This window comes from Rhinolophus hipposideros, assembly GCF_964194185.1.
Source record: "Rhinolophus hipposideros genome assembly, chromosome: 13".
Classification (NCBI taxonomy): domain Eukaryota; kingdom Metazoa; phylum Chordata; class Mammalia; order Chiroptera; family Rhinolophidae; genus Rhinolophus; species Rhinolophus hipposideros.
The window spans coordinates 59,252,126-59,376,348 of record NC_138059.1 but is presented as its reverse complement, the minus strand read 5'-3'; the positions used below and the strand labels follow the sequence as shown (position 1 = coordinate 59,376,348).

The following is a 124,223-nucleotide window of genomic DNA, read 5'->3' as shown; positions in this document are numbered from 1 at the left end:
ATGGCAACTTAAGGTAGAGATCTATTTTTCTCTCATGCATGGGAAGTCTGGAGGTAGTCCTGGGCTTAGGCTGTTGTCACAGTGTCAGGCATTGGGCTCCTTCTAGCCTCTTGCTTTACCTATGACCCAAGGTGACCACTTAACTTCCAGCCATTATAATCGCATTCCTACCAGCAGAAAGCAAGGTGAAGAAAGGCACATCTCTTCCCTTTAAGGACGTTTTGTAAATACTGCATTTCCTGCTTCTGCCTACCTCCTACTAACTAGAACTCAGTATTATGAAAATACCTAGTTGAAGGAAACTTGAACAATATATTCTGATATATTCTGGGTGGCCATGTGTGCAGCTCAAATCACAAAGTTTACTACTAAGGAAGAAGGGAGTAAGGAATACTGAGATTAAATAGTAAACTGATGCTTTCTCATGACTGGGGTTATGGATTTTGGAAGGCACACGTGAGGTGCCTTTCTTCTTGCGTTTTATCAGCGGTACATCAATGTGACTTATCACTGGTGATGTTGATCTTGGTCATTGGTTAAGGTGGTGTCTGCCAGATTTCTCCATGGCAAAGTTACTATGTTCTACTTTTCCATACTTTAGCCTTGGGAGGTGAATCATTAAATGGAGCCCACAATGAAGAAATTAAAACTCCACTTCCTGGAGTACCTACATGTGTTATTTGGAATTCACGTGCAAGGAAGTTTTGTCCTTTCTCCCATATTTACATTATTCTTTGGGCTATATAATCCAGTACTGTCATTATTTTGTTGCTCAGATTGTTGCAAGCTTTGGCCATTGGAAGATCAGCTTATTTTGGGGGGCCTTTTGACATGCCCAAGTCCTTCCGTCCCCCCCCAGCACTTCACTTTGGAATATAACAACTTTTTCATTCATTCTCATGTGTACTCCACGGAAACTTACAACTATGGGGAAAAGGCAGCAGAAAACATCAAGTAGCCCTAAGATTTCCCTAAAGCAATTCATATCAAAGTATGGTCCCGAGAGGAGAGCATCTGTGCTACCTGGGAATTTGTTAGAAATGCATGTTCTCTAGGGCCCCACCCTATAGTTACAAAATCAGAAACTCGGGTGTTTTCAAGCCCAACAGATGATTCTGATGCACACTGAAGTGTTGGAACCACTGTACTACTTAGTTTCCTCAAAAGATGCAGGTCAGAAATCTACCCAAAAGACCCATACATTCTGTTAATAGCCTTGGTGAAAGTGTTTTTGAAGAACTTCTGGTTATTGGCATTAAAGATAAAGCAGATGGAACTATAATTTAATATATATATATATATATATATATATATATATATATATATATATTCACGGGATATAGAGTACAGCATTGGGAATAGAGTCGATGGAATTGTAACAGCTGTATACAATGTCAGGCAATAGATGGCGGTGGGGGGAGGTACCACTGTGAGGGGTGACGTGTAATTGCATTGTTTTGTACCTTTGAAACTAATAAAAAAATAAAAATAAAATAAAGCAGACAAGACACGGACAGATATTTCACCAAATAGCATATAGGAGTGGCAAACAAACACATGAAAAGATGTTCAACATCGTTAGCCCTTAGAGAAATGCAAATTAAAGCCATGATGAGATATCACTACACTCCTATTAGAATGGCTAAAATAAAGTGACGGCACCAAATGCTGGCAAGGTCGTAGAGAAACTGCATCACTGATACATTGCCAGAGGGATTACAAACTAGTACCGCCACTATGGGAAACAACTGGACAATTTCCTACAAAATTAAACATGCAACTACCAATAATTATTGTAGTCTTGGGCACTTATACCAAGAAAATGAAAACTTGTGGTTGTCTGTAGAATGGCCTGGCAATGATGTCCACATCCTAATCCCCGCAACTTGTGAATGTCACCTTACATGGCAGAAGGGTCTTTGCAGTTGTGATTAAACTGAGGATCTTGAGATCGCTCACGTAAAATTAAAAAGCCCAAATGAGAGACAATAGTGTTTACTTGGGATCAAAGAATTGCAGTTTGGGAAGCACAGATTCAGGCAGAAACCCAAAATAGTGTCCCAATTATAGGATGAAGACATGGGTTTTTATGACAAAAGGAAGGAAATAATGACACAGAAGAAAGAATTCCTGTTGGTGCTGTACAGCTGAGTTACTCTTTGGTTAACATGATTGGTTACTGATTCTGCCTTCAGATAGAGTCCATAATCATCTGTCCTTGTGATCAGGATGTCTGCTTTCCTGCTGGCTTTACTAACAATTGTAAGACAATGTTGGTTTGGCCGAGTCCAAAGGTCTGGCCCAGGTCAAACAGTCTGGAGGTTCAAAGAGCAAAACATGCAAGGTCATACATAGTAGTTAAGAGGGCAGGCTTCAGGGTAGGACCACTTAAGTGCATCCTGGCTTTATTAGCTATGTGACCTTGGGCTAATCCTTCACCATGTCTGTGCTTTGGTGTTGTACCTGCCTCTTAGGTTTCTTGGAAAAATTAAATGAGAGATAATTAGGTGCAGTACTTGGCACTGTCCTTGGAAAATAGTAAACATTCAATAAACAGTAGCAGTTATCATCATCATCATCATCATTAAATATTAAAATGTGCCAAGATATGTGGCCTAAGCTCTAGAATTTTACTAAGAAATTCTGAGTTCATGTCCCAAGTCTGCCCCTCAGAAGGCGTGTCTTAAACAAGTATTTGACACTCTAAATTCCAATTTGTTAATTTTTTTAAATAGATAAAAAGATACTCAGGTTGTTTTGAAGATTAAGTGAGAAATCACATTTAAAAATACTTTGAAACTATTAAGTGTTTTACAAATATTCTGTATTAAGTGACTGAGGGGACACATGACAATGAGGATAAATGACCTTCATCTCAACATCTTGGCTTTATGTAAATATTAGAGAAAAAGAGAAGGTACTGAATTGACCAAGACAAAATTTCTGCCATCCTGGTAAAATGATGTCTTGAAATAAAGTTGAATCATAGAAGTTAAGTTCTATTTCTTGCACATGAGCTTGTAAATGGAGATTCTGGCCTACTATACCTGATTTATAGGTTTTGCCTATAAAGTTTAATGTAATCCAACTAATATTTATTGAGTGCCACTCATGTGCCAGGCAGTGTTCTTGCCCACAGGTTGTCTGCTGTCCAGTGAGGTGGTGGGTGCTGAAAAATAATTGCAAGTCAAGTAAATGTTACCACGAGGGAAGTACATGGGACCATATCGCAAAAGTATTAAAACTGTATAGTGGTGTAGTAAATGCCCCCTTGGGAAAATTATCTTTAAGCTGAAACATGAAAAACAAGAAGGAATACACCACAGCAAAATGTAATTAGGAAAAGAGGTGTAGAGGGAAAAAGAGGGAACAGCATGTTTCAGAACTGACAGAGTGAAATCCAGTGGAAATAAAGCATAGAGGGCAAAGGGTGCCTATGACCTGAAAAGTTTTTAGAGTCTTATTGTATAATTTCTTTGCTAGGTCAATTGGCTGGAAAATAAGGTAAGATAGCATGTGTAGGTCTATTATTTAAAATAGCACTCTATCCCAATTTTCCAAATTAACTTGCAATGACTTTCAATTGTTTTAGAGTAAAAATATTTTCACTCCTACACCCTGTGGCTAATTCTAAGACATTGTCTATAACTTTAAATTATGCCCAGTTGGGAGTTCACTTAACGTTTTGGAGACTAAGTACTCTTAAAGCTATGTTACTATCGCTCACATTTTGTAATGTTTACAAGTATTACTGAATTCAGAACTTTAAATCACTTCTATTAGTCAACTATAATTTTAAAAAAAAACAAACCCACTTCCATTGGTGCTCATTACATTTCAAATGTTCTTTTGACCAGAATATAATTTGTTTTACTTTGGGTTGGCAGTCTCCAATGACACTTTGGCTGTCTTTGGCTGTTATATCTGTGTGGGCTGGACAATTAGAACACTTTGGCTGTTATATCTGTGTGGGCTGGACAATTAGAACTGAACATGCATTCTTGTATTCAACTAATATAAACAGTGGCTTACACAGGGATATGCCTCCTGTAATATTGCTGAATTGATTTATTCTGCATTTGACCTCTGAGTTTGTCCCCCTTGTCGTTGCTTCATAAGGCATCCATCCTCTTCCTTGTTTCTGTTATTTCGCTTCATTTTTCCTCCACATTGCACAAAGTGTCAATTCACCAAGCCCTATCTCTTTTACCTTCTAAATACCTCTTTCTCGCCATTCCCACGACCACTTCCTGGTTCAGCTCTTTTCATTTCTCACATTGACTAATGCCTCTGATCTGCCTTCAGGCTCTCTCCCATCAGCCATCCTCCACCCTGCTGCCAGTTTCAGATCTTGTTGCCATACTTCCCGTTTTAAAACCCTTCTTAGTTTCCCTTCACCTGGAGCAGTTGTCTCCAAATTTCATTGCACTCATACCTTTAACCAGTGTGGGAACAGAGTCCCAGAGAGCAGTTTCTAGGCTCTGGGCCTCGTGTGGGGAGCTGGCTTGGGTGGTGAATGATCATCGACTGTGATTAGTTGGCTGTCAGCTATAACCAGTTACAATTGGTTAATTGGCTACTGGTGTAACTGCTGGAACTGCATTGATTGGTTGGTTGGTTGGCAGGCAGAAAAGTGAATGGCGGACTGCAGATCATGTAGATCCTACTGTGTGTGTCTCACCAGGCCACCAGTGAGAATATAGTGGTATGACTCCCCTATCTATGGCTCTGTGGGTGTTCCTTTTTGGCCTCACATGTCCTGTGTTCTTGTGTGGGCAGCAGGACCAGAGACCCCGCATGACACCATGCATGACAACCAGAAAAACAATTTTGAGCTTTCATCACCAATACAGCCACATTTAGTTTTTTTTAATTTTTATATTTGTATCCTTGCACTAATATTAGGTCGAATATAAATTATATCATTAGAAGAAATGTTAAAATATTAATTAAACATAAATAGAAATTATATTTTTCTTACACTCTGGAGTACCATATTGAGCGTGCTCACTTTGTAGACCTCTCCTCATGTTCTTCCCTCGAACTCTCATCCACTCACATACACATATGCCCCTGCTTTCTAGCTGCAATATATCACTTAGAATTCTCTCAAAGTACTGACTCCGTCTTGATTCTGTACCCTTGCACAGGTTGTTGCTTCTGCCTGGAATTCCTTTTACACTCCCATTCCCCTCAGCCCTTTCTTTGCCTAACACTTGCTCATCCTTCAGGACTCATTTACATTACTATCTTCAAGGATACCTTCCTAGATCTTCTCAGAAGTGGTAAAATACCTTTGTGTTCTCATAGCAATCTGGGCATCCTTACTTTGCCTAGGTCCCTTACTAGTGGTTAAGCTCCTTGAAGATAAGGATCAAGTATTTCATTTTTATGTCAATTATTGCCTAGCATAGCACTCAGCACATAGTGTAACATTGCTATTCAGCTGACAATAACTTAACCAAAGATAGTTTGGTGGAAAGCAAGCCAGGCAACATGTCATTTTGTTCATGTGGGTGGGTTTGTAATGTTTTATGCATCTTTAAAAATTATTGCCCATTACGCACTCCCCCTCTCCCAGTGGCAGGATTGTACTTTTTTTATACTAATTTATTTTTATCTAATTGTAACTGCCCTGCACTAGTCTTCATCTCAAAATTTGGTGTAACCTAGATGTCCGATAATTGGGAAATTGCAAAAGAGTGTACACAGTATTAGATTGTGGAAACATAAACTTTATATGAAAGAATCTTGAAGAATATAATCTAAGGTATCAACAAATATTTTAGTACAAAAATAGGTTTGTATTATTAAAACACTTTCTGCTCTTTACAGAAAACCAGGAACCACAAACGAAAATAAATAAAAGAACAGTTGAAATTTCACCATCCCTGAGACAACTGTGGGAGAAAATGGGAGGAGAGGAGAAATGTGTACGAGTTGATTAGTGACTGATTAGTCACTTACTGATTAGTGACTGATTAGTAAGATTTTTTTGAGGGAAACATAGAAGATCAAATGAATCTGAAGGAAACCTAGGAGGGATAACTTGAAATAAATGAGGAATTCTTTTGAAGTAGCTAAACTCAAACGAAGCCTCAGATTAAAGTACAAGTCATTCATTTAATATGCTAGCCCAAAATCTGGATAAATTGAGCATACATTCCTAAGCTTTTATTTCCAGCTTTATTCTGCTCTGTTACAGATAAATTGTGCTCCTCACGTTTCCCCTAAATGTCTCTAACATCCTCTTGACTTTATGGCTATGTACAAGTTATTTATTACAACAAATGCTACCAATCACTGTCTACTAAAGTATGTCCACCTTTCAAGGCTCACCTGAAGTGCTTCGTTCTCCATGAAGGCTTCACTTCCCACCCCACCCCTACCACCCAACCATGAGGAATCTCTTCCTTTAGAATGTCCACATCACTTTGTATTCTTTTAATGGACTCTATATTCTGGTAGTGTGGGAAGGACAGAGCAGTGAATTTACAATATGTGACAGTGCTTTGTAACTTAAAAGCATTGTACCAGCATAGGATATTAGTTCTACCTCATCCTCAGAACTAGATTTCAAGCTCCTTTAGGGCAAAGACTGTACTTTATTCAACTTTTTGTTCCCATTGTCTAATACGTTACCCAGCACACAGTTATCTGATAAATACTTGTTAAGTAGCATATAGTAATTCTTTCATGCTTTCTCTTGTATTGATTCTTCAGGAATGACCATGGGTCTTACGGAAACACTTCTTGTCTTTGTTAACCTACTTTCCATAAAATTGAAAATCCTCTGCGCTAATCATGGAAGAAGTGAAGATACTCACCTTCCCCATTGAGTTCGTGAGGTATAAAAACTTTTTCATTTCCATGTATACCGTGTTTCCCCGAAAATAAGACTGGGTCTTACGTTAAGGTTTGCTCCAAAAGACACATTAGGGCTTATGTTCAGGGGATGTCATCCTGAAAAATCATGCTAGGGCTTATTTTCCGGTTAGGTCTTATTTTCGGGGAAACACAGTCATACTCTTTGGTTAGTAGACAATGAGGAATTTTCCTGGGCTTGAGCCAGCATACAGGTTTCTGCTTGGCATAGATGAGGGACTCTCACCTGTGTTAAGAGGTAAAGCCTTCTATAATATGCCCATAGGATACCAGCAAAGCTACCCAAACCGGAAGTACAGACACTGGTCCTTTGTCGCATTTCAGATATCTACACTTGCTTCGGAATAGCAGCTGCATATTCTCTCATACCTCACACCTTGTTGTACGGTGCCACCAGAAGGATTTTCCCCGCTGTTAGTTATAACAGGCAATGAATTTCTTCCATGCCAGCATTTCAAATTATCTTGTCCTGTATAGCCTTTACGACAGGAGGGACCCCACATACAATGAAGATGCTTGGCTCTCATTTTACTTAGTGGACATTTGTGATCTTGCTCCCTGGCAAATGTCATCAGTTTGGCTCAAATTCATTCTACTGGATGTTTTTGGACTACTAGCTAACATAAGTTTTAATTTTTATATAAAAGAATCTTGGAGGAAGTTTTGAGACAAATCGCCATTAATGCAGAATTATATTGTTAGATTTATTTGCCAGAAAATCTTTTATGGATACGCATTCATTCACACGTATGTATTTATAGAAACATGTTTGTTGCTTCTGCAAAGTCCATTTCTTTCTGTTCAGTACCCATTCTTTGTAGGTCTTATTTTGTGCCAGACACCCTTCTAGCTCCTGAGGTTAGGAGAGTTGAATGAATTGCAGCCCTTGTCTTATGGAACTTAGATATACTTTCTCATATGCCCGGGAGTTCACAGTGAGTTGAAGAAGATAATTCACCATGAAATAGCATCATAGACACAAAATGCAACAGTAGTTCAGAGGAAAGCAACATTTTCAATCTACGGGAATCAACTCAGAAAGGTGCTGAGAGTTTTGAAGGATAGCAAGGGTTCACCAGGTGAGGGTGAGGGCACTCCAGGCCCAGGGAACGGTCTGCAATGGCACAGAGATGTAAAGTTGTGTGGCAGTTTCAGGGTGCTGTAGTACTGCATGAGTCCCCGGGATGTGTAAGTGTGGAGGAGAGACTGTTCATGTCACGACCGCTGCCTGACCCACAAGCTAGATCTGGGCCAGAACAAAGATTGCTTCCCGTAAATCCCCTCAGACTGTCTTATCCACCCCTCCCCGATGCCTCAAGGCCTGCTGGTTCCCAGAACAGGCCATTGCCCTGGCCTGGGCAAGTGTGGAAGGTGGTTTTCCCTCATCTGGGGCAGGTCACGACTCAGTACCCCTATGTATCCTGCCCTGGTCTATATAATTGTTTAGCTCCTGCCAAAGGCAGGAGAGGTTATCTATGTCCTCTGGCCAGCGCCCAGGGGTGCCTCTTATGTAAGTTCCCCTAATCAACTGGGGATGTAATGCTGGTGTTGTCAGCCTTTCTTCAGTCTGTAGGCCCCAGGAAATTTTATGAACAGGAAGACGATCCATTGGTACAAGCCAATATATTAAAGTTCCTCTGTAAAGAGAAATAGGAATTATATTGAGATGCCATTTTCCTGTCGGATTAGCAAAGATCCAAAAATTCTACACACTCTTGATGAGGCAATAAGGAAATAGATGTGCTTCCCACTGCTGGTATAGCCCCTGGGGAAAGGCAATATTGAAACATCAAAATTACAAACGCACATGCCTTTGACCCAGTGGTCCCCTCTGATGATTTGTAATTTGCAAAATGACTTATAGGTTTTTCATTGTAGCATTATTTATAAAAAAGTTGTGACGCATCCATATTATTGCACACACTTGTTTTTCATGTCTTTCTGTTGCTGAATAGTGTTCCATCTACAGATGTACCACAATTGGTTTATCTATTTACTAATTGATGGACTTCCCCCTCATCCCCCAGATTTTGGCTGTTATGAATAAACATTCACCTACAGATCTTTCTAGTGTTTTCATTTCTCTTAAATAAATATATGGATTTTAAAAAGAGGCTCTAGGGAAAGTACACAGGGTGACCTGATCATAAATTCCTAATTGGGCAGGTCATAGTGGGTAGTCACACCCCAGGCCTGTAACTTCTTTAGTGAGAGGTTTTAAGCCATCCCTGTCCATTGTCTTTGTGCATCTAGGTTAACACACGTTTGAGATGTCAGAAGTAATGCCTCTGAAGGGTGTATTAACCCTCAAGAGGGCAGTAATTTTGCTAACTATCCTGTAATCCAAACCCTGCCTCACTTTCTTCCACCCTCATATATTCCCTTCCTTATATTCCCTTCTCCAATGCATAAAAGAAACTCCAAAACTGTTATTCTATGGAGCATTTGTGATCTTGCTCCCCAGCAAATGTCATCAGTTTGGCTCAAATAAACTCTTAAAAATTCTCTACAGGTTTAGCTGTTTCTTAGGTTGATAGATGTATAGGAATGGGATTTCTGGGTTGTATCGTAGGTATGTATTTAAGTTTATAAGAAACCTCTACTGTTTTTCTAAAATGACTACCATTTTGCATTCCCACCAGTAATTTATGAGAATTCTGCTTGCTTTAGGCCTTGTCAGCACTTACAATTGTCAGCCATTTAACTTAAGACATTCTAGTAGCTGTGTAGAGGGATCTCACTGTGGTTTATTTCATATTTCTCCTTTGGTGATCTATCCAAATCTTTTGACCTCCCCCCACCCCCTTTTTAGGTTGTCTCCTTATTATTGACTTGTTAGGGTTCCTTATATATTCAACATACGAGACTAATCAGATATGTGGTTTGGATGCTTTTTACCCACTCTGTGACTTTTCATAGTAGTATCTCAGACCAGAAGTTTCAAATTTTTATTAAGTATTATTATTAATTTTGTCTTTTATGGTTTATGCTTATTGTGTCCTAAGAAATCTTTACCTAAACCAAGGTCTCAGAGATTTTCCATGTTTTCTTTTAGGAGTTGTATAGATTTAGCTCTAACAATTAGGTCTATTAATTATTTGTACAAGCTGAGTATGTATTAATAAATTATTTTTTTTTAAGTTCTAACTATGCTGACCTTTGATAAGTGACTATTAGAATTACTCCACCTAGTGGATACTTAAAATGCTCACACATTTGATCTTCATATAATGACAATTGCACAATAAATACAAAGCAGTTAGTTTCTTTTTTCAAAAAACATACAAATATTTTGAAAAAAGTTGGAAATACTTAATTTTATTTTTGAAACAGATATAAATATATCATCTATAAAAATTCTCATATTTCCACACGTGGACATGGATTTTTCTAACTTAGTCATCACTTTAATGAAGCGCTTCAGTGGGATTCAAACAATCTTTTTAAACTTAAAAATATAGCACCTTCTAATCACTTGTCAAGAACAGTTCATTGACAACAAAGAAGTGGCAATTTAATAAGTGATTTTCAATAAAAACTTGAATAAGTGGATGAAATTGAGAAATGAGTATTGGATCTATATATTTTTGTGTTATTTTTTTTTTAATAACCAAGTATCAAAATAAGCTGAACTTACAACTCAACTTTTGGTGTATCAAAAAATATTAACTCGAGATTTTTTAAAATAATTATGCATATTCACTGAGCACTCAGCCAAAAAGATTTATTTACCATTAATAAAATAAAATGATTTTTAAATTATTCTATATGTAAAATGTTTGTTTATTTTATAATGTACATAATTTATAAGTATATAAATAAGTAACAATTGGATGTATCCTTGAACATATTACTCCTGGGTTCCTGTATTCTCAGCCGTAAAATGGTTTTGATTACGTAATCTGCTCAACTTGCTTGAAAATTCTTTGATTTTGTAATTGTATGCCTAGAGATATTTTTGGCCTCTATGTCTACATTTTTTAAACGATAACTATCATCAGGTTTCTTTCACATGTTTAGAAACATGTAAAACCTGCATGTTCTTTGGAATTCAGACAGCTCATATTCCCCTGGCTGAGGTCAATCCCATAGTTATACAAGTATCATTTGAGGTAAAAACTATTTTTTTTTTCCTACTGGAGGCACAGAGACCAATTACATAGCACCATTATGGATGAGGAATAAGAACAGTGATTTACTTAAGACAGTGAGGAAAAACCAGATGTGGGAACATCAGAGGAATTTATTTTGAAGAAAGAAATCACAGAATCTGCTGATAGGCTAGGATAGAAGGAATTTTGTAGAGAGAAGAGTTAAAGGTAATTTAGAAGATTCTAGCTTTGGAGATTAGGAGAAGGGTGCTATTATGGAGAGATTTATGAACATATTAAAAAGATGCCAGTTTGTGATAAAGGAATTTTGAGTTCAGCTGCAAAAGTTGAATTTGAAGTAATTTTGGTACGTCCAGTTATGATTTTTCTCTATTCAAAAATAAGTTACAGATTAGGGGGAAATAGATTAATATCCCTAACAGATAAAGATCATATACAAATCAATGGGAAGAAAAATATATTTCCAGTAGAAAAATGGGCAAAGATAATGGCCAAGACGTCGTGAAAGAAGACACTCAAATGACCAATAAATATGAAAAATGCTCAACCTCATAAATCATTGAAGAAATGTAAAATTCAAATAATAACTTGTAACATAGATTATCAGGATGAGCTTCAGCCATAATTATGTTGCTTCTTTGGCAAAATAGTTCTCTCTTACAGAACTAGACTTGAATGTGCTTAGAATGTATTTTGTAGCTATGACTTACACGCCCTGGCTTACAGCTATGAGAACTTGAGAGAGAGAGGGAGGCAGGAAGCCTCTTTGGAGCACAGCAGGTTGATGTCACATGACAGGTGGGCGAGGAATGTGCTGAGAAGAGCTGACAATTGGAGGAATTAATGATGACTATATCAAGTGAAAAAGATAATCTTTTGTAGATTGAAATGACATAACTCATTTCTAAAGATGAAGAAAAAGTGAAATATATTCCTTTAAACCATTTAGCCAGGATTCGTTAAAACAGTAATCCCAACATATCTGGAGAAGTTGAGAAACACCAGATAAATACTGAAAAGCACCAAAGATGCAGAATTTTAGGTATCAGTACAGAATATAAAGTTTGTCATGTGAACTCTAGTATCCAATAAATGGAATTTTGTTTGAAAGTTCTAGAGGTTGCCCTAGGAATTCAGAAGAGAATGATAGATTCTGTTAAAGTAAAAACAGGAGAAACAGCAGAATTTCTCCAACTACATTTGGAATCTATAGAAGAAATTAAAGTACAAAATAATGATGAGGAATCTTCATCAGCTTTATGACTGGTGTATTTTATGACAAGCCTTCATTCTTGCAACTCCATAAAATTATATATACTTGACTTATTTTTATTTAATGTTTGGAAGATTCTAATAAAATATATATAAAATGTAACATTGAGTTGGTAGAATTTAATTTTTAAACAAAGTCTAATGTTTGTAATAAAGGCGTTTTAAGGCTTAGCTGTGATAGCCAGTTTAATTCTAATAACCACAAAATGAATTTCCAGCATAACTGATTATGTCTAGTTTGCATCAACAAACTTAGTCATTATTTATTGATCATCTCTCTGTGTACTAGTTCTTTTATTTTCACTATGTGTCATTTATTTCTACAAAGCCAAGTTTATTCCCATTTTATTGAGAAGAAATTGACCAATAAATTTTACTATTAGCATGAGGTTGCACTAGTTCATGGAATTGGTCGGACTCAAACTTGAGGCTCTCTCTTTGAAATGTTTTGCTCTTCCTCTTTTTCCAAAGTACTTGTTCAATTTACAGGTATTTCTGTAACTGCAAAACCAGCGTGAAATCTTTCTATCCTGTTTAACAAGACACTGAGTTGCTTTTCTGAGATAACATCAAAACCACAGTCATGCTGCCAAAGCGTGCACAGAGGAGAGAACTTTGACCTCCAGTTGCTCTGGGAATCAAAGTCTCATGTCCCTTCCCTCCCCCTCCCCCAGTACTAAAGGACCAGGAACGTGACCACAACTTAAACACCAGAAACCTTTCAGAAGCAAAGCATCTATTGTCAGGAAGATCCAGTACTGATGTCCCTTTCTGTAAATGGCTAAGTTCCAAAGTCCCACAGTGAAAACTTGCTGCACCAGTGTCTGCATACCTGTTACCCCAAACCCTTAAAAACCCTTAACCTGGTCCAGTGAACAAGATGGAGTTGCACTAGTAGGTCTCCCATCTTCTCAGTTGGTGTCTTATCAGTCAATAAACCTTTACTTACTCTAAACTGACATTTTGAATTTCTGGCCTTTCAAAGCTTCGGACACATTTTTTAGTGGGTTCATTCATGAAACATTATAAATTGTGATGTTGTGATTTATAGTAAATACATATTTTAGTGTTTATCCCTGGGTCTTGGTTCATAGCTCCTAAAACCGTTGGAACTTCCTGAATGGTAAGAGCTATACAAGCACTTTGAGCATTTTTCCTTAAGTTTCTTCCTTACGTTCGGTCTTGTCTTCAGTTCTGGAAATCCCTTCAGAGCCTTAAGGGTGAAATGGGTATCTTGTTATTCATAACAAGCTTCTTTCCGCCACAGCTGGGTTTATGTTAATGAAGTGACTTTTGGAAATCCCCTAAAGATAGGAGGCCGGTTGCCAGGGGAACTAACCATGAATGGAGGGTTGGAGCTTTCAGTCACCCCCAGAATTTCCAGTGGGGGCTGAGGAGGCACTGGAAGCTGAACCAATCATCAATTGCCAATGATTTAATCAAGCATGCCCCTGTAATGACATCTCCATAAAAACACGAAAAGAGGGCTTTTGAAGAGCTTTCAGGTTTAGGAACCTCCACCTTCTACTGTGCTGGGCCCCAAATTCTAAAAGGACAGAAGCTCCTCTGTTAAGTTTGCAAACTTGTTGCAATGATGTTGTTAACCTTTTTTTTTTTTTTTAATCAGAGGGACTATTCATTATGAATTTGTACCAATTGGACAAACAGTTAACCAAGTTCACTATTTGGAAGTGCTCAAAAGGCTGCATGAAAAAGTTAGACGACCTGAACTTTTCACCAACAATTGATGGCTCTTGCATCACGACAATGCACCAGCTCACAGGTCACTGTCTGTGAGGGAGTTTTTAGCCAGTAAACAAATAACTGTATTGGAACACCCTCCCTACTCACCTGATCTGACCCCCAGTGACTTCTTTCTTTTCCCAAAGATAAAGGAAATCTTGAAAGGAAGACATTTTGATGACATTCAGGACATCAAGAGTAATAAGATGACAGCTCTGCTGGCCATTCCAGAAAGAGTTCCAAAATTGCTTTGAAGGGTGTACTAGGTGCTGGTGTTGGTGCATAGCTTCCCAAGGGGAGTACTTCGAAGGTGACCATAGTAGTATTCAGCAATGAGGTATGTAGCACTTTTTCTGGGATGAGTTTGCGAACTTAATTGTCTGACCTCATATGCTTTGTAATTAACTGGTGACAAGAAAAGAATTCTGAGATGTTCTACATTAAAATTACAATGGCCAGAGAGTGAAAGAGAGAACAGTTAGCCTGTTAGTAGCTGTGGACCAGCTATGACAAAAGACTGCTCACATTCCTGTAAATCTGTTGGAATTTAGGATGACTTTCCAGGTGGCTATTTCTGAGATTATCCAAACGAGAGAATAGCCAGGTGCCATAGAACCCAGGAACCTCTGTTTCTTATTCACACATGAACTGCCCAAAGCTAATCCAGAGGAGTAGACACTTCTTCCTTGGGCCTTGCTTCCTGTCCCAGAAGTAGCCCCCTTCCCCTTCTCCATCTCCTGTGTCTATTGCTAATGTAAATCCTTTGAGAAATGCTTCCATCTTTCTCCCCCCTCCTTGATGTATAAAAAATACTTGCAAAATTCAGGGACAAGGACCTACCTAACCATGCTGCTGGTGGTTTAGATTCTATGCCCTAAGTCTGGTATTCCGTTTTTTTTTTGCTGCCAATGGCCTAATAAACCCTTTCTTTTCAAAATGCTTTCAGCCACAGAAGTTAAATTTCTTTTGTTTAACACTGGTAATCTAGTGAGTAAATTAGTTATCTGAGTTCTGTAAACTGCTCTTACAAATTAATGGAACCCAAGGAGAGGGTTGCTAGAACCTCTGATTTATAGCCAGTTGGCCAGAAGCACAGATAACAAGCTGGGCTTGTGATGGACATCTGAAGTGGGGGCGATCTTCTTTGACTGAAGCCCAAACCTGCGCAATCTGATGCTATCTCCAGGTAGACTGAGTCAGAACTGAGCTGAATTGTAGGACACCCAGCTGGGGGAAAATCTCCACACATCAGAATTGGTGACCAGAATTATACAGATAAAGATGGAATAGCTTGGTGTAACCAAAGAAGTGTTAAAAACAGTACTCTAACATACACTCACTTTAAAATATAAATGTATGCACATGGACATAAAAAATGTTTGAAATTACATACCTTCTTGAATGGTAGAATTATGAATTGATTTATCCTAGTGTACCTTTTTTTATTTTGTAAAATACATGAAATGAGCTAATCTCAATTTATAACTCAAAAAATAGAGTTAATTTTCACAAATATTAAGTTGTTTCTTTTAAATGGAGCTTATTGGTCTCCTTGATCACTTTAGAAAGTCTAATTTATATTGAGCTTACTTTTAAATGAATCCTGGTTCACTTTACATATTTCCTTGTTTTCAAGATGGATAGGAAAACCAATTGATTTCTTCTAAAGTTCCACTAGGTGGTACTATAGTTGAATTCATTAATTGTTGTTTTTCTTTTTTTTTTAACATCCACTAATTCTCAAACTTTTGATCCGGTTTTGGAGTTCAAGATGTCATTCATTCCGCCTAATCAATGTCTTCATTGTGTCACTACCAATTAACAAAAAACAGATCACCTCACTGCAACTCTAGTGCAGATTTAATGCAATATTAAGGGAGTGACATCTATTAAATGATAAAAAATTGATTTATGCTAAATGATAATATAAGCAAAGATCTATTGTAAACATGAAACAGCCATATATCCAACCTTGATAACTGTGAGTTCCTTGGACATAAGTGGAGGTATCTGGACCATGTTTTGTGAACCAGTAATTGACAATATAGTACTTAGAGAAATTTGGTTCAGTAATTGTCTGACTACCAGTGGTTCTCAAGGTTCAGGTATTCAGCTACAAGTAATCCAAAATTATGGCTCACTGATGATTACATGCATGTTATTATGTATGGCATTTAGAGCAGTCTAGGCAGAAATTGTAACTGTTTTGGCCCAGAGGCCTTTTAACGACGAGGCTCAGTGAGTTTCCCCCTTCGCTGCAAGTTTGTTCCCCAGTCTTCTCTCTGGCTTATGGTTTCTGACACCACAAAATAGTCTTATTCTAATACATGCCCTTCACTTTTTTCCTGGTAATATTGTCAATAAATGCAAGTGAACTTGAATGCCATTACTTGTAATGTTGTGTCATTAGATAGATTTAACAACTAAAACAATATGTCAGAGTTTATTACTTGTGAATAAATTCATGTAGTGTCTATACAAAGTTGAGATGGTAAGCTGAATAATAACCTCCAAACATCTATGATCTAATCTCTGGAATCTGTGAATGTTATCTTAAATGGCAAAGGGGACTGTGCAGATGTGATTGAATTATGGATCTTGAAATGGGGAGACTATGCTGGATTATCTGGGTGGGTCTGATGTAATTACAACAGTCCTTATAGGAGGGACCCAGGAGGAGTCAAAGTTAGAGAAGACGATGTGACTATGGAAGCAGAGATTGGAGTGATGTGCTTTGAAGATGAAGGAAGAGGTCACAAGCCAAAGAATACAGGCTAGCAGCTGAAAAATACAAGAAAGTGAATTCTCTTTTAAGAGCCACCAGAATAAAGCAGCCCTGTAAACATTTTGACTTTACCCAGTAAAACTGATTTTGAACTTCTGGCCTCCAGAACTGTAAGTGAATAAACTTGTATTGTTTTAAGCCTCTAAGTTTGTGGCAATTTGTTACAAACAAGTGCAATAGGAAACTAATATAGTTGCCTATCTGATTCTTGCTAATTTACCTACCCCTATTAATGTATCATTGCTGCACCTATTTTGGAATTTTAACTTACGTATTTTATTGTAATACAAAAATTGTAATCCATTGGAAAAATATGTGCTTCTTCTGGTAGATTTATTAACTAGTTCAATTTTTCTAGAAGAAGCTTTAGCAACGCATATCAAGATATTTTAAAATGTCCATACCCTTTGACCCAGTAATGCTAGATATCCAAGGAAATAACCATAATTACATAGAAAAACCTTGATATAAGAATGGTAATTATAAAGAACTAACAAAGATTAGAGAAGATATTAATAAAATAGAAAAAAGAGAAAATGAATAAAATAAATACGCTTCTCTCAATAATGAATAAAAGTGACGGTGTGTTAATTAACTAGGAGGAGGAGTTCTTTCACAATGTAAACATATATCAAATAATCACAATGTACACTTTAAATACCTTACAGTTTTATTTATCAATTATGCCTCAATAAAGCTGATAAAAAATAAAATTACAAAACATTTTTGACAGAAACTAAAGACCTAAGTAAATGGAAAGAACATCCTATGATTATGGTTCTAAAGACTTAATATTATTAAGATGTTGTGACAGGGATTGGACCCCCAGTTTGCTGGGCTTGTTCCTCCGCTACACACTGCCATATCATCTCCAAGGGTTTTCTCTAGTCTTCCATCTACAAGCAAACTTCCTGCTCTCATTTGCTTTCATGCTTCTCTACCCCCAGCTTTCACCCAGGACCAATCTCTCCCTTTGTCCTGCTTGCTATGTACCTTGGCCAAACCTTTTCTGCTTTCAGAGCCTGAGTTTCTTCATGAGATAAATTAAGGGGATGGATTAACTGACTCTTGATTTTTCTTCCAATTCTAAAATGCTGTTGCTTTCTGAATTTAATTTCAGAATAGGGATGCTGACGCCCAAATTGCTGGGGATTTTCTCTCTGGCCAAGGAAACAAAAGTCAGTCATTTACAACTCACAAGGCTGTATCAAGAAGATGAAATTCGACCCCAAGTCGAATTCCTATATATCCTATGGGAATATATTTTTCCATATATCCTATGGGAATATATTTTTCAGATCAGAATCCATTGATTACATACACGAGAAGTTATCAGTAGGGGAACAAAAAGTGCTATTTCTTCCTTCTGCCCAGTGAGCCAAAGCATGGTTGGCAATTCAGACAGCCAGTTGGGAGTTTTCACCATGTGACAAGCCCAAAGGCATTTCTAAAACTGCCAGCACAGAGGCCTGTCGAATCTGCTAAGGAACCAGATGCAGTAGATAAAATATCTTCCACAGCTTAGCCTCTGGGGCCTGTGCTAATGTTCTCCCAAATTGTCTACAGAGTCAATGAAATCTTTATGAAAATCTCAGTAGCAGTTTTTATAGAAATTACAAAATCACCCTAAAATTCATATGGAAAAATAGCCAAAACAATCTGGAGAAAGAAGGACAAAGTTGTAGGACTCATGCTTCCAAATTTTGAAATGAACTACAGAGCTACAGTAATTAAGACGGTGTGTAGAGATCAATGAAATAAAATTGAGAGTCCAGAAATAAACCCTTCCCTTTATGGTCTATTGATTTCAACAAGGGTGCCAAAACAATTCAATGGGGGAAAGAATAATCTTTCAACAAATGGCGCTGAGGCAACTGGATATCCACATGCAAAAGAATGAAATTTGACCCCTTTCTCATACTACACACAAAATTAACTCAAAACGGATCATAGGTATAAATATAAAAGATAAGAATATGTAATTTTTTAGAAGAAAATACAGAAGTAAATCATTACCTTGGGCTAGGTAAAGCTTTCTTAAATATGACACCAAAAGGACAAGTGCCAAGATAAAAAAGTAAATTGAATTTCATCAAAACCCATTAAAAACATTTGTGCTTCAAATGACACTAGCAAGAAAGTGAAGAGACAACCCAGAGAATGGGAGGAACTATTTGTAAATCATATACCTGATGGGGGACCTACATCGAGAATGTATAAAGAACTTTACAACTGAGTAATAAAAAGACAAATGACTCAGTTTAAAAATGGCCAAAGGATCTGAATAGACATTTTCCCAAGGAAAAGGTACACATAGCTAATAAGCATATGAAAATATATCCAGCATCATTAGTCATCAAGGACATGGAAAGTAAAATCATAATGAGACACCATTTCACCCCCATTAGGATGGTTATAATAAAAAAGTCACATAGTAAGCATTGGTGAAGATAAAGAGAAATTAGAATCCTTGTACATTGCTGATGAGAATATAAAATGTCGCACCCACCATAGCAAAGAGTCTGGGAGTTCCTCAAAGGTTAAAAATAGAGTTCTCATATGATGTCAACATGACACTGCATCAATACCAGTTAAGTGAGAACTTTTCTGCAATCCTTATCTCTCATCCGCCTCTCTTCCTCGTCCCCTTAAACTCTGGGCTACAAAGAAGGTGGTATTGGAGGGTGAAATTGTCAGTTCATTCCCCTCCTCCCACCTGCAGAAACCTCTAGCTGGGGGTCAGGGGAACATTTAAATCAAATTCATAGTTTGGATTATTACATAAGACTAAACATTGTAATTTATAAATTGACACTGTTTGGGTGAAATTAAGTGATCGTATGAATTTTATTATCTGAGAATGATCAAAAAACCTTCTAGGTACAGTAGAGGAAGAATTTCTTCCAATGGACATATTGTAAAGTGACAGGGGGACACAGAAATAAAGCGTTTTTCTGATTAACTTTCTTGAGCTCTGCTTATTCAATGTATTGTGTACATATATTAAGAATATTCTATTATAAATTTATTTCTACAGTGATTCAATGCCCATTGTTTTATAACAGCTTTATTGAGATATAATTTCCGTGTAATATAATTCACCCATTTCAAGCGTACAATGTTTTTAATATTTCAGTATATTCACAGAGTTGTGCAACCATCCTACAATCAATATTTTGACAGTTATAAAATACTGACTCTTCCCCCTTACTCCAAGATATACACCACGGTCTCTCAGCTGTAGCATTCTTGACATTTTGGGCCTGATAATCATTTGTTGTCCTGTGTACCCATAGGATGCAGGATATTTAACAGTATGTCTGCCTCCACCCACCATGGCAATAGGGCATGACTCACCCGTAGCTGTGACAACCAAAAAAGTCTTCCGACATTACCAAATGTCACAAAATCACTCCTGGGTGAAAAACCACTGATATAGATGATGTATTTTCTTCCAATTGAACTCTGTCCCCTCAGCTCCTATTTTTGTTTTTATGGTCTATATTAAAAATAATTCAGCCCAAAGTGGGCATCACACTCACAGATAGAAGAGGCTGCCCTTATTGCATCTCTGTTGGTTCAAACCAGACAAGCACTGCAGCTTCAACTACTGTGCCTGAGTGTCAATTCCCACAGAGGTGCTGCACCCTGGGTATTCTCCATGGCCATGACCCTAGCCCTCTCATGGGCGACACAGCCTGACGAGATCTCCTAGAGCTGGAGCCAGGCCCATGCCTCCTCTCCCATTTGTTACACTCTGTCAGGGGGATCCCATAGCAGACATTTGGCCTTAAGTTTGAAATATGGTCTAGTGTGAAAACTTGGAGTTCACCCCCCTGCAATGAACATTCTGGTAGCTCCTTGTATTCTGGACTGATTATTTCCTCAGGATAAATCTCTGGGTCTAATTGCATGCACTTTTGTTTTCAGTGCATTTGAATGTGGCTTGCCAAACAATCTGGAAAGAGTGTGCCAATTTACACGCCCACCAGCTGTGTGTCACAGTAGTGACTTCCTAATGCCTTTATTAGCAATCATTTAGAGCTTTCCTTTTAACTAATTTCAATTTGATGTAATCAAAATTTTATTGTTTTATTTCTTTGTGGTTTATGCAAGCTTCTTAAAGGTGCATGAGTCTCAGGTTTTATAGAAATGCTTTTGGAAACAGTTAAATTATGAATATTCTAATTTTATGTAGTATAAACTTCAGCGAATACTGTTCTGAAGTAGTATTTGAACTTGATTAATTTGCTCTGCTGATCTCTAGAACTAACTCAAAGGGCAAGACTAAGTAAACACATGCCAGAGTTGGTCTTTGGATATTTACAACACTGGGTAGTGTACCAAAGGCCACCATTGAATAAACAGACTACAGAGGCCTGATTGCCTCATTCCTTCTAGAATCTTTATATACAGACATTTATTCCTGTTCCCAGAATAAGACGAGCTATATAAATGATTTTCATATAACAGGAGAATTATATATTAACATTTATCTATGAAACAAAACAAATTGGCATTTTTCCTATTCCTAATCTGATGTTAAATAATAACTGTGGCACAGGAATTGCCTTGCCTCATATGAAACTCCTTTCTCAATTGTCACTCTGATGCTATCATCCTGCTTGCTGGGTGTAAGCTCACTTGAGGAGGGAGCTTTTCTCCGTGTTAATTATACATGCCATGTTTGTTGTAGATGGAGCTGTTCATTTTACTTTCTACCATAGAGAAGTGCTTTCAAGACAAAGATTTGTACATTTGCTAATGAATATAATGTTAGCCATATAGATGTTGTCATTCAAGATATTATAGAAGAAAACTCAAGTTTTAAGTTGATAGACTCAGAATTTCTTAGAGTTATCATGTTTCTGTCAAAGAAAGCATCGAGTCCAATTCTTCCATTGTTTAGATCAGGAAGATAGATCGAATGATTTTCTGTCACTTAAGTTTTGAAATAGGCTGTTTTAGCTTAGTGATTCCAAAGTAAAATTTCATACGATCCTGCGCATGAAAAGTGCTTAGCACCCAAAGAGCACTTTCCAAGTTTTTGTAAAATGAATTACTGCTGCTGGAAGACGTTTAAATGGTTTCTCTCAAAGTAAACCGCCAATCTGTTAGACCTAACATGTGAAGTGCTTAGCCTGATAGTGTGTGTGCGTGTGTATGAAACATCAAGTCTTGTTCCCCAGGTCAACATTCAATGGGCACTAAGCCACACAGCCATTGTCTGTTCTGCATTTCAACGGTATTGAATTGAGGCAAACGATTTCTGGAGAAAATGGGTTGAAGTAAGGATCTCAGTATTAGCCACCCTTTTATAATTGATATTTTTTATCATAGCGAAAATAATTAAAATTTCCATATTGTAATTGAGATTGGTGACTTTACTAGGAACGGGAGCCATGTGGGCCAAGGTTATAAGATTTGATGGTATTCTTCAACCCCCGGGGGTTTGCAAGTACTTTCTTACAGGTCTCTGAGGACATGAGGTGTAAAGTAACCTCAACAGCCAAAACAACTCCAATTTTGTATCTAAGGCCACACAAAGCAGATCTACATGCCCATATGAACAACATTCAGACCACCAGATACTATGTTAACAGATATGGACGGGGGCTATCATGATAAGCACTTCTTCCTTAACTCAGGTGTATTTTAACAGCAGTAAAAACTACCTCCTGAGGGTGCAAATTCATAGATTTAAGTTAAGAGAAACTTAGGAAAGCTAAATTTAATTTTTTCATACAAAGACGAGATTACTGAGCATATCTCTCTTGAATAGTTCAGACACCTCCACGGTATCTCTTTGATCAACATGACAGCTCATCAAGATGGAGGCTAGATATGCCAATTTTACATTTATAAAATCTTTAGCTGAGGGAGATAAAATAGACTGTCTTCAGTGAACGGTTCTCAAACTTGCTTTATCCTAACAATCCCCTGGAGTGTCTGGGACAAATCCAGAATTCTAGATTCTTCCCTGGAGATTCTGATTAATATGCCCAGATGGGACATCTCTGTGCTTAAAGTAGCCTCGGGTGAATTCTCGTGTTTGGTCAAGTATGGGAAATACTGTCTTGTTTTATCATTTGCTCAGTAAAAAAGCTGGAGGAAAACCTCTGTGTCAGAAATCATCAGAGTTTGCAAAAATGTGTTGATGCCTAAAACAGAGCTGCAAAATACAGAACATGCATAGCCACCCCCAACCACGAAACAATTTAAAAGAAAGATTTAGTTGGTTCAAACAATCAGGACTTGATGTTGTACCTCTCAAATTAAAAGGTCAAAACAGGAATGGATACTGGAAGCAGGAGCTAGAGCCATAATTTAAGTCCTGACTAGGAAGTGAACAGAATCAAAAACACTGGTAACGCTGACATATTATTTTATCAAATCTAAGATGCCATTTTTTTGTCAATGATATCATATTGTATATATAACTTAGAAAGAAAAGATACACTGCTTTCTTATCGCCCAAATACTTCATTTATATTTACAGAAAGAACTCTTCTAGACTTAATTAGATGAAGACTTTTTTCATATACAACTCAGTAACACTCCCTCTGCCAGTCCTCATGCTTCTCTTTTTGATGTGTGAAGCAACGGGTGTCATGTCACCACTGTGGCCTAATCAATAGCAATTATAGGAAGCCATTTAGGGACAGTCCAATTTCAGAGATTTAAAATGTGGCAAAAGGTGTACTTCAGAAGCAATGCAACAAGGTTCAGAGACTTGAGATAGAGTTAGGTGTCACTGTTTAAGGTCAGATAAGGACAGTAATCAGAATAGACTACAGGTGATCCTGAGATAAATTCCTTTGGGGACATGGGTAGCAAGGGAGCAGAGACAAAATTTGCCTGATTTAAATTAGTAATCAAGTAAATTAGAGATCAATGCCAGAGTCACAAAACAAAGAATGTGTGTGAGCATTTGGCAGGTTGAAGCAAAATATATACATGAATCTATCTGACAGTGAACAGATCTTGAGCAAACAGAAAGATGCCTATTTCTCATCCTAAATTTGTGTTCATTACAATACACTTTCACATATATTTATATCGTTTGATTTGACCCTTGCAACATCCCGAAGAGGTGAAAGAAGGAACCCCGTTCAGAAAGGAGGAAGCTGAGCTTCCACAGCGAGACTGTGTGACCTTGGAGTCACACATCTGGTGAGAATCAGAATCAGATTCCAACTCTGGCTTTCTGACTCCAAATTCCAATGCATTTTGGCTTTAATACCAAGAACTGGGTTTAGTCATCTTGCCTAGTGCTCAAGGGCTGAGTGGTATTAGGATTCATGGCAATAACCTCTTTAGACCTAATTTCCTAATTTCTAAATGAGGATAATATGACCCACAATGCAGCACTGTTGTGAAATAAGAGATGATGTATGTGAAATAACTAGCACTGTATGGCAGATATTAGTAATACTTAATATTTACTCAATGGTTTTATTTTTACTCATAATGATAGTTACATTGGTCTAATTGGTCAATTTTATATCCACAATTTAAACTCATAAAAAATAATTGCATCTTTGAAGCGGCATAACATGATGTTTAAGTGTATGGATTCTTAATCATAAACAATCTTAACTGGGCTGATCACCAGCTGTGTGATTTTAAGCAAGTTGCTTAACTTCTTTGTTCTACAGTGTCCTCAGTTATAACATGGGAGTTATAGAATCTAGCTTGCAAGATTATGGTGAAAATTAAATGACACAATATAACTAACTTACAGTATTCCCTGGCACATAATAGGGATACATAAATCTTAGTTTAAATGAATAAACTTTTATATAGACTTTAACACGTCATTTCCAAATGAATGATTGACAGCAATATTCCTAACAAGCAGAACAATTTTTACTTTTAGTAGTCCACATGATTCTTAGCGCACAGCTAAAAGATGGTATGCATGGATCAAAAATGGAGGAATAAGTACCCAGTTTACACATCTAAATAAGGACCTAGTTCACAGATTGGGGCTTCTTGATTAAAAGGAGAAGCTAGGTCTTTTTGAGGACATTTTCTATTCTGCAACACATGTATAATACAAAGCTTTCACCCAAATCAAGCCCAGAAGGACCTGCATTCATTGCTAATAACACAACTGTTGGCAGAGAAACAGAGCAATGGACAAAGAGGAATACGTAAAGTTTTTGAGGGTTACCAGATGTTATGAAGCTAAGCCCTAGAGCCCCAAAATACCATCGTGATCTCCACTTATAGAGATAAAGTGCTAGGTGAAGTCTTGACCTATGTTTATTTGACAATGGATCTGATGGGATAGAAGACTGATCCTCAGTCATTTCCTCACTCACCAAATATATACTAATAAGAGTAAACATATTTAGTGAGTGAGGAAATGACCGTAGGATCAGTCTTCTATCCCATCAGATCCATGCTGCAGGGAGCAGGATTGACACGAGGGCTGGGCAAGCTCTCCTGCTTTCTCATATAATGTAGCCCTAAGACCACGACCATCTTAGTATGCCACAGTGGCTGTTCAGACAGGGTCCTGACAGAAACAGGGTTGGGTCAGAAAAATACTCGAATTAAATAATTTCAGATAGCTTAGTAAAAGGACTATTTACAACAGTGGCAGGATGGGAAACACAAAGTCATTACTGCCTTTAGATGTTGTACCATGTTGAATGGTGTCCCCTCACCCCAAGATTCATGTCCTTCCCTGAATTTGACCTTATTTTGAAATAGAGGCTTTGTAGATATAATCAAGTTAAGATGAGGTCCTACTTGATTAGGGTAAGTTTAACCCAATATGACTGGTCTCCTTATAAGAAGAGAAAAATTGAAACACAAACATATGCAGGGAGAATTCCACGTGATGCTGGAGGCAGAGATTGAAGAGATACAACTCCGGTAGATACCGGAGAATGCCAAGGACTGTTGGCAAGACCTGAAGCTAGGAAAAGGCATGGAGCAGATTCTCCCTCAGAGCCTCCCAAACTGGACCTAATCCTGCCGATCTTTTGGACTTCTATTTCCAGAACTGTAACAATAAATTTCTGTTGTTTAATACACCTGGTTGTGGTACTTTGTCATATAGCAGTGCTAGCAAACTAATAGGACCTGAATGGACCAAGAGTGTATAGAAAGTGATGGAAAGTCAGAGAGAAGAGCCACAGCTGTAAGAGTGGCCTGCCTGAAAGGTATTGTAGCCTTTGATAGAGGGGTATGGCCAGTCTGTGGGGAGGAAACCCAGGGAATATAACTCTGACCTCAAACTCTCCCCATCTCTGGCCAGTGCCTCCCATTGGCCAAACATAACTGGGAGCCAGAGGGCAAGGAGCACATTGAAGAAATCAATCAACCAGCCTCAGTGCACACAGAATGAGAAAGAAGAGTGGAGGGTATTTCTGGGGTGAAAATGGAACACATTCAGCATGCTGGTCTGTTACATTATTATGTATTAACTGGGCCTGGTAAGAGGACATAGCCAAAAAAACGCTTTTGCAAGAATGCTGTACCCCAGAGCATAGGAGATAAACCCCACATTCGTTCAGGTGCTGCCACATTGCTGATATTTCTAGTCTGGAGCACATTGAGATAGTTCCCTCTTAAGTGAGAGATAAGTTGCTGTACCTGTTATTTCCCACTGCAGAGAAAGGCACACAATTTGATCAGCCCCTTTGGATTTTCGAGACAACATATTACCCTATTTAAGCATGCTGCTCCAATTCATTCAGCATCCAGCTCTCAGGCTGCTGGAGTTGAAAGGGGTTTGAAGTAAGAAAAGCCTTTGCAGTAGGTCCAGGCTATAGAACCAACTGTCCTGCCATTTGGGCTTATGCCTCCACAGTGGGAAATGTCTGTGGCAGAGAGATGCCCCATTCGGAGAATCACAGGGCATGCCTGTAGGGCTTTTTGTAAGGCCATGCCTTGTTCTGCTCACAATACTTCTTCATTCAAAAAGCAGCTCCTGGCTTGCTGTTGGGCCCTGGTAGATACTGAATGACTGACCATGGACTACTAAGTAGCTATGAAACCTGAATTGCCCACCAAAGGTCTTCACTACATAGGAGGCTCTTAGTAATCAACTATGTTACCTCATCTACTGAATCATAAAATTGGGTGTATGCAGCAGTATTCTGTTGTTAGGTGGAAAGAGTGTATTCAAAGCTAGGCCCCAGCCGGTGAGGAAGCACAGGGAAATTTCGTAAGCATGTAGCCCAAATCCCCACAGTGCCTGACCTTACTGCTTTGCCACCTCTCCTGTAACACATCTATGACCTTATGCAGACTTTCTATAACAGTTAATAGAGGAGGGGAAACATGGTCTAGTTTATGAGTGGGCTTACCCTGTGATGGAACTAGCTGGACATGGACAACTGCTGCACAACAGTTTACACCCTGGAGGACAGTGGTAAAAGGAAATCTTCCCACTGAGAAGAACTTCAGATGGCACACCTGGTTGTCTACCTCCTGCTGGAGGAGAGAAGGCTGGAAATATGTATCTACTCTGGTTTGTGGGCAGTGGCAAATGGGACTTGGAAAGAGCAGCACTGGAGAACTGGCCATCAGGCCAGTGGAAAGATAATGTGGATGTACCTCTTGAGATGGTCACAGGCTGTGAATAGAAATGACTTTTGATGACAATAATTTTTGGTGGAAAGGTAAAGACAGAAGGCCACCAAAGGCCTCCACTGCTGAGGAGGCTCTCAATAATCAAGAGGGGAAGATAACCCATCCTGTGGGAGATTCTTACCCTCTTTTCCCCAGTATCCTCTGCGTGCTCAATGGGTCTAATTACTCAGTGGCTATGGTGGCAGGAATGTGGGATGTATATGGGCTCAACAACTGCACTTTTCATTCATCACGTCTGATTCGGGCCATCGATGTAAGCCAACAATGAACCCCACTATGGCACTATGCTCTGGGGAGACAATTTAGCTGCTGACCTAGTGTTTACATTAAACCTCATGCATCGGGGCAGGGAAGTAATATGTCCTCATATTTCATACATGTTTTTTCTTTCTTTTCCCAAATAGCTTCAGCAACACCAGTGTAAGTGGATTTACAGAACATTATTGTGGCATCACATACATTATTTCCTCTTCCTGCAGAAATCATTTTATGGCATAGGAAATGTAGCAAAGGGCTCATACCAACAGAATCCACCGGTCTTGCCAGCTTCCCTGTCACCCAGAAACAAACGACTGACTCAGGATCCACTAAAGATTGACCAAGAACCAACCTAAGACTCACTTACTGTGCCACCGGGGAGACAATATCTTGCAAGACTTGTGACCTGTCCTACAGGATGTAGGATATACCTTAATCATATGGCCAACATGTGGTGCATCAACACCATTACCATAATGCAAGGATACAGGAAACAAGGGTGGAAGTGACCAGACTCGTAGTCCCTCTTAGCATTACATCTAATGACCTAGTTAAGGAATTGTTTACTTACCACACCCAGAAGCTTTGATTCACAAAGTTTGGAGGTCCCAGTGCCCAAGAGAAGAATTCTTTCACTCAGGAACACTGTTATGGTTCCAGTAACTTGGAAGCTGAACTTGTGTCAGTCCTTTTTAGCTTCACTTGTCTCTGAGTCTACTATCAGAGAAGGGGGGCTATGTTCTGGCCAAAGTGATTGATCTGAATTACTAAGAGGCAATTGGGTTGCTCCTACACAACAGGGGCATTCACCCAGCGGCTCTTTGTTCTGTGGTAGTAATCAATGAACACTTCATAAATCTAACAAAGCCAGGTCACCTAGGACTCTGAGCTTGTAGGAATAACTGTTTGGGTCACCCATCAGGTAAAAGATTTTGGCCTGCTGGTAGAGAATAAAAAGACCCCACGATACGTAGCGGATGAAGGTGCCTACAAATATCAGTTTACTCCACATGAACAGTGGATCCATTTTCTGTTGCCAAAACGATGCTATAAAAGAAACAACTACAACCATAAATCTTTTCCGCTCGCACATTTGGGATTAGCTGAGATTGGCTCATTGGTTCTGCGGATCCTGGCTGGGCTTACATGTCTGCAAATTGGCTGCCTCTTGGTCTGGAGGCATCACTCCTCCAACAGGTTAGTACGGGCATGTTCTCGTAGTTATGGCAGGGATGCAGGAGAACAAATGGAAACACAGAGGAGTTTTGAGACCTCTGATCAGAACTGGCACTTCTATTGCTGCTTCTTCCTGTTGACCAGTTCGGATGCAGAGGGTAAAGATATGGACTTCACCTCTTTCATGAGAAGCACTGAAAAATCAGAGCAAAAGGCACATACAGGGTGGGATGAAGAATTTGGGCCGTAACTGGAGAGAGTTCTCACCTAAAACTTCAGGTATCATTGGGTTCCATAACTGTCCCTTTCCTTTGTCCTTTCAGGTGAGTAGTTCCCAGAGTAGTTGACTCTGGTATGTTTCACCTTCCCTTTTTGGTTTCTCTGCCCACTCTGTGAAATAGCTTCCTTTTTCAAACTCCATCAACCATTCCTTTTTAGTGTGCCATGCATTTCTTCTGGGACCCTGACTCAGTCAGTTTATTGAATATTAAGTGAAAAAGGTAAGGTATAAAAACACTTATTCTATGTTACCTTTTGTGCAAAAAAGGGAAGAATATAACCAGCTATCCATATTGTTTTGGTTTTCAAAATGAGAAAATAGAGGCATTAACCAATATAAAATAATCGTGAACAATTAAATGATGAAAAGGTGGAAGCAATTCCTCAAAACTGAAAAAAAGTCAAATATATGGTGATGGAAGGAGAACTGACTCTGGGTGGTGAACACACAATGGGATTTATAGACGATGTAATACAGAATTGTACACCTGATATCTATGTAAATTTACTAACAATTGTCACCCCAATAAAATTAATTAAAAAAAAAAAAAAAAAGAAATGTGAAAACAAACTTAACTGGTTTTCTATTAATAAAATTAATACCTCTTTATGTTCAAAAAAAAAAAAAAAACTGAAAAAAAGGGGAGAGAACAAAATTATTATGTATTAAATTGGTTGCAGAACTAACTCTGCAAAGAAAAGCATTTTTTCAAGTGAACTGCAAACACAGTATTTTACTATATATTCCTAGTAAGACAGTCTTGGGTTTTTAACATTCATTTTTATGGATTTGTCCTGAATGTGCATACAGGGTGTTTTGGGTCACATACAGAGTCCTTACTGAATATTTTACAATAAATAATAAGTGGGTGTCACACGGGGGACCCTACTCACTGCGCCATTTGTCGTGCAGGGCGTCCGGCGGGGTCTCTGCTCCAGCTCCCCACATAAGAACGCAGGACATGGTGTGGCCAAAAAGGAACACCTACGGAGCCATAAGCAGGGGAGTCAAAACAATATATTCTCACCGGCGGCATCCGCCTCTCTGCAATCCGCTCTTGCTAGGCCCCATTCTCTTGCTAGCCCCCATCTTTTTTTCTGCTAGCGTAGCCACAGCAGTTATATTAGTGGCCAATGGCTCACGGGTTACAGCTGACGGCCAACTAGCCACAGCTGATGGCCATCTGATCACAGTTGATGGCCATTTACTACCCGAGCCAGCAACTTTCTATGTGAGGCCGAGTGCCTGGAAACTGCTTTTGGGGGCTTTGTCCCCACAGTGGGTTAGTCTCCCTTTCCCTGGTCCGTAATCCCTGGTTGACTCATGGGAACTGAAGGAAAACTTTCCTACACAAGTGGCCAAACACTCCCACTACAGAGTGTAAGGAAAAATGATTTGTCTTTGCATATAAGGGGAAAAGAGGGAGCTGTCACACCTCTCTCCTTAATTACCTCCATCCCTTTAGTATGTAAATAAAATCCCTCCAGGAGCCAAATAGGTCCACTAGTCTCTCTCCCTATCAGCTTTCACTATTTAGAGATTTAGCTACTAACCCATTGGTTACTTAGAACCTCTTCCATCAGGGACGGGCAATAATATGTCCTCATAGAAAAGTTACAGATTTCCATAGATGTCTCCTGGCTCCCAGACCTCTCTTCCTTGAAATGTAAATTCTAGGAGGATAGCTGGTCCAGTCTTACTGGCACCATGGGGACGTAACTTAGGAACTTAGATGTAGTAGTCCTTTGGCTTTTTTCAGGAGATAAGAGGAGTTTTCACTAGTTTTTCATGTCAGGGCAATGAGCCAATCACGTGCTCCATATCTAATTTTCATGGTATGTGAAGATGTTTCTGTGGGTCTTGGGCTTTTTTCAGGAACACTTAGCAATCCAGGAAAATTTGATTTCCCCACAGACAGGACAAAAAGTGCCACAAAGGAGTCTTTAACAGCATTCGATAATCTTATTTTTAGTAGTATTATTGATACTGCCAAGTTTAAACTTTTATATGAAAATTATATGATTAAAACAGATAAGTAATTATCTTAATATCAATGGGGGATAAGGATTTCAATGTAAGAAAACATAAAATGAACAAAACTTAGTAACAACATGGCAATCCGAAATTTGGGAAAAATCAATATGAACTCATGATTTTTTTTCTGTTTAAAGAAATGCATTTTCTAGTTCTCTCCTCTGAAAAACACCTAGAAACTATGACAAAGCAGTAGAAATGAGTGAAAATGAGAGTCCTTTTGTCTCCTTCCAATCACTACTCACCTCCACAGATACCTACTGTCCAGATTTCTAACACAATAGTTCTGACAGGTTTTAAGCTTGCTATCAAGGACACAATACAGCACAAACTCTTTTGTGCCTGTCTTCTTTAACTTGACTTTATGTCTGTGGGATGCTTGCATGTTGTTGTGCATTATTTTTAGTTTATTCATTCTCATTACATACACTACTTGACTGAATATATCATAATTTATCTGTCCTTCCTACTGTTGATGAGCAGTATTGTTTCCAATTTGAGATATAATGACTAGAACACCTACTTTTTTATGTCCTTTATTGAACATATGGTACATTTTGGTTAAACATATGTGTTATGCACATACGTGCACACGTATTTGTTGTATATGTGCCACACATATAAACATATGTACATACCATGTTTCCCTGAAAATAAGACCTAGCAGGATAACTAGCTCTAATGCATCTTTTGGAGTAAAATTAATATAAGACCTGTTCTCATTTTACTATAATATAAGACCGGGTATAATATAATATAATATAATATAATGTAATGTAATATAATATAATATAGTCTTATATTAATTTTTGCTCCAAAAGATGCATTAGAGCTGATTGTATGGCTAGGTCTTATTTTAGGGGAATCACAATACATGTAGGAGAGAAACTGCTGGTCATAGGCATGAATAGTTTCAGCTTTAATAAATACTGCCAATCAGTTAGTGAAAACAATCAAGCATTTATTTATCTTACCTTTTCTATAACAACTGAATTTCAAGTTAACAAAATAGTTCATAAAGAAAGTTCTTATTCATAGAAAAACTCCTTCTAATAAATGAGAAGAGAATGAAAACTTACAAGATGACCATCTTGCAATCCCTAATACAGTCATGCCTAAGCAAAAATTGTCATTAGCAAGTGCTAAAACCATTGGGTAGAAGGGAAATGCAAAACTTTAAAATGGATGGATTAGGGCCACAGTATCTAAACTAATCAACAGTAGCATATAAGCAGGGACAACACAGATATTATGTACATCCTCATCTGCTGCAAAGAAGAGTCAGTCACCTCATGAAATCGTCTTGCCAAAGACTGACCCTAAAGCTGATCAAACCTCTACCTCTAACTAGCATTTAGAGGAAATGCGGGGAAAGAGGAACAGTTTATTGATACCACAAAGAAGCAATCAGTCAAATCTAAAATGTGATAAATCCTAAGGAAAATTGACCTGGTTCCTCCAACAAATTAATGGTGTTTTTTTTAAAAGAGAGGGGGCCTCGGGGCCGGCCCAGTGGCTCAGGCGGTTAGAGCTCTGTGCTCCTAACTCCGAAGGCTGCCGGTTTGATTCCCACATGGGCCAGTGGGCTCTCAACCATAAGGTTGCCAGTTCAATTCCTCAAGTCCCGAAAGGGGTGGTGGGCTCCGCCCCTGCAACTAAGATTGAACACGGCACCTTGAGCTGAGCTGCCCCCCAAGGGATGGTGGGCTGTACCCCCTGCAACTAGAAACGGCAACTGGACCTGGAGCTGAGCTGCGCCCTCCACAACTAATACTGAAAGGACAACAACTTGAAGCTGAACGGCACCCTCCACAACTAAGATTGAAAGGACAACTATTAGACTTGGAAAAAAAGGCCTGGAAGTACACACTGTTCCCCAATAAAGTCCTGTTCCCCTTCCCCAATAATAAAAAAAAAAAAAAAGCTACAAAAAAAAAGCTACTAAAAAACAAAAAAAGAGAGGGGGACTATTCTTAATGCTTAGGCTTATTACCTAAATACAATGTATGGATTTATCTAGATCTTAGTTTGAATAACTTAAAAGAACTATTTTTGAGACAAACAGGGAAATTTGAATATAGACTGGGTTTTAGAGGATATTGGGAAATTGTTGCTAATGTTTTTAGGTGTCAAAAATTGTATTGTGGTAATGTTTTAAAAAAAGAAAAGTGTACATTATTTACCAGGAAAATGATATGATATGTAGGGATTCTTTAAAATAGTTCAGCTTATTAAAAAAGTGGAAGAGGCAAATAAAACAAGATTGGCAAAATATCACTGATTGCTGAAGGAAGCTGTACATTAGTTTTCATTACTATTCTATGTATACTTGACATTTTCTATGATAAATATCACTTTAATTTTTTTAAAAATAAGGTTCCCCAGGTGGTATAAGATAAAATTTGTGCTTCACTGGAAAACTATGCATTGAGTAAACTCTAGATGACACCCTCTGGATTATCTAACTCAGATTCTATCTGGGCTATTTCATAATGTAAATTGTAGATAACCGAGAGCAATGTCAAATAAATCTTGTCTAAGAGCACGCAAATTCTGTCTTACCTGGTAGAGTTTCAAATGATCTTGGTCTCTCCTTACAGAAGTTAGTTTTGCCTCCATTTGCACATTCATTTCAACATTTTTTGCTCCATATAAATATGTGTTGTTTTGATTTTCTCTTTGATCCTTTATGACATTTACCTGATTCCTTGCTTACAAGTTAAATAAAATCTTTAACATGTTCATTTTTATATCTGTATGAGAGTCCTCATTTTATATAAGTTATCTCTCTTTCCCCCCCTTACCTTTTTATAAGAGTTATCTTTCTTCCCCTTCTTTCTGCCTCTCCCTTTCCCCTCCCCCCTTTTCTGCCTCACGCCCCACTCCGGTTCAATCCATTGTTTCTCAGTTTAGTTGTGTAGGACACAGCTCCCTGGCCCAAGCTGGTATTATGAGCCTTGCGCTCCCCCCCGGCTGAGGTAGTCGGTCGCCAGTCATCAACGCTGGCCACTGGCCGCTCCACGGTAGCCCACGGTAGCCCAGCTCCAGGGAGAGCCATTGTTCACAATCTTAGCTGTAGAGGGCACAGCTCATTGGCCCATGTGGGAATCTAACCAGCGACCTCAGAGTTAGGAGCCTGGCGCTCTAACCACCCGAGCCACTAGGCTGGTCCCAAGAGTTATCTAACAGTGATAAATAGTACATACATCTTTCGTGTGAAGCTAAAAGTAGATGAAATTAATTGGTATATTTATGAAATGTGTGCTAATGAATAATTGTTTAAATAATTTCAGTGTAAATTGTAGGCTAGTTGTACAAATATGAACTAACTCGTCCTTTCATTTTTGTTTTTATTTCCTCTTACCATTACCCTGTTTCCCCGAAAATAAGACCTAGATGGACAATCAGCTCTAATGCGTCTTTAGGAGCAAAAATTAATATAAGACCCAGTATTATATTATTATATTATATTACATTATATTATGTAAGACCCAGTCTAATAGTAAAATAAGACTGGGTCTTATATTAATTTTTGCTCCAAAAGATGCATTAGATCTGATTGTCCGGCTAGGTCTTATTTTTGGGGAAACACGGTAGTTCCACAAACCCCTTTGGAAGCTTTGTACTAGAGGCCTGGATGCAATTGCAGTAAGCATGAGAGTCACCAGAATTAAATATGAGTATAGCAAAACTGAAAACAGTTCGAAACAAAAACTGTGCCAATTCTCCTGAAAACTTGTGCCAAGAATTCGAGAAATTTTATATAGAGCCAAGGTACACTGTTCAAAGACACAAGCATAAGTTACATTATTTAACAAAAACTAATCAAGTTTTAGTGTAGGTGTCTTACCTGACATGTCTACTCCACAACTTCTCCAACTTTATTCTTTTTCTTTCCCTTAACGATGTACTTTCCTTCAATGGAACTGACTGCATACATTGGAATTGCTTCACATTTTGCTTACAGAGAGCCATTGCTACCAGTGTTGCTGCTTGTGTCTTTAGGAGCTACCTCTCATGGCCATCTGGGCTGCGTGTTGGTTCTATTTTCACTGAGTTGAATGACAATCGATCAATCAATATTTTGTTGTGTGTGTTTAAGAGAGTTTCCCAAATGCATAAATAAAAGATTTGGACTCCTTACTCACATACGGCTTACTTCCATGAAAGGATACCATACAGGGCTATGTTACTATAGTTCTGTCCATGATTAGACGCTAATGAGCAAGAACGAGTAGAAGAATGTGCCATTAAATGGTTGCTCTAAGGCTCCATCCAGCTCCAAGACAAAGAAGAAAGAAAGAAAGAAGGAAGAAAGAAAAGAAGAAAGAAAGGAAGAGAGAAAGAAAAGAAAGAAGAGAGAGAGAGAGAGAGAGAGAGAGAGAGAGAGAGAGAGAGAGAGAGAGAGAGAGAGAGAGGAAGAAAGAAGGAGGAGCAGGAGGAAGAAGAAAGGGAGGAAGGAAGGAAAGAAGGAAGGAAAAGTGGAAAGGAGGGAGGGATGGGAGGAAGAAAACATTTCCTAGTTGGGATGTGATTTGAAACACCCCAACTAATCCCAGTCAATGCAGCCAAACAAACTTTCTGAGGTCTTCCCTTGCGTTGAGCACCGGTGCCTTCCCGGACCAGAGGAAAGGTTGGGGTGACTACCGAGAGCTCGCGGAACGACCAGCACGGGTGGGGGCAGCACGTGGTTTCCCGTGGGAGGCAGCTCTGGGCCACCCACTGCCCAGGGCGCGCCGCCCCGGGGGCGGGAAGGTGGGCGTGCGCTGGGCAGCGGCCACCGGGGGAGGGGCCCACGCTTTTTATCGCCGCGCGGGCCGCCCGGGCCACCCAGGCCGAAGCGGCGGCGGCGGGCATGGCGGAGGCGCGGCCGGGGCCGGCGGGGGGGCTGCCGCTGAACGCGCTGCCGGACCAGTCGCCGCTGCTGCAGCCGGGCTTGAGCGAACTGCGGCGCCGGGCGCAGGCGGCGGGCGCGCCGCTCTCCCCCCTGCCGCTCACCGATTCCTTCCTGCTGCGCTTCCTGCGCGCCCGGGACTTCGACCTGGAGCTGGCCTGGCGGGTAAGCGTGCCTGGGCGCGGCACCCCACCCTGAGGATGTGCTCCCCGGACCCCCGCGAAAGCTGAAGTTGCGCGTGGGACCCGGGTGGGAACGCGCCCCTGGCTCGCTGGGCAGTGGGCGCTGCGGCGCGGGTGTTCTGAGAAATCCAGCGCCAGTCCTTCTAGTTTCTCTGGGTCATGGACACGGAAAAGCTAAACAAAGCTGGATGGACCTCGCCGGGATGATGGCCCGTTTGACCCCCACCACTGGAGCTCTGCTCTAGACGAGTCTCCCGAACTTAGAAAGTTTGGGGACAATGCCTGTCCTCTTCCCTGGTAGAAAGCTGGTGATATGAGACAAAACAACAGCCGAGAAGTAGGAAGCCTAGATTTCGTTACATCTTAGCAGGTCAGGTAACTAACTGCACGGTGGCAGGGAGGACGAAATTGCCATCAACACGGAAGGTCTACAGCCAAATACTAGCGAAATAGTATTATTACTAGTAGTAATCCCTAATTGTCAAGACGGTAAAGCAGTCCCGTGGCAGGGGTGAGGGACGAGGCTGTTCTTTTGCGTTCCCAGGCAAGTTACAGCCGGGTGGTTGGGAGAAGCGGTGGTGGGGAGACGGGAATCAGAAAGGGCGAGGCGACCTTCAGTTCTGTCACTTTGCGCTCACCTTCTCATCTGTCAAATAATGATGAGAACACCTATCGCACTGACTGGCTTCGAGGACTGACCAGGAACCAACGTAACAGAATAAGACATACCCAGGAGAGAGGTTTGGCACAGACGCAGCGCTCAGAAATGGAACCTGGGTTAGCCCTTTCTCCAAGTGGCTTGCTGAGGGTCGTGCAGCGAGTTGAAAGGCAGGGGAAATATTACATGGAGTACAGAATGCCAGCGTGTCTCAGTGTGGGGTTTTTTTGGTTGTGGATAACTAATTTCTAATTTAAAAAGTAAAGACTCTGAGTGGTAAAAATAATCCATAAACAGTGAAGAGTACAAAGTTCCTGAAAGTAGCTTTCCCAAGGAAAAAAAGTTCTCCACCCCAAACCCTTGTTTGCCAGCCGTCTACCTAGAAGCAGTTACTGTTACCTGTTTCTTGTTTCTCTTTCCAGACAGTCTACCTTCACACAAGCATATGTGTGTTTTACGTTTTTCCTTTTTAAACCTATTTTATCGTAGAGATCATCGTATTTTCTCACGTGTACATACATCTTATCCTTTTGTGGACTGTGTGCTATTCCATTCTATGAATGAGTTATATTAACATTGATGAAGCAGTCCCTCTTACTGGATATGGAGTTGTCATCAGACAATCGCAGTGCTGCCATGGACGCTGTTCATTCCCTCATCCAGGATTGTTTTCTGAACTCCTACATTTTGCCTGGCAGTACACAAAATGCAGTAAACAAGACAAAGGGGGCATCTTCCATCACCAACTGGGTATTCTATTAGGATGGTGCAAAAGGAATTGCAGTTTAAAAGGTTAAAAATAATTGCAAAAACCGCAATTACTTTTGCACCAACCTAATAATATGTCTTTGTACATTTGTCTTGTTGCAAACATGGGAATATATCTTAATAGGATAAGTTCAACCTGCAGAATTGCTGCGTGAAGGAATTTAACAACTGCCCTCCAAAGTACTGGCACTAATTTTGTCCATTCTGTATTGCATAATATTATCATCACCCACCCTGTATTTAGCAATCATTATGATCTGCTAGGTGAGGAACTGGTTCTCATTATTATAGTATGCATTTATTTAATTACAAGTGAGGTTAGTCATCTTTTATGTATTTATCCTTTTAAAATGCTTTTCTCCATAACTGCTTGTTTTCACCATTTGTTCATTTTCTTCCATTTTGTTTACATAAAACATACATGCAATATAAAAAGTTTTTTATTCATAAAATATCTTTATGTATTAAAGCAAATAGGCCATTGTCTTCGTTTGTTGTCTATCTTCTGATATTGTTAAGGCTGGTTCCGTGCAGAATTTTATGTTTTTATGTAACAAATATGGTGGTTCTTTGATTGCTTCTGGGTTTTATAAGCTCGTCTCTTTTCCAAAATTTTCTCGAGTAATTTATGACTTCTTTCTTTAATGTTGGAGTTGTTGCTCTACTGGGATTTCTTTGATGTTAGGAGTGAACTAGGAATCTGACTGTTTTCATGTTATCAGATGGCTATCTAGGTGTCCCAATATCAGGAGCAATAATCTAATATTTGCTCAACAACTAGTAAACATGAAGACACAGTTTCAGGTCCTACAGAGAGTGCAGTTTAAGTGAGGCACTAAACCTATATGTTGTAAAGGTAATTAACAATAAAAAAAAGTATGATTTATTGATTTCATTGTGGTTGCTTTCTATTTTATTTTTATTTTTTCAAATTATTTTTGGTTTAAAATTTAAGATTTTATTTTATAAGAAACCAAGGATTCCTATAGATGTATTGAAAATAGACAAAATAATTTTATATCTAGAGGAGACCTTAGAAAAGCTTACCTTTTGTCTTTCTCTAACTTTCAAGCTTTTTCATCTGAAATTGACATATTCAATCATAACAGCAGTTAGTGGCAGAGCTAGAACTAGAACCTGATTTCCTTGGATACACCATAAATCAGAAAGGTAACTGTATCAAAAATTATTATTAAAAGCATGAAGCTTTAAGATGAAAGAAAAAAGGAAAACTTCATTTGATCTAAATAATCCTATCCATTATGATTGCTGTTCAAATTTCTCTCTTATTGTATATTCCTAAAAATACGGAACGCTTCATGAATTTGTGTGTCCTCCTTGCGCAGGGGCCATGCTAATCTTCTCTTTATCGTTCCAGTTTTAGTATATGTGTGCTGCTGAAGTGAGCACTCATTTCAGTTACTTTTTAAAAGTAATGTCTACAGACACAGACAACAGAAAGATGGTTACCAGAGGGGGAGTGAAGTAGAGGCAGGATGAAGAGGGAAAAGGGGGTCAAATTTATGGTGACAGAGGGAGGCTAGACTTTGGGTGGTGAGCTCACAATGCAATATACAGATGTATTATAGAATTCTACCCTTGAAACTTATACAATGTTTTTAATCAATGTCACCCCAATAAATTTTATAAAGAAAACAACACAAACAACATAACAAAAGTAATGTCCAAATAGAAGAGGAAATAAAATTTACCTCCAACCTCTGTCGTACATGTATTTTTTCTATATTCTTATGTTCCTGAATTGTTTTCATTGCACCATATCCTTGAGAAATTTGCTACGTAGTAGGACTGTCTAAACCCACTGGAGAGGGATCAAGTTTCTGTCTGTGAACTCTTTGTCTTACTTTTCTGCCAATTGGGAATGAAAGCAAAAGGTTTAGAGTATGAAACTGTATTTTCTTTTCATTTTTCGGTACAAAGACAATAAATTCAACTCAAACTTCCTTGTTTATAGTATAAAAGCCCTATAGTTTTAGTGTATCAACAAAGCTCAATAAGTCCCTCAGTTGTAGTGAAATGTCTCGTTTTTGTAGTTTTTGTATTTGAAGTGATAATGAGTTAATGACGTTTTTAGAATCTTAGTAGCTTTTAGAGTGCCAGGTACTTTGGTAAGTAGTATTTGTGAGGATTATCTCATTATTTTCTCATTTTAGAAGAAACTGAGATGTAGAGTAAGTGACTTCTCTGGAATCCCAGTTATTAAGTGATAGAGCAAGAATTTCAACTTGGGTTAAACTCAGGGGAACCTATGCTCTCAAGTACACTATACACTTGCCCCGTCTGTTTAAAACAATGAACTTAAAAACAGCCAACTCTTAATGTTTGTTTGTTCTACATCTTGTGTATTTCTGTCTTTCACAAGGGAACAGTCCAGGTCCTTATATTACTGCTCCATGTGATGAGTTTTTATATTTTAATTACTGTTATGGTTTTCCCAAAGACTTTGAAGCTTTCAAAATTCCATTGACTCTCCCTGCTAATTTCCCACTAAATGTAGCTTCGTTTATAAAATTTGTCATACTGTATCAGTTTCAGTCTCCACTTCACTTCTGTAGTTATCACTCTTAAACACATGTGTAATTTCTCTGAGCTTTAGTTTTCTTATCCATAAAATGAGGTAGCAATAGTTACCTCTCAGGGTGATTGTGAAGAGGCATCGCAAATATGCCATTAATCACTATAAAAGCTGCACAAATATGGTCGTTATTTTTATTTGAAAGTACATGAAAAATGTAAGAAGAAAGCTACTGTTATTATAAAGCATAGTTAAAATAAACCACAACCTTTTATATTTATTTATTCCCAATTGTGGTATGAAACAGGTGCTTTCCAATAATAATATTCACTTGTACCCAATTTTTTTGTTGTTGTAAACTTTAGGTTTGCTTGAGAATTGCTCAGTAGCAGTGTACATAATTTACATAATTTATTTATGCCAACTGGACCTTTGAATTTGTTTATCAGTGGAAAACTAATAATCAAAGCTCCAAAAAACTGGGGTGGCCGGTTAGCTCAGTTGGTTAGAGCGCGGTGCTGGTACCACCAAGGTTGCTGGTTTGATCTCTACATGGGCCACTGTGAGCTGTGTCCTCCTTAGAAAAGATCCAAAAAAGTAATAATCAAAAGTAATAATGAAAAGTAATAATCAAAGGTATAGATAGTTCAGTTTGCAAAACTTAAATGTCAAAGGCATTATTTGTGTGTTTTTACAAATATTATTTTTTCAAGTGTGTGGATCCAGCTGGTTTACTTATGCAATGCAGTAGTGCCGTCTTATCCTTGGGGAATACCTTCTAAGACCCCAGTGGATGCCTGAAACAGTGAATAGTACTGAATCTTATATTTACTATGTTTTCCCCTATATATCCATACCTATGATAAAATTTAATTTATAAATTAGGCACAGTAAGAGATTAACGACAATAACTAATAATAAAACAATTATAACAATATACTGTAATAAAAGTTATGTGAATGGCTTTGGGGCCACTATAAAGTAAAATGAGGGTGACTTAAACACAAGCCCTGCGATACCAACAGGGTCTATCTGTTAACCCAGACGGCTACTAAGTGACTAATCAGGGCGGCATATACAGCGTGGAGACACTGGACAAAAGGATGAATCGTGGGGCTGCAGAAGGAGTGGGATGGAGTGATATTTCATCATGCTGCTCAGAATGGAGCACAATTTAAAACTTATGAAATGTTTATTTTTGGAATTTTCCATTTAACAAATTTGGACTGTGATTGACCATAGGTAACAGAAGTCACCAAAAGCGAAATCGCATATGGGGGTGGCGGGTGTTTTGTAATTTATTCTTTCATTCAACACATGTATCTATCTCTTGGATGCTCAGAACTCTGCAGAGATGAGTAAGTTGAGGACCCCGTCTCTATTACTTAAAAGATCCCTTTCTTTTTAAATCTTTTTTTTTTTTAATTGTGGAAGGGGAACAGGGTTTTATTGGAGAACAGTGTGTACTTCCAGGACTTTTTTCCAAGTCAAGTTGTTGTCCTTTCAGTCTTAGTTGTGGAGGGCGCAGCTCAGCTCCAGGTCCAGTTGCCATTGCTAGTTGCAGGGGGTACAACCCACCATCCCTTGCGAGAGTTGAGGAGTTGAACCAGCAACCTTGTGGTTGAGAGGATGCGCTCCAACCAACTGAGCCATCCGGGAGCTCAGTGGCAGCTCAGCGCAAGGTGCTGTATTCAATCTTAGTTGCAGGGGGTGCAGCCCACCATCCCTTGAGGACTCGAGGAGTTGAACCGGCAACCTTGTGGTTGAGAGCCCACTGGCCCATGTGGGAATCGAACCGGCAGCCTTCGGAGTTAGGATCATGGAGCTCCAACCGCCTGAGCCACTGGGCTGGCCCCAAAAGATCCCTTTTAATAAAGCTACAATTTTTTTTATCATTCCATGGGGAAATAAAATAGTTATTTCTACTCGTATTAGGAGCTAATATTCTGCTTCTAGCATTTTGTTTGAATCAGAATTAAAAGGATGATTTTTATGTCTGGGGGAATTATCAAAATTTTAATAAGCATTGTAAAATGCTATTAACACTTATTCTGATGTCCCCTAAGAGAGGAGGAGGAAGAGAAATTTATCTGATGGAACAAGATGAATATGTCAGAATCTACAATGTGCCTTTTGTTCTTCCTGCCTTTGCAAACTGCTATTTAGGTCACCAATTATTTCTTGGTTGGCAAATTCATTGACATTTTTCCTTTCTTACCTCTCTGTTGGATTTGACTCTTAGCAACATTCTCTTTTTTAAAACAGTTAAGAAAAATTTATTAAATACAGAAATGAAAGAGAGGGGAAAAGACAGATAGATAGGGAGAGAATATCAGAGAGAGAGAGAGAGAGAGAGAGAGAGAGAGAGAGAGAGAGAGAGAGAGAGAGAGAAAGAAAACAACACAGATAACGGTTTCTTTCCTTCTGTACACCACAGTGGTGTTTCTCCTACAACTTAACCAGTTTCTTTCTTCCTCCAGCCATTCCTAGCCATTGGCATTTCCCATGGCCCAGAATTTCACCCTGTACTTGGTTTTTTAAATTTGTACTTGTAGTTTCTCTGCCCGATTATAACTACTTTGTGATTACAGTTATCACATTATTCCAATGACTCTCAAATACAAAATTTGTTTTTTCCTTTTATCTGAACTGTGGTTCCACGTTGCTAACAGATCTCTTTAAACTCAAAACAAATATATTGCCATTTTAGAAAAATCGAGACTGCTGAAAATCGTAAAGAGAGAAATTAAAATATGGTACGTTTTAAATATGTAATTTGATTTTAGTATTCTCTGCAATATACTGGCAATGTTTGTATTATTTGTAAATTTAGATTAACCATTATTGATGGTACTTTTGGGAAAAAAAAGAAAATGGGATTCCTTTAAAACCATATTTTACCAAGACCTAATATCCAGGCATCATGTTCTGTAGGGTCTCTGAATACATACCACTGTTAACAAAGTCGATTTGTGTTGTTTTTCTATTAGTAGAAAGTATAGCAGTGGTATAGAGATATTATTTTGTATCTTTGAGTTAGCTTGTGTTTTTACAAGAAAGAAAATAAACCCCCCAAAATTCTAGTTATCATCAATGTAAACTTGCACTACTTGGATGAGCCAATTAATCCAACTGACTTTACCTATTATAAAAATGGCAGCACTAACTACCACTCATTATGCCCATATATGCTTCACACATCACCCTACAAGGCAGATGTTGAGAAAACAAGACTCAAAAACATTAAATAATTACTCTGGATCACATACCGTGTTTCCCCGAAAATAAGACCTAGCAGGACCATCAGCTCTAATGCATCTTTTGGAGCAAAAATTAATATAAGACCAGGTCTTATTTTAATATAAGACTGGGTATAATATAATATAATATAATATAATATAATATAATATAATATAATACGGTCTAATATAATATATTAATTTTTGCTCCAAAAGACACATTAGAGCTGATGGTCTGGCTAGGTCTTATTTTTCAGGGAAGCAAAGTAGGTGGTAAGTGACAGAGTCAAGGTTTTTCTGAAGAAGTAGCCTGGGAACTGAACTTTTCTCCAGATAGCGTGGCCTATGTGATCAAGTTGTCACCAACAGGTCATCTCTAGAGAGAGCAGGGCTCATTCTGGTTACTGCTTTAACTCAAGTGCCTAACACAGAGTATGGAACATTGTAGATACTCCAAAAGTATTTGTAGAGTGAATTCATTTGATTGATTTCTACTCCTTATTTCAAAAAGACTAAAGGTGGATGTTCAGTTATCTACTGCCAAGTAACAAATCACCCCAAAATTGAGTGACATATAAACCACAGCTATTATTTGTTTGTGATTCTCCCATCTTGGCAGGGCTCCATGGATGTGTTTGTTCATTTCTGCTCCACGGTGGATCAGATGGGAACTTGGCTAAGGTCAGGCTATCTAACTACGACAGCCTCTCGTCCTCTGGGCCCTCTCTCTGCATAGATGTTTCATTTTGTAATCTTACATGATGCCTGGATCCCAAAAAGCAGAAACAGAAGGTCCCAGACTCCTTAAAACCTAGGAAGGTGTCTCTTCTGCCATATTCTATTAGTCAAAGCAAGACGTAAGGCCAACTTAGATTCAAGGGGAAGGAATCAAATGGATTCCATCTCTTGATGGGAGGGATGGCCTGTGTACACCAGGAGGGGTGGTATTGTTGGCAGCTATCTTTGGAGACTCTACCACAAGAGACAAATAAGAATTACTCAACTTTGAATTTGTATGAACTCCTATCACCTGAGATCCTTGCCGAAGGAAGCTTTTAATTTTTATAGCTAAAAGATACCCCAGCTTGAAATCATGACATAACAAAGGTCAAGGGCCATATGTAATGTAATGCCAAGGCTTTCCTACCATTTTTACCAAATGCTTGCCATGTACTTTATCTGCAGACAATTTTTATTTTATTTTTCAGTTACTAAAAAACTACTATAAGTGGAGAGCAGAATGCCCAGAAATAAGTGCAGATCTACACCCTCGAAGTGTTCTTGGTCTTCTGAAGGCTGGCTATCTCGGAGTCCTGAGAGCCAGGGACCCCACGGGCAGCAAAGTTCTAATTTACAGAATCGGTAAGTCAGACACAGCACGTCTCTTTCATTTTTCTTGATTGCCATATAGAAGGCTACAATGAGTCCATATTTAAGCATTTGGGTTTTAACTGAGGTGTAATTGAGATTTTAATGTCCCCCAAATATAATAAAACTGGCAATTGTGAGAAAATGAACAAAAACTAATGAAAATCCTTTTTTCATTTTTTTTTCCACACAGTCAACTATATAAAATAAGGGAAAAAGGAAACAGAGAAGAGAAATAGGAGGGGAAAGTGAAAAGATCAGGGGAAGTGTTGCAGAAAATACTTCATAGGAAATACAAATAAGAATTCTGAGCTATAATAATACATATAACTCTACGAGATTGTGGATTTTGTCTGTTCTGTTCACTGATGTATCCGAAGCACTGAGGGTAGGGTACATTGTAGGTGTTTATTAACTATTTGTGGAATGAGTGAGTGAATGGCTAATTGGATAGCATCCCAGGCTGAAGAGCAAGGGGCCCCTTCTCCCGATGGAGAAAGTTACAGTGGGAAAGCATCACCTCTGGGAAGTACTGGAGATCATGTGATCATGTATTCCACATTCCCCTCTTGTTTTCCACTGCTTCCCCTTTTCACCATTAGGTCTTCCTGGTATTTCTTGGAGGTTGGTGACCTATAACTTCTGCCCCTTCCTTAGACCTGTATGTGATTAAAAATGGTGTTTAAGGGAGAAACATGCATACCAACCCAGCATCCTCTCATGGCCCAATATTTTATGAGCAGAATGTGAATTGTCATCTCATAGAAACTTTTACATCTTTAAATATTCTAAGGAACTTTAAAATAGGTATAGATTTGCTTTTCCTGCCTGCTTGTACATAAGATGCTTGCCTGTAATTCAACTGCTGGCTGTGTTGCAAGAAAACACTTCATTTAAATCTTGAAAAAGTATCACAAGACTAAGTAGAATGATTCTGGGTTGTTGCCCCGACTTATGTGTCAAATACAACTGGGTTAATCATGAAGTCATTGTCTATAACCCAGAAGTCATAATGTTTTTTTCTGTCCTCGTATTACTCCACTGGTGTTATAGAATGTTGAATGAAGTTCTTTAAGCTCTTTGGGGTAGGGTTGCCAGATTTCACATAGTACCTATGTTTTACGTAGCAAGCAAACCCATATTTTATAATAACAAATAATTTTTAGTATGCCTGGGGCATACTTACACTAAAAATTTATACCCCGTGTATCTGAAATTCAGCTTTAACTGGCATCTTAGATTTTATCTGGCAACCCCAAGCAGGGGTCCCAGGAACATAAAACTGAAACCTACAGATGATTCTTTTTGCAGATATCCTGGCTCTGTACTTCCAGGCTGGAGTTTTTTTTTCTAGTTTGTTCATAAACTAACTGGGGCAGGGTAAGCAGTAAAAATGATACCTTGATAGTAAAAAAGCAAATGTGCTACTTTTATCATAAATATCTTAACACCAAATCAGTCTTCTACTGTTTAGCAAGGGCCTCTTGTAGTCTGTTCATTTATAAGTGTACTGTTTAACTCAAAGAGATTTTAAAATCTAGAAAAAACATGTAGGTTTAGTGATGATTAGAAAAGGAATGTTTGCTGCAAATCTCCTGTGTGTTATGTAGAATAACATGTTATTCTAGGGAGCAAAGAAGAAACACAGAAGTATTTTGTAAATAACAGAAAATGATAATATAAAGATTTACAAATTTTCTAAATTTTATTGTACTAATGGGAGGAACTAGAAAAGAAAATCTATGGTAGAGCTATCTGATAAAACATTAGCTTAACCGCTTTCACTAGGTAACATCTCTGTGCAGTAAAAGCAGTAAAAAAATGCATTGAGCCCTTTTCTCCAATCCAGCAGGGCACCCCAAGGTTCAATTTTTGCCATTATTTGTCTACAAATCAGAGGATATAGAGTTGACCCTTGAGCAACACAGGATTGAACTGCATGGGCCCACTTATGTGTGGATATTTTTCAATAAATATGCATAGTGCTGTAAATGTATTTTCTCTGCCTTATGAAATTCTTAATATTTTCTTTTCTCTAGCTTACTTTATTGTAAGAATATAGTATATAATACATATAACATACAAAATATTTGTTAATCGACTGTTTATGTTATTGGTAAGGCTTCTGTTATTGGTAAGAGTGAACAGTGGTCTATTAGCAATTAAGTTTTGGGGGAGTCAAAAGTTATACATGGAGTTTTGACTGCCTGGGCATCAGCGCCCCAACTGCTGTGTGGTTCAGGAATCAACTGTAATTCTAAGCCTTTTGAGACTCACTACTATACAAAAACAGCAAAAGTAAAATTTAACAGTGAGTATTAAGTTCTGACTATGGCTTAGTTCTTAGGAATACAGATTCTAAGGAATAAGTTGCCTGTGTTGGAATCTCAGCTCTGCTGTGTTCTAACTACATGGAAAGCTGTGTAGCTGAACTCCATTTTCTCATCTGTCACATGGGTAAAACCTGTAATAAAAACCTCTTATAAAATTGCTGTGAGCATTAAATCTTGTAATATATATAAAACATAATTAGAACATTCCCTGGCATATATAATAAGTGCTTAATAAATGTTAGCTAGATATTAGAGAAGAAATTAAAAATTCAAGGCATGTTTCTCTTTTGCCATAAGGAGACTAAAGTCTAGACCAGAACTATCCAACAGAACTTTCTATGATGATGAAATTGTTCTGCAGTAGCCACACATACGTAGCTGTTGAGTACTTGAGATGTGGCTATTGCAACTTAGGAACTGAATTTTTCATTTTATTTAATGTTAATTAATTTAAATTTAAATAGCCACATGTGGCTAATGGCTACCATATTGGACAGCACAGGTCTTGACATGTTGGTTGCCCCAGAAATTTAGATATGTCACTATTTCCTGAACTGCAGACTTCCAGTCATTCTTTCCATAGTTTTTCACCATTGTAGCTTTCAGCCAATGTCTGAAGTAGCACAGTGTACTTGAACTGGGTTATCCATGGATTAATTATTCACATTCTTACCACGTGTCCAAGTCTTTTAAAAACAAGGGGTAATCCTATTGTGCCTTCCTAAGAATACTTCTGATGATCCCTTCTCTTTCTATATCTTCAAATGTTTTCTTGCTACTAGATGCTACCCATTAACATTTGAATCTATTGAGTCAGCCATCCAAGACAAAACAAAAACTCAACCCCACAAGACCCTCCAGCCTCCACCCCAGCCATCTCCACACTCCTCTCACTCTCAGCCAAACTTCTTAAGTTAGTGTGGTTCACCATCGACAGTTTCTCACAGTTCCTCTCCACCTACCCTGGTCTGGTTTCACTCCCACCTCTTTGTTGAAATGACCTTAACAAATCATCAGTGACCTTCTTTCCACAAAATCTAATGGGCATGTTTAGTCCTGTTTTAGTCACTTCCCGTTTCTTGAGATATCCTCCTATGGCTTCTCTGATGTCACATTCTACTGGTATTTTCCTCTGATTTAACTGGCTGCTACATACTTCTTAGTCTTCTTTGCTGGCACCACCGATTCTACTCACCCTTTTAATTCTGAAATTCCTTACGAGGTTGGCCTCAGCCTCGTCTTCTCCTGCTACTTTCTCTCTCTGTTACTGGGTTGTGATGCCCTATCATCTCTACTATAACAAAGGTAAACATAGATCTAAGACAATCCCTATCAGAGACTCTCATACAAGCACCAACATCTCCCAGATAAACACCTGTCCATGTCATCTCTTTACTCCCAAGGATCCATATAACCAGCTCTTAATCCAGCTCTATCCAATTGGATGTCTCACAATCACCATTTTAACATGTCCAAAAGTACGTAGTCTCTTTTCCTTCCTGAACATTTCTCTTCCAGTGTATCCTGTCTTAATAAACGGTACCACTATTCTACCCAGTTGGCCAAACCAGAAACTTTGGTATTTTAAAATTTTACCATTACTTTGTCATGTTTCCTCTCTCTCTCTCTCTCTCTCTCATTCACCCTATTAGGCACTCCATGAACCCTTAATCTGGAGACTTGCATCTTTTTTCAGTTTTGGAAAAATTTTCTCTACTATTACTATTCCTCTCTCCTCTGTTCCCTATTCACTGTATGATTGTCTCCCAATAATTCTAATTAGTTGGATTTTGAAACTTCTGGATCTAGCCAAATGTCTTTAACTTTAATACATACATATCAACTCTTGGCTTTTTTGTGAAGAGTTTGAGAGAATTCCTCAGCTTGATGTTCCAAACCATTATTCACTCGTGTCTCTTCTGTCATTTGTCCCATCAACTGAAATTTGCTTGAATTACCATTATTTTATTTCTAACATCTCAACTGATTCTTTTTAATAATATCCTGCTCTTATAATAATAGCCTATAGTATCTTTTATTCTCCCACTGAAACTTTTTTGCTTCCTTTAACATTTCTTGACTTTATTAACTGTTTCCTTGGGTTTCGGTACCATTGTCTATTGAGTTTGGTTCCTCTCTTTGTGTATCTGTTTGAAAAAATCTTACAATTCTTAATAGATGCATATTTTTAAAAAAGATTACCTGCTTGCCTATCCATTATGTTCTTTCTGCATGCCGTGGCCTATCCCAGGAATGGTGAGGGAGGGGAGAGGAGAAGAATGTCAGTAAGTCCTCTTCCTAGCACAGCTATTCCCTGTTTTTCCTGGGTGTGGGTAGCTACGTGAGTGCTTCTCTGACTCTGATGTTCAAAGCCCAGACTTACTGTCCTAGCCTGTCAAGACACGACTCTGCTACATGTTGCTTATCACTAAGGGATAGCAGAGATGTCAGCTAGCCTTTCTATGACCTCTTTGGTTCTACAGGGCCCCAGTTACTCTTCATACTCTGGGCTGTGCTTCCCATTTTTAACACCTCTGAGCTTAGAGCACTCCCTAGGCATCCCCATCTTTAGCTACTGCCCTCTCCTGTGTGTTTTGGGCTGTAGTTTCATCTGGCAATCACATCCAGTCTGCATTTATTCTTTTCCCCCTATGCTCTTAAAAATCTGTTCTTTGCGAAGGAGAAGCAGGCACATATTTTTGGACCACCAATGTGATCTATTATTCAATTCATGATCTTTTTACATGTTTTTATTTCCATTGATCCTTTAGGTCTGAAAAGAATTAGTTTCCCTTTGTAAGTCTTTTCTGATCTTTTACACAATGCCGAGATATGATATTTTTTATTTATTTATTTTTTAGCACACTGGGACCCCAAAGTTTTTACCGCTTATGATGTGTTTCGTTTAAGTCTTATCACATCTGAGCTTATTGTACAGGAGGTAGAAACCCAACGGAATGGTATCAAGACTGTCTTCGATCTGGAAGGTTGGAATTTTTCTCATGCTTTTCAAATTACCCCATCGGTAGCCAAGAAGATTGCTGCTGTTCTTACAGTAAGTGTATAGTTTAACTCTTTGGGATAATCATTCCAAGTAATAGATTTAAATTGATTTAGATGTTATATAAAGAGAAGGGATAATACATTTATTTACAAATCAAATAAAATTTTAGAAATGATACATAGAATTAAATAATGCTAAGAAAAAGAGGAGTGTTATTAATTCATCAAAGAAACAATGTTGTAACAAATTGTGGAAATATGTTCATGATCAGTAACCACAAACTTTATACATTTAAACAATAATGTGGTGATTTTATCTTTCTGTCATTAAAATTTTCTTCCTAACGTAGAAAATCGATTAAAAAATGATATTTGTAACAATGGTACAACAAAATGTCACATACATTTTGGTATGTATAAAGCGATGCAGTTCTTTTAGAAATCAAAAGTTTATTTTCATGGCCATCATTTTTGACCCAGTAACCCTACTTTTGGGAATGTAGCCAAAGAATAATCTTAAATATAGCACAGACTTTGTATCTAATAATAGTAGCTTACTATGTGGCCGGTACTTTGCTAAGTTTTTCAAATCCACTACCATTTACTGGCCCCACGAGTCTATGTCGTATGACTATTATTTTTTCCATTTTACAAAGTAATAAAGTGTGTCAGAGAGGTGACAGCAATGCCCAAGCACACACATTTTGTCAGCAGTGAGGCAAAGGTTCCAGTTCAGATCATCTGAGTGTAAAAGCTCTGCTTATAATGATCATTGCCCCCAATACATAAAAATAGGTACAATAGCATCAATTTTTATCAAATAAAATGGGAAACAGCTTATTTGTCCAGAAATAGGAAAATAGTTACTTCAATTATGGTAATTCCATCTGATAGATTGTTATAACATATTAAAACTCACGATGTTTACAAATATTGTATTATACCAATGAAACAAAACAGGATACAAATTATTTAGAGAGCATATTAGCAATTATGTTTAAAATAATATTATGCATTGAAAGAACCTGGAAGGAAAGGCCCCAAATTGATAATACATCTTTAAAAGCTATTCATAGGGGGGAAAAAAGGATTTTGTATGAAAGAAACTTGGCAGGAAATGTCTTTATAGTAGGTTGGTGCAAAAGTAATTGTGGTTTTCACAATTATTAACCTTTTAAACTGCAATTACTTTTGCATCAAATTAATACATCTTTGGGTAGGAAAACTATTGAGAAGTTTTCATTCTTTCAACTCTTAACTTTTTAAACCTTCTGCATAAGCCTATATTACTTTGATGTTAAAGACATACCCGTGTCAAAAGTTTAAAAGTGTGTGTTTATTGTACTATTCTTTCAACTTTTATGAAAGTTTGATTTTTTTCCTCAAAATAAAAATTTTAGGGAAAAAGTTAAATATTAATATTCAAACATCTCATTGGTTCTTTAGAAGAACATTTATATGTGACTAGGGAAAAGATTTTTTTTGTGTGTCTTATTTAAAAAAGACATTTCTTAAAACACTTTGCCTAAGCTACAAGGTGAATACTTTTTGGAGATGTTATCTTAACCTAGTGACAATGAACAATAAAGCAGGCTATTGTGTTGATGGAATAAATAATTTTGAAAATGAAATCACCCATTAGGAACACCTGTAAGTTTAGCAAATGTTCAAAGAATGGATTTGTCAATAGAAATATATATTTATGCTTTGTTATTAATAAGATTTTTTTCTTCATTTTCAAAAGGATTCCTTTCCGTTAAAAGTTCGTGGTATCCATTTGATAAATGAACCAATAATTTTCCATGCTGTCTTTTCCATGATTAAACCATTCCTGACTGAAAAAATTAAGGAACGGGTGAGTAAAGCATATTCAAGTTACTATTTCTCTATACCAAATGTTCCAATCCTTTATCATTTAAGAACTGTTTTATTAAGCAATCCACACCATTGTCCCAGTATTTTGACTATTTATCTAACAAGCCAACTACTCTTATAAATTACGATTTCTTTTTAATTTTGAAAAATCAAGTTAGTCTGCAGGGATAAGTGGGCCTCTCACACATTCTTGGTGGGAGTGCAATATGTTATATTCCCTATAGAGGGCAGAGTGGTAATAGTTATCAAAATTACAGCTTTTGCACTTCTGCGAATTTATCCTACCTGCACACAAACAAAATTGCATATACAAGAGGATTCATTGCAGCAAAACACTGGAAACCACCAAGTATTCATCACCAGGGTCAAATAAATTATGAGACATTGACACAATGGAATACAACAAGATTTGCAGGATGTATTGTAAAGTGAAATAGGCAAAATGCAAAATAGTGTTTATGGTATGCTACCTTTTGTATAAAACGGGGAGAAATCAAAATCTATAGTTATATTTGCATAAAAATACATTGAAAGGATTAACAAGAAAGCAACCTGAATGGTTATCTATATGGAACGGAGAAGAGGTGTGTATAGGGTTGGGAGCTAGATATCTCACTGTGTATCTTTTAACTTGTTTTGATTTCTAGCCATGTGAATGTATTATCTATGCAAATAAAAAAAGTTTAATAGACATGTGCAAGTGAAAACTACAGTACCTGAAGTATGTGACTTAATGTTATGGTAGTTAAGAAAAATGATTTGAATTTTTGTTTTAACCTATCCTATGGAGCCTTATCTCAGGTGACTATCTAACATCTTTTAGGATATTAAGTAATCTGTAAAAAAGAATTTTTAAAGTATTTATTTAGGTAAATATTGCTAATATCAAATACCTGAACACAAAATAGTTTTTAAAGGCTTTGATAATTTATCGTAAGCATTTAAAAAACATAAATAGTGATTGTCATGCAGGGTATCATGCGGGGTCTCTGGTCCCGCTCCACACATAAGAACACAGGACATGGTGAGGCCAAAAAGGAACACTCACGGAGCCATAGATGGGGGAGTCATATCACTATCTCTGGCGGCTGCGTTGGAGACACAGGAAACAGGAGCCACACTATCCGCAATCACCCGTCAGCTTCTCTGCCAAACAACCAACTTGCTAACTGCAATCTGCCGTGCTAACTGCAATCCACTCTTGCTAGCTCAGCCACCATCTTCTTGCTAGCCCCCATTTTGCTTCTAGTGTAGCCCCGGTAGTTATATTAATGGCCAATGGCTCACTGGTTACAGCTGACGGCCAACAGCTGTGGCTACACAGCTGTGGCTACACAGCTGATGGCCATCCAATCACAGTTGATACCCATTTACTACCTGAGCCAGCACCTTTCCACGTGAGGCCGAGAGCCTGGAAACTACATTCCTGGCTCTGACCCCACAGTGATCATGTGAGTTATAATAGCATATTTGGAATTTTAGAAAGTATAGTCTTTCATATTAAGAAAATGTAACCTCTTGTATCTGGTTAGAAAATTAGGATTCTAGAGCTTCTTTTGAGGTTATTCAGTAGGTATTTCTAACTGTCTTCAAGAAGAACCACTCCTATGAAGGTGGCCACTTTTCATTCTAGTATTTCTATGAAAGTCAATTTTTTGTTTAGTTTTTTCTCTCTTCAGTGTAGCTTGATAATAGCTGGCCACCATCTATTTAACCGAAAGATCTAAAAATAAGTATTTCTATTTTGAGTTATATTCTGGACAAATAAAAACAAAAACAACATTAAACTAAACCTGACAAAGGAAGATGAGCAAAAAGGAAAGAAAAATAAAAATCGACAAGTTGGGTGACGCATTTCAGTGAAAGTTAACTGACATGAAACACTGCCAAAATGGCAGTGGGGGTGGGAGTCCCAATCCAGCCACTTTCCTCCTTTTCAACATTTTGGCAATACGCTGTGAATGTTTTTATTTCTCTCTTCCTGAGGAGATAGTAGAATTTCTGTTTGCTGATAATATTTTAACATTTCAGAAAAAGTCAAGGATTGGGGCCTGTGAGGTTCCTGAGTGCAGAAAACTTGTTTCATTCATCTTTCAATTCTTGTATCCTAGAACTTAGTAGGTACTTACTAAATGATTGTTGAGTGTATAGAGGAACATTTTGACCTGGCAGATGGAGAAAGGTTATTATATATTTTTTTAAACAAGATGTGATTTTGATTCAAGATTCAGGGCATCATTATATGATCGATTTTTATAATTTAAAATATTTGAAAATTTATGGTTCTTAACCTTAAATTGTCTCTTAATTTTGTACTAGCCAAGAATATACATCAAATGCACCACATAAATCATTTCCCATGTACCTAATTTTGTGCTCAGATATATGCTTTTATTTTATAAGAAATAATACCAGGTAGTACATTTTCACCATCGAGGAACAATCCCAGGATATTAGATATTTTGCTAAAAATAACTTGTACATCAGGGAATAGAATGTATAAAGTACTTTTATTTAGAATTTTTAAAATCTACTGTTCAAAAAGGAAAAGAATATCTTTTTATAAATCTTACATAGGTATAAGTAAGATGATCAGATTCATAAGCAGTACAATCTAAATTTAAATAAAATTCTTAGATTCACAAGCAGAGGAATAAAGGATGCAGTATTTACACATATTCTGTATCTTGAAATTATTTGAGTAGTTCATTTTATGGTTTTGATTTTCCGTTGGAAATTCGTCTAATGTATTGAGAGGCAGAAGACATACCTTCTAAAACATTTTGGCTATTTCAGATTCATATGCATGGGACCAATTACAAGCAAAGCTTACTTCAGCATTTCCCAGACATTCTTCCTCTGGAATATGGTGGTGAAGAATTCTCCATGGAGGACATTTGTCAGGAGTGGACAAATTTTGTAATGAAGTCTGAAAATTACCTCAGCAGTATTTCACAGACCGTTGAATGAGTAGAAGTTATTTAATATGAATGGCTTCCTAATTAAAACTACATGAGTGAGATCCTACTTGTTTACATGAGTGAAGGAGGAAAAAAATCTTTTAAATTAATTTAACTAATAATTCCTTGTCTCATTGATCTTTTATAAAAATCTTCTGACATGAGCAATGTGGGTATTTAGGAAACTTCTTTATTTTTTAAATGCATTTTTTTTACCTTCGAAGTAATTGAATGTTAGTACACTTAAAAGCATAGAAGAGATTTCCTGATTTTTACACTTGAAAGTTATCTGTAAAGTATCTGTTCATGTGTGCCTTTGTATGTTTCTGAAGTTTCATTTTAAATGGGTTCTCTGAGTACGTTGTTTTAAAAACAAATGTATAAATAGTTCACTGAAAAGAATTATTAGCACAAATCAACTGATGATAAAAATATATTAACACTCATTCTGGGATGGGTATCAGATTAAAATCTGAATATAGTTTTACAGAGTTATTTCTATGGGCCAGTAAGATAGTTCATCTCAGGGAAATTCTATTTTAGCATATTTGCACATTAGTAACTCTTAATTGAAGAGTCTATGCATCATAAAGTATTGTATATAGCATCTATAGTCCTCTAAGAAATTACTCGTGTTGATACAATTGATAACCAAAAATAATTTAGGAAATATTTCACACAGAGTTAATGGCTTCTTAATACTGTGTCTGCGTTTTCAAAGAAATTAAGAATGTAATTTTGACTTCTGTTTTTGGTTATTCTTATTATGACTACATAGAGATTTAGAGATGGAATAATATTTGGTTGTTGGATACCCTGACTCTTATTTTTTTTTGTAATTAAAATTTATCGGGGTGATAATTGTTAGTAAAGTTACATAGATTTCAGGTGTAAAACTCTGCAATATATCATCTATACATCTATAAGAGAAAGTCTGTTCTCTTTCTATCACCATATATTGGATCCCCTTTACCCTCATCTACCACCCCTCTCCCCCATTACCCTCTGGTAACCACAAAGCTATTGTCTGTGTCTATGAGTTTTTTTTTTTTCTTCATTTGTTTGTCTTGTTCTTTTGTTGTTTTCAGTTTTATATACAACATATCAGTGAAATCATATGGTTCTCGACTTTTTCTGTCTGTCTTATTTTGTTCAGCATAATAATCTATTTTTAATGGAACAATAACACAACTATGAAAAGAAAAGGATATGTTTACATTTTAAAAATCACTGTCAACTATATCTGGAACTTTTCAGGATTATGCGTGAAGTAAGTTGAGCTTTATTATTACATGAGAATATTCAACCCAAATCCTACAATTCATGTTTACTTAAAAAAAAATCATTAGTTTGAATGTGTTGTTTGTACTATAGCTTAAAACAAAGAATATTTCATTTATCAAGATATAATGGTATGGCTTTTAATTTATGACAGTTTTTATAGTGTTTCATAATTTTTAATTTTATTTTAAACTTGAAAATGAAAGAACACAGTGTGCAAAATTAGTTAAACATTTATCCAACTTAGTTGGGTTTCAACATTAATCATATAATTGTATCTTTGTGAAAGGGTATGTGACGGGTATTTTTCTTTATAAGAAAATTATTCTAATCAGATCAGCTGATATTTATGATACTCTGAACATGAATATTTATGATAAAATTGAGAGCATTTGTGAATGTTCTTTAGAGAATATATTAGATTTTGATTTAGCATTGGGAAGCTAATTTTACATTATAATTTTTGTTAAAAAATTAGATTGTGCCTGTTTTCTAAAAAAGTTAGTCTTCTTTACACAATCATACAATTTACAATTGTATAATTAAAAATAACAGAACAAAACCATTTAAAAAGAATACACAATAACAACAAAAAGCTATGTGTTTATCCAACTTTTATTCCTAGAAGGAGGTTTACATCAAAAAGTTCCATTTCATTTACATTTGGGTACTTTAAACACTTTCTTATAAATCTGTGAGGGGATGATTATGTTAGCACATGAAAAAGTATAATATTTTGAAGTGTCTTTTAAATGTGATTCATTGGTGATGTTATTAACAATAAATAGAATTAAAATAAATAACTCAATAGATGGACATTTCATGATGGGACTTTGAAATTTTTATCAAATGCAGCAATTCAGTGAAGAACATTCAAAGAACAATGTGAAATGAACAAGCAATTTTATAAGGCAGCAAGATAAATAACTATCAAATTGTCTATATTACTTGTGTAATTGCACCAGAAGTGCCTTTTAAAAGATTAACTTTAACATGTGCTCATTGTGTTACCCAACAGCATGATAATTTGTGTTTTAATATTGTTCAAAAGAAAATAAAGATCTTTCACGTAAACTGTAGCTGTTCATTTTAAATATACAGCTTTTTCATTTAAAAATATGAATATTAGGCATTCTTTTTCAAAAACTTTGTGTCCTTGTAGAGTAGTTAAGAAAAACCTACCACATCTAGTTGTCTATTACAGAAATGTCAGTTTTTTCTTTATAAAATGTTTACTGCAGGCTGCTTTTCCCTAATGCTTAGTTCAACATCACATTCCCCCAGTGTCTTTTGCTGTGCTTAAAGGGACCACAAACTAATTTTATAAATACTAAGTTAAAACTTGTAAGTGAAAAAAACAAACAAACAGAGCATAACACTTAATCCAATCATTTTATTTTGAAACAATTCACTGTTAGCCTAGGTTATGATTTTATCTGTCAAACTGTGCATTTTTCGTACATTGAATAACACTGAAGTCCTAAAGCAGACATTATTTTTGCCACTCATCTAAATTAAGCCTTAAAATAGCTCAAACATACAAACAAACCCAAAACTCAGCAAACTAGTAAGATGGTGTTGTCTGAAACAGTCCTTACTGACCTTACATGTTGCCATACTTAGATGCTGTGGAGGAACTATGAGTTACAAAGACAGAACTAGAAATGATGGCAATAAAATTAGGATTGGCAGTGGTACATCCCCACTAATTTTCTGGTTAGCAGGGACACAAACCATCCCCATTTCACCCCATACCTAGCATTCTATTAACTGCTCTCCTCTATTCAAGTCAATCACATTAGTTTGACTGTTAAATACGTACTTTTGATAACACTGTACATTGAATTAAGAACTATAGTGACTAGAAAAATTACCCATGTGCTACCCTGAAGTGAGAACATATATATTGTAATGTTAAAAATATATATATTTAGGCTGTAATAAAGAATGAAAAGCGTTTATTTGAGCAAAGGAGGGATTGCAATTGGGGCACAGACTGAGGTGGCAACCTAAATAGTTCTCCAGGGAGAACAAAGAAAGGAGGGCTTATGTGCTGTTCTCAGCCTGGCCTTATTTATGTAAATGAAGGATTCTGGCTAAGTTAATAGGGATTGGCTGAGCCCCATGTGCAGACAAAGGATGCTGGTTGGTAAAATGAGTTGGCTCCTTTCAAAGTAAGAAACGCAGATGGTCTGGTTGTCATGGTGAGGAGGACATAAAGTTGAGGCACAGCTGCAAAGTTCAAAAGTTCATGGAGAAACAAACGTGCTGGTTGGAATGTAAGACAAACTTCTTCATGGCTTCCTGGTTCCATTTTAGTTTCCTTGACATAAATGACTTTACCTTTGGCACTCTCCCTTCACTATATCCAAAATAGCCAGGTAAAATGCAATATAGTGTAAGGAGTCATTAGAATGGTTCCAATAAAGTGCTTTGGGTGGGGAACAAAAGGAAAGACCGTTTCCAGCTGGGGTAATTGAGGATGGTTCTTAGAGAAGGAGCTACTTGAAACACAGCCGTTAAGGAAAATTGACTTCCCTAGAGAGAAATGAGAACGGAGAAGAGGAAGCCTAGTCCAAGAAAGGAAATAGCATGAACAACGACTTAGAGATGAGAAAGATGAGCTCATGCCTGAGAAATAGTAAAGAGCCCTGTATTTTTGGAGAGAAAGTATAGGTACAGGAGAGTGGGCCTCTTTCCTCAAAAGCTCCATGTGAAACAAAATATGGGAGGCCCTGAATGTCCGCTGAAGGGCACTCAAATGTATGGATTACTTATTTTGTGTCATGTCAGACACTATATTAGATTCACATACATTGTGTTATTCAATCTTCCTCAACCTCCCCACCCCCCAAAGGGATGACATTAGTGTCTATTTTTACAGAAGAGAACTGAACTCTGAAAGTATCCACTCCTTGGTCAGAATCACGGAGGCAGTAAATGTCAGGATCAGACTGACTTGGCTGGCCTGGCTATACCGTCCACATGCTCCACCACACCACCACGCTCCTAATAGACCCAAGTCCACAGGCCATGGGATTGAGGGCCACCAGATTCTATCAGTCCAACCTGGAAATGTCTGATCCTGACCCGTTTCTAAGGCTAATCATTTCCCATCTGACCTGCTGCCATAGCTTCCTCATCGGACTCCCAGTTTCTCATTATTCCTGCCTGTACGTACCCCTTCCACTGCCACTAGAGTTCTCTGTCTGTAAGATTTCATTTCCTGAACTTCAAGAGAGCAGCCCTGTGCCGGGTAAATTGCTAATTGGCACCCAAGGCCCTTCAAAACCAGGCCCAACCTGTTTTACTGGCTTCATGTTGCAGGACTCCTGACCCCACCTACACTTCAGGCACGCCAACCTTTCCACCACTTTGAAAAATACCGCCCTTTCCACAGAAGACGTCTCAGAAGCAGTAGCAAGGGGTGGAGGGGTGAGGGGAAGGGATGTAAGGTGTATTTTCTATTCTGAACCTTTGTTCTTATCTATTGCTCTGCTCCATCCCTCTCCGGCCTTCTCTGCTCATCTGCAAAGTACGGCTCACTTGTCATCTCTGTGAAGCCTTCTGTGACCCACTCAGTGAGAGTTCTTTCCTCCCACTTGTGTGACCCCCTGTGCGGATGTCTAGTACAGCCTTGATGATACTGAACTGAGTTGTTCATCCGCTGGTCTCCCTGCTGGAAAGTGCTCTCCAATTCAGACCCCATCTTTCTCATCTTTGTATAATCAGTATCCAGCAGCATCTAGCACAGGCTCAGTACTCACAGAATGCAGACTTGAGTGAGGGACGTTTCCTATAGCAAGGCTGGGTGAGAGCCACAGGGTCTTGTGCTAAGTGACATACTGTTTTGGGCTGACCTCAACGGCCTGCTTGTAAGCCTTTGGAGTTGACCTCCTCCCTTTCCTTTCTCTCTCATCCTAAATGTTAGCTGTCTTACAATGATAAGGTATTACCTATTAGGCTTTATTTTTGGCTCAAACTTCAATCCATTCCTCCATTTTAAGGATCTTAACTAATTGACTTTCATTTTTTTCGTTGATTTCAAATTTCACTTCTTTTAATTACACACACACACACACACACACACACACACACACACAGGCTGGCCCCTATTGAATTGGGAGGATCATGAACCATTGTTGAATGCATAAACCCCTGTTGAAATTTGGCTCTCATGAGGGGCTCCCTTTGCATCCAACGAGAACTTTTTTGGCAGGTGTCCCCCCACAGAGCTTGCGGTGACCACAGCCCTTTCTCAGAGCACAATGTGTCTGAGGTCGTGGGGGGGGGGCAAAGGGGAGATCTGGAACAGGGAGTGGTCAGACACAGCCCCACATTGTACTTAAGTTTCCTTCTCTGCTGCTCAGTCTCATTCACTCATGACTCAGGCCAGCCTCCTTTGAGGAACTCCCATCCATCCTCTGAAAATATCTGAGCCCCGCTTGAATTCAGTATGTATGTGACCTTCTTCTCTGCTCAGTGATGGTTGTCAACACTCAATATTTACTCCAAGCTCTTGCCCATAGGGGACAAAACATATCGAAACATAAAATGCAATTAGTAGCCCTCAATTGCCTAGGATATGATATCTCTCCCAAAGGAAAGACTTCATTCCTAAAAGAATTAACACCCTGATCGATGTCCTTCTTCTTAAGACCAAAAGACAATTCTGAGGGTTTCTAGGGTTGTTCGTTATCACCAGAACTGGAACCTTAACTCTTCCACCATTGCCTCTCCCTTATATGCTATGACTAAGGAGACCTACCCTACACCCCTTAACTGGAACTCTTTCCACGTCTTTAAAACCTCAAACCCTCTCATCCTCTTTTCCGACTCAGATTCCTCAATTACTCAGTCTCCTTTCCCCTTCTTATATATGAAAGGGATGTCCTGTCACTTCTCTAAAAATATATTTTTCCCTTGCTAAGATGCTATATCAGTCCCAAATCTAAATCAACCCTTTGAGTTACTCTTTATTGAGGCTTCTTCCACATGACATTCACTGCACAACACACATTACTAAAGTATTTGTTTTTCTTGTCAATCTGTCTTTTGTCAGCCTAAATTTACAGGGCACCAGTCAGAGAACCTAGCAGAGTAGAAGGAAAAAGAATTTTTCCTCCCCTATAATGACATAATGCAGATTGCTTTTCTGAGACAAGTGAATGGCATGAGGAAGTGGTATTCTTCTACCCAAGACACCAGGATGCAGTGACCTACACATTGTATATTCAATTCCCTACATATTTTCCCTTTGTATACTTCCTGTTGTCCTCCTTTTATTTTTCTATCACTTATTGGTATTAAAATTTCCTTGGTCTATGCCTTCTCTTCTTTTTTTCCCTTCTTAACATTTTCTTCTTCCCTATTTCTCATTTTACCGACATTTAGAACACTCAAAACCTTCGAATGGCTTTTGCTGGACTGATTACTCACTCTTAAAAATCTTTCTTAAAATGGTTGCTTTTGTTTACCCTTTTTTTTCTGCTTAGCCATCTTTCCCTTAAGTTTTCTTCCCATCCTTAAAACCTCCACAGCTTAGTTTAGCTGTTTTCCTCACACAATGTTAAGGAATTCTTCCTATATTTTATATCAGATAAACAACTATTGATATCCAATCTGGAACACTTTTAGAAAAAGTCATATTTATTTCTCTGGCAATTTCTCTGGGAATTTTTGTAGGTTCCAGTTTCTGTCTACATATGTTTTATTTTGCCAACTCTGCTGACAACTCTTATAACTATTCATTTTCCTGAAGACAATGCAACCTTATATCAAAAAATTTCACCGTGGGGTGCTGCCATCTGGGGGCACTGAAATTTTACATATGGAAAAGTCCCAATTATGATAGTCCCCATACAGCCATACCCTTTTCCCAGCTTCTTTATGGTAGAAAGGAGAACCTTATGGCAAAGAATTACCCATTCTTTTTAGTTGCCCCACATGCCAACTGTGTATTGCATTTGTGGAGGCAGAGCCTATTAATAGCTTGAACACACAACGGACAGGCTCATTACCTAACCAGTCTTGTCACTTCTTACCAGATATATAGCCCAACCAATTTCTTAAATTACCTAAATTCCTCTTTGAGCTCTTCAATGTCGATTATTGGTCTCCTAACTGTGCTTCCTGAAAATGTGGATGCTGACACCAAAATGTTACTGCATTCTTCCTTTCACTGCTGGATCTGATAGCACCCCTAATGGGAAGCTGAAAGCTTGGGAGGCGATCTCCTGGACTTGACGCTATATCTGATCACATTTGAGTCACCTTTGGGCTGGGAATGTCTGCAGTATGGGCTACTCAAGAAGTGAGTTGGAACTCTCACATCTTCCATGAGCTACTACAGGAGATAACCATTACTGTAAATCATATGATAAAGAACTAGATTTTCTCACCCAAGAACTTCAAAAGTCTCAACGCACAGTGCTCTTCAACCGATTGACACTCAACCTGATCTTGGCACCCAGAAAGGGGGACATATGCTGTGTTTGGAAGCCACTGCTGAATGTTTGTTCCCTAAAATTTCTCTAATCTCTGCAGCATAAATAGAACATTCAAGTTGCTCATGAAGAAATTCACCGCATTGCCACTGCAGTCCTGACCCTATCATCGAAGGACCTTTCCACACTAGTTTTCTGGACTCCACTAGACTGGTTGCTGTCTGGTCTCAAGTCTTGGATTTATTCCTTAATGCAACCTCTGATAATCATCTCCCTGCTTGTTCTTATATGTATCCCTGTGGGGACAGAGCCAGGAGTGCAGTTTCCAGGCTCTCGGCCTCACACAGAAAGGTGCTGGCTCAGGTAGTAAATGGCCATCAACTGTGATTGGATGGCCATCAGCTGTGGCTAGTTGGCTGTCAGCTGTAACCAGTGAGCCATTGGCCACTAATATAACTACTGTGGCTATGCCTGCAGTGAATGAGGGGTTGGAAAGAAGATGGTGGCTGAGCTAGCAAGAGCGGATTGCAGTTAGCACAGCAGATGGCAGCTAGCAAGTGGGGTTGGTTGGCAGAGAGAAGAAGTGGATGGCAGGTTGTGGATAGTGTGGCTCCTGCTTCCTGTATCTCTAATCCAGCCGCCAGCGAGAATATAGTGGCATGACTCCCCTACTTATGGCTCCGTGGGTGTTCCTTTTTGGCCTCACCATATCCTGCATTCTTATGTGGGGAGCAGGAGCTGAGACCCCACCTGACACCCTGCACGACAATTCCCCTGATTAAATGCCTTGTCTCTAGGAACCTTCTCAGTTATAGATCACAGTCAGAGCACAACAGATGGTTTAGCTGTTTCTCCAAGAACAGCACCAACAATAAATGCTGATTTTGTGGACTCTTTCATGGAACCTTGACCAAAATTCCACCAAAATTACTCTAATCCCAAAGATTGTTCTAAGACAAACTGTGTGTTTGCTAAAGCCAACAAATACATACCTTTCTCTTTTGCCCACACCTGCTGACAAAGTGTCATGCAGGGGACCCTGCTCGGTGCGCCATTTGTCACGCAGGGCGTCCGGCGGGGTCTCTGGTCCTGCTCCCCACATAACGCAGGACATGGTGAGGCCAAACAGGAACACCCACGGAGCCATAGATAGGGGAGTCAAACCAATATATTCTCGCTGGCGGCTGGGCTGGAGACACAGGAAGCAGGATCTACATAATCTGCCTAACAGCAGTCCGCGCTTGCCAGCCACCATCTTCTTGCTAGCCCCCATTCTTTCTGCTAGCGTAGCCACAGCCGTTATATTAGTGGCCAATGGCTTATGGGTTACAGCTGACGGCCAACTAGCCACAGCTGCTGGCATCTGATCACAGTTGATGGCCATTTACTACCCGAGCCAGCACCTTTCTATGTGAGGCCGAGAGCCTGGAAACTGTTTTTTGGGGTTTTGTCCCCACAGCTATATTGCAGATCACCCAGTAAAACCTCAATGTACGTTTTAACCGTCTTTCTCTTTTGTCTACATTCATTCCCTACTTTTCTTCCCTCCTCTCTCCTCTTCACCCCTCCCCTTCGTTTCCCTCCCCTGTCCTCCCTCCTCATCCTCCGCTCTTCTTTTCTCTTTCTCTCTGCCTCCTCTCTCATTATGCCTTTCAGGGTTCCTTGGGGGTTTCTCTAGATTCATATCCACCTCCCTCCCTTAGCAAAACAAAAGATCGCTTCCAGGATCCACCCTCATTAAAAAAAAGTATGGAAATAGGGTAGGATGGATTGATGATAACTCTGTACATTATTTTTGGAGTTTCAATTCTAGTATTATACTTTAAAAAAATTTCCCCCTCACTTAATCCTTATTTTTTGTTTCTTTTAATTTGTAGTAAACATATAATATCGTATGAAAATTTCGTTTTTCATTTTTCAACTTTTAATTCTTTTGTTTCCTTACATATATTCCCACTGGATTCTGGGCAAGCTACCTTAATTTCCTGCCATCTAGGGAATGTCGTAATAAGTGAAGGACTTACAAAGAATGCCTCCTCCTGACTTTAGTGAGGAAATACTTGGTTTCACGCATTCCAATACATGTTTATAGAAGTGACAGAGCAGAGAGTCTAGCCAGATTCCAGACACTTCTGCTGTCATCTTACTCAGCTCTAGGATGGTTTATTTCACTTTTCCAGCAGGGTCATAAGAGAAAACCCTTGAGGTTTGCTTTTGCCAGCTTCCCTCCACCCTCCTATGAACCGAGGAGAACTAGCTAGAACCGGGTTTAGCTAAAAAAGGCTATAGTTGTTTATCTGGTTGGTGGTTTTCCAAAGGCTATGGGTTCTCCTTTTAGTAAGTAGAGTCCTGCCTGGGAAGATACTAGAGAAGAGCCCTTTCTTTTGTGATTAATGAGTCATTGCCTGCCCCCAGAAATGCATGTCCTGTTTCACTAAATTTACTGGTTTCACTAAATGGAAATAGACGCGTAAAGAGCGAGTTGAATGAACTTCTGGATGTCTGTGACAGGACAGTGATCCTACCTTTATTCAGTTGTCTCCTCCTCCTCCCCCTGCTCCTCTAGTGCCCTGTTGAGTTCCTGAGTAGTGTCTCACTAAGTGTATTGCTCTCTCCCTTTGAAGAGATGAGTCGTCTGAGATCTCCTCAAACCCTCTTCAGACTACAGAGTGCGGCCAGAGCAGTTGTAATGAGAGTGCTTTTTGCCACTTCCCAGTCCTATCCAAGGATTAATGCTGAAGGATTCCTTTCCACTCCACCACTTACTGTTCTGATGGCAAGGCTTATGAAGAACTTGGACAGAGGAGGGAAAGTAAATGTGTAAACAGGGCAGTTCAGAGGAGGTTAGGCAAATTCTAGGGTGCAATCAGACACGCTTCTGCTAGATAAGCTATGAATGATCTGCAGGCAGTTGATGATATAGACATGTATTTTATAGCATTTAGGAGATCAGCACCTAGGGCTCTGCTTGGTAATAGTTGTTAAGATTTCCAAATGCAACAATGGCCTGCAAGCATGTGGAGTGAAATATTGTGGCTGGTGGTTTTTTCTAGAGGCAATAAAGAATATGAAAGCAGTCAGTGGTGAAAATTCAGCCCTGACCCTTAAGTAAAACATTGGCTTGAGAAACTCAGACATAAATTTTTTTAGGTCAATAATTGATGTAAAATTAGGATGGAATATCCAGTTAACTAATAGGTCTATACATAGAGGGGAATATGTCCTATTTGAAGGTGGGAAAAAATATACCCTAGGCCCAGTCAGACATGATCATAATATTAGAATTATTTAAGAAAAGCAAGTTATTAGTAATACACTTTGCCATTTTAAGTGGTCCTTAAACAGATCTAAGACAAAAGGTCATTCTGGAGATTTTACTTAACACATCTAAATACCAATACTAAATACAGTAGGGAGGACAAGGTATCAGTTTTGTTTTTACTTTGTTTGTTTACTGGTTTCTAGCTCTTTGTTTTATTCTTTGACATGCCAATAGTGTCTTGTGTTTTGCTTTCTCCCTGATTTTTTTTTTTTCTTAATTCAATGTGTTTTACTCTAGGTGCTCACTTTTGATTTTTGTTTTGGATACTGCATTAAGCTTTTGCATATTGCATTAAGGATTTTATTTAGCTGTTTTTGTTAGCTAACTTACAGTGTTTACGTCTTACGAACATGTATACTAGTAAAATTGGGTCCTTTCATGGTATAAGGTCTTGGAGTTAAAATCATTACACAGAACAAGGAGATATTATTCTTAAAGCACATTACAGTTAAAAAATTTATTTATAGATTCCAATTCTCTGCTGAAAAATTCTCATCCATTTTGCTCATCTTTTTCTCTATTTTATTTAAAATTAATCATATTTTGTTTAAAAGGCTTGTCTTATAACTCAAGTATCAGAATCATCTATGGGTTTTCCATTTTCTTTTTCTTTTTAGATTACTATTACATAGTTCTGCCTTTTCACATTTTTAGTAATTTTTATTGTATGTTAGACATTGTATTTAACTGTGGAGACTCCAGGTTATATCTTTCATCAGTGATAATTCTTCCCGTCTTTTGTCCGACAGAGTGAAAGACTAGTCAGTTAAATCAGGTCTTGAGCTGGACTGCAGTTTTAGTAAGATTCAGTCCATCTCTGGAATCCCCTTTCTTCCAGATTGGTCCGCTTGGGCTTTTCTTGATATCTTGGATACTCTCTTTTTTCTCAGCCTTTAACGTTCTGCTTTATGCAGATTTTAAACTTAGTTCCTATACTTTGCAAGTTCAAAATCTGGCAAACGTCTTGAAGAGGATGCCTGTTGTGTGTTTGTTGAAGGCTCCCTGCCTGTAATGGAAGCTTGTCCCCAGTGCTCTGCAAGACAACTGAATGTTACACTGAGCTTCCTACTCAGCTTTCCCCGATCTCCAGTATCATCAAGAACTCAGCACATAATCAATGGGAAAGTCAGACCACGTACTTTATATATTTTTCAATGTTGTTTTTTTTTCCAGTCTTACATAACTACAAAAAGCTACACTAGTTTTTCTTTTCCCCAGTAGTATCTCTGTTTGAGCTATCTCTGTATCTATCCATCCATCCATCCATCCATCCATCAATCCATCTATCTTATATCTATGTGTGTAAGTATAGATATTGATACCTTTTATCATGCCCTTTATTTCTCTTAACTTTTTCTCTTTGGTTGGTCAGTTCTTAAATGGCACCTTTTGACTCCCACACATTACGTATACACAGTGATCTTTTCTTTTTCCCTTCCTGTCTGTTTTCCTCTCATTTATTTTTTAAGGTTTTATTGGGGAAGGGGAACAGGACTTTATTGGGGAACAATGTGTACTTACAGGACTTTTTTTTCCCCAAGTCAAGTTATTGTCCTTTCAATCTTAGTTGTGGAGGGTACTGTTCAGCTTCAAGTTGTTGTCCTTTCAGTCTTAGTTGTGGAGGGCGCAGCTCAGCTCAAGGTGCCATGTTCAATTTTAGTTGCAGGGGGCGCTGCCCACTATCCCTTGCGGGACTCGAGGAATCGAACTGGCAACCTTGTGGTTGAGAGCCCACTGGCCCATGTAGGAATCGAACCGGCAGCCTTCAGAGTTAGGAGCATGGAGCCTGAGCCACCGGGCTGGTCCCCCTCTCATTTTTTACTTGCATTCTTTCTAACTGGCAGAACATATGTTTATATTCTATTCTTTGACCTGTGTTCCTAGCTTTATTTTAGTCTAAACTTTACCATTAAACATATTAAATGTTCCCCGTCAGTTATTTTGATGAATTTTTCCAGTCATTTTTTGTTTGGATAAAGTTCATCTTCTAGTTGGTTTCCCAGGAAAGGCATGGAGAACAGTATCGCCTCAGTTACAGCATGTTCAAAACTGTGTTTCCATAGCTCTCACACTTGAAATATAGCTCAGCTGCATGCAGAATCCTTGACTAAGAATTTACTTGCGTTTTTCTTAAAATGATGTTCCACTGTTACCTTTTTATGTTGCTTTTAAAAAGTGTGAGTTCCAAATATTCTTACACTCATAATTGATTATTTTGTCTGGTCGCCTTTATGATTTTTCATTTATCCTTAATGTCCAATAATGTTACTATGCTGATCATTCAGGTCAATTTTTACCACTTTCCCCTTATTTACACAAAGTTCTTGGATTATTGTTAGAAACACTAGTGCTGTTCCACTGCTTTTTTTTCTTTCTTTTTCCACTCTTGTAATACGTATGTCGAATCTTTTCTGCCTGTTTTCCATTTCATGCTCTTTCTTGTACCTGTTTTACTTCCATATGTAATTTTTTTTCTTGGTTGCTTCTTTCCTTTCCTCAGTGATCTTTATTAATATTCCGCTTGAATTTTTTCTGCCTTGGACAGAGAGTGGTAATTGACTTTTCATTTCTGAGATGGTTTTGCCTTTTCCTTCAATTTTTACCCCCTGATTTAATCAACTCCTGTGATGTTCCTTCCTATTTTTGTCCATTTCTGTTCTTAGGGTTTTTTTTTTTTTTTTTTAAGTGCTATACTTCTTTTTCACATGACATTTTTTTTTTTAAATTTTTATTGGGGAACATTGGGGAACAGTATGCTTTTCCAAGACCCATCAGCTGCTCCATGTCAATTTGTTGTTTTCAATCTAGTTGTGGGGGGGTGTAGCTCAGCTCCAAGTCAAGTTTGCTTTTCTGAAGGTGCCACCTCTGTTCCCACTCATTTTCAAGTCACTTACCTATATCAGTGCTATAACTTACCTAGATCCAGACTGTGTTCAGTATTTTGGCACTTAATGTTTGACATTTTCTTTCAGAGTTCAATTTTGCCTATCATTTGTATATATCTTCCAATCTCCTTTCTCTTTATTAAAGATTTTCTGAAGCCTTGCCTCTCCCACTCTTAGCATCTAGCAGTGAAGGAAGCTTTGTTGCTATCTGATATTTGATATCCTCTGTTTGCTAGTATTGCTAAAGGCATGGATCATATGTAATTTCATTTGTACTCTTTGTATATTTAATGGTTTTTTGAAGATGTGTGGAGAGATTCTGGTTAGGCAGTTGACATTATCCTCTAGACCCAAGTGCAATTTGCCTCTGTTATCTCTTATTAATAGAACTTCATCTTTGTTGTTAAGTAGCTCCAATTCATTCATTTTCATGTGTTCTAAGTATATTAATGATACAATTTATTTATTCATTCTCTTATTGATGATCATTTACATTGCATTTAATATTTCACTATTACAACAAATGCTGCAAAGAACGTACATAAATATATATATATACATATATATATTTCATATATATATATACATATATATATATATACACATACATACATATATATATATATATATACATACATACATACATATATATTTCTTTCTTCACACATGCAAGCATTTCTCTAGGGTATATACCTACATGCCAATAATGTTGGGTTATAAAATATGTGCATCTTTGCCATTACCAGACATTGCCTAATTGCTCTCAAAAATGGTTGTAATAATTTATAATTCTACCAGCAGTCTTAAGAGAATTTTCATTTTTTTACACCCTGGACTTATCATTATCAAGGTTTACATTTTTGTCAATCTGATGTATGTGACATACGATCTTGTCTTATGTACATTTCCCTGACGGCTAGTGAAGGTTTCATTTGTCTTTTCAAATTCTTTTCCCATTTTTCTAATTTTTTAAAAATTTGATTTTAGTTCATTGTACATTCTAGAAATGAACACTTTTAACATTGTATATTTTATAAATATATTTTCCAAGTTTGTGCCTTACCTTTAATTTGCTCAGAGTTATAATATATAGAAGTTTTAAAATTATATCATTAAATCTATCAATTTTCCCATTAACATTTACATTTTTTATATGACGTTTAAGAAATCCTTCTGACCACCAAAGTCACGAATATACACTTCTGTATTTAATTATCAAAGTATACTCTTTTGCCTTTCACATTTACATATTTACTCATTTTGAATTTATTTTTGTGTATAATGCCAGGTAATAATTTAATTTTTTCCTATGTGGATTTGTGGTCTATCACCACAGATTCATATATACAAAGGCTTCTTGTCTGTTCAATTATGTTCAGAATCAGCTGAGTACATAGGTTTTTCACTATCTCTAACCACAACCTTTGGACTTATCTCTCACCACGTCCTGATACAGAAGCATTATTTTATTGTCAAACTAGACTACTTATTGCATTCATTCGCTGAAATGTGTCAAAACAATGCTCTGGTCTCTTCACTGTCATGTTCTCTTCCTGTCCTCTTTCCTTACAAAATTGTAAACTTCTTGTGAAAAACACATTGCCCAATTCATCTTTGCATCCTCAATACTTAGCATTGATAAGCAGGTTTTCAAATATTCTTCAATTTTATTCTGAATTTAATTTGGCCCTTATAGGAGGGAACTTCCACCAGCCCTATCTCTAACTTTAGGTTTACAGACACAGAAAGAAAAAGGTTCCTGTCTTTTATCTATGTTCCCATCAAAATAGTGATTCCAAATCTCATTTAAAAATTTAAACAGAAACTTAAAAATACTTTGAACGAACAGGAACCAGCCATCATTTCTGTCCGTTTATAGGATAGACAAGTCTGCGGTTGGCGTTTACCAGTCACGTTAGCAGGCATTGTTTGCGGGCTTGGCCTGCATTTGCCGCTTTGCAGCAGATGCCAGGAGACGGTCTCTCCTTATCCCAGTTCTGAAGTGAGGCAATGCGCCTGGGAACGCGTTCACTCTTCCCTTCCTGGGCTCTTGTTTCCCCCAGATGCCTGGACCCTGAAAAGAAACTGCAGGATGTGGAAATCACCTCCGAAGTCACAGCCTATACTTACATCCAGCGTCGAGTGCCACACGCGGCTGTCAGCACTCCTGACGACAAGGCTGTGTAGCCTTTTGGGCCGGAGCTCCAGGTGGCACAGTTCTCCGGAGCCTCCCCGGATCTCTCGCCAGCCGCCCCTGCCGGCTGGTTACCAGACGCGGTCATGCCTGGACTCAAGGTTCCCCTTGGAGGGCCTGGGCTGGGCGCCCCAGCCTAGTTCCCGGTGACCCAAAGTGACATCGATATAACAGTAGAAAGGGAAGATCCGAGGACGCGGAGACCACCCCGTGCCCACCCACTTGTTTCCAGAGGCTCCACCGAGCGGGCGTGTCCGTCGCGGAGTCGCGCGTGGCAGAACGGGGCTGAACCACGTGGCGGGCGTGAACACTCACCCCCGGGAGCCACGCCCATCCGCGCGCGCCCGGACTTGATTTCCCAGAGGCCCCTGCGGGAGCCCCGCCCGCCGACGCCCCAGGGCGCCCCGCCGCGGTCGGCGGCCGCCCCGCGGAGCTTTCGTGCGCGATGGCGAGCGCGGGCCGCCTGCTGTGCGCGCTGGGCCTGCTGCTGTGCGGGGCGGCGAACCCCGGGCTGTTCGCGTCCCTGGTCTCCAACTCCAGGAAGCCCATCATCGGTAAGGAGGCGGGCGGGGCGCGGGGGCTCCGGCGGGCGCCTCCAGCCTGGGAAACACCCACCTGCAAGGGTAGGACGGCTGCCGTCCTGTATCGTGGAAGAGCCGAGCCCAGGCGCTGTTTGGCTCGAGCTGAAATATAGCTAAGACCTCAGTGGTTTCCTCAACTGGGAGGGAGGAGGGAGCGTTGTGAAGAGTCCTGCGCGTTTTCTTCTCGGTACACAGCCAGGGATTTCTACTAATGAAACAAAGTCTGTACATGCGTTATATGCATTAGAATTTCACTGGTGCAGGACGTATTTAAGGATGCAATGCATGTAGTGCACATATACAAATCGAATTGACTAGATAATCAAGAAATTACGGTATACCTTAGACTGTCATTTTCAGCAGCGGAGGGCAGCAGTGCCTCGTGTGATATTAATGTCAGTCTGTTTGGTGTTAAAATGAAGCACGTAATTTTTCGTTTCCAACAAATTTATGTTTTAAAAAAGAAGAAAAACAGTTTGCATTGCCAGGACAGACATTTGAGATAGGGCAGAGGAAGTTACCCAAGAGAAATCAGCATAAATAAATAAATAAATAGCCAAAGTAACGTGTCGGACAATTAAGATTGGTTTTATTTCAGTTAAAGCACTATGCCATTTATATTATTTTTTTTTCCCATGAAGAGGAGCGCTATGTTTTGTAACTAATACAAAGTCGATGAATATTTTTTCTGTATATAGTGGTAGTGTCTCATTTTTAAATGAGTTGCGTATCAGTATTTGGAAATTGGAATGCCTTATTTTATAGTTATTTAAAATGGTGGTTAGATTCTCCAAGGAGAATTAACTTGAAATACACTTCTGTGTAGAGTGTTGGGAATTGTGAGTGCAGGGAGGAGGCCAAAAGGAAAGAGGAAGGGGATTCTTTTCCCTTTTCTAGAAACAGTGGTAGTCCAGGGTCAAATATAGAAAAAGTGGCTATGCTTTGGGTCATCCTGATCAATTTAGACAAAATAGTTAACTGAGCACCTACTATGTACAAAAACATTGAGCTAGGACGTGCAGAGGATTCAAAGACAAGGAAGCCACAAAAGTTATGAGATGGTTTTAAAATATGGGTGAAATTTTGGTCACATTTTGAAGCCTGGGTGGGACAAGTGAATATGTTTGGGGTAGGCGTGGCAGAAGTTGGTGGAACTTACCTACTCTCTTGTACTTTTCTCCTTTTTGGTACTTTGTGTTCACATGTCCCAGGCCTCCTTTGTGGCACCTCACCCTTGCCTGTCCTGTACTACTCCATTTCCTGTGACACTCCTTCATTCCTTCCCTACTAAATTTCATTTCCCACAATGAAGTTGATTTTGCCTATCCACAAGGACAAAAACAGTCTCACTGAATAAATTTCATCATTTGGTATGTGTTAACGGAGTGCCTGATAAATGCCAGTTATTTTAAGAAGCTGGGACTACAGAAGTGATTGATATAGGCAACGCTGCCCGTCTGGTACTTTATTACAAAGGTAATAAAAGTATTCCAAATGGTGAAGTCATGAATGACGTGGCACAGGTGTACTCTCCAGATAGACATATTTTGATGTGATTCAATGCTGTGCTGCGGCTGAGGTGTCAGTGGTAACAGGCAATCAGAGAGGTAGGTGGAGCAGAACACACAGGGTCCTAGATTGTTTAGGAACCCATTGAAGTTCTTATGCAACGAGGTGCACCCTGCTGATTTGTTATCTTGTTGTTCTCATTTCATATTGCTTTCTTTCCTTAAACAAATTCTTACACAGAACTCTGGTTGCATAGCCTCCTTGCAATGTGACAAGCACGCACCTGACTCAGGGACTTTGCACTTGCTCTTACCTCATCCTGGATCCCTTTTCCCCAAGATATCCGCATATGGTATGTTCTACCTTCTCAGGGAGGTTTTGCCTGGCCACTATATTTAAGAGACTGTCTTCTCCCCTATACATGGTACACCCCCCCACACTCCCAAACACACACTTTTCTTTCCCTGTTTTACTTTTCCTCCTTAGCACTTAGCACCAGCCATCACACTCTATATTTTATCTTTTTATCTTGTTTATTGTTCTCTCTCCTCCTCCTCCCACACACTAGAATGAAAGCTGACAGGACAGGGAGTTTTGTTTGTTTTGTTCACTCAGGTGTCCACAGTACCTACCTAGTTCAGTGCCTGGTATATAGTATGATTTAATAATATACGGAGGGTGCCAAAAAATATACACATTTTAAGAAAGGAAAAAACTGTATTAAAATTGTAATACTCAATATATACCGATAACAAAAGATGAATACAAGTCACATGTATATGTTTTCTTGGTACCCCTGGTATGCTGAGTAAATGAATGAATGAATGAATGAATGCTGATATGATCACATTTCTTTCCAGAGAAACGGTTGGAGTTTAGGGGTTGTTTAAGAGAGAATGTAGAAAGACCTTTTAAGAGGCAAGGAGTGGGCGACCGGATGGCTCAGTTTGTTAGAGCAGGAGCTCTGAACAACAGGGTTGTTGTTCGATTCCCACATTGGCTAATGAGCTGCGCCCTCCACAACTAGATTGAAGACAATGACATGGAGCTGATGGGCCTTGGGGAAAACACAATATTCCCCAATAAAAAAAATTTAAATAAAAGAGGTAAGGAGGCAGGCAAGAAGTTGGTTGCTTGGATTGAGGTAGTGATGTTGGAGAGATATGGATAGGAGATACTTCCATTCTTTTGTTGTCAACGAAACAACATGTCTTTGAGTGTGTATGGGAAGGGAGAGGCCTCCTTCTAGATTTGAGGATTTGTACTCTTGAGATCCATTCTAGGTCTAAGATTGCATGAAGGAGGCTGGTGATAATATAAACCTGGCTTCCAAATGAAAAGGGAGCAGGCTCCTGAAAACTCAGATGAACCTCTACTACTCCTTTCCCGAAGTCTGTGGGGGTACTTGCAGGAGAAGCTTCTTATTTAATTCTGTCTGTTAATTGAATAAGTAAAGTTCAGTTGTCCCCACTTGTCCAAGGTCCCAACTGGATGCCTGAAGCTGTGGTTAGTACCGAATTCTGTATATACTATATTTTTTTCCATACATGTATGCCTATGATAAATCTTAATTTATAAATTAGGCCTAGTAAGAGATAAGCAACAATAACTAATAATAAAATGGAACAGTTATATGTAGCAATATAATTGAGCCCATGCTGTCAAAAATCCATGTATAACTTAAGTCGGCTGTCCCCATCTGTGGATTCCCAACTGCAGATTAAAAATACTCTTTTTGATCTGTGGTTGGTTGAATCTGTGAATGGAGGGCTGTGTATTTATTGAAAAAAGTTAGCATATGAGTGGACCTGCACAGTTCAAACCCAGGTTCAGGAGTCAACTGTATGCTTTAATAAAAGTTATGTGAATATTCTCTCCCTTCCCCTCCCCTTCCCTCCTCCTCTCCTTCCTACCCTCTCCTTCTCTCTCCCTCCCTAAAAATATCTCATTGAATTCTTCACCTTTTCACATAAGAAAGCATTTCACAGCTTCTCTTTGGCATATATGAATTGCCAGCATCACTACTCTTCTGTTTGGGAGCCATTGTGAGGTAAAATAAGGTTTACTTGAACACAAACACTGTGATATCACCTACAGTCGATCTGATAACCGAGTTGGCTACTAAGTGACTGATGGTCAGGGAGCGTCTACTAATGGTAGTGGAGACACTGGATGAAGGGATGGATTGATGTCTGTGGTGGGACGGAGCCGGACAACTTGAGATTTTATCATGCTACTCAGAACAGTGTGCAATTTAAAACTTATGAATTTTTTATTTCTGGAATTTTCCATGTAATGTTTTTAGGTGCAGATGACCATGGGTAACCAAAAACTCAGAAAGTGAAACTACGGATAAAGGGGTCTACTATTGTGATATTTTTAATGGGATGTGTTTCAGTTTCTCAGCAGGAAAAAAAGAAATTGCTTGAAACTAAAACTTTTTTTTTTTTTTGTAATTTAGGAATATTAATGCAAAATTGCCTTAGTAATGAAATGAAAAACCTGGGGAAATATTATATTGCTGCATCCTATGTAAAGTATCTGGAGTCTGCAGGTGCAAGAGTTGTACCAATAAGGTATGATTGAATATTTTTTTGCACTGGATAAATAAAAATTACTGTTTTTAATTGTACTACAAGGCTACAGTAATCAAAACAGCATGGTACTGGCATAAAAACAGACACATAGATCAATGGAACTCAAGAATAGAGAGCCCAGAAATAAATCCATGCCTATATAGTCATTTAATCTATGACAATGGAAGCAAGAATTTACAGTGGGATAAAGATAGTCTCCTCAATAAATGGTGCTGGGAAACCTGGACAGGAACGTGCAAAAAAATGAAGCTGGACCACCTCCTTACATCATATATAAGAATAAATTCAAAATGGATTAAAGACTTAAATGCAAGATCTGAAACCATAAAACTCCTAGAAGAAAATATAGGAAGAAAGTTTACAGACATTACCTGGAGTAAGATTTTTACCGATGTATCCCCTTGGGCAAGGGAAGTAAGAAAGAAAATAAACATGTGGGATTACATCAAACTAAAAAGTTTTTTCACAGCAAAGGAAACCATCAATAAGACAAAAGGGAGTCTACTGAATGGGAGAAGATACTTGCCAATGCTGTATCTGATAAGGGATTAATATCCAAAATTTATAAAAAACTCACTCAGCTCAACTCCAAAGAAACAAACAACCCAATTAAAAAATGGGCAGAGGACATGAAGAGACATTTTTCTAAAGAGGACATACAGATGGCAAACAGACATATGAAGAAATGCTCAACCTCACTAACCATCAGAGAAATGCAAATAAAAACCACCATGAGATACCACCTCACCCCAGTCAAAATGGCTATCATCAATAAATCAACAAACAACAAGTGCTGGCGCGGATGTGGAGAAAAGGGAACGCTTGTGCACTGTTGGTGGGATTGCAGATTGGTGCAGCCACTATGGAAAACAGTATGGAGGTATCTCAAAAATCTGAAAATGGAACTACCTTATGATCCAGCAATTCCACTCCTAGGTATCTATCCGGAGAAATCCAAAACTCTAATTCAAAAAAATTTATGCACTCCTATGTTTATTGCAGCACTATACACAATAGCCAAGACATGGAAACAACCGAAATGCCCATCGGTAGATGACTGTATTAAGAAACGGTGGTACATTTATACAATGGAGTATTACGCAGCCATAAAGAAGAAAGAAATCTTACCATTTGCAACAACATGGACGGACCTAGAGAACATTATGCTAAGTGAAACAAGTCAGAGAAAGACAAATACCATATGATCTCACTCATATGTGGAATCTAAAGAAAAGAATAAATGAATGAACTAATCAGAAACAGTCTCGGAGACATAGAGGAAAACTGAGGATTGCTAGATAAGAGGGGGTGGGTGGGGATAAAGGGGATGGGGGGTGGGGATAAGAGGGAAAGTGAGGGGATTAGAAAGCACAATCGGTAACCACAAGATGGCCACAGGGATATGAAAGTCAACTTGGGGAATGTAATCAATAATGTTGTAAAGATTTTTGTAGGGTATCCGATGGACACTTGTCTCATTAGGGAGACCACCTCAGGGATGATGTAGATGCCTGATCACTGCACTGTACACCTGAAGCTGAAGCTGAACAATAATGAATGTCAACTACAAGTTTATATACACATATAGTTACAAGAAGTGGAGTTCAGCATTAGGAATAGAGAGTGGAAATGTAATGGCTGTGTGCGATGTCAGAGGGATAGTGGTTGGGGGCGGGGGGGTTATCACTGTGTGAGGGATATAAATGATAAATGTCTAACTATTACATTGTTTTGTATACCTGAAACTAATAAAAAAAGTTAAATAAATAAATAAATAAAATTAACTCAAGAAGAGGTAGAAAATATAAACAACCCAAAAATCTTAGGAGAAATATAAAAACTTGTTTTTTAAATTAAATTATTTTTTAAAAATTGCTGTTTTAAATTTAAAATTATCTTTTATCTCTAAAATTGATGCTTTCTCTTTTATGATTGCATTATTTGAATGCAGTAACATTGGACGTGATTTTTGCCACAAATCTGATGCTTAAATCTCTCACTAAATTGTTTAAAGTATGAAGTTATGTGTATCTATAATGTCATTAGAGGTTTGCCATATGCGTTAAATAGAGAATGAAGTGATAGTCTCCGTTACTCCAGAAAAGGTGGTCCTCATCAGACATGAAAGTAATGGAGTAAAAGAATCTACAACTTAACCAACTTTATCTGTAATATTAGGATAAGGCTACACTTAGGGAATGAAGGAGATTTTTAGAAGATGACTTATGAAATACCTTCACACTCTACTTTGAAAGTTTGTAAATGACTAAAGCAGCAGTGTTGCTTCAGTATTAATTGCATGTATTGTAGTTTTTAAAAAGCTGCATTATTTTTGTGATGTAATGGCCTAGAATAGCATGGTTCATGTCATATATTGATTTGGGAAGAATTGAATATTTTTTAACAAACAAAACCTTACAAGCATTCATAATATCATCCAAAATTAGTGTATTTTAGACGCTTCCCGCTCTGCCATCTAATCCATGAGAAGTGATCTCACACACAAAACACAATTATTTGCTCTGGGCAACCTGTTTTTATAAATAATTCTGCATTAAAAAACTGTAACAAAGAAATACTGTTCAAATAGAACATTGATAATCAAAATGCAAATATTATAGCGAATTGTACACAAAATGGTTTTATGTTTAGCTTCCTAAGGGTTTTCTTCTTGCTTTGCTCTTTTACATTGAACTGTCTCCACCCCAAGACAAGCATTTGCTTTTGACATTAGTCTGTAATTCTTTATTAGCAGATCTAAATTTTCAAATGAAATCTTATTTGGAACTCAGATAACAGCAGAGTTTTAGAGCTGAGGAAGAAACTCCAGAGAATCTTCCGAAAAACGTTTCAAAATTGTGATCATGGAAGATTTTTCTACAAGCTGTTCTTTAGGACATCAGTGCTGAGAACATGGATGGGGGGTAGGGCAGGTTCGGAGACGGTTGCAGTGGGTGGGGTGTGAAGTGATCAGAGCTGGGCTTAGAGCAGTGATTGTAGGGTTGGTAGCTCCACTTTCTTTAAAAAAAAAATGAACATGATTTGATGACTCATGGAATTAAAGGCACAGGGAGAAACAGACGAGAATGGTAAACATTTTGAAACTGCGGAAGTTGTGAAACCAAAGACTCAAGAGTATTACTGACAGAGACACTGAAAATGTGACTGTCAGCATGTAGGTTAATTTCCAGCTTGGGTTCCCAAAGTTCATTATAAGTACATTTTAGTTCAGAATTAAAGTCGTATAATCCTATTAAAAAAAACCTGTAATACAGATCAGCTGAATTCCCAGAGTAACCTGCCAAAGATTACCTAATGTAGACTGAGACAGCGGATCACACAGATAATATTGGGCTCGTTTCTGAATTTTGGACGCTGAGAGCCAACTTCTGCAGTTTAGAAGAGAAGAGGAGGAGGAGGGGAGATGTAGGCAAAATTCTGGAACAGGTAAAGAAGTTCGCCTTTGGTCTCCTTCCGCTTTCTTTCTGCTACCTTCTCTCTCAGGTGCCAGGTGCTTTCAGGTTATTGTCAGTTCCCACCGTGGGACTGGTGGAACCCACGGAGCGTCCTTCTGAGAGGTAGCACGTGACCTTCTGAGAGCCCACCCCGTGGGCTGCTTTTGGTTTAAAAACGTGTGTCATTCACACAACATTTTACACTGTTTTTAAACATTTACAAATCAGAAGGCTTCATAAACATCTGAATTTCTGGCTGCTGCTTCTTCTGTTTTTTAAAAGACAATTATCTGGAGCTGATTTTAAATGGAATAAGTGCTGGCAATAGTGCATGTCACTCCTTTTCATGCTGTGTCATTTGTCACCATTACCCGGCTTAAGCTGTTTTCTTTTGGTTAAAGAGAGAGTGAACTATTTCACGTGCCCTATTGAGAGGATCTTTCGCTTTAGGGAAGTCTGACAACATGCACATAACATCTGCATTCACAGCATGTGACCTGGCCTGTTTTCCCTGCCAGGTGTGTGAGGCTCTTGAGTTTGTGAACCCCCACCTCCAAGCATTCAACAATTAAGGCTCCTAATAGTGATAGGCAGGTGCCAAAAATATAGTCATAGACAGTGTGGGAGCCATTTATATAGAATTAATGAAATGAAACTGGCCTGCGTGGCTAGCTGGCAGGGGTCCCTGGAGTGCAGCTGAATGATCTCAATCCATCTGTTTCCCGATGGTGGTGGTTGCCCATCCTGGTTTAAATATTCATGGGGAAGATTCTGGGTCCTTACTGGTTCCCTTTTTGTTGGCACAATCTGGGGAGATTGAACTGGCAGAATACTGAGAACGGGTGGGATCACATTTTGTCTCTCTCTTGCTTCCCAAGTCAGGGTTACCTGCCCATTTATCCTCCACGTGAGAATGGTCGGTACGATTGCAATATCATGCCCTGCTTTGTGGCTCTCTGCCAGAAGGATTATTATGAACGTGCAAACAGACCTGAGCTTGTAAAGCTCATTTGGATTTAGAGGGGAGCCCAGAGGGCTTTGCTGGCCAAGCACAGCCAAATTCTGGGCATCATAGGTGTCTGCTTAGTAGTAAGGGAGGTGTTCTCACTCCCCTAAGACTTTTTCCTAGGGCAGAAGTGGACTGTAGTTGACATTTGATTATTAACTTGCTGCTTTTGTGGCAGGTTGAGAGGGCGTTATGCCTTGTTACTCTTTTACAGAACCAGAAGACTGCTAAATGTAGGAAAGTTCTTGTAGGAATTTCACGTACATCATGCTCCCTTCCCTTGTTCTTGCATTTCTTTGCATTTTTGGAAGAGCAAACCCATCTTACTGTGACTTAATTAAAGGTCGTAGCCAATTGTCACAGGTTAATGCCATCATTTTTCTCTGGAGAAGGGGATCAAATCGTCAGTAACATGGTGATTGTTAGGAGGCCCTCACAGGATGTCTGATGACGGTGCCTCAAAATAAGGACCTGGGCCAATCAGGCCAGTCTGCAGTGATCTGTGTGTGGTCGCCCCACCATCTGAACCCTTCAGACTTTTGAATACATTGTAGTCCCCAGGCCTTTGCAATTGGTGGTGGGGGTGGGAGGAAGCAGGGATGTGGCGCTTACATGTATAATTTTTATCTGCCAAAGCTGCCTGCAGTTGAGATAGGCATGTTACTAAATCTATTTAGACTTGACATAAAAACGACTGATTGGCTAGCAGAGAAATTACTGGTGCCCAAATGTCACATTTTTTTAAAATAATTTTTTTATTTTTCGGTTACAGTTGACATACAGTATTATATTAGTTTCAGATATACAACATAGTTGATTAAACATTTATATAATTTAGGAAGTGATCACCCTGATAAGTCTAGTACCCATTTGACACCATGCAGTTATTACAATATAATTGACTATAATCCCTATGCTGTACTTTACATCCCTGTGACTATTTTTATAACTGCCAATTTGTATTTCTTAATCCCTTCCCCCTTTTCACTCATTCCCTCAACCCCCTCTCCTATCTGGCAACCATCAGTTTGTTCTCTGTATCTCCATATCTCATGGTTTTTCATGTTTTGCATATTAGCCACACTTTACAATATTATATTAGACCACAGAAAAACATGTTTACTTGTCTGATTATAAAACAAAGATATAATTATGTGGTTTTCATGTAATTTGAAAAATACCTCTAGGAAAGTAGAGAGTTAATACTGTCTCGTATTTAAGAATTATTTTTCATATGGCTTTTTAAAATTAATGTGGTTACTTCATTTAGAGGCTCACTATTTTCTTAGGTTTTGGAAGCCGATGTTTTGTAACTATTTTTCTTGTTTTCAGGCTTGATCTTAAAAATGAAGACTATGAAAAGCTTTTCCAATCTCTTAATGGGTAAGTTGGCAGCATTGGCTTGATACAATGTATGAGGTATATGTAGTCTGCTTTTGCAAAGAAGTCCATATAAATATTCTGTGTGTTTCTGTGTAACTGTCTTATAGTGGTATAACAGTTTTATAGTTCTGATATAGGAATTATTTTATTGAGAGATGAAAGAGTCCTGCAGAGAAGAGAAAGCCGGTTAAGAAATAAATGCTACACATTAGACATGTAAATTTTTAAAAATGTGTAACATATTTTTTGTTCTTTTAATGCATGTCTTAAATGTTTGGAAGCCACTGGGAATGGCATGGTGTATTGCTTGCCTAGGGGATTTGTAAGTCCTAAATTTGAGGATATTAATCGGTTCTCTTTCAGAAGGTAATTTGATAGAACTTGGAAAAAGGATATCTATTCTCTGGCATCATCACAAAAGATATGATTCGTTAACTCACAGAAAAGAGCTTTTAATCATGTGAAAAAATGTTCAACATTACTCATAATTAAAGAAAAGCTAATTGTAACAATTAAAAACCATTTTCTAACTATCAAGTTGGCAGAGACAAGAAAATTTGCTACTACTCTATGGTGACAGTGTGAGGAAACAGTTATTCTTATACTTTATTTATGAGATTGTAAGTTGTATAGTCTTTTGGGGGCAGTTTTCCAATACCTGTTGACATTTAAAATGCCCGTTGATCCAGGAAATCCTTTGGAAGGAATTTTATTTTACAAATGTATTTCCCCCCAAGTGAAGACTTAGGCCCAAACATATGCATTGTATAGTTTGAAATCCACCCACACCCCAATTTAAAATCCACTCATTAGTCTATCAGTTGGGTAAATAAAATAGACTATCTGCATATGATAGAATATTATGTATGCTGCTCAGGTTAAAAATTAGGATGTCTATAGATGCTGCTTTGGCTCCCTGTTGTTAACCTGAACAATGTAATATTGTTATACAGAAAAAAAGCAAGGCACATAATAGTATGTATAGTATAGTCCCATTTACTTTGGTTTTTAAGGTAGGGGTGAGGAGATACGCATAATAACATATCTATCAGGTCAACACAACAGATTTTAATGGTAGTTCTTTCTGATTGGGAGTGGAGTGAAGGGAGTCTATTTTACTGTAAAGCTTTTATAAAAAGAGCATTTTTTTCCTTTTTAAAGCTGTGTTCATTCATCACAATTTTTGTGTTCAAAATAATCGTTTGCCTTCAGTTCAATTTGGTTTAGTAAATATTTACTATAAAAATCAGTTTAATTTAGTAAAACATTTAAAATGTCCATTATGTGCAGTTTTCTTTGGCAAGGACAAAGATAAAATCGTCGAGGCTAGAATATATGGTAGAACTTCAAAATCTAACTAGATGATGAGCAGTGCTCTAATGCAACTAGTGAAATACCTTTATTGAGCCCTGGGAAGACCCCATACTGTTCTGTGGGGTTGCACAGCGGTGCAGAGGCAGAGCTTGGCTTTAAAGGAGTTTGCAAACAGGGAGGGACACTCAAGTTGTTATGAAAGGACTTTGGGGTTAAATGTACAAAATTTGATCAGAGGCAGCTTCTTAAATGCTGAAAAGGGAGAATTGCTAATGAGTCTTCATTAAGCCACTTTTTTTAAAAGATTTTTTTTTTTTATTGGGGAAGGGGTACAGGACTTTAGTGGGGAACAGTGTGTACTTCCAGGGCTTTTATCCAAGTCAAGTTGTCCTTTCAATCTTAGTTGTGGAGGCACCATTCAGCTTCAAGTTGTTGTCCTTTCAGGGTGTCGAACTGGCAACCTTGTGGTTGAGAGGATGCACTCCAACCAACTGAGCAGCAGCTCAGCTCAAGGTGCTGTGTTCAATCTTAGTTGCAGGAAGCCTTTGGAGTTAGGAGCGTGGCGCTCTAACCACCTGAGCTACCGGGCGAGACCCATTAAGCCACTTTTAATTGTAGGGTTTTCTACATGGTGTTGTGGCAGCTGTTCTACTCAGAGTTTATATGTTTTTTACTAGACTGTGATCTAACTAACAGTGAAAATTACTTCTATTTGACTCTCCAGGCTAATACTGACCCTGGCTCATACAGGATGCAGAATATATTGAATGAATAACAATCTCAAAAGTGATTATTTTACATATCTCAAATTCATATTTAAGTATTTTCAAAAATTTGATACATTTAATCTTTTATAATCTCTTTGGAGTATCCTTACTTATTCCAAGACCTGTTATAATGTTTAAAATTTGAAAAGTTAACATAAAAACATAGTAAATGTTTTTCTATATATCACCTTTATGGGTAGAGTAAAATAAAATCAGACATTTGTGACTCCCTCCTTTTTATCCCCTAGACTCTTTCTAGAATTGCAATTGTGTTCTTTTTCAAAATTTCTTAATCCCATACTTATTTCTGAAGAGATCTCAGGGTGATAATAAATAATTAATTCTCATGGATATTTAATTCTTGCCAACATATATGTTTATGAGCAGTTTGTTCTTCATGGTTAAAAGAAAATTCTTTATGACCGAAAACTGACTTATAATTATGGACCTGCAATTGGTTTTGGCATCATGAATTACCTTAATTTAAATTTAGCTATACTTGGAATTTTATCTCTACTTGATTTCTAACTCTGTGTACTTTATTTCCTTACCTTGTTTGTTTACCTTTAATTTATCATTATCGGTACTAAATTTCAAAAATAAACTTGTTTATCAAAGAAATTTGGGAAAGCATATGTGCAAAAGTATTCTTTACCTGCTGTAATTTACAAACGAATGGGATTATAAATATTTCATATTTTCTTTTTGCCGTAGTTTTCTCATTTTCTGTAATGATCTTACTGCTTATGTAATAAGGAAAAAGTTGTTTTAAAATAAAAAGATTGTGTACTTTCTGTGGGGAAGGGGTTGAAATGCACTGTATTTGATGTTGTTTCAGGGTCCTGTATCCTGGAGGAAGTGCTAGCATCACGGATTCAGGTTATGCCAAGGTGGCCAAAATATTTTACAAGCTTGCCCGACAGGTAACGATCAATTGTTTCTTATTATTGCAGATCGGTTTTTTGTAATTTTCAATGGGGATAATTCCTTTTTCAAGCATATGGTAATACTTTCTTCACAATTGACCTAGCCTCATCACCCCTTTATCTTTTGAGGTGCCTGCTTGTGGGCACCTGGTAGTGGCTCTTGCCTGTCTTCTGTATGCTTTCTTTAATTCTGGGCACCCAGGAGTCTTCGGAACTCTGCTGACTGGCCCTCTCTCCTCGTGCTCACTCGTATGAACCAGATCCTTATGGTTCCGATTATAGACCGGGCATTGTTCGTGTGTTATATTATTTATTCTCATCTCCCCTTGAAAACTGCTCTTGGTCCCAACTCATTCCATCATATTTGATGTTTCTTCACAGTTAACTTCACGTTCAGTTACTGACAAGAGTTGCTTGCCTCCTTTGTAATGTCTCACTTTGGGCTTGCCTTCACATCCTATCTCAGACCCTTACTATTCCTCCCTTGAACTATTAACAGTGATTTTCTAATTAATCTCGCTGGAACTAGTATCTCCCCCCTCCCCCCAATATTTCCCTGAAGAACTGCTTTTAGTGTATGAGATACTTGTTTGAAAACGTTTAATGGCTAGGCTAAATAACGTGCAGTCTTTTATAGTCTTTGGGTGAAGGCATATAGTGTGTTCACCTTTCCCAGCCTTTCCTTATGCAAGTAATTGAAGCCAGGTTGGTATTTCCAGCACATACTCTGTCTTCCTACTTTTAAATCTGGTGAGTCTGTTTCTACTCCAACCCAGTTTACATCTTAGCCATCTTTCAAAGGCTGAGGTGTTGTTTTTCTGGTAAGGTTTCTCGGCTGACTCCAGCTGCAGTGACATCTCACTCCCTCTTAACTTTTGGGGAGTTTTGTTGTAGAATTGTTCAAACATTTATTTACCTCCAACTCTGTAATATGACAGGGTCCATGTCCTAAAGGGGCTTATATTTCAGAAAACAGAGTATCTTGAAGTTAGCTAGCTGTTCATGTCTCATTAGATTTCATGGTTCTGACACTTTTTGAGGTGTTCCTCGTTTCATATTATATGGTTTCATGTACTTTGTACATGCTTAGTGGATATGGTTTTTTAAAAACTAGTGAACGTAATTGAAATTTTACAATGAGTGATTTAAAATGCAATTGGGAAATATATATGAACATTAAAAATTAGTCATTCTTTTCCATCTAGAGACTCATGTAACTAACTTATTAAATTTAAAAAAAAGGAACCATGTAACCCATAATACCTAAAGATTTATTTAAAAACTATATGTAATCAGCTGCTTGAAGATATAAAAACTAGAAAAAAGCTTAGCAACCTTGAACTTTTTATTTAGCTCTAGGGTCTCCCCTATAGGGGTCTGCCAAACCCTCCTTGAAGCAGCCCTGGGAAGTGACCAGTCTGTTAGATCTATTCAGTTCCTCTCTGCTCTGCTGTGTGTAGGTTCACAGGAAATAAAAGATGTGGTCCAAGGAAGCGGGAACTTAACCTTTAGTTGAGAAATTATATTTGGTACATAGTGAAACAGAAAACAGTTAAACCCTCTTTCGTGTTTATTATAAACAAATGCAGTAAGACCCTTCACCTTAACGTATACAATTCTAACATCTAAAAATAAAACTTGCCAGACCTGTATGTAAAGTATTAAAATCCTACTTTGGGATAGAACGTACAGGGATTAATGTAATTCTGTATTTTTCTCAGTGAGGAACAGAAACCTCCACGCCTCCCAACAATTTCCTCATTTAAAATGAACTACTGTTACATCATATTTTACAGTCTATACACGAAAGCTGCTTTTAGAAAAGTTGCAAAACTAATTTTTGTAACTATCCATGCATATGGGTTTAATCCAGAAAACTCAGTCACTAGAATACATTTTCCCTGGTCATGCTAGCTGTTGGGACTCCCTTTGGAGAAACCCAGTACATTGGCACTTTGTTACTTGACAGCTTTTACTCTACGAAAATCTATTTTATTTTTGCTTAGCCTTTTCCTTACTGATTATTCCTTTTCTCCCAGATCATGGCTTTCAGCTGCTTCAAATCTGATTCGCTGAAGGTGGTGCAGCTATTAGTATAAATTCTGAGACAGTGGAGAAAGGAGTGTATTCAAAATCAGACAATTATCCAAAGTGACAAAATTTATAGAAGACATAAAAATAGGCATTTGTCTAGCATTGTCTTTGATATTTATAGTCTCTAATTATTATTACTTGTGTTGTTTGGTAGGTGACTGGCAGATGTCAGTCTCTTTCCCAGAACAGCGGAGGTTGGATAGTTTCGGTGATTAAAACTGAATTATTATGTGGAAGCTTGGCCTGAAGAGAGATTAAGTGATAGCCTACTTATGGAAACGTGGCAAATTCTTTGGAAATCCATGCATAACACAAGCGGCTGCCTTGTAATGACAAACCAAACGTATAATGTTTGTTCTGAAAAGTTTTCATAAGCTTAGTTTTCTTTTTCAAAGAGTTTTGATGATGGAGACCATTTTCCTGTGTGGGGCACATGCCTTGGATTTGAAGAGCTTTCATATCTGATCAGTGGAGAGCTCTTATTAACTAACACAAACACTAATGGAATTACAATGCCGCTGAACTTCACTGGAGGTAAGACTTACCTTTTTGAACCTTTAGAAAATATTAACTGGGCAGGATTGTAAGTAGCAAATGTCAAAGTCAAAATGCTCATAACATTTATTAATTTTAAAATTATTTACACAGGCTGAAGATGTGAGTGATAACTTTTGTACTCAAGTTGTGAAGATGGCTTAAGGAAGTTTGAATTTTCATAACTCATTGCTTCTAGCGATAATGAGGACCAGGCATGATGAAGAAACTCTAACATGGGACCTACTTTTGAGTCCTAGCTTTGTCACTTTTGCCTTGGAGAATCATTTAAGCTCTCTCAGTTTAGTTTCCTGATTTGTAAAAGGATTTACCTCTTAGGGTTGTTTGTGAGGATTAAATAAGATGATATTTTCCAGGTCCTGGGCTAAGCACACAACTCTCATAAATGTTAGCTGTTATTATTAGAGGACAGCATTTTCCCCTTGGCTGTGCACTGTTGCAACCCCAGTTGGGGTGTACTGAATATCGGTTCTGGCACGAACCATCTAGAGTTAGTGCAGACTCCACAGTTAAAGGGTATCCTCTCATCTAGACTGCCCTTACTTCAGACACCAGCCTCAATTCATGTTCCCAGGCCACTCATACTTCTGACCAACTGCCCACACATTTGGGGATTCCCAAGAACCCCCTTAGGTTCTATAATTCACTACAGTGACTCACAGAGCTCAGGAAAGTGCTGTGTTTACAGTAACAGAGTTACTATAGAGGATACACATAGGATGAGGTGTGGGGCAGAGCTTACATGTCCTCTCCCTTTGGGTCAGGAGACATCACCTCCCTGGCACATCAATATGAAGCTCCAGAGAGGTTCAGTGTCCAGAATTTTTATTGGGGTTTCATTATGAAGGCATGATTGATGAAATCATTGGCTCTGTGACCAGAACTCAGTTTCTGGTCCCCTTCCCATCCCTTAGGTTGACTTGGCTCAGAGTCCTGAGCTCCTCTAATCCTGTGGTCGGTCTTTCTGATGACCAGCTTCATTCTGAAGCTATCTAGGAGTCCACTCTGAGTCACCTCATTAGTATCACAAAGATACTCTTATCATTCAGGAAATTCCAAGGGTTTTAGAAGCTCCCTGTCAGGAACCCAGGACAAAACCAGACAAATTCTTTATTATGTCACTCAGTAAAGAATGATTCTTATAGGTTACTTGTTATCTGAATCCTCAGAATTGAATGCTATCCACTATTCCTGTTCTCATAAGGATTTTGGATGGAAAGGAATAGTAGTTGTACATAAAATGTTCTGTAGTTTTCAAAGCTCTTTCTCACATTATCTCACTTTATCATTGCGAGAACTCTGTGGGAAGTATACGTATTAGACCAGTCAATTTTGGTTGTATGTGGTAAAAAACCTAGTCTATACAAAAAAAGAAATGGATTCCACTGAAGTGAGGTACTTTCATTATCTGAGGCACTGGGATTCTGATGGAAGCCATTAGCATCTTTAACGAGAGGCCTCATTTAGGGACAGCTGGCATTGGGGCCTTGAACACCGTCAGGAATTTTTTTATCCCTTTGCTGATATTTGAGTCTACCGGTATGTGTCGGACTCCAGAGCCTTCAGTGAGGTATATTGCTCTTTTTGATCTATTTACTGAGTAGAAATTTCTTGGCCTGGTTGATGTTCTTTTCTACTTTGTTGGTATTTTTAACCTTTTAAGTCCCAGATACCATTGAAAACATGTTGAAAGCTCTGGATCCTTTCCTGGGAAAACAAATATATAGACGTGTGGAAAATTTTACCTGGTTTTCAGTGCTATTTAGAGAACTCATGGTTCTCTAGCTTCCTCTGTGGTTAGTCCGCTATTTATCATATCAGAAGAATTTGTTATTCACGTTAAAATTCTAGAAGAAAAGTGCGTAAATGTGAAGCATATTTGAATTTGTATGTTAAACTCATTTTGTGCTAGACTGGAATATTTCTGTTGGAAATAATATGTTTTGCTTAGTGATCTTGATTGTCTTAATAATGGCCTCTCTTTGGCTGTAGATCAGTGACTCCAGTGGATTTTATTTTTTCTCTGTTTAAATTATTTTTTGTCTACTTAAATTATGTCAGTTCCATCAAAGAGCAGAATGTTCCAGAATTTTCCTGCTGAATTGCTGCAATCATTGGCAGTAGAACCTCTGACTGCAAATTTCCACAAGTGGAGCCTCTCCGTGATGGTATCACATTAATTACATAATGAAATTAATGCATTTGGATTCATTACAGGAGTAATAATTTTGCTTTACTTTTATACTCTAGAACTTTACAATGAATGAAAAGTTAAAGGAGTTTTTCAGTGTTATAAGTACAAATACAGATGGCAAGATTGAGTTCATTTCAACAATGGAAGGTATGTATCACTGCACATGTACACTTTTTCACATATTTTGTTTACATTAATTACTTTTGATTTTTAGTTTTCTTTCTTAAGAATAAAGTCATGTTAACTTTGGGGCCTGAGTGTGGAAGTTAGGGCACTTCTGGAGAAAGGAAACGTGTTTTGTCCATGTTCCAAATCAGTTGTGGTTTATCTTGGTCGTCTTCTAGAATGGGGTGGTGAGGATGGGGAGTAAAGAGCAGGGGAGAGTGGATGAAGAAGTAAACGGAGAAAGTGGCTTCTCTTTCTACCAGTACTGCAGATTAAGTACCTTGACGGGTTCTCCTCCAGACAACCACAAAAGATGTAGCTGACATACAGAAAAACACCTTCCTGAGTACATTGGTGAAGAGGCAAGAAATTAAGGATACTCATGTTCAAAACTCCACGGGTTAAGTGGAGTATTTAGGTAGGGCCACTTGGAAGGAGGTGGTCGAGTGTTTCTCCCAGAATCTGGAAGGCAGAGGGCACCGATTGTCTCTACTGGGTTTCCAACCAAGGACCTCTCCTGTGTTAGGCGAGCATGATGACCACTACATCAGGGAAACCCTGAAGTGGAGTTTTTAAACCAGCATTGTTATTAAGTAAGGAAACTTGAAGCAAAGCTCAGGACCCCCAGACATGGAGAGGACCCCTGGAGCAGGACCTGAAGGCTACACCCTCAAGGAATCCTGCCTGCAGAAGTGCAAAGAGGAATGCCCATCTTGAACTTTGGCAGTGAGGGAATGGGGGTGATAAAGAAGCCTTGAGCATTCACAGTGATGGGCTAGTCCAGGGTGGCCTGCATTGTACTCACTGGGAAGTTCGATGAATCGTAAGTTAAACATGTTGTTTAAAGTTGTCAGACTGAGAGTGCTCCCACAGGCATAGCAGAAGCAAGGGTAAATAATTGTCTCTGGAGGAACTTACACTTATCACAGACTTCAAGGAATTTCCACATCATGAGGTTTTCAGGAAAACAAGCCGTTCCTAGCCAGAAAATCACGAATGCACAAGGAAACAAGACACCATGAATGACAACTTGTAGAAACAATAGGCAGGCGTTGGTGAGGCTGATACGTGCTCCCCGAGAGGCTAGAGTTCTGGATGGAGAGGACTCAACTGGAGTAAAGTGGAAGTAGCTCGGGTTATTCAGAAATTAGCCATATCACTGGCTCGCTTGTGAGGGGAGGTCAAACAGCTAAGGGTTTAGCAAAAACATCCAGAGAATTCGGGGGAAGGTCAAGCAAAACAGTCTGAAGTGAACTTATCATCTTTAACCATTTCCCTTCCTATATCTTTTACTTCAGTCAGTAGCATTGCCATTCGCCAAATCATCCAAAGTTAGAGACCTGGAAGCTCTCTTTGACTTCCTGCCCTCATTCTCCACATCTAAAAAACTCGTGCCAATTTCTGCATCCCAAATCCTTGGATATGTGACCTCCTCTTTATCCGGCCTACCCCTGTCCTACCTCAGCATTACCCACTTTGCTCCTGGATTGTCAGGGTAGCCCCTAACTCTTCTACAAATCACTTTCCTCCCAGCTGCTGCTGATCCCTCTGAAATACCTACTGATCTGATCGTGTTGCTTGAGGAAAACCCTGCAGTGGCTGTTCAGCATTTAGAGAATTGAGTCTAGATTTACCAGATTATTTACTCCATGATCTTTGTGCCTGTGTTGCTAACCTGTATTCCCGCGTACCCTGTGGTGTACACACAGCCCTCCACGTAGCAATATTTCTTGCCACTGTCCTTTTCCTTATGTTCTTTCTTCTGAAAAGCTTCCCTTCCTCACCACTCCCTTCTCCTGATGAACTCTTAGCTCTCCTTGAAGGTTCAGGTCAGTGGTCACCGCCTAGAGGCCGTCCCCCCTTTATCCTTTCTCTCCACATCATCACTGCTCCCCCTTCCTGTTTGCTCTGTGCTACCTTGGAATGTCTGTTTTTGTATTTATTTGCTTATGTTATTCTTTCTTCCCGCCGAGACTCAGAACTCACCGAGAGCTGGAACTGTATCTTATTTTTCTTTGTATTTCCTTTGTATTTTGTATTTATGTAAACCTCAATAGATGTTGAGTGAATGGCTAATTACTATTTAAATGAAAGAGTATTGGGTCGGAAGTTAGGAAATCATTTCCATGTTGGTTCTGCTCTTGAAGAACCAACCAGTCATACCAATCTTATTTGGAAATTCTGTCATCCGAAAATTTTCTGACACCTGCTAGATTGGAATATTTGAGATGCTCTGTTATTTACATATTTTCTTTTCACTTTTCACACTTTAGTTCTAAATTAGTGACGCTGAGCATGAGTTCTACAGTTGTCAGAAGCCTACATTGATCTTTTAGTAATGCAGTTTACTAAAGAAGAGTGAATCTTACTTGTTTCTCAATGTTAGTGTATATATATATATATCCATCCATCCATTCGTCTATCCATCTATTCCATAAATCCTTGTAACAATTTATCACGTAAGGCATTTCTTATTCCAAATAATACTTTTTTGTGTCTCAAAGGAATATGATAGAACATCTCCTTTCAATTAACTATCTGTAACAGTTAATTTTCTAGTCATCCGACCTGTGGGTCTTCTTCTAGTAGCCTCAAGTGTGGTCCCAGACAAGAGAGAAAGGAAGTGCAGTCACAGGGAGGTAGGGCGGTAAGGAAGGACAGAGTGACGAGAGCTGTTTGCTGGTCATTTATTTCCTCCTGTGAACCCCAAGAAAGCTAGGATAAGATATGGTTCCTTCTTGTGACATGATCTCTAGTGGCAGGACCTCATGGGATGTGAGAGGACAGTGCTCTTTCTCCTAGATATCGCTCCTTTCAGCTGATTCTCTTCATTTCTTCAAGCACTTTCCCATGGTAGTCATAGTTATGATTTCAAAAGAAAAATAATAGAGGGAAGTTTTTGTTTTTTTACAATTAAAATGAGGAAAGGAATATGTGAAGAAAGGACTATATACATGTGTGTATATATATATATGTATATATATGTATATATATGTATATATATATATATATATTTTTTTTTTTAGAAGGTAAATGTTACCCATGTTCATTTTTTAAAAAATTATGGAATTTTTAAGACATATAAAAGTTGAGAGAGTAATATAATGATCCCCCAGGAACCGATGTCTAAGCTTCAACAACTATCAACATGTATGTGGTCATTCTTGTTTCATATCTACTTTCTCCCCATACTAGACTGTTTTTTGAAGTAAATCTTAGGGATTATATCATTTTTATATATAAAGATATTTAAGAAGTCTAAAAAAATAATTAAACTATTACCAAAAATCTTTCAGACCAAATTTCAACTTTTAAAAACTAGTTTAAAAATTGGCACCATGAAGTTAACTGTTCCATAGACTGAGAGAGAGACACAGTTTAGGCTGAGACAAACTGCCTTACATAAAAGGGCACCCAAAACACTGGCATAGTTCATTCTCCTCTGAATATGTCATTATGGGACATATGGGAGGGGTTGCAAACATGGTATGAAACAGTGGGAAAGAGACCCATCATGGAAGAAATGTGTGTCACTAATCTAGTGTGACTTGACTTGAACTGGGATATATTCAGAGGCTCAACTATTTTACTCTAATCTGATTATCTAGTAATGGGAATTATACATATTACAAATCATAAAAGTGTTGAAAATGAGTGAAATACTGTATTGTGAATTTTCACATTGTGAACTGAAATTATTTTGTGTTAGAGAATGCGCATAGTTTTACTTAGTCTGACATAGTGAATTAATAATGTTTTACATAGGACGTAAAGCATAGTTCGTAAGTAACATCATAGATCATTCTTACTACTTATTACTTAACTAGTTTGTGTTCTTCATGCAGGATACAAGTATCCAATATATGGAGTCCAGTGGCATCCAGAGAAGGCTCCTTATGAGTGGGGGAGATTCGAGGGCATTTCCCATGCACCCACCGCTGTGAAAGCTGCATTTTATTTAGCAGAGTTCTTTGTTTCTGAAGGTAATATGTGGGTATACATTTTATCTCGCTATTAGTGTAGTTTTGAAGGAAATTGCCCTCATCTGAACTTTTATATACTCCTGCTCTGTAAATGTTCTGTAAGTTTGACTTAAAAAAAAAAAATCAAATCATATGAAAGCCATGAAATTGAGGTATTAGGCATTCAAATAAAACCAGGACAGTATTGTATACTCGATGGTGGGCTGAATTCTTGAACAACAGCATAAAGATTGTTGAATTCTATTTTTCTTTTCTTTCTTGAATACTTTTTAAAAGATTCTCCCCTATTACTCTTCTTTCTAGTAATGATGCTTTAATTATAACATTCTCTGAGAATTAGATGTTATTTTTCCAAGACAGTTATATACATTGAATATATACATAGCAGTCTGATTTTAAGGCTGCCTATCTGTAGTTGTTGGCACATTGGAGAAAGTTAATAAGTTTTGCCTGCTTTTTCATGATGAAAATACAGACATTTTCATGCTATGTTATGTTTGTGTATAGTATTGAGAATTTGATTGTAGATGATTATGTTTCAGTTGAGTGATTCTGGGATAAGACAGAGCCACAAACACAAACTCAGAAGGGTGGGGCACCCTCTGGCGAGGCGTGGCCGTTGAAAACTTCAGGGAGCCTCGATGGCATCTCTCTCTAAGCTTGGCCTAAGTTTTTATCAACCCTCCTGCCCACAGTGGCAAGTAAAGTACTTCCGCCCACTTTCACTCTGGTTTAGAATTATGGTCAGTTGAATGGGTAGTTTCATGACAAAAATCCCAAATCCAAAAAAACACACAAAGTTCTCCCATGTGTAGTATTCGTCCGAAGAAACATTTATGTTGTGTGAGGAGGAGTAAATGAGAACAGCGATTCGCAGAGCAAAGTTGACTGTAGTATTATCACTTGGCGGGCTCTTGGTCTTTATTTTTCACTATCTTCCTTTCTAAACATGCCGTAAAAGCCTATATTTACTTTATTTTGACTTTAGGATAAAGTCTAAGCCTTCATCTCCTCACACCCAAACTTGAGTCATTCCAAGTTCTCTGAGCCTCTGATTTTTTCATATTTCTGCCTTATCTGTGGGAACCACATCACTGCTCCATCTGCCTCAGCTTTGCCTGTTTCTCCATCTTGTTTACTCTTGAAGCAGCTCATCGAAGATAAACCATACAATATACGATTCTGTGTGGTTACTGGACTAGACGTCTCGAGCGTCAGGACTTTGCCCTGTTCATGTTTCATCCCCAGGCTCTGCATCAAATCTTATATGCAGTGGGCACCTAGTAAGTGTTTGAATGAATGGTGGGGGGGCGAGTCCCACATGGGACCTGGTTCAGGGCAAACACAGCTGCTGTGTCAGTCAGTCGTGACTCAATCAGGGCTGCTTTACTTGCGGGAAATTCGGCTAGGAAAGCTCCTTTTCGGTGGCACTTTCCTGATTAATAATACTGATTATAGGAAGAAATATTATAAAGTAGCCTTTGGAAAATTTTATCCCATGTTTTTAAAGACTCACACTTTTTCTTGCAGCTCGGAGAAACAATCATCACTTTGAATCTGATGTTGAAGAAGATGAAGCATTGATTTATCAGTTCCGTCCTGTTTTTACTGGAAATATTTCTAACTTTCAGCAAAGTTATATATTTAATTGAAAGCCTTCGATATGTTAACAGGAATTTCGAATAATTCCATGATTAAACTGTTACAATAACTTGCTACTCATGAGAATAATAGAAAGCCCCAGAGATTCCTTTTTTTATAATCTCACTGGCTCAAATTCTTCATTCAGTATATTTGAGTATATCACATTTGATAATTAATCAATGAGGCAGATAAATAATTCTAGTGTATTTCATGGAAAAGCTTTTATCTCAAGATTAGAAAAAAATAAATGTTTTGAAAATACAAATGTTTTGTCTGATTGATTCCAGAAATAACCTCCCCTCTCCCCGCCCCCAATCCAGCCAAACCATCCTTGTTGAAGACTCTTTTTAAATCCTATTTTTAGTCTATCGTAAAGTCTCCCTCTGAGTCTCAGGAGTATTGTGTGTGTGTGTGTGTGTGTGTGTGTACGCGTGCTCACATATACATATATTTCCCTTTCTGCCGTCTTAGCTCCTTCACAGTGCACACCTCCTGAAAGCAGAGTCTGTGTCCTGAACTTTTGGTCTCCCACAATGCCTAGCACACTAGGTCCTCAACAAGTAAATACTTGTGACTCTTTGTGAATGAACTTGTTCCCATGGAAAATAATTTGCAAGCTATCATACATTTATTTGGCTACATGGTAATACATTTCTCAATCTGTGCTTCCCTCTACCACCCCTCACCATCCCATATACCCTTATAAACTCTGAAATTTAGGAATTCCTTGAGGACAACCAAGCAGTTAGAAGAGAGGGAGGATTTTTTGAGCCATTTCTGATAGACAGTATTTAGGCATCTGTTCTCTTTAGTCCTCCAGAGCTGCTGCTAGAGAAGTGGAAACAGAGAGAGTGATCGGGCAAGATGTTAGAGGAGATTATGAATGATTTTGTGTATAGAAAGGTAAATACAATAATCTGAAGATACTGAGGTAAACTATAAACAGCAAGGCCAAGCGGAACATAGAAATTGAAAAGGATTAACAGCTAAAAGGACTTGATAGAAGTATGGCAGGTTTTGTTTCTGTCCCTAAGCATGAAAATTCTTCGTTAAATGCTATTGTCAAAAGTGCTGTTTCTGGCCAATTTCATGCTTCTCACCACTAGAAAAAGGTAGCGACACTGGTCTGTACTGCCAGGGCTCTTTCCAACCCGTTTGTTTTGAAATATTAAAGATTTTATTGTCTCTGAAGTTCCCTAATAACGTTTAATCCTGACTGTATCATCCATCACTCATGCTGCTGTGTCATCCATTCTGCCCATGAACACTGGCTTCTAGCTTCTAATTGCTCCCAAAGATTCTCACCGTGCTTCACTCATGATGACCAGAAATGCAAGAAAATGGGAACCATCATTTATTTTTAACTAAGATTAACTTTTCCATTTTTTCAACCATGCATTTTTTTTTTAAGTCTTTACACTGAAATCACTTTATTCCAAGAATGGACTCTCTTTCAAAGATGACAACACCCCTGCCTTCCACACATCACACCTGCAGGAAAGCTAGGCAAGAGGTCTGAGGGCAAGCGAGAAGAACAGTCCCATTTGGGCACAGAATGTCTGCCCCTCTGTCCTTCGTCTCACTTGGCTTAACACTGACCCAAGGCAGCCTGACATTGCTACGTCAGTGGAGACCAGAAGGCATGGATTAGAACTGCCTGTTTTTCCATTTTTTAATTAAACTTTTTAAAAAAATTTAAATACGTTTGGTATACGATCTTATATTGGTTATAGTAGTTTCAGGTGTATGATAAAGTGATTTGACATTTTTATACCTTACAATGTGACCACCCCACTAATTCTAGTAACCGTCTGTCACCATGTAAACTTAACACAGTATTATTGACTATATTCCCCCTTCCCTTTTAATCCTTCTCACCCCGTCTTCTGGTAAACCATTCCTTTGGTTGCTTTCTATGAATCTGTTTTTGTTTTGCTTTTAGATTCATGTAAGTGAAACCATATGGTATTTGTTTTTCTCTTCCTGACTTATTTCACTTAGCATGATACCCTTTAGATCCATCCGTGTTGTTACAGATGGCAAGATTTCACCTTTTTATTACTGCATAAAAGGCAACCTACTGAATGGGAGAATATATTTGCTAATGATGTATCTGGTAAGGGGTTGATACCCAAAATATATAAAAAGCTCGTACAACTCAGCAACAGAAAAACAATCCAATTAAAAAATGGGCAGACGATCTGAACAGACACTTCTCCCAAGAACGTATACAAACGGCCAATAGATATATGAAAAAATGCTCAACTTCCCTAAAAGGGGAACTTTCCCTAATTAGGGAAATGCAAATCAAAACCACAATGATTTACCACTTCACACCTGCTAGAATAGCTATTATCAACAAAACAAGTAATAGCAACTATTGGAAAGGTTGTAGAGAAAAAGAAACCCTTATACACTGCTGGTGAGAATGTAAACTGATACAGCCACTGTGGAAAACAGTATGGTGTTTCCTCAAAAAACTGAGAATAGGTATACCCTACAACCCAGCAATTCCACTCCTGACTATTTATCCAGAGAAAATGAAAACACCGCTTCTAAAAGATACACACACCCCTATGTTATAGTAGCCAAGACATGGAAACACCCTAGGTGTCCATTGACAGACGAATGGATAAAGAAGATTGTGTGTGTGTGTGTGTGTGTGTGTGTGTGTGTGTGTGTGTGTGTATGTATTGCCCCCACACCGCCTTGGCATGCTGTAACCCAGAAGTGGCACTGTCGTTGGAAGATGGGTAAGAGCCAATACATGGGCCCACATACGTCGAATCAGTCGGTGGGTTGGCAGGCAGAAAAGTGGACAGCAGGTTCCAGGTCGTGTGACTCCAGCCTCCAGTGAGACTATAGTGGTATGACTCCCCTACCTATGGCTCCGTGGGTGTTCCTTGTTGGCCTTACCATATCCTGTGTTCTTATGTGGGGAGCTGGAGCTGAGACCCCGCAGGCCGCCCTGCATGACAAATGTCGCAGTGAGTAGGGTCTTCCTCACAATAAATGCAGCAAGCAGGGTCTCTGGCACGACAGCAGTGAGAGAACATGTGGATTAGAAGGAAAAGGAAGAAAGAACGAAAGAGGAAGGACTGTGTTAGTGTGGGGATTTCTAAATGGAAGAGACAACTAATGTGGATCCTTCCCAGCCTATGGCTGATTTCTGAGTCTAAGATTTTTGGAGAACAATTGTGAAAGTTCTTACCTCCAGCATTGCCCTTTCTCTTACCTATGTGGAACATCTCAAATGGAAGGGGAATGTTGGACTTAAAGGATGGCCCCTATCACTCATTTCTATATAGCCAGACAGTTCTGAGTGCTCACAAGTTTACGTACCTTGTGGCCGTTGACTGTCTCCATATCCACACTGCAGAGTAGGAAAATTCTCAATACCCTGACAGGTGAGTTTCCATGGTTATGATGGGGTTAGGCTGGTCCTGTAGTTTCTAACAGCAGTTGTCATGCAGGGACTCAGCTCCTGCTCCCCACACAAGAACACAGGATATGGTGAGGCCGAAAAGGATCATCAACGGAGCCATAAATAGGGGAGTCATACCACCATATTCTCGCTGGTGGCTGGTCGAGACTCAAAAGCAAACATCCACCAGTACCCCAACAAGGGGTCTTCCTGCACCCCAGTCTTGCTGGCGGCCAGCCCGAGACACAGGAAGTAGGATCAACATGATCCTCAATCCACAATCCGCTTGCTAACAGCACTTGCTAGCCATAATTGGCCGCCCGCTTCTTTGCCAACCAACCAATCAACCCCCTAGGGTAGCCATGGTAGCTATATCAGTGGCTGGTGGCTAACCTGTAACAGCTGATGACCATCTGATCACAGCTGACGGCCATCTACTACCTGAGCCAGCACCTTTCCACATGAGGCTGAGAGCCTGGAAACTGCTCTCTGGGACTCTGTCCCCACAAGTGATAACTCATGCTGAAGTATTCAGGCCCGATACCTGGCACGTAGAAGGCCCTCAGTAAGTGCCCCTTCCTTCATTGCCCCTCCTGCCTCCTCAGTAATGGAACAGCTGTACATATGAGTACATGCTGAGTCTTTCTGCCTTACCTATCAGAATAGCAAGAAAAAAAATACCACTTTTCTCCTGTGGGAAGAATTAAGAGAAAAGGGTCTTTTGCTGCTTAGAAACAGGAACTTTGTTATGTTTTAAGCATGCAATTTTATTCCACTTAACAAATTTCTTTCTAAAATAAATTGTTTTTAGACCACATAACATTTTCATTCTAATCGTGGTTTAAAATGAACCGAAGTATTTTTCAGGAATGAATCATGAACACTAGATGTCAGGAGAGAACCAGCTAACCTTAGTGTTTAACAGATTGTGTTTACATTCAACCATTTAGAACAGTAGTTTTAAGAAGTTGCCAGAAACTTAAAGAACATCTAATAGTACAATTACTATATTTATTTAAATATTATTGGTTTATTGAATCATTATGTTGTACACCTGAAGCTAATATAATGTTATATGTCAATTATATCTCAATTAAGAAATACTAATGGTTGGATAAACATAGATTTCTACCTCCTACTAGATTTTTTCTACTCTGATCTGTGAGGAGGACCTGAAGGACTTTATAAAAAGAAAGGACACAAACAATTTTAAGCATCTATTAAAGGGCCAGGTAGTTTTAGGTACCTAAATTTGTAAACTGCCTACAAAATTTCCCTGCTGCCTAACTGGGCAACTTCTAGGCCAGGGGAGTCTTTTTCTGGCAGGGTAACGAACCAGAGCCTGGCAGAATGAGAGATGCTTCTAGGGAAGTGCCGGGAAGGCTCTTTATCAAGAAGTAGTCCTTGAACATCTGTCAGGAAGATACAGGTAGGAGAAGCACCTTAAACAAACTTGGACCTGGATTGGTTTTTTTTTTTTTTTTTTTTTTTTTTTTTTCCCCTATTAACTTTTTCAACAGAATGTAATCTAAATCTTGTCAGGGTTTCCCTTTCGAATTTAAGGAAAAGCCCTGACTCATGAGTTTTTCTATCGAATGTGTTCCTTTAATAGGGTTTTCTATTGCACGTGCTCCTTGAATAAATTTAGCACGCGTTTGGGCTTCCAGTTCTCTGACACTGATTATAACTTCTCAGAAACCTAATTCAGAGGCAGTCTGTTGTGGAATGCAGATAGTTTTCAGAAACGGACGGCACCACTTGAACATGTTTGGCTGTAGTTCAGGACTCAGACGCCCGGCTCGTTGGCAGGGCCTGTGTGAAAACGGCCGTGAGCTTCAGGGCACACGCAGTTCTCTCCCTCTCCCCTCCCGGTCCTTTGTCTGCACCTGTGCACAAACCATCGGATGTAATTTTATTTACTTGCTCACGTCATTATTTCCTGCCTCCCCACTAGAACATAATTTCCACGAAGGCAGAGACTTTGTTTTGTCCTGTGTCACGGCCTGCGTGTGGCCTGGTGTGGCCGGTGCCGCTCAGGGAAGGAATGAGGAGCTTGCAGGCTCAGAGCTAAGTCAGCAGCTCCCGAGGGGGCTGAACCCGCGTGTACAATGGACGCGTGCTGTACTTGAGGGATGACTTACAGCATTTAAAATGGAAGTTCAGACTACACGTAAGTTTTGTTTAATGCACCGACTTTAGAACTTAATCCCCTGAGTAGGACTGGACTCCACTATAGAAAATGGTGCCCATGAGGCCACTTTCATAAAATAAATAACAAAAACCTGGCAACCCGAAGGCCTTGACAGCCTCAGACCACAATTCATAAGTAAGTGCTGGTGTCGTTGACTTCTAACATCGAATATACCGAAAAAAATGTACCGGGCTCACAGTCTTGATTTGAATAATTCAACCCAAATAACATGAGGCTCTCTTGCTTCCATTTCTAAACACTTGTCAGCCCAGCATCATACACAGGGCAGGAAGAAAGCATAAATCTAACTCCGAAAAGCACTGAAGAATAAAATAAGTATTTTTCATCTTTCTTTCTTTCTTTTTTTAAAAGTTTTTTATTGGGGGAGGGGAACAGGACTTTATTGGGGAACAGTGTGTACTTCCAGGACTTTTTTTCCAAGTCAAGTTGTTGTCCTTTCAGTCTTAGTTGTGGAGGGCGCAGCTCAGCTCCAGGTCCAGTTGCCATTGCTAGTTGCAGGGGGCACAGCGCTCCAACCAACTGAGCCATCCAGGAGCTCAGTGGCAGCTCAGCTCAAGGTGCCGCTTTCAATCTTAGTTGCAGGGGGCGCTGCCCACCATCCCTTGTGGGATTCGAGGAGTTGAACTGACAACCTTGTGGTTGGGAGCCCACTGGCCCATGTGGGAATCGCACCGGCAGCCTTCGGAGTGAAGAGCATGGAGCTCTAACCGCCTGAACCACCGGGCCGGCCCCCTCTTTCTTTCTTTTTTAAAAAAATAGGTCTTGAGTTGAGGTTTCTAGTTTATTTTGTATGAGGCTACATATAGGGGAGGGAGCGATTGCATTGTCACAAATATACTAAGACTTCCCACCACACTCTGCAGATATTGTTCATTCATAAAGTCCCTCAGTCACTCCAATCTCCTTTCCTTTCTGCCTCTCCAAGCTCTCAGCCAGCCTTGCCTTTCTTCTTCCACCTCCCCAGTCTTCTTTCTTCCATGCGTCTCGTGATGTTTCTAATGGTGATCAGCGTAGCTTATCTTGGTTTTCAGTTGGGCAACAACCCTGCTTAACACTCTTCACAAAAAAGGCTGGGAAGTGTCAACTAGGTCTTCCCTTGTTTCTCAGGCACAGGCCGAGCACCCTCCATCCACCGTAGCTGGTAGCTGTCATTTGTGCCACAGTGCGAATCCTCATTCTGCTGTCCAGCTTCTTAGCCACGTTGAGTTCCCTTGGCTTCTGCCCTGCAGCCTGTGCCATTTGAACGAACTCCTGAAGAGTGTAGAGGACAAACATCTGAAATACTCACTTCCCATGATTGAGCATGCAACAGGACATCCCTTTGCCACGCCCCCCCAATTATGGTTTATTTGTTTAGTATTAAAATGCTCTCTGATCTACATATGCCATCTGCTTTTGCTCCAGATTTGCTGAGCCCTGATGCATTAAGCATCTGTAATGCTGTTTCTCTTTATGTCCTTGAGGATGGGAATGTACTAATGTAAATACCAATTGGAAAGCTTGAGTAGTTTTTCAGATTTTTCAATCATGCTATTTGTTGCATTATTATTCTGGATTAGTCTACTTTAGGAACCATTTTACAGTATCATCAAAGTCCTACTCCAATATTTAGATCCCAGATGACAGACTTAATGGCCTTAGTCAACACCCCAATGATGTAGGCTTAATTTTATGGTTCACCTGTTCTGTTTTTGCTATTTACTTTCGTGACTTTCAGCCAAGCTGAAGAAACTGTATGAAAACAGAGTTCGATTGTTCATGAAAGATAGTGCCACCTTCCTTAGTAAAAAGAAAACCTAGATTCTCCTCAGGTGCCACCTGAAAGGGACTCTCCATATGGAGATGGAGGAAATGAAGACCCTACCATTTCCAGGCCTGGCCCCTACCAACCCCTCATGAAATCACTTGGTCTCTTCTTCTTTCCCTCTTTGTACAGCTAGAGGCAAAAGACTCCAAAGCTTTAGGTCAAGGGGAAGCCAGAACACAGGATGAGGCTGGGCCTCTGGTTTCTGCTTGAGGAGAGCAACTCAAGGAGGGCCTAAGTGTTATGCTCTCATTAACTGGATGTTAGGTCTGTCCCAGGATTTGTCCCTGCTGCCAAGTTGCTGTGATATCCAGGTACTTGTATGCTTCTGGGTAAGAAGATAACAGGACTCAACTTCACTATAATATATAGCTTTCCCCAACTTTAAGTAAAAATCTTGCCTTTAATTAAAGTCAGATAATTCTCTGTGAAACCTCTTGAAGTAAATTTTTTAAAAAAATGAAGTTTACTCTGCATACTATTAGGATGGTGTAAAAGTAATTGGGGTTTTGCAATTATTTTTAAACTTTTAACCCACAATTACTTTTGTACCAACCTAACAGAATATACTTCCGAGTGTATTTAACTCTATGCCAGTAGCTTCCAGCCCTGGGACCCCAAGGTTGCAGCTGAAGCCAGCCATGGCTATGAGAAGAACTGGTTGGCCTTTGGCATGGTCAGGAGAAGAGGAACGAAGAAAGGGTGAAAACGAGCAGGAGGATGAGTGAGGAAGACTAACATTTTAGAGAATTTACTGATGTGTCAGAACCTGTGTTATCCACCTTATATGTATTTTCTCACTTATTAAATATGGGACAGCCTCCTTTTATGGATTAGGGAACTCAGGCTCTGAGAAACGTCACTGACTCAAAGACATGGAGTTAAAAACTGGTGGGATTGGAGACTAAAAGAACATGGAGAGGGGGATCCCCAACTATCAGAAATGCAGACAGTTTAGTGATGGGAGGAAGGAAAGTCAGAGAAGAAAAGAGAGGGGAGGGGAACAGTGGCCGAAGTATGAAATATGGGGTTACAACTCCTCTCCAACTACCCACTCCTCTTTCCCCAGAAAACATTTGCTGTGTAACAGTGCCTGCAACTCAAGGAAATTGCTTCAGCTGCTTTTATTCTCCAGGACACTTTGTCCTTTAAGAAATTGTTCAATTAAAGAGCTCTAAAAGGATTGCATTCACTGAAGATATCCAGTCTTTTTTCTTTTTTTTACTTCTCATCACAAAAATGACAAAGACACAACCAGGCATCCATTAGTGCTGATGTTTTGGTTCCTGTACGTGTTCATTAGAGCCCTTTAACATAACCATTTAAAGAGACCTCAGCTTTTGGGGAAAATAGGTTTTGAAAGCAAATTTAATAAAGTCACTTCTATATAATCTGGAAGCAGAAATGTCTTTTATGATTGAATTTCCATTTCCAACATATTGACTAATGTCAGGGGTTATTACATATCAGTGAGCTGAACAAGCATGTACTCTATGTTGGCCTACATGTATTCTCAAAGGATTAAGATGGCAAAGGCAGGGAGGGATAAAATTGAATTTCTGCTTAAGTAAGAGGAATAGTGCAGTATCCTTGTTCCTTGCCAACAATTTTGGTTTTCAAAGATGCGAACAGTTCCTAGAATTTGCTGGTGTTTGTTACCTAAAGAGGTAACAAATTGGAGGCGATTTGACTCACCTACTGCCAATCAGGGCCTAACACCTGTGGTTTTCCATTGACTAAAATCTCACCTTGCATTGACCTACAAGGCCCTGAATCTGGTTACTACTTCCTATGTCGCACCTCCCAACCTTTTCTTACACCACTCTTTGCAGTCACACACTGTATAATGACGTTTCCATCAATGATGGAACACACAGACACGGTGGTCCCATAAGATTATAATGAAGCTGAAAAATTCCTATTGCCGCGAGATTTAGTAGCTGTGGTAACATCACAGGAGAATCATTACTCACGTGTTTGTGGTAATACCGGTGTAAACAATGCTACTGTACTTCCAGTTGTATAAAAGTATAGCACATACTGTTATGTACAGTATATAATACTTGATAATGATAACAAACGACTATGTTATAGCTTCATGTATTTACTCCACTACTTTTCATCGTTATTTTGGTGCATGTTGTTTTTACTTATAAAAAAGAGTTTGCTGTAAAACAGTTTGCTGTGTTACCCTGGCAGCAGCCTCGTGTACCTCGTGTGTACTGTGTCAGCTGATTGCATCATTTTCTCTTGTGCTTGATTTCCTCTTGTGTTGTTTTGTACAGTAACATGCTGTATAGGCTTAGAGCCTAGAGGCCATAGGCTATACCACATAACCTAGGTGTGGGTGTGTAGTAGGCTATCTATACCATCTAGTTTTGTGTCAGGGCACTCTATGGTGTTCGCACAACAAAATTGCCTAACAGCGCATTTTGCAGAACGAATCTCCTTTGTTAAGTGGCGCTGACTGTATACTCCAATCATGAAGGCCCCCTTTCCGTTCCTTAATGATGTCCACCTCTTTCCCGTCTCCCAGACTTTGCACTTACAATGAAGTCAGAGGTGTTACCTGCTGTCTATTGAAGGGAGGGCCTCATTCCATGTCCATTTACTTGTTCTCCATTGCCTCATTGTGTTTATGTTTCCATGGCACTTATCACAATCTTAATTTATTTTTAATTTGTCTATTAGTTTGCTCCAAATTTACATACCAAGTTATTATTGGATTTGCCTTTGCTTACCAAGATGTGAGCTCCTTGAGGGCTGCTAGAGACAAGACCCTGGAAATTTTGTTTAGTCTTTAGGACATTTTATAACTACAAATAACTAATGGTTAGTGTTTCTTCACTTTCTCTGGTAAAGATAACAGACAAACACTGGTAATGGTTAGTTGAAGTCCTATGTAGTTTTAGAGACGCTATAGCTGGCTCCCCAAATGTAATATTTCAAGATACAGATCATCAAAATGTGAACCCCTGGAGTGCAGATGAACCTCAAGATGAATTCCAGTGTCTAGCACAGGGTGTGGCACACTAGGTGATCAATAACTATTTGTTGAAAGATTGAATAAATGCAACTGCACATAAGAGCATTCTTTTTGGTGAATTGGAGGATCTTAGAGGATGAGAGAGCTGCCAGAAGACTGAAAATGGGCAATCAATCTGAGAATTTTCAAAAAGTGGATAAAGGTAGATTTCACAAATCATTAAGTGGTGAATTTAGTGGAATCCCAAGTAAGATGCTAAGATATAATGTCTTACAAAAACCAGCGTGCTCTTTAGGAATCAATATGAATTCTCAAAGAACACCGCAGGTCAGAGGTACTATTTCTTTTTCATAAAATGAATATATTAGACTGCACTACAGAGATTAGGAAAAGGATGAGTCTGGGTTTCAGAATGATACTCTATCTCAGATTGTGTATCATCTCAGATTCTAAGGTGACATTTGGGGCCTGACTGATGGGAATACGGTGAAAATTTGGCAATAGTCACTTTCTAACTTGGGCTATTCAACAATTTATAGCTTCTGGGTAAAAAGAAGTTTCAAAAATTTGTAGGTCACATGAATCTGAGAAGAACAACCAATAGGTTGGTTTAAAAAAATCATAAGTCTACTGAATATCTGACTGAGATCAGAATATATGACTGAAATGATTGGCTGAGTCTAACAAAATTAAGTTTTAGTAGCCAATATAATATAAATACCTGAAATGGAGTCTAACAAACCAATTGTACCGACGCAGAATGCATAGTTTTCAGTTAATAGTAACACATGAGGGCAAAACCCAACCTTACAGGTCTAAGTGATGGAAGAATTAATGAGAACAAATGGTAATATGCCTGCCAAAACCTAACATGATCCGTAAGGCACTCTGAACACTCACAATGTAATACGTGTAGTTAGGGTTCAGTGTGTAATTATGGAAGCAGGACCAAAATTCTTAGAATGTAGAGAGAATAATTCTGCTTGGTAGATTCAGAATCTTCCACATACGTAGTAAGTTCTCCTTAATTATATGTTGAATAGGTTTTTAACGGGATAACATTTGACTTGGATCTTGAAGATTGAGTTAAACATATCTAGCATTCAAGATGATATCAGCATTCTACAGAAATAAAACAGCTCCCAAACAGTGGAAGCATGAAAAACCAAGAGGAATGTTTGGACAAAAGCATAAAAGAGACATACAGGGTGCGAAAACGGGAGTAGTGAGAGGCAAGGCTGATAGTATAGGTTGGGTCAGATAATGGAAGATCTTATACACCAAGAGAAGGAGTTTGGATCTGATTCATTATCTTATTTCAAAATTTTCAACAGGGTGATAAAACCAAGCTCAGATTTGTTATTTTAGAAATATATTGAAAGCAGAGTTTTTAGGGAAAGGTAGAAGGTCTAAACTCTATTATGAGGCTATTTAATTAAGAGACAATGAGGGTCACAATAAGGCAGTGGTAGTGGGATTGGAGAGCAGGGGCTAAGCAATGATATTTAAGTTAGTTTGACACAAGTGAAAAAATGGAATAGAAATGAAATCCAACATATACTTACTGTAAGGAAAGAATATATGATAGTCTGTTTAAATTCAGTCATGATTATGTTATAGGAACATCTACCATGTTTCCCTGAAAATAAGACCTAGTCAGACAATCCACACTAATGCTTCTTTTGGAGCAAAAATTAGTATAAGACCAGGTATTATATTATATTATACTATATTATATTATATATTATATTATAAGACACGGTCTTATATTATAGTAAAATAAGACCGAGTCTTATATTAATTTTTGCTCCAAAAGACGCATTAGAGCTGATTGTCTGGCTAGGTCTTATTCCCGGGGAAACACAGTAATTTGACATCTATTTGTCCAACTAGGCATAGGAATTCAAATGTTAATAAGATTAGCAATTTACATTTTTCTTTATTTTGCTTGTAAGTACATGGGTGCTCTGAAACGAGACCATATTTCAGACTTTTTGATAAATGAAAATGGGAACAAAATAATTTATCATTTTTTATGTTGTTGTGCTTGCATCTTTAATGGTAGAATCTGGAATATTTACCCCTCCCTATTTAAACAAACTTCACTTTAGAATTACAAAAACTTGCAAAAGTAGAATTCTCATGTGCCGCCCCTCAACCCGTTTTCTGGGATGAACTCACTGTGAGATGCTAGTCAGTTGGTTGAAGATAAATTCATTCACGGTTCTTGGAGAAGCCTGATCTGGGTACGGAATCCCAGTGTACATGCTTCAGGCCAGATATTAAGTATTCTGTTAAATAATGTAAATAACAGTATTCTCTTAAATAATCTTTGTAGAGATTACTCTGATGTTAAGGAGATTTTGCTCCCGGGTTGGAGTGAGGTGAAGGGTATTTTTGGCAACCTGACCCAGAAGCAGTGCAGAAATCGAATGGGCAGGTGTCCCTGGGATCAGGGAGTTTAAGAAGAGAAGGGCTGACCATACTGTGAAGGGGAATTTGGAGTGACTCCAAACCCACTGGAAACCGAGAGGCACTTGCAAGCTTTTCTTTCTAGGATGCAATCCCCTCCCCCCCCTTTTTTTTATCATCAAACCTTAGTAAAGTTTATCAGTTATAAAGGTTTGTTTCAGCTTTGCTGAATAAACAGAACCCGAGTTCCTGCTTTGGGAAGAGGTTGCCTGGAGTGAGCTGCAGGGACAAGGGGCAGTGAGAGAAGGTTTGTCCCTGTCAGAGCAGCTGAGAGCAGCTGTCAGCAGTGATCCTTTACAGGCCACACCGGTGGGGGGGTGGGGGGATCTGTGGAGCATTTGAACCCTCTTCAGGGACACTAGGAAATTCATGGAGAAGACCCTGGCCTGCTTGAGACTTAACTTTTACTTGTGTTTGAAATAGAGGGGTAACCCCTTGAAATCTGAGTAACAAAGAGACATTCAAGATGCACGTCTTTTTCAAGTTTACTATAATAAATACAAACTGGAAAGTGGAAAAATGTATTAAAAACAGTAGTCATCTTCTACTTCAATGTACATTTTTTATTCATAATTGAAAAGAGTAGTCTATTATCCTGCTAACTTACAGTAAATGCACCCAGAATCAAAGGGTCCATAGAGACATAAAAAATGTGTATGGTTTCTATTAAATAATACTTTCTGGCCACTTTAGAACATGAGTATAATATACAGGTTTTATATGCACAAAAAAATGTAAAAAGGAATTGTGAAAACAAGTCTTGTTACCAGTTTGTATAAGAAAAAAGACTTTCATTTTTTACAGGCTACCGACATCACATAGGATGGTTCCTACGAGGGTTTGACTTTTTCCGTTAATTCACCTGGTAGCTCAGAAATCTGTAGAAAAGAAGTTAGTATACAGTGAAGTCACTACACAGTGTTGGGGGCAGTAGAAATTCATAGTGGTACAAAATATCATTCAAGATTTTTACATTAAGTTACAGTGTCAAGATCGAGACACATATTGGTTGGCAAGCAATCTAAGAATTGTTCAGGACTGAAAGTTTATTTTTTCGGACTTCTGCTGGTAAAAATGTTAAAGGTTAAAAACAATAGAAGTAGACAGGAGGTGCAATCTCCTTGTCTTTCTGTCCTCTTCCCAGCAGATCCAAATACAATGAAATGCTTTGGGTACTTCCAATACTGTCCATCAGGTGGCAGAGTTGCTATGACAAAAGCGAGAGCAGACTAACCTTTATTTTATTGGTCACAGCAAAGGAGACTTAGAGTCATTCTCACTGCTTAAATACCGCTATCGTGCTTTCAATAATAATAATAAATAATGATAATATCCAGTTCGCTAGAAACAATTTCAAAGAAGCAATTATATGTTGCATAATCTCCGTGATTACGCCGTAGTTGCATGGGGACGGCTTTCAGCATTGCTTTTGCTCCTTTAGTGATTTTCCTTGCTTGTGTGCTCTGGGTTGTGTGTAACCACTGAGCCAGCAAACTAGGCCCCATGGCACCACTCTCAGATCACCACAGATGCAACAAGAAACAGTCTGTTGATATCACTGAAGCAAATAGTGGCCACGATTGGTTTTGACTGTTAGGAGTTTAGTATGGACTTGTTATCTTTGATGCAAATTCAGAGGTCCTTCAAGACTTTCTTTGGTTTGTTTGAAAGGAGTGACTGCAGTTCTGGCATCAACTGTTATTCAGATCCTGAGCAACAGAGGGCTCATTTGGTCAATTTGCCTTTTCATACAGAGTCACCCCGAAAAATATGACACACGTCTGCCCAGATGGACGCTGCAGTCCATGACCTGTTGAGACTTCGGTAGCATGGAAGGAACAAGTGTAGTGTCTAGAGGCTGAACCAAGGGAATCAATGTATCAGCCACCTGAAAGCTACTAGGATTGCTTTTGTAAACTTCTCAAGGCAAAGATGTATATCTGATTTGTTTTTGTCATCCCTCCCCGCCCCAGATTCTGGCACAAAGTGCATGCTCACTAAGTGCTTGCTGAGTGCACAGGGAGCCGGACAGAGGTTGTGCATGGGCTCTCCTCCCTCCTGGGATTGCTGGGACTCAGAACCCAGAAGCAGGAAAGCCCAGCATCTTCTGTCAGGGCCTGGCTGTGCAGTGCGCTAGCAGGCACTGGCTGCAGAGTGGGAGGTTAACACTCCCCCTCACAACTGGACTGTGAGCTCCTCCTGGTAAACTCTCTGTTATGATATTTTTGTATGTCTGGTGCCTGCACAGTGCCTCCCACATAGTAGGCACTCAGCAGGGGTGTTCTGAAAAAAAGAAGCAGCAGCCATAGCTTGTCACCAGTGGGTACTGGCACATGGTGTGCCTGGAAGGAGTTCATCTAATCCTGTCTCACCCAAGATCTGGTTTACCAAAGAGAGTATAGTAACTACTGTAGCTGCAGAGAAACTTCAAGACCAGTAGCATCTTCTGGGTATTGTCAGTGTTATACACCAAAGGGCAAATCCGACTTATCCATGAACGAAGAATAAGTTACACATCCCATTTTGATATAAGTTGCTACTATCAACAGAGAAGAGATTTCCTTTGATAGAGTGATGATAGGCTAAGAATGTGCCAGAGAACAAGTTTGTATAGGCAGGAGGTAACCACTTCCCATGGAAAAAGCATGGCAGGCTTATGTTTTCTGCAAAGACTTCCTTTTGCTGTGAAATATCCCAGGACTTTGATATTTTTGCAACTGAAAAAAATCAGAGTATTCTACCAGAAGAGATAATTTGGCAACTGTAAAGTGGAGGAATATTTATTATAGGGCAGAACCCCACAGAACTAATTCCAAGGCCCACAATCTTAAAAATTGATTCATTTCTTCCAGAGATAGCCTCTCACTAGAACATGTCTCCTATTCAAAATGTCCGGGAAATGTCTTTGGTGTGATTGATAGTTTAACCTCTTAAATATTCAAGCATCTTTATTTTAACCATTTTGGATGGTGAGGTTCTCAAAATAAGCTTATTTTGTACCTAATTATTTTGGAAAACCATATTGGTTATAGGGCCAACATAATGCAATGCTACATTTAAGGGGTTCCCATTCAAATTGCAGACACTGAAGATCCACATGGTTATTTGAAGAAATTTCCAATAGATAACAGTAAAACTTCTTGTTTAAATAAAAATCAATAATCAATATCATTTTAGGACAGATGAAAGAAAACAACCTGAGTAAGAACTTTCTGTTCCAAATCACAATAAATGCTTTTTTCAATAATTTGATTCATTGTAATATGAATAAAATGCTTTTCTCTGGAGCAATGCAATGTTGCCCCTAGACGCTAAGTATATTTAATCTCATCTTAAATGTCCCCGACAATGGTGCTATAGATTTTTATATTACTTTTCTATCTCTATTCTTTTAGTTAGAGTTTGTTAAATGATTGTGTTTCTGCTTATTGTATAACATTACCTACCTTCCTAATTTTCTTCTTGTAATCTGTTACATGATTGAAACCATGTCATTAAGATAATTAGAACTGTATATACATTAAGAGTAAATGGAATTTAAAGAAAGGGTTGAAGCATTGAAGAGCTTTTCTATGGAAGAAACTCGGTTTCAGAGGAGAGATCCAAGATGGCAGAGTAGATAAACACTGTGCCTGCATCCTTCCATGAACACATCAAAATTACAACTAAATTATAGAACAATCAACCTGGAGAATCATCTGAAATCTAGCCAAACAGAAGTCCCACAACTAAAAATATAAAGAAGACGCCATGTCAAGACTGGTAGGAGGAGGGGAGACGCAGAACGGATCCTACACCTGTGTGTGGTGGTTGTAAATCAGGAGGGATATCTTGGCCATCTCAGTTCCCCCTAGAGGAGCAAGGGACCTCAGCCCTGCCCCACCAGTCTCTCCAACCCAGAGTACTGGTGCCGAGAAGAGGAGCCCCACATCTGGCTCTGAAAAACAGTGGGGATTCTGACCATTTGGATGGGCCGGAAGGCTGCAGGAAACACAGCCAAGCTCTTAACTGGCCCGCGCACAGACTCACTCTCTCGCAGGCACTCACCTTGGGTTCCAGCAGTGGGACAGTGACGTGGGGGGCTTCAAAGACATACAGGGAGGGTAGACACAGTTGACATTTTCCCAGAGCAGTGTCCACCTTCTGTGCAGCCAGCAGGCAGGCGCCATCTTTCTTGTATTGAACCCACCCTCTCCAGCCAAATATGAACCTGATTGGCTAGGTGAGCTCTGCTGCTCTGCCCTGCAGACTCACTAGGACCCCGCCCCACCTAACTCGCACACTGCTGGAGGCAGTTTCTCTGTTAGCAGCCAGCCCTACCTGCATTGCTCTCTTTCTTGGAAAACTATCAGAGTCTGGCAGGCAGCGACTGGCCTCAGTATGCTCTGAGATTTTTGCTGAGTCACTCCAGGCTCAGCACTGGCACCAAACCAGAATTTACATTAACCTAGTGACCACAATTCTTCCCATTCTAGTGACTCCCTGAGACCCTGTGTGGAGACAAAATCCCAGAGAGGAGTTTCCAGGCTCTTGACCTCACATGGAAAGGTGCTGGCAGAAAATACCCAATTGAAATAGCAAAAAGAAAAAAGAATCCAAAAAAAAAAAAATGAGGATAGTTTAAGAGACCTCTGGGACAACAACAAGCGTAACAACATTCACATCATAGGGGTATCAGAAGGGGAAGAGAGAAAGTAAGAGATTGAGAATCTACTTGAAGAAACAATGACTGAAAACTTTCCTAACCTGGCAAAGGAAGTAGACGTACAAGTCCAGGAAGTGCAGAGTCCCAAACAGAATGAACCCATGCAGACCCACACCAAGACACATTATAATTAAAATGGCAAAGGTTAAAGACAAACAGAGAATCCTAAAAACAGCAAGAGAAAGGCAACTAATAATTTATAAGGGAGCTCTGATAAGACTGTCAGCTAATTTCTCAACAGAAACTTTGCAGTCCAGAAGGAATTGGCACAAACTATTCAATGCGATGAAAAGCAAGGACCTTACAACCAAGATTACTCAGCATGGCTATCATTTAAAATTGAAGGACAGATAAAGAGCTTCCCAGATAAGAAAAAGCTAAAAGAGTTCATCACTGTGGAACCAGTATTATAAGGAATATTAGAGGGACTTCTTCAAGATGGAAAAAAGATAAAAAATATGAATAATAAAATGGCAAATAGCTACATATCTATCAGCAATTACTTTCAATGTAAATGGATTAAATGCTCCAATCAAAAGACATAGGAGGGCTGAATGGATAAGGAAACAAGACCCTGACATATGCTGCCTACAATAGACTCACTTCAGATTGAAAGATACACATGGACAGAAAGTAAAGGGATGGAAAAAGATATTTCGTGAAAATGGAAATGAAAAACACAAAAAAAGCTGGGGTAGCAATACTTCTACCAGAGAAAATTGACTTTAAAACAAAGGCTATAAGAAGAGATAATGAAGGACCCAGTAATCCCACTTCAGGGTATTTATCTGAAGAAACACAAAACACTACTTTGAAGAAACCCAAAATGTTACTTCAAGGGGAAGTACAACATTACAACATTACAGCGTTGTTTGCAATGGCCAAGATGTGGAGGCAGCCTGGGTGTCCATCAATGGATGGATGGACAAAGAAGAGGTGGTACATATATACTGGAATATTGTTAGGCCCTAGAAGTGAATTGGATCTTGCCATCTGTGGTGGCATGGAGGGACCCGGAGGGTGTTGTGCTGAATGGAGTGCATCAGACACAAAGACAGATGCAATGTGATTTCACTTATATGTGGAATCTAAGAATAAAATTAACAAACAAAACAAAAACAAACTTGTAGATACAAAACATTTTACCAGGTGGGAGGGCTTGGGAGTGTGGTGGAAAAAAGGGGACAGGATTAAGAAGTACAAATTGGTTGCTATGGTGATATAGAGTATAGCATAAGGAATATAGTCAATAATATTGTAATAATTATGTATGGTGTCAGATGGGTACTAGGTTTGTTGGGGTGATAGACGGGAGAGGTTGAGGGTAGGGTGAAAAAAAGGGAAGGGATTAAAAAGTACAAATTGCTAGTTACAAAATAGTCATGGGATGTAAAGCAAAGCATAGGGAATATAATCAACAATAGGGTAATAACTATGTATAGTTCTAGATGGGTACTAGACTAGTTGGCGAATATCAATTCTTAAATTACATAAATGTCTAACCTCTATGGTATACACCTGAAATTAATATAAAATAATATGAACGTCGAGTGTAATTGATAACTTAAAAAAAAGAGGGGACAGTTTCCGGTTCAATTACCGCATGGGAGGGTGGACTGTGCCCCCTGCAACTAAGATTGAAAAAGGTGACTGGACTTGGAGCTGAGCTGCGCCCTCCACAGCTAGTTTGAAGGTTAACGACTTGGAGCTGATGGATCCTGGAGAAACACACCGTTCCCCAATAAAATTGAAACCAAACAAACAAAAAACAAACAAAAAAACTGGGTTTCATCAACTTGTCATGTTTAGAAAAAAAAGGGCGTGGGGAAGTGAAGAGGAATAAGAGGTCCCAATTTCCAGCTATAAAACAAATAAGTCATAGGAATGTAATATACAGCATGGGGAATATAGTCGATAATATTGTGATAGCGTGGCATATAGCATGGTGTCAGATGGTTGCTGAATTTATGGTGATCACTTCTTTAGGCATATAAACATTGAATAACTATGGTGTACCCCTGAAACTAATAAAATATTGTATGTTAGCTATATTTTTCATAAATTTTTTTTTAAAAACTCAGAGTTTCAGAGTGTGGATTTTATAAAATTGATCATGACAGTCAGATACCTTTTTTATTTCTTGGCTCTCAGTTCTGCTGTGAATAGATGAGGTTGCCAGGTAGAGTTCTTGTCACATACAGGTACAGTTCTTGTCTCAGAAAAAATTGAAAGGTAAGCACAACTGAGAAGACCTTTTTTTTTTTTCGTCTTTTTATCTACAATGGTAGAGATTCCTTAGTGTTTTCGGATCAGGTCTCCGTAGGAATTCTCACCTTTGTATTTCTACCACAGGATGAGAAATAACTTTGTTATTCTGAGGCAGGCATTTTGCTTTAGAAACTGATTTGGAAATTAATACTTTTCACTTCAGATTTTCCCCTAAGGACTTAAAAGTATTTTGAAGTGTTAACACCCAAATTCCCTTTGAGTCATACGGGATGAAACCGGAATATCTATGTCTCTTAAAGGAAATGAGACACAGCCTTATTACAGTTATCACTATGCTAATAATATTCTGTGCTGAAAGCATCTTTCTTATGGCATCTTAGATTTGCAGGGCACCTTTAATGAAAACTCCATTTTCTTAAGAGGTTGTAATTATCATGCGGCCCCATATTTCTGGGTATAGAAATGTGAAGCTCAGGCAGAATAAAATCAAGGAGGGTTGATGGCTATGGGCCCTAAAACAAGCGAGGAAAGAATAAAACAAGATCAGGAGTTTGTCTTGTCAGCCCTCTCCCCAAACTTTCTTCCTGACAAAGATTAATGGGACCAATGTGACTCAGGTTCAGAGACTTTGGAGCAAAGTCTTTGCAGGTCTAGAAACACAAAGAGAACTTTGCAGAGGTCCTGGTGATTTCAACTTCTGGGTGAACTTTAGATATTTGAGTTATGTAACCAATGGTCTTGTTCCACAATGTTGAAAAATCCAAAGATCAATTGATTTTTTTAAAAATTCACCACACTAAACAAGTGGTTTAACTATAATAAATAAAATGGAATTAATGAGCTATGTTTGCCCAATAAAAGCAAGTTAAGCATGCCATATGAATTGCTCAAAATTTCATTCTCTAAAATTATTTAACTTGGAGCTCTATACATTATATTTTGCTTAAAAATGTCTTGCACAGGAAACTATTTTTTATTTTTTTATTTAGCGTGATGGTAAAAATGAAAGGCTATGGAAGAACCTAAATAAATGTTTACTTGGATAGGTATTAGTTGACTATATGGGTTCAATGTGACAGTTTATAATAATAAAAACCCTGGACAGTGCAAAGAGAAGGCTGCATGATCCAATGCACGCTCCAGTGAAGGGATCAGAAAGCTTATTGATACTCACATGTAATACTCTGTTTGTATTATCATTATCTGAATGTAATAGGAATAATTGCAATGATTAGGCTCTTGGTTTCATATTACATAGGTGACCCAAGTAAACTACTTTGTTAAACTGCATTCAACGACTGCTGATTTAAATGTAAAATAGATTTAAGAAGCCAGAAGGGGCAAGAGAGCAGTTCCCTTTAAAAGAGAGGTTTCAAAGAAATGAAACTATGTGAGGCAGTTAAAAAGTGACTTTTAAGCAATTATTTGCAGAACCACTTCCTCAGGAACAAAAGTCTTTAGAAGAATCTGACAATCAGCAGTTGAAAGTAAACTATCTCTGCTGAAAATCATGAGAAGGCTTGAGTGGGGCAGATGGAATCACGTTTAAAGCATGATTAAAGAAAGAAGGCAGGCAGGGTTGAGCTGTTCTGTCTTTTGGGAAGCAAAAAGCAGTGATCTGAGGTCTGGGATTTCTCATTTGCCCCAAAAAGACAAAATGGCAAGATGAAAGTCCACTGGAAAGGTGCTTTCTGACGCTCAAATCCAAGCAGAGGAAGGGTGAAGTGGGAGGAGCCAATGGAAGATATCTCCCTCAGGGGTCCTGTCCAGTGATGGCCAGGCCCTGTAGCCCAGGAGAAAAAAGCATGAGACTGCAGTCAACAACCAAGGCCATGTTCAGTAGGGACTTGTGACAGCTGATGGCCACCAAATGTAGAGGAAAGAAAGCTGGACTGAAGGCTTGGGTAGCAGACCCAGTGGGACATGGGACAGGACACTGAAACTACCAGCTTCCTCACCTATAACCTGAGCAAACAAATTGCTTGAGGTTTTTCAACTGTATAGTTTGATCCAGCAGAAAAATAATACATTGCCCTAGGCATCTTATTTCTTTTTAACTTTCACTCCTTAAAATAATCTTATACTATTTACCTTTTAGAGAAGGGGGCATATGGCACATTTTAACAATGTGATTATTTAGAAAATGTTGTACTCAAGTGTTGAAGTTTGTGTGTAGATGTGTGTGTACAGCATGAATATGTCAACCAATCTTATCTGTCATTCGTGACAGTGGCCAGATTTGCAGGCATAAGGTATTAGGAGAATATAATGAAGACTTTTCAGTGACTGAAATCACTTCATGGGATATTTTTTAACAAGTAGTACCTGGAAGATTTCTCTCTCTCTCTCTCTCTTTCTCTCTCTCAGCCTAGGAGGAATGTATGATAAAATCTAATTATAAAAAGTTTTATGATTTCCCTCAATTGATCTTTTTTCTTAGAGAAACAGAATATCAGTACTTTAAAACACTCATTCCTTTCTAACCGATATTATATCCTTGAAGAAAAGCAGATTAAGGGAAACAAAGGCCCAACTTTTACTGAGGAAACATAACAGAAAAGGAAGGATCATATACTTTTCACTTATCTGTCCTACCTCACTTTCCTAAGCACTAATGTCCATTACATATTTGTTGAATTGAATAAAAAGAAAACAATGACACTACTAATCAATTCAGAAGAAAAGGTGCTGCTAAAATAAAATAGTTGAAGTGCTATGGCCACATAAGAATGAATTTATTTTTGCAGTAGAACAGTGAGAACCAAACAATACATTAGATTGGCTCTTGAATTTTAAATTCAGTTCCAGAAAAGGGAAGCTAAAATGTACTCAGTAGAATCATGAGAAACATAGAAGGAGCTTGTGTCATAGATTTCTTTCTTTCTAAGAAGAAAGGTAAAAAGATGAGGTAGAAATTCACATTTCACAGAGTCTATGATGAATTGCTCTAGTATTGAACATATGTATTTTTTTTCTGTGTTGTATTATAATTAAGGTAAATGAAAACATTATTCCCAAACTTATGCCAACTGGTTTGAATTTTGGTGCAGACTGCTAAGAATTTTTCAATGTACAAGCCCCTACTTTTCAGATGGGCTCAACGTCACCAGGAATAAAGACTACACTTCTCAGCTTTCTGTGCAGCTAAATTTGGGGTGGACCAAGTTTTGGCTAATGGGATGTAAGCAGAAGTAGCATGGTCATATACTGAGATATGACCTTAAATGAAAGAAGCATCCTTCTTTGTCCCCTTGCCTCCTTTTTGGCTGGAATACAAAAGCAATGGCTGGAACTCTGGCAGCCATCTTGAGTCATTATGATCCTGAGAATGGCAGGACACATAATGAAGCAATAATAGAGAGGAGCCAGGGTCCTCTCTCTAGGCAACCCAAGTCTAGCTCTTTGCTGACTAGCTCCAGAATGTCAAATATGAAGAGATATAGATCTCTATCTTATTTAAGCCACTGTCAGTTTTCTTTTTTTGTCACTTGTAGGTAAACCTAATCCTAACTGGTATAAACTAACAAGGTTGTCTGCCAAAGCCAGTTCCATGAGAATAACTAAATAGATCATTGGTTTCTTCAAACTGTTTTTAAGAACTTAACACCAGAGAGGAAAGGAAAAGCTGCCCTAAATGGGAAAATGGTTCAATGTTTTTAGTCAAAGAAATAAGAACAATAACTCCGAGTTCAGAATTGATGCGTCCAAACCTAAGTTATGTAGATTTTCAACTTTGGAATTATTCCTTCCTTCCTCTCTCCCTCCTCCCTTTATTTCTCTTACTTTTCTCCTTTCTTCCCTACATTCTTTCCTTCCTATACTATTTCTTTTTCTTTTTTTTTTAAACTTAATTTATGCCTCAAGTCCAAGCCAAAGCATATTTTGGATTTTTTGAATAGTACATTTAAAAAAATATTTAGCATTTAACATGATTCTTGCCCTTTATACGCTTTCAAGTCCAGAGAAGATGATTTATTTTTCACCTGATACCATATTTTTTTCTGCAAATATCAATATTTAAGAAGCTTTATCCATCTACTAGAAACGGCACTTTTTTCTTAGCTCTTAATAAAGCAATTAAGCTTTTCAGGTTGAAAAAAGAGATGCTACCCACGAATTGTGAATTTTTTTGAGAATTTTGTATTTTGGAGAACTCTTTTTAATAAATAACATTCTTCTAATGTTTAAAATAGATCTGTTCCCTTTCTGTATTGCACACTATGCAGTTACACAAGCAGTTATTTCAGTTTTTAGTTCTATTTCTAGGCATAACACCCTTAAGTTTGGACCTGTTGATCATGAATATTTAAACAGGGTTTGTAGACACTTCCACAGACCTTCTATCTACTACATGTTATAGATGACTTATGGGAAGGATATATGTATATATGGTTTCTAAGTTTAAAGACATCAGTTATTTGTATTTTGTCCTACTTAATTCAGTTATCCCTTGAAAGCAACTAAAATGTCAAGCTAGAACATTTGAATTCTAATGCACTGTAAAAGTTCTAGTTACATACTAAAGTAAGTCAGGAATGATAAGTGAATGTTTGCTTTAAGAAATAATTAGCCAGAATATTCATTTCACAGGGAGTCCGCATTTTGGGTTACTATAAAATTTTAAATTCGGTCTAAAACGAAGACGTGTTTATTCTTGGCAAGATTCGTTTCTAATTTGCGAGGACTGAAAAGAGCAATTTTTGTTTTTATTTGCTTCTCAATTTAGCAGAGTCATGATGGTTTTCCTCAGCTTTTCAAGGTACATTTTAGCTGGTTCTAATGAAGACAAATTCTTCTCAATCATGACTGTCCCATTCATGAAGTGAGACAGATGGCAGCCTTGCTATATTTTATTAGATCCAGTCTCTTGATGCTAGCTGCCTCCCTTATTTGGGTCTATAGAAAATAGCAGAGCTTATTTTTCTGAAGGAAAAAAGGAAGAAGTCAATATTTTACTAGGCCAAAATGTCAAGTTATCTTCAAAACAAGTGAGCCAACAGCCTCTCCAATTTGGAGTGGTAGGAACATATGCTTTCATTTCAGGGACACATACCCCACATTATACAGCAGGTGGAAGGCTACGATACTTGGGGACGTACTAACTTACAGCTTTTCCTAAAAGAGGTGGTTGAGATTTCTCTAATACAGACTGTTCCATACCCCAAGATGTTTTTTCCCCTGGGAATTTTCTAATCCCCGACCCCTGTAACTCCCCTGCTTAACTTTTGCTGCTTTGAAACATGACTGGAAACTGAAATAAATAGAAGGTAAACTGGAAAGCATCCTAGCTGCCTGTGGCTCCACACAATGTCAGCAGGAGACACTTAGGAAAGGATAAATCGCCATCACAAGAAGGAAGACACAACCTAGGGCAGAGTTGGCCAAGGTTTACAAGACACAATGCCAAGGAGGTTCACGGGAAAAACATTGATTTTAACTTTTCCCTTCTACACTCAAGTCAGAACTAGGGGCTCATGGGCAGTGGATGTCCTATGTTTAGCTTTACCAGGACCACCTCTGAGGAGAGCACTTGAATCTGGAGTTGCACCATCTCTTAGGATACTGAGTGAGGTTCTGGTAAATGAGTACAAGCTAAGAGATGTGTTCATTTTCCCTTCCCCTGACCACACACTTGCAATAAGGAGAAGCCAAGATTGGCAAGAATGTAAATATAGTGAACGTGTCTTTATTGAAAGCCTTACTATGTGACGCACGGTGCAGAGTGGATTCCCTAAAACAGAAGCAAAAGCAGCAAGAACTGTAAAGTCTCACTCTTAAGGAGAGACACCTGTAACATGTGACAATATTGCATCAGAATCACCTGGATCAGGGGTAACTGCCGAATGTCACCTCACAATTCTTCACCCTTTATCTTAAGTAAGCAGAACCTCTTAAGAGTAGCCAGGAAGAGAAGAGATAGGGAGAAGAAAAATGGGAAGAAGAGAAGGTCGAAAATCTATCTAACTTGTTTCTGACAAATGGCAAATTTTCTGGAACTTTAGAATTAGCATTATGGATTCCTGAAGTTGGGAATTGAAACAGATGTAACTTATCATTTAAATGAAGAAAGTTTAAAAACCAAAACACACATACCATGTTACCTTTGTTGCCTTTCCACAGAAAAATCACTAATGTAAGGATTTCCTCCTTAAATCTGTTACCTGCTAGGTAGACAAGATCTATGACCCTGCAGTGCATCTTAGAAATACATACAAGTTCACCCACGAAGTTAAACAGCAGCAAAAGTTAGTGTGGTACTATTTTCTGAGACATTCACTAGGTTTTGTTTGTGTGTGTGGGGGGGGCAATGAAATGACAGTTTAAGATATTTAAATATTAATCTTATTCTTCTGACTGAATTTCTACGTTTTTGATGTTCTAGTAGCCTTCTCGATAATAATATGTATTAGTCTTGGAATTTGAATACAAAAGTTGTTTTTTAATTAAGAAATGCAATTTGTAGTTTGCATTAGTTCTAATCACTTAACCGTCAGCAATTTTTTAAGCTACTTTTTAGAAAACTTAGGAGTTTGATGTTTCCATGGGTTTTGCACAGCACTTGGGTGTAAAACAAGACTTCCAGACTGGGTCCAACTTGCTGTTCTAACCTTACGATAATGACGGCCTCTTTCAGTTATGCAGTGCTTCACAGTTTAGAGAGGATTTGCTTACATTGTTATCTAACCCTTCTCTCTCCTTTGGGAGGTAGGAATTATAGTCCCACTTTACAGATGAGGGAAACTCTAGGCTCAGATATCCAACACTGCCCAAGGCCACAGTGTGGATCTGGAACCCAAACCCCACCTTTTGCCTTCCAAATTCTCCTTCCTTTGGCCATAGCTCTTGCTCCTCTGTGTATAGGCAGGACTCTGGACGAGTCCCCACGTCCCCTACGCTTCAGCTCCCTCAAATGTGTGACAACGGTTCGGATTTGACCATCTCCCAGGTCCCTGCTCGCTCCTCTTCATTTTGAATTTGGGTTTATTTAGTAGAACAAAACGTGGTGAGATTCAGTGGGTGACACAATCACCCACTGAATGGAGCGGCACAATCCAGAGGCTAGTGAGTAAAACAGGCCTCCAGAAAGCTCACAGCAGTTGCCATGAACTGGGAGGAACTAGGCAGACTTCATTGCATAAGTTCTCATTCTTAACCGAGTCTCATAAAATATATGGACTTCAAAAAGAAGAAGAAAAAGGGAACATTTACATACACACAGAAATTTGCGTACAATTTTAGGTGGTTTATAGGCTGACTTCTTTGAGATGTATGAGCCACGTCCACAACTTCTGGATTAACTAGTGCACACATACCGCATTTTGTGGCCTACTGGAGGTCTCATCTTGGTTATTATACAAAGTGAGCAAAACTTATTTTGATGTGAGAAATAGTAATTGAAAGATAGGAATGAAAAAACCTGTGATGTGTTTTCAAGACAGTCCTTTTTGGCCATGGAAAATTATCTTTCCGATATTCCTTTCTTGGTTATTGGGATGGGGTAGGAGAAAAAAAAGCTGATGTAGAACAAATATAAATATCTTCTTTAGAAGTACTTATAGAGAATTCCACAACATTTTAATGCTCCTTTTGAATATCTTAAGAGCAACATTCCTGATTACAGATTGATGGTTGTGATTTCTGTCCCACCTGCCCACACGCTGTATGTTTAGGTCTGACACCTGTGTCAGGACTGAGATAAAAAGCAGAAAATATGAACCTCAGAGATATCCACATTCCTTCCAAAGGGGAAAGGTGCTCTACTAAGCTCTACATACACCCATGATCTACACTTCAGAACGTAAGAACAAGATATCTGTAAGGATCTGAAAATTTAGGTTGCCATCATAGTATTCTGGGTTTTGGGACGTTGAGAACAAAGGAAGACTGCATGTTTTGTCTTATGCTGCAAAAATGATCCACACTCAGCTTGAAAGCCAGAGCCATTATTTGTACCCATTTATCAGCTGTCACAGTATCTAATGTCTTTCTAGTAACCCCAAGTAATGTCTGCTAATGCAAACTCCATTAGGCCGAGGATAACTGTAGCCATCAGCGATCCTGACTTAACACCTCAACAACACAAACCAGTATTTCTCATAGAATTGTCTGTAGAAGGTTTTCACAGCATTTTTTCCCCATTTTGCATGCCTCATGTTAGATGTTGTTAAAAAATTAAAAACCAATTTTTTCAATTTACAAGTACTCATGTAAGAAGAAAATGACTAAAAAAATACCCACCCAAGTACCTACAACTCATCTAGCACGCAATGCTAATAATACATAGATTGTGACTGAAGAACTGTGATCTGTGGGAAAGCAGGGAGGCGAAGTCCATTCTCTGGAAGAAAGTGAGATGTGGCGATGCAGAGAAGAGCTGTCAATGGTGCTTTGCTTCCTAAGTCAAGTTCAGCAGTCGCATTTCAGAGTCAATGTCATTACTTATTTCGACCTAAAACAGAAAATAGGAATTGCTTTAAAGAACTTCAAAATTAAAAACTAAATTTCCTCTCTAATCATCCAGGCTTTTCGAAATGCAAAATAGCTTTTGGGTGTGTCTGTGGATATAACTGTAGCAACAAACAAATGAAAAACCTGGGCTTCCTGCTTCTCAGATATAGGGCATGACAAGTAGGTATAAACATCAGTGGATAGAACTGATTTCCTGGGCGAGAAGTGCCAACCACATAGCAACTGAGGAGTGATGTAAAGGTATTGCTTTTGGTTGCCATGGATAAAGATGACAGAGTAATACTATGTCCTCAAACTACTAGATACAGCTCTAGTTTAATCTTTCCACAGCATCTTGTTGCTAGACTGCTTAAGAATCATCCTTGTCTGGCTTTCATGCAACCTAACTATTGATCTGTGACCTTCACATACATCCTATCCTGTGATGGTAAATTTTATGTGTCAACTTGGCTGGACCATAGTACCAAGACATTTGTTGAAACACCAGTCTAGATGTCACTATGAAGGTATTTTTGAGATGAGATGAACTTTCAAATCCGTTGACTTTGAACAAAGCAGAACCCTTCACAATGTGTGTGGGTCTTATTCAATCAGTTGAAGGCCTTAAGAGCAAAGGCTGAGGTCCCCTGAGGAAGAAGGAATTCTGCCT

General features: G+C 38.7%; 3 protein-coding genes across 8 annotated transcripts in view; 2 read left to right on the top strand and 1 right to left on the bottom strand.

Moving 5' to 3' along the window:
• Nucleotides 1–35,994: 35,994 nt before the first annotated feature.
• TTPA (alpha tocopherol transfer protein) lies at nt 35,995–57,324 on the top strand. Its single transcript, XM_081070794.1, has 5 exons — nt 35,995–36,215; nt 44,642–44,795; nt 49,996–50,189; nt 51,882–51,992; nt 54,809–57,324. The coding sequence occupies exons 1-5, from the start codon at nt 36,012–36,014 to the stop codon at nt 54,980–54,982; spliced, it is 837 nt and encodes a 278-aa protein (XP_080926920.1). The 5' UTR covers nt 35,995–36,011; the 3' UTR covers nt 54,983–57,324.
• A 14,142-nt stretch (nt 57,325–71,466) lies between these two features.
• On the top strand, nt 71,467–95,535 carry GGH (gamma-glutamyl hydrolase). Of its 5 annotated transcripts, none has more exons than XR_013994763.1 (10): nt 71,467–71,654; nt 75,652–75,766; nt 81,581–81,631; nt 84,551–84,635; nt 87,128–87,266; nt 89,349–89,455; nt 89,538–89,628; nt 93,492–93,629; nt 94,780–94,912; nt 95,160–95,528. XR_013994763.1 is itself a non-coding variant. In XM_081070609.1 (9 exons), exons 1-9 carry the CDS (start codon nt 71,546–71,548, stop codon nt 95,279–95,281), a joined length of 957 nt encoding a protein of 318 aa, XP_080926735.1. In that variant the 5' UTR covers nt 71,487–71,545; the 3' UTR covers nt 95,282–95,535. The 5 variants fall into 5 exon arrangements, 3 of the variants coding, with proteins under 3 accessions (XP_080926735.1, XP_080926736.1, XP_080926737.1); XR_013994764.1 differs by having other exon boundaries at nt 71,487–71,654; nt 94,777–94,912; XM_081070609.1 differs by lacking the exon at nt 94,780–94,912 and having other exon boundaries at nt 71,487–71,654; nt 95,160–95,535.
• A 13,186-nt stretch (nt 95,536–108,721) lies between these two features.
• NKAIN3 (sodium/potassium transporting ATPase interacting 3) overlaps nt 108,722–124,223 on the bottom strand; it is a 547,012-nt gene continuing 531,510 nt past the window's right edge. For both annotated transcript variants that reach the window (XM_081070859.1, XM_081070861.1), the window contains one exon: nt 108,722–123,554. In XM_081070859.1, the coding sequence (XP_080926985.1) occupies nt 123,545–123,554 (10 nt within the window). In that variant the 3' untranslated portion in view covers nt 108,722–123,544. The remainder of the gene's footprint in view (nt 123,555–124,223) is intronic.

Bases quoted from the DNA above. Each gene is read 5' to 3' on its own strand.
- TTPA (XM_081070794.1), top strand. From the start codon at position 36,012: ATGGCGGAGGCGCGGCCGGGGCCGGCGGGGGGGCTGCCGCTGAACGCG. The intron at 44,796-49,995 runs GTAAGTCAGACA...TTTATTTTTTAG, and splicing joins AGTTCTAATTTACAGAATCG to CACACTGGGACCCCAAAGTT. The intron at 51,993-54,808 runs GTGAGTAAAGCA...TGGCTATTTCAG, and splicing joins CTGAAAAAATTAAGGAACGG to ATTCATATGCATGGGACCAA.
- GGH (XM_081070609.1), top strand. From the start codon at position 71,546: ATGGCGAGCGCGGGCCGCCTGCTGTGCGCGCTGGGCCTGCTGCTGTGC. The intron at 81,632-84,550 runs GTAAGTTGGCAG...ATGTTGTTTCAG, and splicing joins CTTTTCCAATCTCTTAATGG to GGTCCTGTATCCTGGAGGAA. The intron at 93,630-95,159 runs GTAATATGTGGG...TTTTTCTTGCAG, and splicing joins AGAGTTCTTTGTTTCTGAAG to CTCGGAGAAACAATCATCAC.